At 38.3% G+C, this 123,117-nt stretch overlaps 3 protein-coding genes across 5 annotated transcripts; 2 read left to right on the top strand and 1 right to left on the bottom strand.

Moving 5' to 3' along the window:
• The first annotated feature begins 38,746 nt into the window (after positions 1-38,746).
• LOC106166089 (baculoviral IAP repeat-containing protein 3-like) lies at positions 38,747-50,242 on the top strand. Its single transcript, XM_086996333.1, has 9 exons — positions 38,747-39,710; positions 40,325-40,583; positions 40,866-40,902; positions 41,065-41,251; positions 41,667-41,872; positions 42,149-42,176; positions 42,507-42,845; positions 43,131-43,208; positions 43,656-50,242. The coding sequence occupies exons 1-9, from the start codon at positions 38,747-38,749 to the stop codon at positions 43,850-43,852; spliced, it is 2,295 nt and encodes a 764-aa protein (XP_086852459.1). The 3' UTR covers positions 43,853-50,242.
• Positions 50,243-63,666: 13,424 nt separating this feature from the next.
• LOC147760128 (uncharacterized) lies at positions 63,667-114,214 on the top strand. 3 transcript variants are annotated; one of them, XM_086995000.1, is made up of 9 exons: positions 63,667-63,815; positions 77,407-80,332; positions 80,616-80,780; positions 81,333-81,488; positions 81,814-81,989; positions 82,593-82,629; positions 82,971-83,327; positions 83,691-83,768; positions 114,075-114,214. In XM_086995000.1, the coding sequence occupies exons 1-9, from the start codon at positions 63,708-63,710 to the stop codon at positions 114,089-114,091; spliced, it is 4,020 nt and encodes a 1,339-aa protein (XP_086851126.1). In that variant the 5' UTR covers positions 63,667-63,707; the 3' UTR covers positions 114,092-114,214. The 3 variants fall into 3 exon arrangements, with proteins under 3 accessions (XP_086851126.1, XP_086851124.1, XP_086851125.1); XM_086994998.1 differs by lacking the exon at positions 114,075-114,214 and adding an exon at positions 102,476-102,702; XM_086994999.1 differs by lacking the exon at positions 114,075-114,214 and adding an exon at positions 102,476-102,701 and having other exon boundaries at positions 82,989-83,327.
• Positions 114,215-117,268: 3,054 nt separating this feature from the next.
• LOC106175645 (uncharacterized) lies at positions 117,269-122,734 on the bottom strand. Its single transcript, XM_086996332.1, has one exon. It carries the CDS (start codon positions 122,732-122,734, stop codon positions 117,269-117,271), a length of 5,466 nt encoding a protein of 1,821 aa, XP_086852458.1.
• Positions 122,735-123,117: the final 383 nt, after the last annotated feature.

Here is a 123,117-nt window from a genome sequence, read left to right as displayed (position 1 = left end):
ACCTTTCCATTAAGATCACAAAGTTGGTTTGACCCCTTAGTAAATGAAATTTCAAACCACCACCATGAGTGACAGCTACAACACCTTTAGCAAGAATGATATTTAACCCTAAGTCTGTCATCAACACCATGAAGAAGGATTTTCTTTTCATTAGAAAAAACCAGGCACACATTCGATGACACACTTGGCGGTAATAGAGTTGATGACAGCGGTTCTTCCTCTGTTTGGACGAAGGGGATATTCAGGACTTCTCCTTGACTACAGACCATGGCTCGGGAGTTTGCAGTTAAATGTTTCTCTAGAAACTGGATTTTAATGTATTCTAAATACATGTTCCTTATAGGACACTGAACAAAGCTCTCAATTCCTACTGGCTGTGGACTTCTGGGATTGGTTGATTTCGCAGACAAGGTCTGAAGCTAGTTCAAAACAGTCCATTTGCATGTTCCTAACATACCACATTCACACAACTTGCAAAGTTCCATAACATGATAAGACGACTCATTACCACCATTCAAATGCAAGCCCACTTACTTTTCAGTCCCCAGAATAGTACCAATTTGATGTTTAACAAGTGTAATTAGGTCACACAATCCAAAAATTGTAAATAATACCAAATTTCTAAAATAGCATCATGCAACCATCTTGATTTTGATCAAAAGGATGGCTAACAATTTTCCTCATACAGTCAAAGATGTCATATTTTGCATAAATTCAACAATTTAATTTACTTACACTTGTATTGTAGATCTGGAAAACAAACGTACTAATTAGACAACTAATTGTAGGCCCATGTGAGGACTGAATCCTATATTTATTTTGGAGGATTTTAATAGCTTGTACTTAAATTTTATGAGACAGATAATACCAAATATATATTATGTATCAGAAAATAATAAGAAACAATGTATTACACGCGTATGAAGGTGTAATAGTTTCAAAATGGTGAATAATGTCTTCTTTCAAAATAGTATCTGGCGGCCCTTTTGGTTTTGAGGGACAAAATAGCTATCAGTGGCCTCCATAATGTCGAAAGTTTCTTTTGCATAATTTAGTTTAGTATCAATGTATAAGACAAAAAATTGAGGTTATCAAAGTCCATGGTTATATATCTAGGAAGTCATTTAAAATACTGACTTTTCACCCTGAAAGCACTTTCTATCACCAAAACAATATCAAAAATAACTTTTGCATCCCCAAAATAATAAGAATCAATATATTGCACATATATGTCGGTCAAATGATAAAAAAAATATACATATAATAGCAAAATTATTTACACTTTCAAAATGGCGGATGACGGCCATCTTGGATTTGAGGCACAAAATGGCTGCCAATTGCCTCGTCCCTAATTTAGTCAGGCTTGATAATCTATACATTTTTAGAGCATAAACTGATGAAATATGAAATATTTATAATTTGGTCCCTAATTTGCATAATTTATAATGATTATGCCAATTTATGCATCGAAAGAGCGTGTCTCTATGGATAAAAAAATATTTTGCTCCAAGAAACATTTATGCCAAGTTAGACATTTATACTATAAAATGCAGCGTTTGACCCCTTAACAAGCCTATTACAGTGTATTATATGTACGTGAACGCTGAGGGACTTTTTCCTGGTCAACACAATCAATACTTAGCGCCATTAAAAACCGCCATTTATCGCAGGCAGAAACAAGGTAAGCATACTACGATTCAGCGCTGTCGTCTCTTAAAGTTGTAGGTTGGTTCAGTGCACTTGTCCCCTGTGCTGATTAACTTGGTAAGGGACCCATGTTACACTTATACACACTAATATTGACCTTATTAAGAGCTATGTTAAAATAGTGTAACATTCGCCATTTTATCTGTGTGGAAAACTGCATCCTTTGGTGTAGGATTGGGAATTCCCACATTGTCAGACTGCTATATCAGATCTAGAGCTACAAAACCTGTGGGCCCCGGAATTCCCCAAACACTATCTTCCATTGACGGGGATTCTTTTCCGTATATTTTGTTTTAAAACGAAACTGATAGTGTTTATAACTGACAGTTTTAAACTCTCTAATTATACCATGGATTTGGTTTGGTTGAATGAAAAAGGTATCAAATTGTTAAAAAATGTGTACTGAGATTCAGTTTATGTCTGTTTCTCAGAAATATTGCAAATAGAATGAAAATGCGAATAAAAAACTATGTTTCGTGACAAAGAAGAAACATATACCGGTACATGTTTCAACCCACAGCATGAAGGGTCAGACAAACGCTAAGGTCATCTTTGATAGAATGGAGCAATTAGAACAGTGATGGAGCAAAAGGTTAATCGGTGAAGGATTTAAATGTTAAAATGTAGACTTTCAGTAGTAAAATAAATTGTTTTTCTGTATGGATTGAATCTCCTATTTTCCTCAAAGTACCCATGTGTTTATGTGATTCCTTTGCTTGTTCTTTGTCAGATTGTTAAAATCTCATGTCAATACATCGATCTAAAGTTAACAGTGAGGCATACTTTGATGAGATTTGACGCTTAAGTTGGTCTGCAAATAGTTACAGCGACCAACGCAGTGTGTGTTTGTCTCCGCGCCAGCTGTTCAATAAGGGACTTTTTCTTCGTCGGCACAATCAATGGTGGTGTGTTTTCTTATTTCAAATAATGCTGGCTGACTGCCTACGGAAATCCCCCTCGATTGTAAGCTAACGTCACCTGAATGTACAAATCATTTGTATCAATTGTAAACGCGCCATTGTTCTGAAACCACTTCTGGTTTGTTTTCACAGAACTAATATAAACAATGCATGTACTAGTTACAGAAGCCCTATCTTAATAGTCCATCTAACTGACATTTATTTTACCTCTAAACTGGAAGGTGAAGTGCCCTTTAACTTTCAGGTAGCCTTTTTCTTGAGTGCATCGAACGCACTCTCGTTTGCGATATTATCTCAGGTAAAATTTTACCTGTGCGTTATATTTAAGATGCAGCTCCAGCAGACCTAGAAGCTTCATCATTAAGCTGACCGTGGATATCACGAAGTGAATAACAATAAGACGTAATAATACTACATGTACAATGATCAACTGTTTTTCAGATTATTTTTTGACAACTCAGGATAACTGCCGTAAACCACCTCGAACGACAGTACCGCACCGTTATTCAGGATTCAGATCGATACAAGCAGGTACAATCTGCATAAGTACCCAAAGACTGTGTCAGTAAGCCCCTAGTTGAATAAATATACCGTTCCTGGCAAAGCTTTTCCCAGCGAACCGTCCAGCCGTTCAATATCATGTTTAGCCATCTTACCCCCCCTACTCTCTCTCTCTCTCTCTCTCTCTCTCTCTCTCTCTCTCTCTCTCTCTCGTTATATATGTATCACATAGGAGGGCAAATAAATAAAGTATTCCACCTAAGAAATATTCTGAGGTCGGCTTCATCGATCTTTAGCCTGGAAATATGAGTTATTGAACCAGTGGGCTGGTCCACAACGTCCGAGCGATACGTTGTTTCTGCATGATCCCTTTAACAATAAGTTTTATTTGCCTTAGGTTAGATATTGTTTCATTTTGTTGAAAAAACATTGTATAAATGCACTTAACAGTGTTTATTAATGAACACGTGTCAAATAAAGTGATGGTCGTGCAGCACTGCTAAAGGTACATATAAACTTGGACTTCGCTCAACACTGAACAGAGAAAGTCAACGCCTAGGTATAGGGTACTTTTTGACTAAAATTTAGTTTTATTCTAGGCTTTTATACTCGGTATGGTATTTTTATGGTTTAAGTTTTGACATTATCTGGGCCTTATTCCTAATTAATTTTATTATTATTATTATTATTATTATTATTATTATTATTATTATTATTATTATTAATTTTTATTTTTATTATTTTTTTTTTTTGGGGGGGGGGGGCAGCGGCTGCCTGTTATTGTTATGGATGGTGCTTTGTGTGTCGTATGGTAGACTGGTATGGCACTTTTATGTCGTTTAATGTGTTTTTTAAGTATACGCAACCGTTTTTAAGCATGTAGCAATTTGACGACAATCGTTTTCTAAGATGAATCGATCTAGGCAGGGGAACCCAGTATAAGGACTCTAAAAATTAAAAAAAACATCGTTATGGTTGCAGCACTTAATTATCATAAAACATCAAACAGAAATTAGATATGAGCATATCAGAGTGCATACAAAAAACTGATTGTGAAAAATAATCATCCGCCCAAGGGACAGCCCCCCCCCCCCCCCCCCCCCGCGCACATAAATTTTGAAGAGGCTAATCCACGTATCTGATGATACGTCAATCAATCCCAAACGTTTTAACTGCCTCACTCTAATGGTGTAAGTGGAGACAGCTAAAATGACAATGTGAAAGGTATAATAATTATCCACCCAAGTGACAAACCAACCCCAAGGCGCATTAAAATGTCATGTTGCCCATGTGTATTTCTTACGTGAAGTCTATCAATTTCCAAAGTTTCAATTTTCTTACTCTTATGTTCTACACGTAGGATAGATAGTCGATATTACTATTGCACCGACGCATGGGCTCGAAGTCACAAGGACGCTCGGCATAACACGATCCCCAACTTTTGTCATCTGAGCGGACCCCCCCCCCACCAATCTGCCCACATTGGGTCTGCGTTTGGTTCTCCTCTACTGCCACCAACCTCGTTGTTTCTTTCTTTGTAATTTCATAGGCAGCATTTTACCCTACGTGTACATTCGTTTCTTCCCTATGTCTGACATCCAGTGCTTTCTCACCAAACCTTCTCGCCCTTTTCACCTCCTGCACCACCTTTTATTTAGCAATGGCGCTATTACAGGGCAACATATTCCCGATTTTATACATTTGTATTTTGTTGGTTTAATAAATCACCAGCTCTTATCTTATCTCATTTCTCATTCTAATTCTCCATGTTATTCCTAATGAAAATTGTAGCATCTCTAACTCAATAATTTTCATTGTTTTATTATTAGTGCAGTTTCCACCCCATACATGGTCTTACACTTGTCCTTTACACATTCCCCTTAGTTCTTTTCGACATACATGTAAGTACTAGTATATGCAGTGATAAAGTGATCCCAGGTATCTTTTGGGATTTTACGCAAATTGTGCGTACCTGAAGGGCTATAGAAGATAAGGCTCAGCAGCTCTGTCGCCTTTTATGTCAGTTTGAAAATTGATGCTGTTTACATAAGATACCACAACATCAGGTGATTATGTTGACATACTGTCAGGAAAATCCCCTCTTTTGTGTCAGGCGGCTATGAATAGTATTTCCAAACACACAGCTGGCTGACTTCGATTACAAGGGTCAACAAGAGCTTGTATAAACAAACCTCGACCGACTTTATATTTAAGAGCTTGTCCACGAGAGAACCAGCCCAGGGTGCCAAGGTGGGGGTCAGCAGATTTCAACCAAATTTGTTGTATGGAGACATATTGGGAAGTTATTGATGATTTAAGAAGGAATCCCAAATATATCCTTTCTTAGGATAATTACAGCCTATTATAGGTTGTGGCTTATGTAGCCTCTTTGAGACCCCATTTTTACCTTGGAAAAATAATGATATATTTTGTGTAAATTAAACTAAATGGAGAAAACTAAAAAAAATATTAAACCTAACAAACATTGAAAACAATCATTTGGCTTGCCACAGATATATGTAGAATTCAGATAAGACCCTGCTTGGGGGAGCCACACCCATTTATAACACCCTCTCCCATGTCCAATTTTGACACTACCTTCTTTAATTGCATATATCTCAATCTTCACAGGGTTTACAGCTTTAAAACTGCATGAATATTTTAGGCAGATATGGATCATTTCAAATCAAGTTTCAAAAGTTACTGCTGTATTAAAACAGGTACTGAAAAATACCCCCAAAGTTGGCCATTTTTAAGGCAAAAAATCGCGGTGAATTCATTCAAGTCCATGTAGACAATGAGTTTGATTAATTTATTATACCATTTTGCTCTATGATGATGTTACTTAATTAATAGGGCTGGTGAGCATGGAAAGAGGATGTGTACTAATGAATATCAGGTCAGTGGGTCATAGGTCAAGGTCACTGGGCTTCATTTTTGTAAATTGCTATATATGGACTTTTTAATTTCTGAGGAAAAAAAGTTTAGAGGAAATAAATCATAGATTCTATTACTTTGGATAGGCACTGGCAATTAACTTGAGAGTTTACATCATAATTTTAATATTCTTTAAAAAATATCATCAATCTGGTGAATACAAATTAAAATCATAGTTTAATAACGAATTTCTTTTTGGTCCAATATTTATCATAGATTCATCATAGCAGATCAGAATATGCCATAGTATTTATGAGAGCAAAGCCAGAAATGATCTTTTTAATTTTCAAGAGTTTTTTTTTTTTCATCCACACTATTTATAAGCATACAGTAACTAAAAAGTATTCAAATTAGTTTATTGTTGTCTCAGATGAATGATTACCAAAAATACCACAAAATTATGAAAAGCAGCAAAGCAGTGCAACATTAGTTGTGATCATTACAAACTATATCAAAATGTAGCAAAACAAGATAAGTTTCTATTCAAAAAGCAAAACTAACACAACTGCAAAATATATCCTGGAGTTATGAAACATCTTTGCAGTTTTATATCAAACATTGCAGCCCATAACATTTAAGTTTTTATACATTCAAAAATAACTGCTGATTTGTCCTTCCTGAATATTCTGCAACCCTCCTTACTGACATTTCATTCTCATCTTCATGCTCACAAATGCTAGGTCCTGATGGCCTGTTTCTTGTGCCTTTCTAAACTCCTTCAGTGAAAACTCCTTTACTTTATTTGAATATAGTTTCAAACGTTGAGATGACTTTAAAACTCAATCATTGTGTAACTAAGTGAGACATTCAAGAGGTTGTGAGTTTTCTCAGAGCTGATGTGCTTGTTTTTCTTTAGTTAGAATGTTGGCCCACTTCTTGGCCCCTTTATTTGATCAAAAGCTGTTTTTTGGCACATTTCATTACTGTGGTCTCAAAAAAAAAAAAAGTTAATTACTCTTCAGACTTCAGGGACAAGAAAAAATTTTGTTTGTGATCTTGCTTGGTATTTACCCAGTTGGCACAGTGGCATCAGGAAAACCCAAATTAACTTTAACATCAGTATCACTCATATTAAAACTGCTCAAGGAAGAGAGACACATTTTCCCATGTTGTAGGAATCAAGAAAGCCAAATTGTTGTAATCGGACACTCCTGTCCACGCAGGTTTGGAAGATGTCCGTCTAGCTGGATGTAGAAAAATGGCAGCAAAAGAGCACCCCTTCACTCCATCTGCAGAAATTAGGGCCTCATGCGTCTTCTCAGCATTTGTTATATTGTGGCTTTCATTTACATGTACATGCCGTTCTACATCATCCGTCATTTCCACTCAAGCCAGTTGGTCAGTGACGTTTTCAGTTTCTGCAAGGCTTTGGACTCTTTTGCTGACCATAAGATCACTTTGTATCAAATAACACTTCTCAAATATGCCTGAAATATAAATATAGCTTACTATAGACACATGAAAACACTTACAGTTAATTGATACATGTACATTGATAATACAAAATTTATCATCCCGTTTGTCCATGTTTAATAAGTAAGACATGGTTTCAAATATAAATTATGATGAGCCTAGCAATTTTGCCAAGACCAGCCCTAGCTTCAATCTAATTTCAATTGTTACTCTTAAATTTATTTTACCCAAATACCCTTAAACCTACATAAATGCCCACACAAATATAGCTTAAAAGATATAATTATCACAGGTCCTTAGGCTGCAATTTCATTACTAGTATTTGAAAGGGGTCATTTTTCTTAAAAAAACCTGAGTGAACTTTTTTCTGGCTTTCGGCCTGTATTAAAATATTTATCAAACCAGTAGCTTACCTGAACCAAGTGTCACCAGTAAATGGCTTTTTGTCTCCACTGACATCTGCCAGTTAATCCCATGACATATTTCGTTATAGGCTCGTTTTTTCCTGTGTGGATGGTTTCCAGCACAAACCAAGCCCATACCTCTGTGCTGGTCACATGGTGTAACTCATTAATTTCTTCCCAAGATACTTGAAAATGTCCGATTGCGGTCATCGGAGACAAAATAATCCACATCTGACAAGAATCAGTTTGCTTTCGTAACTCACGCTGTTTTGCTTCATGTAAACGCGACAAAGATGACTGTTGATATCTCTGTTGCAATTTTTCAATACACTGCATGTTTTTTCATATCTGTAGGCAGAATATAAACCACATCATATACGACTTCCTTAAGGAAGATCGCAAAGAAACAGTCTGCGATTTCCGCCATGTTGGATAATGACGTTGTGTTGTTCTGACGTTAGTACGTTAGTTTCACATGATTTTAAAATGTGTTAGATGCTTGTTTTAACCAGAAAAAAAGAGAAAATAGGTTAAATGACACTAAAAAGGTCGACTTACAGTGTTTTAGACCATTTGTTGACTTGAAAGAAGTTGAGTGCACCGATATATGTGTCCGGATATAATATGAAAAATTAAGAAATTAGGTCATGTTCTATCTGTTACAACGGACAAGTTGTAGAACAGCAGTAAGTTTTGATTTCATGTATAAATAGATTAATGAGTTATCTATTAGTCCTGAACACCCAAAGACCTGTGAAGATGAAGATATTGTCAAAATTAGAAGGGGGGTGTTCAAAGCATGTGGTTCGTAGCCCTGAGAAAAACGTTTGGTTTATTACCATGGAAACAAAGAGATTGAAAAATTGTATGTCATTTTAATCCCCATATCTTTAGGTTATAATATATCACCAAAGTAAATCATTTAGTGAGACCTGTATAAACTGTAAGGCCAATCAATATAACCCTGTTTTTCAGATGGAGTTTTGGTTGATAAACCCCACATATTTTCACTGGCCATATCTCTGTAAGTAGGGATTTGTTTCAGGAAATATTGCAGCCTCAGATATAGTTCATATAAAGGTTCAAACCCACCAAATATGGTGTAAATCCGTTCACCCCCGCCTTGCCGCATTTTCTACATTTGGTCTGGTTTTCTTGTGGACACACACTTAATATCTCAACAGGCAGAACAAATAGGTCGTTTTTGTAAATAGAACTACTTTGTTCTACGTATATACATATTCCTATAACCCTAGCGCACACTACAACCTAATCACTCTGCGTAGTGATATCTTAAATAAGTTAGTTCGGCTAGCACATGGAGTCTTGAGTTGATAGCACTCATAAACAGTTTTCAGGGTCTAAAGTGGCTGGACACACAATGCAATAAATTAAATTGAAATCAGGCAGAATTTCTGCTCAGAATTCTATATAAAATACAAAATAACGACAAAACTGAAAATCAATATTTTATTTTTTTCAAATAAACTAAATAAACAAAGAAACCAAGGTATTACGTATTATGCAGCTCAGTCTTGGGGAAAATTCAGCTTTCATAACAAAACACAGGGTAACCTTTATGATCCAAAATTGAATACTGCAATTTTTACCTCCGCCCCATCCAGTTTTTAAATGGACATCAGCCAAAGGAATTTCCCGCGCTATTTACTTTAAGCAAAACAATGCCTGTTTGTTGAATGAAAATTTGTAATCAGGGGTTCATAACAAGACAAAAACAACCAAAATGACGGCAAGGAAATAAAGGCCATACACTTCTCATCACTTCTGCCAATTTTAATAAGATCTTTCTCTGGGATGATGTCCTGTACCGCCCTGTACCCTTTGTTTTCTTACCTCAATATAGAAATCACCGATAATTGCTTCCAAGAGCTTATACTTATGCTTAGCAACATGGAATATGAACGTGTACATTTTATGATTTTTTTCTGATTTAGTTGTAGTGTAGTGAAGGTGTATTGCTGGATAATAAGATGCACTGGAAACTTAATTTTCGGTATTCTGATGATCATAAACCCTGCAAGTATTCTTAATTGCATATGAGTGCAAAAGGTTCTATATCAGCTGGGTACAGCAATTTAAGCAGCAATGGCCTCATCGGACTTAATCAGTAGCTACATGAGACAGAGATGCAACAAACTGTTTCGTAAGAATTGCACTTTGAACGAATACGGTATTAATTTGAACTCAGTACCTGCCCTATCTGCGGTGGAGAGGGAGGATCAGCTATACGGTATTATCATTTGACCCGCTGATTAATACGATGATACGGGGAGGGCATGACAACTGACACGTTCTGCCATACGTTAAAATGTTTTAAGGCCGAATTACATTAGCAGAGAGAAGTTACAACACGCATTAATTAGCAATTAAAACCCAGGCATAGTAGTGGAAAATGTAATGTCATCTGTAATGTTTATGTGCGTGATTTATGTCGTTGAAACATAATTATTCCTATAGCAATCCATCGACAACAATGACAAACGTTTTGGAGATCAAATACTACCAGTCTTGTCCCACGAGTAAGCTTAATACTAACACTATGTAAACCTACCTACTAGTACTAGTCAATGCACCCAAATATCTCACTGATTCTACCTAAAATGACGAGGAGGAGTAAGAATCTACTGTGCACTGATTGGCCGGTTTGCCAATGATTAACAACCAGAGTGGGCATCTATCTATCTATCTGTCCCATAGTCTGACAACCGTAGAGGGCACATATTCGTGTGAAATATAAACATAGACTATTGAGTGAGATTTTGGTGGTAGATATTTTCAGTTATAAAGCCACACTTGACCTGAGAATCACAGATCCACTAAAATAATCACTAGTTCAATTCATTTTCAGATATATTTTTCTGGCAGCCATATTCTGAGGATCCCATGTGTGTACACATCTTTCGTACTTGGTGAGTACTGTAGGAGAAAAATTACTGTCTTCGAATTGACAAGAGATGGATACACGATAAAATAATTTCAAATGCGGCTCTGATCGTAAAACATCACAGTAAAGGCATCAGAAGCCACAAACCAAAAACATATAATTTATTCAATGATAATTCAATAATTCAGTGATGTACATGTGTGAAATGCTGTACCAAAACATTTTTTGTTAAAGAAATTAAAAATAATAACTCCTTGCTCTCTAGCTATGGATAACTGAATAAACGAGTAATTGGCGAGTAGGACAAAAACTATACGGGACATGTTTTCAGATAAGTGAGCTCGTACTTCGCTGCCACCAATATAGCGGTGACGGAACGTATTGTTATAAAAAGTACCTCTTTCCGGTCCATCCTCAGTGTAACATGGGAGGTAAAGCTAGGGGAGGAATGTTTAAATGAACTATGTGCCTTCTGTCATTGGTTTCACGTCCTTTTCGATGGGGTTCTCTTATCATTGTCAATTTCGTGATTATGCCTTTTAGGCCCTCTTCCAAAGAAGGTGAAAAATCTGACAAGGGGAAAAATCTTACTGGATCCAAAAGACACCATGACAAATGTGAAGGTGAGACTTAAAGGGATAATAACTCTTCGTTTTGGCAAAAAATGAATTTTCCTGTAGTAAACAACAATTTTTCCAAACTTGCTAATGGTTAATGAACCCATTTTTACATTCAAAGTTAGTCCCTTGTTTTTTTTTCTAAAAAGTTTGTTTCTTGTTATGATCTCTTAAGTGATTATTACAGAGTATAGCCATCAATGGAGGTCACGTGGTCTAAAGACAAGCTCAGATATCAGAGTAATAGCTATAAGTGCCGTTTTTGTGGTACAACAGAATATATTTCTATGAGTTGTTCACAATGTTTTTATTGTGAAATATAGATCTCACACAAAGAGTTATTATCCCTTTAAGAATTGAAACATTAATATAATGGTGATCTTCTCCTAGATATTTTGATTGAAATATCAATATTATGTGTAGCTCAGAAGCCTCTGTATAGTACCTTGTATTTCGTTCAGGTGTGGGTCGGGAAAAAGGATCGAATGTCGAACTGGTCGCTGAAACGAAACGGCAGGAATCAAACCGGATGATACCACCTACAGAGACCATCATCTCGGATAAATTTCAGGATGATAATATTCTAGGTAAGTAAATGACAGTTACTGACAGGGGTGGGGCGGTTGACCAATGCCTGCCATCCTTCCTTGCTTAGCCTCCAGGGTCTAGTTCATTGCCATATTATTTGCCAACTCAGAACTGGACTGACTGGTGTGCCCTAAAGAGATTTATTAATTACCATGCCTAAACTCGCTTCCATCAGAAAAGACATATTTCTGCTGTGTCTCTCTGGTAGCTACTGATACAATTATAATATCCACATTTTGGTTCTAGCACGTGAGCTTGTAATTCTAACTCAATGCCTATGATGTCAGGACAGTTCCCTGTTCTGACATACTACTGACCTACCGACATACATATTTATAGAGTTGCTATGAATTGAAAGGGCCGTGTAATCTTTGATATATCTTAGAATTAATAAATTTTTGATTCCACCAATATCAGTCAAAATTTGGTTGCTAGTGAAATGCATTTACTAGTAAGCAGAGACTTCAAAGTACTACAGCTCTTCATACATGAGTAATTGCGGCAGTTTTACAACACAATTGATGCTCCGAGGCCGCTTATTTTCCCTTAAAGGTTAAACATGTCTTTTCTTTTGAATCCTATGACGTTTATATATACAGACTTGACATTTAATATGGAATATTTCAGTTTCGAAGGTATACCTACGTAAAAATACGTTCTTTTTTCAAAAAAACTCCGATCTCATATAAGATTTGTGAATATAAAAGTGTGCAGTCAGGTGTGTCACTACCAATTAACTGACTTTCATGTCTGTTGCGCTGATACTTTATGTAATTTGCAGTGATTTAATTGGGTAGTGTTCCTTTGGGCTGTTCAAAGCTTGGCTTAGGCAAAGCTTGGTACTGTCCAAAAAGTATCCATATTTCGGCAACTACTGCATAGAAGAATTTGAAATTTTGCATGCAGGCGGTCAGTTTTGCAGTGTGTAAGATGAGTCAAGTAGTGCATTACAAAGTTGTTAATCTAAGGCAGAATGGCGTTAAAAAGACAGACATAACCAGACCGATCATAGCGCCAAACGGAACGGCCCCCACAGTTTTATAGAGTAATGCCCAGACTGATGTACCTAAACAGAGGTCACCCCCAATGTATCAAAATTTTACCTACAGGGTACAGGACCCACTGTCTTTTTGGGATACGCTGCTGCAACTTAACAAAAACACTTAGTCCGTTCAGAACGAGGGGTAAATTGGCACTAAAATGCATTTTTCAAAGCCCTTAGCGAACACCAAACTGGTTTTCGCAAGTAAAAACACCAAATGACCTCTAAGGTACCCACTGTATACAGCAAAATATCGTCGCCTGTTTCTCTAATGAATTGGGAGCCATGAACGATTCTGGGTAGAACAATGAAACTGCATGGCTTTATTTATTGAGGTCAGATTTTACCTGTACCGCTCAATTAGTCAAAACAGAGTTTACAGATATCCAGAAGAGGCCTACGACGAAGCATATACCAGGTCTAAAGTGACAAGGGTGATTGACAGCGTCAGTATTTGGAGTAGATTCCACATTGGTGCCAAAACACCAATGGTAGTCATCGACGAAAACCTGAACCAGATCAAATAAAGGAATAATCTCGGAACCACTTGACTATCATTTGATAGGGGGCACCTTAGGAACAATTCTAGGTTGCACGATGAGTTTGCAGGTTCACAAAGAGCACTTTTAATAGCAGATAACTTACAGAACCAAGGGAATGAGCAGCTACCCTAGTCATCAAAATCGCCACATTTAAACCACATAGACAAGATTTCGTTAGACCATTATTTGCCAATCAACTGCCTACATGTCCTACAACAAAACTGGACCAGATTGGACAATTTTAGACCGATGCCTGGAATGCTCTTCCAGATTGAACTCTAAAAACCTACCCCCAAGAAATGCCTTGCCGCTTGAGAGCGCTGGCAACAGCCACGAAGAGGCCAAGCGTAACAACGACCATTACTGTGACTAGCAACTGACATGAGGGTCTTTTGTGGAATGTATTACCCTTTTACAGGCGATAATTTGTAAAATATGGAGATCCAAAATATCTCTTTTAATGGGAGTCGTATGACATAGAATAGGCAATGTGTTTTTGTTTGCTTCTCTGGCGGATTCCATTAATAAACTGATGTCACATTGACATCAAAGAGATACTTTAAAGTTATTAAAACACGATTATAATCCATATTTTCATTTATCAGTCAGCAAAATAGGAAAAAACTAAAAAAAATCATTTCGAAAAAAATATTCCATATTAAATGTCAAGTCTGTATATAGTAAAAATCAACATAGATATTGGGATTTTTCTCAGCGTGTTTTTATCGAGACACTAAAATGCCTAAACTCAGCATGGATACGTTTTCAATTTCCCCTTATATGAATATTTTGACCATTACCTAGACCACAATGGGACAGGAGGGCGGGGAAGTGTGAGGGCCACTGGTAGCAGAAAGGACGTCCTGGACACTGATGCCTGTGGTAAACCGCCACATGATGTGCCTGTCCCAAGCCAGGAACCCCCAGATCGGTATGTTTGACATTTTATTACATGTATGCCTTGAACATTGTCACACTATTATTGGACATCGTTGGGAGGTGAGCACCTCGGTGAGCGTGTGAATAAATCATTTATATCATACAAGCATAGCGTATCAAAGTGAATGTTTTGATTAATCCATATAATACTAAGATAATGAGAAATTTGACCAAGCGCTAGGTTTTATCTTCTGCGAGGTAGTAAATATTACTCTTTTATATACTTTCATGTTCATTAATTTCCGGCTGGTTCCCACCGTCTCACCATTTCCATCTTTACCTCAAACTTGCTCTAGTGACCTTCTCCCGTTTACATTGCACGCAGTTGCATAAGTATCATGAAAGCATGTCAATCAACTCAGTTACTCTATAAATTATTCCCCGTTTCTTATTCACTCATGACTGTCACTTACTAACATTACATCATCTCCCGGGGACGCATTGCTTGTCCCTAGGCATATCTAAAATTAAGATATATCTTTAAATTGCCCTTCTTAAACACTCCGTTTTTATTCTATTATGAGACAAAAATATATGGCTTAGTAAATTAATTATTTATGATAAACTAACATATAAAATATAAACACATTCGACATGAAATCAAAAGTATAACTCACTGTACATTCTTTTTGGAAAGTACCTTTGTAGACACATTTTATTTTGTAATAGACATCTACACATGTAAACGTGTGGCCGAAGAGAACATACACATCAGCGGATATTTTGATGTGGTAATCTCGTATTATGAGTCTGACACATTTTCTTATACGGTTTCCATCTTTCGGTTGTCATTTAAGACATAGCAGTAATGCACTACATGAGGCAATGGGGTTGACCGCTCCCTGTCCAATGAATAGTATTCACCACAACGTAGCGACCGGTGCATCGTTGATGTTGAGGTACCTGTTTTTCATTACATATATCCACACTGTAGCGTTCCTTGTTAACCCTCAAGTGACCGAGTGGGGTCATTTACGACCCCAGCCATATGATTTAATGTGTCATCTCTTTATTTTTTATTCGAATTTTCTTTCCTTGCATGAGTTTGTCACTCTACTCATCCTTCACACTTTCACAGTTTTTTGTAGGGATCAACCAATTAGTGTGGCGTATACATCACAAACTCTTGTGGGGTCATTTATGACCCCAAAGAGAAGCATTGGTTTTTAAATATTAGTTTTTAAATTTTATTCAAATGTTTTGCCCACGCAACACTGACAGGAACATGTCACATGCATGTGCTACATGCAACCAGCCAGTGTGCCCAAAACATAGGCACAAATAAGTGGTTTGTGAAGATTGTGCTTGAAGTGTTACTAATAGTGCATTGCTGAATCTAATTTCAGTAGCTTTGTTGGAAATTGTTCTCATAACTTGGTCTCTCATTTTGACGGTTACAATTTTCGGGCATTTCGGAAATCTAAAGAATTTTGTCGATATCATATTATGCATATATTAACAAATTGTTTGTGTGGATTTTGTTTTATACACAGATGTGGTAGTAACATACAAGTAGGTTGATTGAATGTGTTCTGAGTAGTATGACTTCCTTACCAGCATTAGGTATTCCCTACTCGGCAAGTCTCAGCTAATTATTTTTATTTAAGTTAGCAGGATGCTATATCAACATAAGTCAAAATATTTTTACTCAAAGTAATTTTGTAATGCACTTTTTTCATTTAGTGTGGCAAATAAAAAGAGAAATATTTCTGCGAGTGGAAACTGGCAAGGACTGTCTAAATACCGGTGTAATGTTGTTCTTAAAATATGTGCTTGGTTATTTCATGCAATAAAAGTATTATTACCAAATACTTATTACATTAGATCATTATAAAATACTTGTCTTAGATCATGGGAGTAGCATAGGTGTGATAAACCCTCAACAGCCTTTTATAATAAAGATCCCTGTACAGAGCACAATGGGGTCATAGATGACCCCACTTGGTCATTTCAGTCAGTAAAATAGCTTGGTCTCTTGAGGGTTAATAACTATAAGGAAAACAGTGGTTTATATCAAATTAATTCTACTTATGCATAAAACTTCACAGAGAATTGATAAGTCACAAAAATGCGAACATTTCTCTTAACGTAAAATTCACCAGTTTCATATCATCAAATATGCTGTAAGTATACTGTTAATATACACATTGTTTCCAAAATTAATATCGATAACCGATTATCAGAAGTTCGATAACCTGCATACAGAAATTTGTAAAATATGTTACGTATATAATATGTATTACCCAATACTTGATGTGCATAGCCAATAACATTCAACTAAAATTTTAACTTATAAAATTTTAAGTTTATTTTCACACAAATCAAAAATGTTTCATTTGGTATAGTTCACTATATCCTCCATTTGAATTATAGCAGGAGCGTTCATTTCCATATAATACCAAAGCAGTCCTTCCATATAGTGAAGAAAAGCGAATGTCACTTGACTCGCCATTGTAAAATTGATAAATGCCTTATTCGTGTACGTTGGGGTACGTGTAATTTAATGTGTTCACAGTCTCCTGAATATCAATGAATAGTCCAATGGCCATCATCTACGAATATATCTGATGCGAATGACGAAGAAATGCATGTCACGGAAAAAAAAACTTATGATGTGAAAACCGTCAATTATCACGTAATCCCCGATATCTTACAAAAAATACCGAGCTTCTTTGTTACTGAGTGGACGTTCATCTGATGTCAAGAACGTGATAATTGAAACAAGGTTCTTATCTTTTCGTGAGGTTTTAAATAATTCCTCTTTAGAAACAAATGACTCGTTATCTTAATATTTTATCAAACGATCTCTTCACCTTCCCTGATATTTATAGAAGCATTCCACATTTAGCTGATTTGTTGTCACTCTTTTTTTTAGTTACGGTCATGTGCTTGTCCTGAGACGGCGTCATACATCTCTATTTTTTTCATATGTCATATGGCATCGAACTCTGCTCTGGATCACAAAGTTTTTCAAAGACTAATTCTTCAACGTAATCGTACGGGCAGTGGCTAAGTGCGTCTTCATTCGTGTGAATTTCCCTTTTCTGTGTTCAATTTTAAAATTGTAGAATCAATATTCATCGACATTATTTTCCAGTTGGTTGTTTCTGTGACAATAACCGTTAAAGGCTATTGTGGTCTATGAAGACTTTGAATTTTGAATGCCTAAGATAGATATCAAGATATTTTATATCGTACACAACCGCTAATCCCTTCAATTCTGTGATGGGATAGCCTTTTAAACCTCTTCCGACATTAGCAATGGCTCTTTCGTTACCGTTTTTTTATTTGTGATAGCACCATGCTTACTGTGTGTAAACTCGCGTCGGTATAAAGAATAATTGGTTAGTTAAATTTCGGATACGCAAGAACCGTAGCAGATGTAAGCCATGTTTTCAAGGTATTGGAACACGTTTGACAATGTTCGTCAGGTCTAACAATGGCGACAAAGCCTTTTATAAGCTTAGGAGAGTAATGGGAGCCGCCAGAGATAGTCAGTTTTAAATCTTTGCGCAGCAGATGAGCCTGCGGCTCGCCAATACACTCGTAATATTTCCCGTACAGCTCGGCGACTCTTATTGTATCTATCACTTATATACAAATATAGAGAAGAAAGTTAAAAACCAACACATATACATCAGGGCAAATAAGTAAGTTTCCGTTGTATTCCGTTTTATGACATTTAAAATATTTCAATTCCGATTTTGTGAATAGATAGGTGTGGGTAAACAATGGACAACCATATCAATACAGTCAATTTCTGGACGGAAAACATGATTTAGAAGGAACCAGCCAATAGCTTAGGGGGATGAACCACATGACACCGGTATCTGTGGTTCAGCTTACGCGTGACGGGCCATCGATCAGCCAAAAGACTATCATTGTTTGTTGGGGCGACATGATAATAGTTTAAAGTGGCTATGAACAATGCTTACGTGTGATACTTTAATCAGTTCAAGCACGACTTTAACAGTTTATAGTTTATTTCACTGTAACATATGCATCCACTTGTGTGGATGAAAATGACAATATGAATACAATTTTTGTGAATATGTTATTAAACAATCACAATGAGTAAGAATATTTACTTAAATACTATTAAAAAAAAAAAAAAAAAAAAAAAAAAATTACTATTACTACTATTACTCAATTGCCGATGAGTGCAGCACTGTCTTGTAGATCCCTCCTAGCAAAAGCAGAGGAGAGAAACTGAGCTAGTGCAATAATGGTTTCTTTTTCTTGACATTTCATAATTATAGTAAATTTTTCATCAGTTGTTTTTAGGCCAAAATGTGTATCGTGTTTTGTAAATATCTTATATAATATTGTGCGCAGGTCGTTGTATAGGGGGCATGTTGTGAGAAAGTGTTTTTCGTCTTCAATTTTGTCTTTAGAACAGTAATGGCATATTCTGTCGGTCCGAGGAGTGTTGTTGTATCTGCCTGTTTCAATGTGAAGTTTATGCCCACTGGTGCGAAAACGGCTTAGGTTTTTTCTTTTATCAGTATCGTGAAGAAGGTCTAGATATTTTTCTTTTTTGAATGTATTTTTGAATTGGCAATATACTTTGGATTTGGAATTGTGCTCAAGCTCACTGTGCCAGTTTTGTACGTACCCACTAATGATTCGTTCTCTGAACATACTTAGGAAATTTATGTCAGGATCCTGCTTTAGCCATACATCTCCAAATCCGTTTTCAAACAAGAGTTTCATAATACCTTCACTCCATGACAGGTTATCATCATTCAAATTTGGCAGGCTTTCTGTTGTGAGTAAATTGTAATAATGTAATTCATCTAGGTATGCTTGTTTGAGTAGGTTGTTTTCGTCTGTGCGTAATATTTTGAGCCAAAATTTTATTAATTGTATGTTAATTTTTATGTAAACAGGAATCCTTCCAGTCTCTCCTCTTACTGTGTGGTTTGAAGTTTTTGGGTGAACACCTAAAATTTGTTTACAAAAACTGAGATTTAGCTTTTCCGATGGAGTTCTGTCTGTGAGGGGGGTATATCCCCAGACCTCTGATCCGTACGTTGCAATTGGCATTATGATTGTATCGAAAAGTTTTTCCTTGAGGGATGATTTAATAGGGCTGGTTAGAGGAAAGTAACTTTTTAGTGCAAAAAATGCTTTTTGTGCTTTTTCTTTTAATCTTGTTTGAGCTGCAGTGAATTTGCCAGATCTAGTGAAAAGAATTCCTAGGTAATTGTAGCTAGACGAGATAGTGAGTAGTTTACCGCCAATGTTAAATCTGTGTTTGCTTTGAGTGGTGCCGTCCGTGATTTTTCCCTTGCTGTTGAAAATGACAACTTGGGTTTTTTTAATGTTTATCGAAAGTCTCCATAGTTTACAATACGTTTTTAGACAATCCAGGCTATATTGGAGACCTAATGGGCTTTTCGAAAAGAGAACTAGGTCGTCAGCATAGAATAGCCCAGACACCGGTTTATTATTGATCAGAGGGGGGTCACTTTTTGAATTGTCTATACCTCTTAGTAAATCATCTACAAATAGGTTAAACAAGAATGGGCTTAGAGTATCCCCTTGCTTAACACCTTTATATGTGGAGAATGAATCGGTGATGCCGGAAGGGGTTTTAACACAAGCCGTTGCATGACTATACATGGTTTTGATGTTTCTGTAAAATTTCCCACCAACCCCAAGCTTTAACAGTTTATACAGGAGACCCTCTCTCCAAACACAGTCAAACGCCTTACTGAAGTCTATAAAACACGTGTACAGTTTTCTTTTAGACCTAGCGAATTTTGTTACCAGTGACTTGAGAATAAATGTGTTGTTTGCAGTACTGTGATTTTCCCTAAATCCTGCTTGATGGGGGAGTGGGACGCCCTTCTTTTTGCATTCGCTTTTAAGCCTGGTTAGCAGGATTGAGTTATATAATTTTCCAACACAACTGGTTATGGAAATTCCACGATAGTTGTCTGCTTTGCTGGGGTCGCCTGATTTGAATATAGGTATAATAAAACTTTTATTCCAAATATCTGGATATTCTGCTCTGTGGAAGACGGCATTAAATAGTTTGTGAAGAATTGGTGCTATTATTGTTTTACTGGATTTTAACATTTCATTTGTGATTTTGTCTTCCCCAGGTGATTTATTGTTTCCTAGGGAGTTGATTCCCTTAATAATCTCCTCTGTGGTTATCTCATGATCTAAGAGACTGATATTGTCATTGTTTGCCTCCATAATTGGGAGCTGGGATTCAACATTCTCTTTAAAGGTGTTATCGTAATCACCGCTATCAGCGTTACTGCTGAGATTTTTGAAGTGTTCAAAAAATATATTAGGGTCTACATAATCCTTGGCATTTGAGCTTGTGGTTTTGTCGTTTAGTTCTTTAATTGTTTGCCAAAATACTTTCGGGTCAGTATTTTCCATAGATTCGAGCTTTTCAAGAAGGTCTGACTTGTATTTATGCTGGGCTTTTTTACAGGCTCGTTTGTATTTGTTCATGGCAGAGTAGTATGTGCCTGAGACTACAGGGTCGTTGGGGAATTTATTTCTGGATTTGCTGAGTGTTTTAAGTTCACTTTTCATTTCCTTTAATGTTTTGTTGTACCACTTTCTTTGATTGGTTTTTCTTTTCTTTGTAGAGTATCTGATGCATTTTAGTGATTTTTCAGCGGCTGTTGCCATTATTGAATTGAACTGGTCAACTAAAGTTGTTGAATTAAGAGGGCTTTGGTTTTGGAGGTCCAGTGTGTCGTTAAGGTTTTTGATAAGTCTTTGACATTCTGTGCTAGCAAGAGCACTTGTGAATTTTTCACTAGAATCCTTGGACCAGGTGTATTTAGGTGGTTTTGGTTTTAACTTTTTTTCTTGACCTTCTTTGTGGGTGATGTTGCATGGCAGCATATAATGGAGGGGGCAGTGGTCTGAGTGGGGGGTTAAATCTTCAACTTTCATATAGAGAATATTGCAGAAGAGCTCAGTACTACATAAGACATAATCGACAGTGCTGCACCCACCTGGTTGGAAGCTGGTAAAATTCCCTAGTAGGTCTCCTGCTTTCCTTCCATTAAGAATTCTAACTTTGCTGGACTTGCATAAGTCTAATAACTTTTTTCCATACTCGTTTGTTTTGTGTGTGTCCATATTGTTTCTTTGCACGGGAGTGTCACAAACGTAGTATCCATTGTTTATCGGCAAATGAAGGGATGAATCCTGTTCAATAAAGTCTGAGTGAATATTGGTGTAGGCATTAAAGTCCCCTTGTACAATAATGTCACATTCCTTGGCATACTGAACAATCTCATTGTGGATCTCATCAAACATGTCCATCTTTGTACGATTGCTATAACTGGAGTTAGCCGGACTTATATATACTGTAGCTAGCATAATGTCTTTTTCTGTTTGGAAAAATGCTTTTTTAAGTTTAAGACTTAAAATATTTTCGTTCCTACTAGTAATTCTTTCTACACCAGTGTTTAAACACTTTTTCACAAATATGACTATCCCTCCAGAGTTCCTACGTGCTGTTTTTAGTTTTGATTTTCTATAGCAGTGAAATGTGACATATCCTGGCATTGAAGGTATTGTATTGCTATCAGTCCATGTCTCTGTAAGTGCAAAGATATCGTATTGTGTAATGAGACTGATAAGATCTGTGTCTTCAAGTTTTGACCCTAGACCTTGAATGTTCCAGCATCCGATACGAATGCTCTCTTGTTGTATTCTTCTCATGAATTGAATGAAAAGTTACTGATGTCCCCTCGCTAATTACGCCGAACCAGTTTCCAGTCGTAGTATCCATTATCCTCTGGGGAAGAATGCGTGTTATGATTGTGGGTTTGTTTGCGCGCGTAGCGTTGGAATGTATGTTTTCCATGCGTGTACCTGTCATTGTACCTGTATGAGGGATGACCATGACTCTCAGTTTTTGACATCGGCATTTCCACATCTTGCTTTCGCCATCCAAGAGTGTATTTAGTGTGTATAATTAGCCTTGGAAGTCCGTGTCGGTCATTTAAGTGGACCTCATCATGGTAAAGAGCCTCGCATAAGCCATAGTCAGTACACACAACAGCGTCATTACATTGGAATTGAATCCCTTTGGAAGAACATAGTCGTTCTAGCTGCTTGTTGATTTTGTTTATGCTATAGTATGCCATGTCTCTGCGAGGCAATAAACCAGACACAATGATCTTTTTCCCTGAGAACTTTTCTTGCGCTGTTGTAATCATTTTTTGATAGTCTTGCGGTAACAGCTCTGCATTTAATTTGATGTCATTTGTCCCTGTATGAATAAGAACATGACTGCAGTCTGGATTGTCCATTCTATTTATGAAGTTATGCATTTCCTTTACCCCTCCTCTTACATATTTGTGTTTAAAGGATCCAAATGTTGAAGCACGTGCGCAGTCTAGACGATTGAATGTTGAATCTGACAGGATCAACACAGCTTCTTTATTTACAGAATTGTGGCTCACTCCCCTGGTTGGCACTCTTTTTGTAGCTTTTGAGTTGTTTTCTGCATTGTTGCTCTTGCCTTGTGATTTGGGTGGATCTTTTGAAAGATAATCTGTTTGTTTGATAATTTTGGCACAATCAGCATATGATGGTCTGCCTGTGTTATCATCTTCTCTCTTTTGTGGATTTTGGGCATCCTTCGCTGTTTGTTTTTGACTCTTTGGAGATGCTGCTGATTTGTCTTCACACTCTGGGGATGGTTTGTTTTCACACATTTGGCTCCTCTTTTTTTCTTTTGACTCTTGAAGTGTTTTCACTTCCTTTTCTACTCTTTTAAGTTCTAATTCCAGATCTGATTTGAGTTTGGACATTTCCCTAATTTCTTTCAGTTCTGCTTTAGTTTCCTTTAATTCAGTTTCAAGGTGGGAGGTTTTCTTAACAAGTGTATTTAACTTCTCTGCTTGTAGTTTGACTAGCTCCATTAATTGCTTGTTGTTGTTTGTCTGTGTCTGCATTGACGCATCCAAGCGCATAATTAAAGCTGTGTAGGAAGCTTCCATGTTGGACAGGGTATTGTTAATTACCAGAAAGTTTGACTCAATGGTACGCTTCGTTGCACTTGCTTTGTTAAGTAGGCTCCTTTTCACAGAGGGTGTCACTGTGGGTGTGCTTGGGCCTGGGCTGTTGAGGTTGATAGTTTCCTGGTAGAGACAGCTGTTGGTGTCAGCAGACTCATCTTTTTGAAACAACTCGGTGTTCACCCTTCCATTCAAGTCATTTAAATTAAAGCTGCTATCAAAGACCATGTCCGTTATATTTTTTTCTTCTTCAAGAGTTTGTGGGGTTTCATTCTGTGTGCCACTTGTGATAGCATTTGTTTCTTTCTTAGTCTTTTTCTCATATTCTTCACATGAAAAAACATTTTCACCATCATAAACAAGGAAATCTTCTATTCCGGATGATTCCATAAATTTTTTGGCTCCTGTAAAATGGACATATCCTCTGTGCGATGCTCCTTTGAAAAGGTTGACTTGGTCATGAGCTTTGCACCATTGTTTGTATACTCCTGGTACCCTTCCTTTTGAAACGGCATAATAGTTTTTGTCTTTCTTGTTTTTCCCTTCCATGATTTAGATAATAGGCAGTTTTTGTCTTTGAAAATAATTAATAGCAGTTAAAATATGTTCAAGAGTCTTCTAGATTTGTTTCTATATTGTTTGAATATTCCTGAACTATCATATATTCTATCTGAGTTTACCTATAGTCACTTGCTCCAGTGTCCACCTGAGACCCTCCATTGAATTTGAAGTGAAATCATCCTCCTCTGTGACCTCTCCACCTTCTACTTGAAATATCCAATATTAAAGTCCTCATTTACTCCTTATTTGTGTTCCCATTGAATTTTTTCCATATTCATGCACAATTTCTGACTGGATTTGTCTTTGTTAAGAGCTTAGGACATCAGTATTTAAGTGTATCAGCTCACTACCTGACTGTGCACAACTTCCATGTCGGCCATCTTAACATTAGCATAGTTATCTTATCTTACAGATAATGTATAAAATACCTGTTAGTTGCGGTGACAGGATAATAGCATTAAGTGACTATGAACAATGCGCACGTTCCACTATTATTATCACAAGCACTGCTTTACTGCACTGCTTTATCAGTATCATTGCTGTCGTATCTTAACCCCAGTGCATTAAAAATTATGTCATAACTATTGAGCACAAGCCGCCAAATGTTTTCTTCCCATCGTTCATTAATTAATTATACTATATTTATTTTCTCTGTCGCGCATATCTGTTTCATAATGATAATGATGGCCGGTAACAGAAAGAAATTCAACATTCAACACATCCTCTTTCTTGCAATATACCTTATATTGCGGAAAAGACATCCATATTTAGTTTGACCTCTTAGGAATTTGTTTCGGTTTAGATAACACATACAACAGATGCAAAATCAAATGGTTAAACTAAATTTGCTGTGTATCTCCATTTTGGTTTTGTGTAATTTCATTGCAAGTAGCTATCATGATACAGATTTTAGCAAATGTTTCCAAGACAAACATTCAAAAGAAAAACTGAATTTTGAAGCATTTGGTATATATATACTTGATATATATATATATATATATATATATATATATATATATATATATATATATATATATATATATATATATATATCAATTCCTACTATTTTGGGGGTGCAAAAGTCATTTTTGATATTGTTATGGTGATAGTAGGTGATTTGAAGGGACAAAGAGGGTGTTTTAAGTGCCTACCAAGATATGTGTGAACGCTGCAAAACCATGGATATTGATATTGATATATCCAAATATATCTCAATGCAATTTATTGTTATATACCATCACTATTGGACTATATTAGAGCAAAAAAACTCATTTTTACCATTATGGAAGCCATTGGTGGCCGTTTATCCCTCAAATCCAAGATGGCCGCCAAAAACCATATCGAAATTGGGCCTAATTCGCTATTTTGAAACTATATGTATTACATCTTTGTAAATGAGTAATACGTATTATTTTCTGGTGCAGAATATATCACTTCATAAAATCTGTGCCTCAAATCCAAGATGGCCCTCATCCGCCATTTTGAAATTGAGCATTATTCACCATTTTGAAACTATCACACCTTCATAAGCATGCCATACGTCATTTTTGATTAAATCCCTGGTGCAGAATGCATTTTAGGTTTCATAAAATGTAAAATAGAAACTTTTATAAACCCCCAAATAAAGTCGTTACATGGGCCTGCAGTTTGTATGTACAATTAATAATCTAATTTGTAAAAAACTATGTGCTTTAACATATTTTAAAGATTTTTCCCGATCTATAAAACAAGTGTCAATAAACAAAATGGCTGAATTAAAGCAAAAGAATACATCTTTGACCGCATGAGGAAAATTGTTAGCCATCATTTTGATCAAAACCAAGTGTTGGTTGCATGCCGATATTCTAATAATTTGATGTAATTTATAATCTTTGAACTGTGGGAGCCTCATACACTTGTATTAGGTAAAATTGTTCTATTCTGGGGGCTCAAAAGTAATTTTCTGGTGCTAATTAGGTGACGGAAGTTAATAAGAAGGTAATATAAGGCTGTAAAATAAATCCCAAGATGAGTTTCGTTAAGTATGTTACATAAATGTGGAACCCGAACCACATGCTCAAATATATCATGTAGATTTATCTTTAGTGACCATCCACTAAAAGAATAATTTAAAGGTAAGCAATAAATGTATATACATAGTGGTATTATATTATTAAACTTTTACTGGTCAATGTGAACCAAAAAGCCACATGTACATTTATGTCCCAGTCACTGGGGCTTGTATTTGCATGTTAAATATAGTCCAGAAGATTTGAAGGGTGAAAAATGTGTCGTCTTATAATACTTTGGAACATGGATAGTTGTGTTGATGCGTAAATGTCCGTGAAAGACAAGCAAATAGACTTTGCTTTGAAATAGCTCTAGATCTTGTCTGCAAAATCATCCAGCAGCACAGCAAAATGAAACATGCATGATAAGCTCTGGTAGGCCAATAAGACAACACCCAGTAAGAATTGAGGTTTTTTCAGTGTCCTATGAGGAATAGCCAAACAATATATTAAAATTCAGTTTCCAGAGAAACATCAATGCATGGGAACATGTCGCATCAGAGGAAAGTGGTATCTTACACAAAAGAAGGAATCTGCAAAACCAACTAGAAAGCAGCAGCTGCGCAGGTAGGCAAGAGGGATAATGCAAAAAAAGTCCAGGAAGCAGCCTCCTTTCCTAGTTGACAGTGCCAGTGATCCTTCCTAGCATGATTTGGCCAGACATGACATCTCACTACCAGCAGAAATCCACAAGGCGACTACATAGTTCTCATTGTGTCCAATGGACGGACACGCACAAAACATCTATAGCATATGCCAACTACAGGAAAATTCATCTTGGAATCATCTTAAAACACCTTATGCCTTTTTTGTTATCTTCTGTCACCAGAACAACACCAGAAATTAACTATGTACTTCCAAAATAGTAACAATTGATGTATTACGAATATATGAAAGTCAAACAGTTCAAAAAGGTCAATTATGCCATAATTTTAAAATAAGAACAGGCTCTTGGATATGAACAAAACAATGGCTAACAGTAGTCACCATAAAGTTGAATCAGCCATGTTGGTCTCTTGCACTTAATCTATGTACAGTGGTCGGAATAATTTTGTTTCCGTTGTACACCGGTCTAAGAACGTTCGAAATGTTTTAATCCCTATCTTGTGAATAGAAGGGGGCGGACAAACAATGGAGGGCCGTATAAATCCCTTCAAAATTTGAACGCACAAACACAATAGCTTAGCTGGAATAACACAATACTTAATACGCGTGAACCCCATGTCGCCGGTTTCTGTGGTCCAGCGCGAGCGCGACAATCCGCTGTAACTAGGTGTAATTAACAGCAGGATACATCAGCCAGAAGGTCCCTATTGTTTGTTGCGGCGATAGGACTATAGCTTGAAGAGGCTAAACCCATGCTAAGGCGTGCCACGCGAAGCGAACTGTCCTTTTGTTCACTAGTTTGGCACGCGCAGCTGGTTTTTAGTGTTGCTAACAAACTGCTAGTTAAATTTGTTATCAGTTATTTCATCCTATATGAAATTTCCGCTGTCAAAAATTGAACTAAGAATTGTTTGATTGAGATGCATGAGCGTCAGCATCAATCTGTCTCAAAAAATTCCTATTGCATTAATTTATAAATGTATAATTTATTTATGTGCGTACGTTTTAATTTGAAATATCTGCATTCAAGCGTTCAAGTATTTATAAAACATGAATGGTAATGAAAGAGGAATAAGGAAATAACATATTACTTATATTATGCTTATATTATAATATTGAAATTAAGTGAGGTGCTTTGACATAGGCGCAATGACAATCCAACTACAACGTGCAACAGGGGGAAGTCTGGCTGTATGATCATACAATATACGAAAGTACGGTCAATTAAAAGTGTAAATCATCAGTTGAAGAGGAGGGGGTCTTACTATAGCTCGCTATCTATTGTTAAAGCCGACTGTTATTATCTTTCGAACAAGCTTAAAGCATGCCTATACAATTACTGTGTCTCCGGCTGCCGTTCAGAAACGCCATGTCGAACATATTTTGCTACAGTGAGAAAGGTGGTACACTAGCGACTTGTTTTAGATCACTCAAGAAAGGATGCATACGTGCGACACCAGAGGAAAAACAATCAAGTATGCATCTGATCCATTAATAGTAATTGCACAGTGCATGTCACTAGACCTTTGTCTTAACTCAGTAGTTAGGAATAGGATGTTTGGATAAAAAAAAAAAAAAAAAAAAAAAACTTCTATTCAACTCGCTTAGACCTAGGGCGTGATGCTATCATCCGATGAAACACGTAACTGAACCCTCTACCTGAACCTGAAGTCCCTTTAGCTGAAACAAAAACTGCCCCTTGAACCTGTCCATTTTTTAATCGTCAAATGATTTGTGATTTCATTGAACGTCTTTGATCGAAAGCTTTCAAGTGACAATAACCGAACCGTGTGTTGATTATTTATTAAAGCGTAATTAAGTTTATTCAACATGATCTATTTTGTAAACAATACTTGCCAAGGTTGAGCTTGGATTGATCACCGTCACTATTCAGCTACTCGCCTATAATGCGTGCTAAACGACAGACAACTTAAAAATATTATCTGTGTAACTGTGCAAATAAAGGCATTTAGTTTAAATATAACGAAGCCGGCATTTAATCCATCGAACATATTTATATTTGTTCTTTTAAAACCAGTGTAAGGTTAGCGCCAAATCAAAGCAAGCCTTGCAGACTGGTTTTGTTTAAACTGTCGTACATTAAGTAAAGCTAAGTAAAGCCTGTTTCTACTTCGCAGTGTTCATCCCAGCCATAAAACTGCATGAAGGATAACAAGACTCCGTAGACCTGTGCTTCAGGTTTCCAGGAGTCCCGTGTAACACAATAATATCGAAGGCCTGAGAGTAATACATATATGAGGTCGTGTATGAAAGATTTAACAAATTAGAAATTCAAGAATTTAAACATGCTAGGTACATGCACATCACTTAATAAGTCATTTCACAAAAATCGCATCTAATTGTTTAGATCAACCTTTATTTTTATCGATCTCATCCCGTTGTCTCAACCACCTAAAAGAAATATAGAGAACATGAGGAAAAGTAACACGTTTACATACGGGCGAAGGAGTTATACTTCAATATTAATCGCGAACAATATCAACAGCGACTAACGACCGTTGCCTGTCTTTCACACTTTTACACAAACACACGAAGGTTTAATAAAGGGAGTCGCGGCGCGATATCTATCTGTTTCATTCGAACAAGCAAAGCTTTCTTAACTATTATCATTTTTATTGTATATTGTAATTACTCTACTTGCCCGCCTCCATTGTCTTGTAAAAGTGACAAAGAATGTGTTGTATTCACACACGAGTTGAAAGAACTTTGCATAACTCCTTTGCCTTAAGTTGCATAATGTCTTTCTCAAGGTTATAATCAGTGTGCAGAGGGTGTCTTGCCTCATTTAAAAAGGGTGTTGTTCTTCATACTGGTTGTTGCTTAACTTATGCTAATCTTAAACTTATATGTACCAATATTGTTTTAATAAATCGCCAAAATTATGACATTAATGAACATTGTGTATCAAGCGTTTTGATACGATTTAAATAAATGGACGAGGAGGATTACGGTATTAGGTTCTATTTACCTCTGGTTTTAACTTCGCCCTGCTATATAAATTAACAAATGTTGCAGATCGTAACAAAAATATTTCTCATAGTGTTTTATGACATATATGATTAACAAATTTGATAGTGAAACACTCCTCGACTTTAACGAATCACCTGACGTAAACTGTTTACCAACGCTCTCCGAAAAACTGTTTCTTTTAAGTGCCAGTTTTTTTAAGCATCAGACAAGTGCGGCAAGGTGGGGGTTCACAGAATTTGACCTTATTGGGCTGAAATACTTGCCTGGGGACCCTTTTAACTTCTGCCAAACGTTAGGCCCCAAAACCGTTTTTCAAGGGATTTATGCCCAATTTTTGATTTGTCCAGCTTTCGAAGCAGATTTTCAGTCAGCAGCCATGCAACTCATATATATGCTTATTTCCCCCTTATCTAGCTATATATTAACAATAATCCTATATTATATTTTTTGTCAATCAATATTCTTCCTCCCAAGACATTCAAACAAAAAATATCACCCACCTAGTCCACACTGTGCCCACATTTTGCACCCCACACCCCAAAACCATATTTGAGCATGGTGATTTTCAAAGAGTCATATACCCACTGGTAGAGGTCCTTTGATTTTGTTGGCGATATATTGATGTCTAAAAATGTAAGAATTTAGATTGGTGTTGCTCTTGTCTTGTCCAGTAATACCTGCTCACTTCCTCTAATCACGACATATTTAAACAGTATACTTTACAAAAGAAGGTAATGCCCCGCTATCAAAGCCTACTTTTGAAAATTTAAACCTCCATTCTTATATTTTTGTAATTTGTTACTGAAATTTATGTAGCACCGGTCAAGATGTTAACCCTTTTCAACCAACAAGTTTCTATCCTTTGCTCAAGTGCTTATAATATTTCCATTGTTCAACCAGCAGTGCATTTTCTATAATGCTATGGCATACAAAATTAATTAAAATGTAACAGACTGATAGCTCGGGTAGATGTTTCTTTATTGTTGTTGCACAAATATCTACAAATATCTCCAAATATCTGCAAGATTAATATAAACAAATTAATTTTAAACAATTACATTAACAGAATTTACACTGACGAAAGACAAGAAAGACAGAACAAAGAAATAAAAATATAACAATGCCAAAAACACCATAAAATTAAATAAATAAAATTAGAAATGCATGAATTTAAACTATGGATTGGTCCTTTATTAAACATAGTTAAACTTACCTGCAAGCCCACTGGAATAGCTATTTCAGTTATTCAACCTGCATCTCCGTCCGACATTCAGGTGGAAATCAAATTCTATGGGGCGCGGTCTTTCAACCCGTGACCTCCACGTTCACATACGAACAAACACGATACACACCGAACACAATCACAGCTAACACAACAAACCTTACATTCTCCCCTCCCCCCGAAATGGGTTCCACACCATTAAAAAAACAACAACAACAACATCAATCTTTGATTTACATTTATTATGCCATATATTTTTATTTACAATATCCAGTCTCTGTTATTCATCCATTCCGGTCTGTTCCTACTTCTTTTGGGTCGTACTTGTGAAAGTTCTTCATTCTGTTTTTCTTCATATTCCTGTTTCATTTCATAGATAGGAAGTAAAATGTTTCGATGCAGTGTCTTTGATTTTCCTTCACCATCTTCTCTTTTCATTACATACACTGGAATACCATCATTCAGCTGATCTAATACCACAAACACTTCACTCTGCAATCTATCAGCAATCTTGTATTTACCATCGAATGCGACATTCCGAACTAAAACACGGTCACCTATTGACAAAACACCCGCCCCTATTTTTCTGTCAAAGTTTTGCTTTTGTCTAGATTGCGCCCTCTCTATTTGAACTTTTGCCATGTTAAAAGCTTCCCGCAATCGTTTTTTTAATTCCCGTACGTACTCAGACTGAGATTTAACGGTTGTCTCTGAGCAAACATCCAATGATACATCAACCGGTAACTTGGGGTGCCTGCCAAACATCAGGTAGTATGGTGAAAATGACGTGGAACTGTTACGCGTACAGTTGTATGCATGAACCAGAGAAGCAATGATTTTTTTTTTACAATTTGACTTTTGGTTTAGCGACAATGTGCCTAACATATCAAGTAAGGTCCTATTCATGCGTTCACATTGTCCGTTTCCCATAGCGTGATATGGCGTTGTTCTTGATTTCTTTACACCTGCTATGGAACACAAATCTGCTATAACCTTTCCTTCAAAATTGCGTCCTTGGTCAGTATGTATACGGTTTGGAAACCCATAATGTACAACACAATTTTCAAAAAATACTTTGGCGGTTGTTTTCGCCGTTTGGTTTGCGGTAGGATAGGCCTGCGCGTATCTAGTAAAATGGTCTGTAATTACCAAAATATTGCCCACACCACCTTTACCGTCTTCAATAGTTAAATAGTCCATGCACACGAGCTCTAAGTGTGCAGATGAGGATATGGGGCACAATTCTGCTCGGGAAGTAGGCAGCGTCTTGAGTTTAATGCACCTAGCGCATTTACTTATGTATTCCCCTATTTGTTTACTCATACCTGACCAATAAAATCGTTGACTGAGTAAATCAATAGCTCTCTCTTTGCATCTTTTCGGTATGACTTTGGCAACACTAACTGTTTCAAAACTGACCCATCATCCTTTTGTTTTGTGCGAAACAGAACATCATTAGATAAGATCAAGCTACTCATCTCTTTTCGAAACCTTTTACTTTCAAAATGGTTCCCTTTAATGCTTTCGGCTCGACCTTTCAATACATCTCGCACCTTCTTCAGTTCTGGGTCATCTTCTTGCAATCTTTTCCAGTCTTTCCTCTGATTCACTGCTGAGGACAAAATCTCTTTGGGTATTACTTCTTCCGAACATGGCAGACAACTGATCAGCGGTTCCCCGGATTGAGCACTTTGCCAAATAGCCTGACAAGTATTTTCAGATATCGTCTCTGGCCAACGAACACGGGAAAGCGCATCTGCTTCTACATTACTTCTGCCGGCTACATACACTATATCAAAATTGCAATTGGCAAGATCGGCAACCCATCCAATTTTGCTGATAACACATATGTCAGGGGATTGTTGTCGGTCTTGACAGTAAAACTATTCCCATACAGATAGAAAATTTTTCTGTCACCGCCCATTTCAGAGCCAAAAACTCGAGTTTATGAACTGGGTAATTTTTCTCTGACTGACGTAACCCTGTACTAGCATACGCTATAACTCGGTCCAACCCATTCTGTTTTTGATAGAGAACAGCTCCAAGTCCACTTCCACTAGCATCCGTCCTTAGTTCAAAAGGTTGGGTAAAATCTGCAAATGCTAAAATAGGACTATGTATATAAGCATTTTATTAATTCCTGAAAAGCTTCTTCATGCTCTGCTTGCCACACGAATGTTACAGTTGACTTTCTACTCTTTCTAGATGTTTTACTCACTTTACCTTTTGTGAGGTCATGTAACGGTTTGGCAATTTCACTAAATCCCTTGATAAAACGCCTATAGTACCCAACAAAACCTATAAAGGACATAACATCTTAAACAGATTTTGGCACTGGCCAATTCTTTACAGCCTCAAGTTTCTTGGAATCTGTCTCAATACCTTTGGAGGACACAACATGGCCAAGATAATTGATCTTGTGCTGGAAAATCTTGCACTTGCTGGGTTTCAAATAGAGACCATGATCACGCAATATTGACAAAACATTTTCCAATTTCACTATGTGCTCTTCGTATGTTTTGCTAAATACAATAATATCATCAAGATAAATGAGACAATGCTCAAGATTCAAATCACCCATGCACGACTCTAGAAGACGCTGAAAAGTTGCTGGTGCATTGGTAAACCCATATGGCATTCTAACACATTCATAAAAACCCAATGGTCCAACCGAAAAAGCCATTTTCGGAATGTCGGATTCTTCTATTTTTACTTGCCAATATGCAGATTTCAAATCAAGGCAACTGTACCAAGAAGAACCATGAAGAATATCCAAGGTTTCATCAATGCGGGGTAAAGCATATGCATCTCTGATGGTTTTAGCACTGAGTTTCCTGAGATCAATGCAGAAGCGTAGAGAACCATATTTCTTTCATACAAGAACGACAACCGATGAATATGGACTAGATGACTTGCGAATGACACCAAGTTGAAGCATTTCATTTAGATGATTTCTCACCTCAGAAAACATTGATGGAGGGATGTGACAGTGTTTGGACTTGAAAGGTATCTCATCAACTAAATTGATTTTATGCTTGACAGTAGTACACTTTCCCAAATCCAAGTCATGTATAGCAAAGGAGATTTTATACTTAGACAACAGATGTTTCACTTCAGAAACCTGTGATGGACTTAAATTTTCCTGCAGCATATCATCAAACTGACTTGTAAAATCATCAGGATTATCCACATTTCCACTGGTTGTTTCAGGAGGTACAATGGAAACTTGAGATAAGTTGCAAATTGTCGAACCACCAGGAATGGTAATGCTATGGCAAGAGAAATTTGAAATTTCCACAGAGATGTCGTAAGGAGAGGAACAAGGCTGTATCATATGAATGCTAGGAGAAAGCAACAACCCTCCAGGTAAAAAGGAATGGAGATTTTCTTCTGCCAACACTAACATTTGTTGATTTGTAGAAATGTTAGATGTGCCATTTATCAACATTTTTTCACCTTGTCGAACTGTGATGGGTTTTGTGATCCTCACATTCCCAACAACACCATCATGATCAGGTGCCCTTTGTTGTTTAACCATACACTCACGCGCAAGTTTCAATGCATAGGGCAGGTCGTTTTCATTAACACCCTGTGTGTCAATAAAAAGTGATAAAATATTTGTTCCCAAGAGCAAGGATGTTCTTGTATGATACTCTGTATTGGGTACAACCAAAAATAGAAACGCATCGGATTCTAACCTATCTACATGAGGAATAGTAAGAGAAGCCTCGACGTATCCCAAATATGAAAGGTTATGACCTCCGGCTACTTGAAAACCCAACACACTTTCAAGGGGGTAAATTTCCAAGCCACACGACTTTGCACATGAAGCAGAGATAGTACTCACCACTGATCCCATATCCACTAACGCCCTTAATTCCCTACCATGAAAAATTGCCATGCATTCATTAGAATTACCAACCAATCACTTAACTAGTGATGATTGTAGTTTGGGGCGTTTGGGTTGAGTGTCTGCTGAGTGCCCCCTCTCACAGACTGGTTCAAGTTTAAATTTGAACACTCCGACTGCCTATGACCAATCATTCCACACTTCCAACACTCGCCAGAAAAAGATCTCCGACCAGAATCATTTCCAGTGGCCCCTCGAGCAGTACCACTACCATTTCTACTCGCTGAGTATTCTCGATTACGCCGTCCTATACTGGTTTCCAACCCACTTAACCTACGATTTAAAGAATTGATTGCTTTCATTAAGCCACCAGACTGCATGTCAGATGCAGCTGCATCTAGATGAAATCTTTCTCTTTCCTCCATCTCTATTGTTCTTCCTTCCACCAATAATTCTTCGAATGTGGCACCATCATCAAATTTATTTTTAATAGATGCCTGGTAGTGTTAGAATGCAGCCCAGAATAAAATTTCAAACGCAACATGGACTTTGCACCAGTGCCTGTTACTGCCGGTGGATTGATGGAGAGTAATTGCGCAACTTAACTTTCCAGTCTACAGGCCCATGCTGCAATTCTCTCAGAATCATGCTGTTTAGAAGAATGAAATTGCTGTAATATTGCCCCTGATGACAACACATCACCAAACACCTTTTCAAATTTCTCCAAAACTCGGTCAATTTCTTTTACATCACCAAGGTGATATAAAACATCAGACGCAGGACTTTTGAGTGACCTTCTGATCGCATGTAATAAAACGGCATCGGAATAAATACCGTCACGTCGAAGAGCTTTGACTTCAAACAACCACTGCTTAAAGCTAGCATCCTTGGAATCCCCGGAAAAAAGAGGTAGACGGGGCGGATGCGTATATGAAACGAGTTCTGACCCTGATGTTGAAAAAGTTGGGATCTTTGGTAGTAACCTTCTTGGGGTGCTGCCTTTTTGTATTCTAAAAATTGGGGTCCTTTTTGGGGTACTATTTGCTGGAAGCTTTGGTTTTGATGATTTGGGCAACAAACTTTTTACTTCCTCGTAAACTTTTACAATATCATCAGCTGGTAACGACTTTATCATACCTATCACTTCGGACAGTTTTGATTCTTTAATTTCTAGTGCATCCAGTATATCCCTTTCCATACTTTTGTTTATTTTCTTCACATCAACTGTTTGACCATCATAGTTTCTTTTATCAAGAATATCAATGGCTTCTGTCGCTAAAGCAGCATCTTCAAATACTACAAATATTGCACCCAATATTGTGTCAGGTCTATGGATGTATTCTATTATAAACTCTGATACCAGATGAATTTTTAAAAAGTCTTTTAATTCAGAGTCTGTAATTTGTTCAGGCATTCCAGTAATTACAATGCTTCTTGACCTTAATAAAGACGATGGACAGGCCATTCTCAAAAACTTTTATGCCAGATGCTAGCTAATATATATATATACATCACATTCATTCATGAATAATAACAACACAATAGTCAAAATGTTTATTTTTTCATTGTCAAGTAAATATCAAAAGCATCAATGCACAGTCATGATTTCACACCATCATATCAATATCAACACAACATATTCATAATCAGTTGAAGACACATTCAAAACTCACACATCGGGAGAAATGTAGGTCCCCTTTCCCCCAGACAAGAAAAAAATCCCTAAGTCAATATCACTTACCTGAGAGAATCTGCTGGATAAATAGTACTATAAGACTCCGTGTCTTTATGTGGACCTAGTTCACTAATTAGAACCAATCCAATAGTCTGAGATATCGCCAACTGTGATCTAAAATTGGTGTTTTTAGAACTGTCTGCAAAAAATAATAAGAAAATTAGTCAAATTACTGTAAATAATCAAAGTGATAAGAAAAAAAATAAATTATTTGATATTCATTACTTTAAATAACTCCTACTAAGCCTGGTAATCACCAAACCAACATGTTAGATGATATAAAAAGTCTAACAACGTTCTGTTTGTATTATACCTAGCCTCAAATATACAAATTACTGATGAAAAAATATGTACAGGTATTAAATTAGTTAATCAAAAGTCTTTATATGCACAAATCCAATAGTCAATGGGAATAATAGTCCAATTTTATGCAACAGTGCAATCAGAAAAGTTCAATATAAATGTCTGAGTATCGACAAAAAAATATTAAAGTCCACAGTCAAATGAAATATATACAGCCCTGGCAAAATATGTACACTGCAGTCAATGTAAAGTTCGACAATTACGCCAAACCAAGCAACCAAATCCTCGACTGTCAACTCGTAGCTGTCCACGTAGACCTATTTGTTAAGACGAGGCAATCAGACTGTGAGTCTGACCAAACGGTTCTCTTCTGTGGCAACATTTCAGCTGTTTTATCCTATACCGCTGAGAAGATATGATAAGGTTGTATACGACTTCAGTAGTGTGAAGGGCACATATATTTCATACGGCCATTCTGCTTCTGTTATGAGGAAGTAAAATAGATCAGAAATAAAGCGATGTCTGGGGTAACCCAGCGGGCAAATTATGTTGTTTCAACGACGTTGAACCATAACGTTGATAATACGTTGGGTATACATTTCATTTGAAAGTTGGATCAACGTCAGATAACAACATTGAATGAACCCCAGTTGTTAGACAACATTCTTGCATGGAAAGACATTCAAATGACCTGAAATGGTTTTATTTTTGATACAAAACACAGGTACACAATTATAACGTACACTGTAAAACATCCAAGTGCCTGCTTTGTCTGATTTTTTCAACGCATTTAGCTCCTAAGCATGTTTTGCACCTAAACATGGTACACCCTTTTAGCCTGAAAGTGTTTAGCAGTAGGACATGTTTGATGGCTAAATATATGTAGGGTATATATCACCTCGCCTGTCTATTCTAAAACTTCACTCCATCATATTTACAGCGACTTATTCATTCTAGTGTTAGCTGACCTTGCAAGGAAGTTTATTGGAATGTATTTCTGAATAACAAGTTAAGAAAATTCACTAGTTCACTAAAGACATAAAACTGTCACTTTTACTTTATAACACTTTTTTTTAAAATTTTTTGGATAAAGTCAGTTACAGTATTGATAAACAAAGTATCACGTTTTCAATAATAATTAATCTTTTAAATTACAATCCATGTCTGCAAGTTTGTGTCAATATGTTAATTTCCACTCCTACCCGTAACATACCGGTCAATGCTAAGATGTCATGTCAGAACAACAAAACTTTGAGTGTCAAGGAAGTATACGAACCACTACTATATTGGGACAAGTTTGCTCTGCTTGAGTGTTTTCCTTGGGAAATCACTGTGCTTAAAAAGTAGCTCGGTTTTAATTAAGCATCATTCTGTGCGTTTACTGAAGCCGTGTACTTTTTTTGCATTTAGCCTCTTATTTTGTAGTACTTATTTTTCCTTTCCGAAATTGCAGATCTGCCATAATACCAACGAAAATAACAGATTCATGTGCGCAAAGAGTTGAGAAGAAAAGTCTAAGAAGTAATACAAGTGAAATACAGGACATTGCAACACACAAAGATTCACCGAGTAAACCACAATCTGATCATGTCCTTCCCTCTAACTTCAAGGAGTCACCTGGATCATCTACCTTCTCTGCGATAACAAAATCAGTACCTGGCCCTACTGGAGATGTAATGCAACTGATTGAGCAGTGTATCTCTGCACTTCTTGTTACAGACAGCAGCGATTCTCATCTCACAAAAACATCTTATAAGCAAAAATGTGTTTGTTGTAAGTTTGCTAAAGGCCGACGAAGCACTGAATATTTTGATTTAACAATACTAAATAACTGTACATGCTGTTTGGTGCATGGTTTTGTGTCACGATGTTTGAAAAAATACAGTAATCATTTATATAAACTCCGCATGACTTGTGATTTACAACTTCTTTATTCACTCATGTGTAAACTGGTGGCTGCCTTCTTCTACATACGTGTAGCAAAGCTTGTTTCTACATTAAGAGTCTTTGTCAAAGACTTTGCCGATATCTGCAACCAAGAAAGGATGTACATAAGTGTATTTCCAATTCATCTTCATGAATACTTCCTACGGAAGGCAAATGGTCCACCTTTTCAAAGAGGCGAAGAATTCCGTTTTGAAGCTGTTAGATTACAGACCTTTCGAGATATGCCTCATTCAGTTCCTGTGCCTGCCACGCGCCTTGCACGCGCTGGATTCTACTATTCTGGAGAAGGAGATGAAGTCGTTTGCTTTAGCTGTGGCGGGCGACTGAGGGAGTGGGCTCGTGGGGATGATCCTGCTGTGCGACATCGTAATTTCTACCCAGATTGTAGTTTGGTGAGAGGGACTGACACAGAAAATGTTCCCCTTTTCCCCTCAGCTCGCGCTGTTTCTAATGACAACACAGGGGCTAATGTTGACCCTTTCCTGAACTTAGCAAACGCCAGGTCTACACCAAGTGACAATGGTGCCAATGCTACCTCACTACTGTCAAGTCAACAAGCACTATCCAGGTCACTGGGCATCAGTTCACTAGATGTCGCCACCCCGCAGACAACACCGCTGGAAAGAAGCACAATAACTCATGCTGGGGTCGCTAGTGGTGTACGCTCTAACAAAAACAGATCCGCCCCTTCCCCTGAAAACCTCGACGAAAACACATCAGTTCCATCAAATTCATCTCACCGGCCTCCGAGCGTCCCTCCTCGTATGAGGAACGAGTCTGACCGCCTGGCGACTTTCGTCAACTGGCCCAGTGGAGCAAGTGTCCGACACAGAGACTTGGCAAGAGCTGGCTTCTTCTATGTGGGCACGGGGGACCGGGTACAGTGTGCCTTCTGTGAGGGGGTTTTAAGGAATTGGGAACCAGGTATGAGTGCTTTTTGTTGTGTATAACGTAATGCAATCGCTGCCTTTTGTTTACAAATGGTTGAAACAAGACAGCCCGCACGAAAACGAAGTAGATACTCCAGCGCAGTAGACTACTGCAATCATACTGCAAACATGCTGCAAATCTGCTTCGATGTGGGAGCTAATAAGCATATTTGAAACATGCTTCTATCATGCTGCTAATCTACTGCATTAATGCTCCTCCTCTGTGCAACCCTATGTAATTTTTGAAGTAGAATTGCAGTAGGCTATACTGCATTTCTACTGCAAATATGCTCCCCACCACTACTGCGTTAATGCTTCTTTGCTACTTCGATACTACTGCATTTTCTTGCGGGAGTGGTGACTAAGATAATTGTACAATGTGCTTATTCCAAAATTTACCAAAGCGTTCTTCGAAACTTTTAAAAGTGGTGCAATATTTTCATGACAGACTTGATTTTAACATTGGTTTGTAGCTAAAATGCTGGTTTAGCAAAACATTTGGGGCACAGTAATCCTCAGCGTCGGAAGGATAACATGGATCGTGGACTGTCAGTCATTAACATAGGATAACATGGATCGTGGACTGTCAGTCATTAACATTTGTTTTAGGTGACCAACCAATGCAGGAACACCGCAGATATCTTTCAACCTGCCCGTTCGTCCTGGGTCTGGAAGTTGGGAACATTCCTGTGGAAGAACCAAGCACAGCTCTTCCTCTTGCTGTGTCGGAATCACAAAGTCACGCTGTGGGAGGTAGCACAACGGGACCAGAGAGTAAGTCTGACTCAATAACAATTCTATTCTTGGCAAACTGTTCCACACGAACAAAATGTAAAAGTCCTAGTAAATCATATTCATGTGGCACAATGTAATGTATATTGACCAATTAAGACGATACCCTTAAGCTGATAACAAGTAATCTTAAATCTGAAATCTCCAGGTGAGATTTTTTTTTATACTTTGAGCACATTGCTGTGAAGCATGATAATATCAGCCATTTTATTTTTAAAAAAATTGATACCTGGAAATTGCACCCTGAATAAAAAAGTTTCCAATCGAAAAATGAGTTGTTAGATAGAGTGCGAGTGCAAAGCTCAACGCCAAACGATTAAAACATGAACTCTGCATCACACCAAGTTGCCGTCAACAGGGTGAACATCAGCAGGCCTTGCCATGCTCTGTTACGTGTATCCTTGCATTCGTGCGTTTCTCACTCGGGATACAGTATAGGCTGGCCCACTGATTCTGCTCGAATCTTTGTTCACAGTGCAGTACATCTAGAATTCATGTTAGTGGAATGACGTAAACCACAGATACTGAACGCCGTTAAACTGTCTTTACTTATCTAGTCGATACCCTTTCTATGTTTTCACCCCATAGACACCACAAATGGAGCCACACTAGGGATACTAACAGCGAGACCCAGACACGAGAGATACGCCATTGAAAACACCCGAGTTCAGACGTTTGCTCACTGGCCGCCATCTCGTATTCCGCGTCCTGAAGAACTCGCCAGGGCCGGGTTCTTTTACGCCGGTAAGTCCAATTATTATTGACTGAAATATATTCGTTAATTGGTAATTACTATATATATAAGCTCTTATCCTTTGGGTTTGCCAAATTTATAAGAAACGAGACCCCCTCAAAGTAATAAATGTGCCATAAGCTATAATGCCAATATTAAAAACACACCAGCATCCTTTTTGTTATAGCAGAGCCATATTGTGCACCCGGTAGTATGTAAGGATGAAAGTGAACTTATAAGGTCACTCCACAGCTCTTACGATCTGTTTAAATAGGCCTTAATAATAAACTTATAAACGTATCCCTTATGAATAATATTGGACATATAAATATGGCCCATCATATAATCTTGGTTAGAAGAGTAATAGGGATCATTCAGTTTATGGTTGCAACGTAATGATTTTTGTTCAATATTTGTTGAAAACAGGCTTTGGTGACAACGTGAAATGCTTCTTCTGTGACGGAGGGTTGAGGAATTGGGAACCACAAGACGATCCTTGGACTGAGCATGCGCGTTGGTTCCCACGTTGTGGTTTTGTTCGCCAGTGCAAGGGGGATGCGTTTATTCATATGATAAAGGAACAGACGTCGCCAAACAACCCAGTAAGCGTACATTTAACCACATCATTTAATGTTATAAGGATATAAACTATACCGTTTTAGGCTAGATTACGTTGAAATGATTGCTGTAACTTGGAGCATTAGGCCATGTTTGATTTTTACTTTAATAATTCGGATGTTGTCACTCAAGACGCATTCTATGACTCGCATTAAAAGCACGTCCTACTAAATGAACGAAAAAAAGGAGAACTGCAAACCATGTCAGCAACTGCCATAAATATTAATTATGCCTTTTTATTGATTTTTTATATTGATTTGATATTGTTTTATTCAATGTATCCTCCCCAGGCTCAAACGCAAGCACAAAGACCACAAGGTTAGTCATTATTTACTCGGTGCATATGCCTGGCTAGATGTCTTAAGTTTTGAAGCAGCACTCAACTTCATAGATAGACAGAAACAACGCCAACAAAACATCCGGTTTAACCGATGCAGATATTTCAATTGTATTCTATTGTTCTTCACTGAATGAGCAAAATTGGTAGATATATTTGAGGTAAATGAACAAGTCATTACTGTTCTTATTTGTGATTGGACCTCATCAAACAATCAATAACTTGAAGCGAAACATCATCTTATGCTTGTAAATGAATAGCTGAGCATGCTTTTTGTCTCATCACGTGACCAGAGCCTTGTTTACATGCAGGTGCGCCTGGCAGTTACCATGTAGAGGCCCGGGAGATTAAAGCCCGCCTGGACACCCCAACAGTGCAGACGGTCTTAGATATGGGTTTCAGTCGAGTTACAGTGCGTCAAGCGATCGAACAAAGGTTGCGGAATGCAGGAGACGATTTTCCCAGTGCAGCAAGTTTACTAGATGCCGTTTTAAATATTGAGGATGAAATGAACCGGCAGGTGACGCAAGCTGCTGCGGCAATGGCAGTAATGCCCCAAGAAGAGCCTGGCCAGCAGTCACTAAACGCAGCTCTGTCTGAAGCACCACCACGTGAAACAGCCCAGAAAACATCACAAACACAGAATACCCGTACTTGTTTCAGTTTTAACTTTATTAAAATAACACTATGTTTAAACTGTGTTTAAACTATATAATTAAAACAAAGATAATATATTTCTCTACATAGATTAAATATTTTTACTGATTTCATTGCTTAGGTGTCTTCATCAACGCCTATAGTTTTTACTTACTATAAAATATAATTCAATGATTTACTTCAACACGCATATTGTTCTTCCGAACGTCAACATTGTGACCTCCACATGCAGAATCGTTCAGTCCGAATATCAATTCATTTATTTTATTTTATTTCAGAGAAACAATCTGAAAAGGACAAGAAAAAGAAAAAGAAGAAACAAGACGTTCCGGTACCAAAAGATAGTGATGACAGGGGTGAGCACTTAAGGTCTAGGGTTGATGTGTTTGATAATATACATGTAAGTCATAAGTACCCGCTCCTTTTAACATTCAACACGACCTTGGTAAGCCAGGGTACTGAGCACGGGGTTTTATTGATCAAGGCCATGCCCGTCAAGGTCATTTAACTAGGTGGTAAAGTCATTGTACGTATCACATGTTTACCGAGGAGCAATAAGGAAAGACACAGTGAGTTAGATAGATACAGGATGCATGCCCTTACTGTTCTACTGACAGCACTGCATAAACTGCATACGTCAAGATAGCAGCTTAGGCGCATAAATGCTGTTTGCTAATGTTGCTTATTTGCATAATATTACTTAACGTTGATGGTAACATAACATCATCTCTAATAAAGGTCCAATACACAATGGAGTACATTACAACGGTATTACAAATAGGGTTGCACCAATTTAATTCCAGAGACCAAGTCCTTGCTTGAGGAGAACAAGAGGCTGAAGGAAGAGCGCACGTGTAAGATATGTATGGATGAAGAAGTTAGCGTGGTATTTCTGCCGTGCGGCCATCTTGTCGCATGTGTCCAGTGCGCACCAGCTTTGAGGAATTGTGCCATTTGCCGAGCAGCCATCAAGGGCACGGTTAGGTCGATATTAAGCTAAAGAAGATCGTAGATAGCGTCCTTGGGACGGTTAGGTGGGGAAAAAGAAAACACAATTGGAATAACACTTAAAATTGCTGTTAATCTTGAAATAGCGATGTCTGGATATATTTCAAATCTAATGAAAATTTAAGAGTCCAACATGGCAAAGTGTCCATTCCATGAATACACCAACCGAAGTACAGAATTGCAGTAGGTTATGCTGCATTTCTACTGCAAATATGCTCCACACCACTACTGCGTTAATGATTCTTTGCTACTTCGATACTCCTGCATTTTCGTGCGGGATGGCCATAGGTGTTTTGAGACTGCTGCATCAGTTTGATGATCCTGATTTATTAATGCAACAAATTTGTCTTTGAACGCCTCTTATTTCTGAGCAAAAGTATTCATTAGCTTGGTATTTGGATTTTCAAACACAAGCCGCAATATTTTCATACCGTCATCTTAGACCGGTGTGAGTAAATGTTGTGAATTATCATACACTTATTGAAGTGGGTGTCCTACAAATTTCTTAAATCTTAATGGACCTTTGAATGATTAACTTTTTATGGGTTATTTGTATGGCTCACAGTGTATTTTGTTTATATTTGTTCATTTGTTTCTTTTTTATGCACAGACACAAATGTGTCCGTACATATACCCGTTACCTACGTCTGCCGTTGCCGCCTTTGCCGTGCACTTTCAGCAATAAAACGTGGAAAACCGTTTTACCTTTTGACTAAAAATTTTTGTTACTAATGAATATTTATAAAATATAGGTCGAGTTCGAAATTCAGAATGATTGGGCTATTTTTTTATGCCGTTTTTCGCTTTTTCTGCATATATGCAACACTGATAACACATGTTAAGGAAAGCCGTTGGGCCTATTCTCTTGAAACTGGCAGTAATGATGTATTGATATCTTAATAATATACAGGTCGAATTCAAAGATTTGCTTGATCGGACCATTTTTAGAAAAATTATGCTTTCTTTTTTTTTTTAACATAGTTCATCCATTATACAGATAACATAAAAAGTGTGTCATATTTTGCTTTACAACTTGTATAGGCCTTATTCATAAAGTGTCAAAAATAAACTCATATCATTGCAGTTTGTCGGATCCAATAATTTATTATGTTCAGAGTCTCAGTATGGAGCAAAATGGACATTTAAAATTGTTTTGTTAATATTTTCCTATCTCAATAGTTCTCTTAGATGATCATATAAAAGTGACAGTTGATTTTTGTTTTGTTTTGTTTTTTTTTTTTGTTTTTTTTGTTTTGTTTTGTGTAAAAGACATGTTGAAAAAAAAAACTCTTTTCAGTACAATTATATCTTGTTTACCTTTTGGCGTTTTTAAGGTGTGACTTTGAAGTTCCTTGGGCCCGAAGACCTTATCTAGTCATTTTCTGAATATCCATGTAACCTGCAGTGCATAGTTGAAGATTGGCGGTGATTATGTATTATGACAATATGCCATGAATGTCGAACGGCTCCTAAGTTTCCAACGATCTTGAAATCGGCCGTCTGGAGTTTTTTATGAACCATCAATTGCGACCAGTGAGCAATTTTGCACGATTTTGATTTCGTGAATTTCGTACAACTTAACAATCGGCCATCAGGCCGTTTTCGGGCTCATAAAAATCTGACAGGCGGCAATGTTGCCTTTTATGTTGTACCTTTACCTGAGTACTACGTGTGCGGCCCAAGGTGCAAGATAACGATCGGTACAGTTGACTTAGCACGCGGAACAACATCGTCATTACCATTCCTTAAGATAACAGGGGAATAAATTAAGAGCAACCGCTAGTTTTGCTGAGGCGCACAATAGCATCGTAGGGTTTTCAATAACAGAAAAACAGAAGCAATGAAGGTCTGCAATAAATATTGCCGTTATTGCTTCGTTGTTTCACTCGGATCGTTCACGATCGCACTATCATCCACTAATGAACCCCATTGCACAAATATGAAAACTGCCTTCTCGTCTCGATTGGATCGCTTATGGCATCCTACTGACCACATGGTTATTGCTTCATCGTCTCGCTCGGATCGCTGTTGAACTCCCGTTGACGATCTTCCTCTAACAAAGTCCTTTGAACAAATATGGAAATTGCCTAAGTGTCTCGCTCAGATCGCTATCTATCTCCCGCTGACGATTTGAAAATTGCCTTCTAGGTTGGCTTGGATCGCTGACGTTCTCCTGCTAACGAATCCAGTAACGAAGTCCCTTGAACTAGTATAAAAAATGCCCTATCGTCGCGCTCAGATCGCTCACGTTTTTCCCACTGGCGATCTTCCAGTCCCTTGAAAGAAAATGAAAATTCCCTTCCCGTCTCCCTCGGATCGCTAACGAATAAAATAATTGCTTTTTCTGGTACGTCCAGATTACATATAACTCGCATGTTTGTTTGAGGATGGTTTTAAATAACAAAACGTACTCATTTTCCAACAGTGTGTATCGGCGCATCTACGTGCCCGGAAATCAATTGCGTTGTCGGACCGCTGCTGGTCAAGATTGGGTTGCCTGAACGAAAAAAACTGGTTGCAAAACGCAACCATGCAACCGTTGATATCGAGCCCAGCACCCAAAGACATAAACTGCTCCCCCTGCCCTAGTAGATTTGTTCGTAGAAAATAAGCAGCGGTCACCTCGGTCGCAGCGCACGGCCGTAATACATAGATCGGCTTTCGTGGTGAAAGCTACCGTACATACCGATCTGCGGTCGTAGTGGCCTCACTGCAAGGCGAAAAGAGACCGAAATGCTTAGCCCGACTTCTACAGTGAAGGCTACGTATGCGTCGTAGACACCGCCTGGCGCACGGCGAGGAGAGGCTCTCGCGTACAGCTGTTGTTGAAAATGGGAAAACAAAAGAAACTCATTTCAGTACAGTTATCTCTTGTTTTCATTTTGGCGTTTTTAAGGTGTAACTATGAAGTTCCATAGGCCTGAACTTAGCCTAATACGGCGAGGAGAGACTTGCGCGTAAATCTCCGTCCGACTTTAGTGGTGAAGGCAACCAGCCAGGGCCACATATCTCGAAAGCTTCGCTATGTTGCGCACGGGCGCGAGCATGGCGATTCCGCGCTATCTGCGAGTGCGATTGCACCCACGCTATCTCGAAGCCTTAGCAAACGCAACGCAATTATAACCTCAAACTCTACTAATATCGATTGCCGCATAAAGTGAAGACATCAGAACACAATTACACAAAATGTAATTTATGAGTGCATGAATTGAGAGGAGTCGCCGAGGCTAGTTTCAAATGTACCCTATCTCTACTAAACATGCACCGTGAATCTTTCCAGAAACCCCTGTGATGCCAAAAATATATGTTGGGGCGACTTTGTGCATATGCTTTGAGATGTAAATTTGTTTTAACTACCTTTTCATTGTAAGACCCTGTATCTACATAACGTGGCAGCAGTTGTCCAATGATGACTAACTTAACGCTTGGGAAACTGATCAAGTCCTCAGCAAATTTCAATACCTCCTGTGCAGTTCCTAAGGGATCTGCATATTTCTTAGCCAAATCGTTGCCTCCTAATTGAAGGTATACTACATCTGGGTTATAGCTAGCTAACATATGCATTTCATTTCTAAGAGACTTAGGGCCCTTACTAATTACACCTCCCCCTGTGCCATGACAGACAACTTGTACACTACATGTAGTTCCATCAAAACCCAGATTAAAATAGTCTTCTTGCAGATTTTCTACAGTTTGCCCTAACCTACGAATGTATGAGTGACCCAGTGCTAAAACCTTGTGAACCATTCTGAATAATGCGAGACAAGTCAAGTTCTGTGTAAACTGAATGCAAAATTCACTAAATACTGCAATAGCTTAAACTTTGAGCTTATATACTCAAACAGGTTCTAAAATTTAGGTACTCACCCTTGTTGTGAATTTGATTAACTGGTGATCGCCTCTTTATGGTACACTTGCGTTTTGCTTGATATTCCTTGTGGTACTGATAAACTTTGAGAAACTTTATGAAATTCACTAAAAACTCTTCTCTCCTGAGCATGTACTGAAGCTGAACTCCTTATGATTCTGATTGGCTGATCATAATGAGACTAGGTTGTACTGTCCAATCAGGTTTTGACCAGTGTCACTTGGTAGTAATTAACTTAACAGCGAGAAATACAAAGCGGAGAAATCCTGTCTGTAATTAGGGAATAAACATCTGGAACTTATCTTTCTATCACCCTATCTTAGTCCCTGGGAGTTTTCCCTGGGCATCTTACATCACATTAATACCCTCATCACACATAAATCCCTTTATTGTAACCAGTTAAATTATATTTTTTTCACCATGACGATAATCAAGACGTTTTTATTTATAGGAATATCATATTAAAAAAAATGATATTCGAAGTGTTTGACACCAATTAAATGTCAAAAAACAATTCAATAAGCGAAGCTTGGACTGGCACAATTACTGACGCATTGGCGAGTAGTGTCCAGTCTCTCAATAATAGATTTTGAGGAAGGCCACGGTGCGACCGAATGCCTTGTTTCTGCATTTTCATTTTGTGTAGAAAATGGCACTTTTAAATTTATGTTTATTATCAGTAGACTACACAGATAAATTATATTCATCAGAACATAGAAAATGATGTATGAAACGTTTAATTTTGAAATGTTTATGCATCATAAAACATGACTTTAGCGCAAGTTTTTCTATCAGAGGTACCAAGTGATTCAATATATTATAAACTTCCATGTTTTTGTTATAGCTTTTGTTATATGCTTTATGACTAGCAACCCAAACTTGCTTCCTTGTTTAATTACACGAAAGACACATTAAAATGACGAATTATGCATACGCAGAAGCCTTTGTGACTAGTTTGTATCGCCGCAAATAATAGTCTTGAAACTAAAGACGTTTCGCCATAATTAGCGCACGGCCGCGATTTGCGAAGCTTTCGAGATATGGGATAGCACACGCTCGCCATGCTTGCGCACGCTCGCCATAAGCAAAGCTTTCGAGATACGGGTCCCTGGTCGCAGTGGACGCTTATCGCCGATGAAGTCTATCTTTGGGCCATAGACATCGATCGGCTGTCGTCTCGACTTTATCGCACGGAAAGGAGCAGTGGTAACATTAAGCCAGGCTTCCACGGTGAAAATTATCTCGATGGGGTAGACGCTAATCGCCGACCGTGTCTTCTTCCGTCTGGATCGTTTGGAAAAACGACGCTGGTTTCTGGCTACCAGAATCGCTTTTGAAATACGACACTAGTGATTATGATGCTGTATTGCGTCCCTAGCTAACAGAAGTGATCGTTATCTAGCACTCTGGGCCATACACAGTGATCGGGTGAAAGTACGTTTGTCCCTGCATGGTGTCGCAATTACCGACACTCACCTTTTACACAACATGGTAACTGACACAGAGATCGTCGGGAAGCGATAACATAGGACCTAACGACTAACAGACAACTTCTGGTAAAAAATGACTGAAGTTCATAAAACTCGAACATCTGTAATTTCTGAGCACTTCCCATTTCATGAATTTTGGCAAAAACAATATTTTCCTTATTTTAATTAATTTCTTCTGTATGAAATTCATGGCACATTTCTATTTTAGGCACTGCTGCCATACTGATGATCTAAGGAAAACCAAACATACTATGCCTTAACTCACAAAAATGGGACTAAAATACAACTTCTGTTTGAAAACAAGTCTAATTGGTTTATTTTTGAAAGGCGTGACTTAGCGCTCCCATGGGCTTAAAGACCTTTGCTAGTCACATTTTTTTTAAATATCCAGATACTTATATTATATTATTAAAATTGGTGGTGAATACGCTGTTAAGCATTATGTAGCTTTGCATCAAAATTGAAGAAACCGTATTCTGGGAATTGCCGCCATAATGATCATTTATGGAGAGCGATGTTACTTATGATGCTCTAACTTACTGAAAAGATCTATTGGACTGAAGTACGCCTTAGACTGAAGTGTAGCTTGAGTTGGAAAACCAGTGTGACATTGCATTCTTTTTTTTTTCTGGAAGTTTTGCAGTTCTTTGTGTTTTTTCCACATGTTGTCACTTTCACTGTGAAACTTACAACTCCCATGTACCTAAACCGAGTAGCATTTAAATTTAATTTAAATTTAAATTATTTAAACTTGAAATAAAATGGTATTTTAATATACCACATTTAATACCATTTATTCACATTTATAACATGTAACCCCTCAAATCTGACATTTCACTGTGATTTTCACAGAGGTAAAATGCCGTTGATCCAATATCTAAAGTAAACAAATATCAATATTTAAAAATATTGATATCTCCTCCGCTAGTTTGAATTATCTGGACAACTAGTAATGTTAGTTATGGCATCTGAAATGTAAATCACCTGTGATGTAATCATTTGTAAATGGAGGAATATGATATTGCAGGTGCTAATTATATATATTTTTGGCCAATGCTAATTATATATAATCAAATATAAATACATAAAGTTTCACGGACATACCCACAGAGTATGCCCGATCACAGGTGAAACTCAGAGTTGGGATTCACACATATCACGTGTTTATTTATTTTTAATGTGTATAAATGCTCCGCGTAGTTGAGCACTCTGTTAACTACACGCAAGCTTTATATATAGAGAGAGAGTACATACTTTAAAATTGTGAATAAATTTTAATAAAATTGTGTAATCTATGTGTAGTGTATTTTATTGTAGTTTTCTGTATCATCACGTTTTGTTGTTGTGAATAAAGTATTTAAAAAACATCGGGTGTGATTATAATTCATTTGATTTTGTGTGTGCGTGGATATAAATACAAGACATAAGGATCTCTAAGGAGTTAATATCATCGTTTCCTTGCTGCCGCAGGTGTATTTGGATCTTATGCGATTGAATTCCACGTGCTCTTTCAATTTTCTTAGTATTTATCATTCGACACATGTCAGATATTTAGTAGACATTTTCGTTAACTGCATAAATCGAAACACAGGTCTATAAGAGGCTTTTTCTCTAAAACTGTTATTTACGCTAACACTTACAGTGCCGCCGGAATGTCCCCTTACCAAATGGCCGTATGGTTTCCCAACCCTGCCCCATATGGTCGAACAATAGAGGCCGTATGATAATTACAGGGTAGGGGAATCCCCAAGCAATCCTTATCGGACACCCAAATTAGTCGGTTCAACGAACACGGTCTGCCCCTTCTTAATTGCCTCACTTAAAGTTTCTATTATAGCTGATGCAAAGAGATTGCTATCGACACGAGCAAACAATACCGGGTTATGTATCAACTGCAACAGAAGACTCGAGTAAAGGTAAGTCAAATATTGGAACAAAACTCTGAAGAACAAATCAGGCTTAGTTTTAAAACACGTATAACAATTTTATTTGATGATAATAAGTCACGATCAACAAAAGCGTAGTTAAAATGGAAAATTTTAAATAGCTAATACATCAAATAGATATCAATGTCTCATTACCTTTATTACATGTGTTGCTAGTTTAGTAGCCTGAGGCACGACCTTCTCTCTCAAGTACCGCTGGAATCATCTTCTTTAGGTGATTTATGTATTTATTACTGTACAAATGTATAATACACTTTTCTGCGTTAATATGGTCATCTCCTCGTCTATAACGTTCATGTGGCGCAGGTCAATCTTTGAGGGACGTCCACTTCGTGGCTTATCTGCAATTCCAAGCCCTTCGTCGTATTTCTTTAACGCATAGTAAATGGCTTGTCGCGACACTTTATGGCCTTCATTTTCCATTTGTGCGGTTATGTTTTTAATTCGCACCCCTTGTTCTCGGAGGGCGATGATACGCAGACGCACGTAATCGCTAAGAGGCATCTTGGAATTGTGATGATTTGGAAAATTTGAGTGTCGATTTATACCGTTCACTTGGCAGGTGACACGATGGCATGGAAATCAGTGACATAAACAGGTCATATTAAACAAAATACTTATTGGCCATTTAGGAAGTCCAGATACACAAACAATCCTGTTGACACGTGTCAGTTGATTTAATATTATGTGCAATTGATTAGTTTGGATTGAAGAGCGTCATCGCAATGTTAACATTAATTTTAGACGACGCGTGTCACACAGTAGTGATTATGTAATAGTCAGGGCTTAATCACTGTGTCTACCCAGCATGAATAAAGCTAACCTGAACTGATTGTTAATTAATGTGAGATGACACGTGCCAACCAGTGAAGTTAGCCCGAGAGATTGTAATCCAGTTTTTTTAAATTAATTTCTTTTGATGCGTTTAAGTATGAAGAAGGCTTTTGGTTAAGTTTGGGCTTTAGATCGTAAAGATGAACTATTCCTATCGTTTTGAATTACATATCAAACAATGATAGAGAAACAGTTCCTACTTTGTGTCCTACAGAATCAAGGAATCAGTCTTTCGGCCGGCCACCCGTCGCCTTGTCAAATAAAGAAATATTCGAAATTCGACATCGGGCCAGTTCCCCAGGCAACTTTTGCGTTCAGTTGATAGGAAGGTTGTTTACGATTGATGAACGAATACGAAAGGACAGAAATGTTACGGGTGTAGATGAGAGAGATCCTATATGCAAATATAGACTGAACTATATTAAAGATATGGCTAACAAAATGTTTATCATTGAAACAACTGACAAATCTTTTTGGAAAAAATGCATTTCGTCTATGAACAAAACTAATAGAAATATAAGGACATACTATAAAAATAAATGTCAATCTTGTTAATAATATGTATATAGGAAAGACAGTTTGAAGCCTAATAAATATTACATGTACAAGTAGTGTTTTATTTGATCTTTAATAAATTCATAAATTCATTAATTAAACTCTATGTAAATTCAATCAATTCATAGCTACAATGTACAAGAAAATTGCTGTCATCACATAATCTTTTTGGTAAAGCGACTTTTAAAAATCACTGTTGGCAAGTTCTTATACTTAAAATCTCCGTATCAGAGTAGAGTGATCAAAGTAGAGTGAAGCCACCGCGCATTAAAGGTCAATTAACGCTTGGACGAACACTTAATTGCGACCACGCTCACCTTCGATCTTTATCTCAGCGAGCTAGGGTTAGGCTCTTTTGTTAGCAGAAAGTTCGTCACGATAATTGCCCGACGGGCAGGGTATGGAACTATTGTTAACAGAAACCAAACAGCGTATGGATGACAATGTTATTTCCATAGTTACCGAGCCAGGCCGTCCGCACAACCCGCAGCGACCCGGAGGGTAAGTAAGGGGAGATTCCGGCGGCACTGTAGATGCGTATTTCACATATCACTGTCCGGAGGCTATCATTTTCTTGACAATGATTCATCAAAAAGTATATGCAATTGAGTGATAAAAATATCTAGTCTTCTATTTTGAGATATTTTGGTCAATGATTCGACAACAGCTTAAAAAGTATAGTTTCCTATTTTATTCTCAGTCGACATGCTGCATCGTCACTAGGTTTATATATGGAGTTAATAGTTGTTTTTTTAGATATATGCTTTTTTTTCTTTTATTTTTGTAGTAGTAGTATAGATTGGGCTATGGGCACATGTTGTATAATTTCAAATGCAGTGTGTTAACTTGCACTGTCATATTTCATGCAAACTATTGGTCTTCCCTACACCTCACTTACTCTTCTTCCTCCTCCTTCTCCTTCTATTGACACACTATATTTTAAACAATCAATCATGATAGACACGGTATCCGTAATAAAAAGCACTATTTTTAACAGTTCACAGCTGTGAGGTGATCATTTATAAATAAAAGTACATGGAAATGGGGGTGGGACAACCTTTTTGACCAATGTTGTTTAGTATCACTCTACTGCCTTGTTGCCACTGATAAGTGCTGATTAAATTGAAATACTGTCAGAAGCCCCCCCCCCCCCCCCCCCCCCCCCTCTGTTGTGTTAGGCGACTTTGAATTGTAGAGGTATGCAAACACACGATCGCCTGTTTTATTCTGAAGCTGACATTATACCTCTCCATCAACTACTGAACTGAATAATGAAACAAACACGTGTGAAGATCGGAAGGACCACTGAAGTAGCAAAGCCCTTGTAATAATAAGCAGCATTAAGATCTGATCCAAATATTAACAGATTTTTAAATTAAATGTGACAGTCCACTGTCATCATATTGCAAATTGTCTACTTACCTACACATTTGGGAACAGCGTAGTTTGAAGTATTCTGTCTGCTTCCAAAACAAATATCCCTTCAACGATAATTTGGTGCCTGTCTGCCGGTCGAAGCCATGCCCAGATAATGAGAACCGCCGCCATCTTACACGTGCATGTACACAGTAAACATTGAAATATTCAAGAATTCCTTTTCCCCCAAGTTCTGTTAGTGATACGAAGATAGCACTGCAGTGTGCAGAGTCTGATGGCTCGAGGTCCTTAGAGTCTCAAGGACTCTTCCCCACCTGGCCAGGCTTACATGACCCACTGTGTAACGTCTCTGTATTTGTCACGAAAATCCCTTTCATAGAGATTAACACTGATTATTGACCCGTGAGTAAGTAATATAGAGATGCATTTCTCTCTATGACTACGGGTAAATACCTCGTTTTGATAAAAAAGGGGAATTCCTCCAAAAATCCCCTCGCACCTTAGTTCCTAAAAGCGAGACGTCATTTCTTAGTCATTTATCCGATAGACATCGTCAGACCGTTGCCTTGTGAGTACTGTACATGTTAAACTTTCAGTGAAATCGAGCGGCATAATATGGTATCTGATATATACTACTGCCATAGACCACTATTTGAGCTTTATTTATCCGCCTCTTAAGATAAAATCCACTTCATTCATGGGTATTATAATTATTCATTACAGAATTTATTTCGGTTTGAAGGAAATCTAGTTTTCCCCGGGTGTCAGCGTGAAATCCTGACCCTTTGTTACACACATTTCTGGCCGATTTACAAGTATTACTGTGTAGGTTAGGTCATCTCAGGGATCATTTACGGCACATACACTAGAGATAAATAACAATTGCTCTTCGTCGCAAATTTTGATTGGTGAGGAAAACGGGTTGTTGTGCGTTACTATCCATTTCCGTTTTCAACTTCAGTACAAAGTATTATCTCCCATACACGGGAACTATGCAAATCCTTTAATTTCAGGATTAAAATACCTGAAATACACTCTGCTTTTCATGAAACAACAATGTGTAAGGAAATCCTCTCATCTGAGTTTACAATCACGTGCTATGACCCAAGCCCGTTTCGTTTCCTCCAGACTCGCACGACAACGAAACCACAGCTAGCGTGTAGTTTCGTTTCGCCATTTAGATTCGACCCAAGGACTTGGTGCAAATAGTGGAGATTTTCACTTTTGACGTAATGACCCGGCCACATGAATATTAAATGAGACTAATTATATTAGCTATACCCGGTCCCCACGAAAAAAAAACGTCATCGCTGTTTAATCGCTGGTTCAAGATTGCAGCGTGCTGTTAACTTTGTGAAGCTGAGTGTAGGCCTACCATTCCCTGATAAATTTTATGTGTGTTTAATGTCGCATTTTCCCAACTTTATGAATATGAAGCAATATACGATGTATGAGCAAACATATTCATTAGCTTGGTAGTTGGATCATATATGAAAATCACCAAACACAAACCGAAATATTTATGAGGTTTCGCTATTCCGGCCCGAGAACCAGGGTGTCGATAATTTGAAGAAATTGCGTATAACGTCATCACTTTTCGCGTTCTCGTTGACAGATTCCGAGAACCAGGCGCTGGGTGTCAGAACGCTGATCGAGAATTATCTTTGGGACTCAGCTGCGGTAGGTTATATTTATGATATAGGAAGGTACCACTATGATTGATGCTAATCGAAAAATAATGTGATTGTTTTGAATAGAAAGCGTTTAAAGTGCAGCTCTTCTAATACGCTGCCTACAGTGTACAAACGTTCTGGGATGGTAGGCCTACAAAGCATAGGACCTAATAGTCCTAGGCCTACTGGTTTATCGCACCTAGGCCTATCTGAGAGATTCACCGGCCATTTAATTGTGTTTATCATGTTTATTGGGGCCCATCAGATGGTTAGGGCAATATATGTTACAGCGGTGCATGAACAGCACAGGCATGCTTGTACCTAGGACTTGCAACGGAACAGGACTGGGTGGGGAAAGTGAAACCCTGTATGGCCATGTTGGCCCCGAGATCGGGAAGGAGAATTGTTCTCGGCGGGCTAGTTCTCAGGCCGGGATAGATGTTCACACTCACTGACCGCCAGGTGGTAGGTTATAGCGACGTATAGCGACCAGGGCCCGCGATGCTTTCGAGATACGGGGCCAGGACCCTCTTATAAATATCAGATAGATCGGCCCCTGACCCTATTCATGGCTGGCTGGTGACGGCTGATGTTGAAAGCCTCTCACATCTTACGTCGGATATCAGATGATTGTGATTCAAGGGTCTTGCCTGTCGCCAAGGTGTGCTGGTAACAAATCAAGCAGAGATGTTTTGAAGATGTTGCAGACGTTTTTGCTTTTCTTATGGACATTCATGAAGAGGTAAATTGCAGTAGTTTAGTCAGGATGTAATCTACCGTGAAACAAACATTTCACCTCAAACAAGCAGATCGATATTATTTACGAAATCTTTCCTCGCAAATGGCCAGACCAATACCTGACTAAAGAGCACACCTGAAGGGTGATGATCGAGTGGCAACACCTATTACAGCCATCATTTCCCTGATGAAGGAGTAGGTTCTCTATTGTAAGTCGAAGTTGCCCAAAAATACAAAGGAAATGCTGTCTTCATTGTTGACACACTCTATTGTAAGTCGAAGTTGCCCAATAAAACAAAAGAAATGCTGTTTTCATTGTTAACACACTCTATTGTAAGCTATTAGGTGCTCAGAACTCCAAAAATCGAGTAAGCCAAAGTTTCCCACCCCTACTCGTGGTGATTAAATATAGTCAGCTTATATTGAGGTTTCTTGCATATTGTATATAGTGGTGAGTTTAAGACAAAAACGCCCCGCATTTTTTAAAGAAATTAAAAAAAATATTTTACATTAACTTAAATTAACCTTCCTACAATTTTAAATGCATTTTGCAATAATATTTTCATGAGTGCACATGAAGTGTTTTCTTTAATGTAGTTGGGTGGGGTCGGGGATTCCCATAATGTGTCATTTGGGGTAAATACAAAGGAATCCCCTCACAATATCAATAAAATAAACGCCTTTCTTAGCAAAGTCCGATGAAAATACCTTTAATAAATGCAATGGATAGCAATAGAGCATATAAACCCATGACTCATGTTCGTTACCCGGTACGTCGAGTCACAATATCATGAGATCAGCTGGTTATATTGACTTACTGTCAGAAAAATCCCCTCAGCTGCATATAGTATCACTCTACTGTCTTGTTGCCACTGATAAGTGCTGATTAAATTGAAATACTGTCAGAAGCCCCCCTCTGTTGTGTTAGGCGACTTTGAATTGTAGAGGTAGGCAAACACGCGATCGCCTATTTTATTCTGAAGCTGACATTATACCTCTCCATCAACTACTGAACTGAATAATGATACATACACGTGTGAAGATCGGAAGGGCCCCTGAGGTAGCGAAGCCCTTGTAATAATAACACAAGCAGCATTAAGATCTGATCCAAATATTAACAGATTTTTAAATAAAATGTGACAGTCCACTGTCATCATATTGCAAATTGTCTACATACCTACACATTTGGGAACAGCGTAGTTTGAAGTATTCTGTCTGCTTCCAAAACAAATATCCCTTGAACGATAATTTGGTGCCTGTCTGCCTGGTCGAAGCCATGTCAAGATAATGAGAACCGCCGCCGTCTTCTTATACGTGCATGTACACAGTAAACATTGAAATATTCAGGAATTCCTTTTCCCCTAAGTTCTGTTAGTGATACGAAGATAGCACTACAGTGTGCAGAGTCTGATGGCTCGAGGTCCTTAGAGTGTCAAGGACTCTTCCCCACCTGGCCAGGCTTACATGACCCACTGTGTAACGTCCCTGTATTTGTCACGAAAATCCCTTTCATAGAGATTAACACTGATTATTGACTCGTGTGTAAGTAATATAGATATGCATTTCTCTCTATGACTATGGGTAAATACCTCGTTTTGATAAAAAGGGGAATTCCTCCAAACCCTCTCGCACCTTAGTTCCTAAAAGCGAGACGTCATTTCTTAGTCATTTATCCGATAGACATCGTCAGACCGTTGCCTGGTGAGTACTGTGCATGTTAAACTTTCAGTGAAATCGAGCGGTTTAATACGGTATCTGATATATATTACTGCCATAGACCACTATTTGTGTTTTATTTATCCGTATCTTAAGATAAAATCCATTCCATTCATGGGTATTATTATTATTCATTACAAAATTTATTTCGGTTTGAAGGAAATCTAGTTTTCCCCAGGTGTCAGCGTGAAATCCTGAATCTTTGTTACACACAGAGCTTTTGTTACACACATTTCTGGCCGATTTACAAGTATTACTGTGTAGGTTGGGTCATCTCAGGGATCATTTACGGCACATACAGTATGATACATTAGAGATAAATAACAATTGCTCTTCGTCGCAAATTTTGATTGGTGAGGAAAACGGGTTGTTGTGCGTTACTATCCATTTCCGTTTTCAACTTCAGTACAAAGTATTATCTCCCATACACGGGAACTATGCAAATCCTTTAATTTCAGGATTAAAATACTGAAATACACTCTGCTTTTCATGAAACAACAATGTGTAAGGAAATCCTCTCATCTGAGCTTACAATCACGTGCTATATCCCAAGCCTGTTTCGTTTCCTCCAGACTCGCACGACAACGAAACCACAGCTAGCGTGTAGTTTCGTTTCGCCATTTAGATTCGACCCAAGGACTCGGTGTAAATAGTGGATATTTTCACTTTTGACGTAATGCCAAGGTCACATGAATATTAAATGAGACTAATTATATTAGCTATACCCGGTCCCCACGAAAAAAAAAAAAAAACAACGTCATCGCTGTTTAATCGCCGGTTCAAGATCGCAGCGTGCTGTTAACTTTGTGAAGCTGAGTGTAGGCCTACCTACCCTGATAATTTTTATGTGTGTTTAATGTCGCATTTTCCCAACTTTATGAATATGAAGCAATATACGATGTATGAGCAAACATATTCATTAGCTTGGTAGTTGGATCATATATGAAAATTACCAAACACAAGCCGAAATATTTATGAGGTTTCGCTATTCCGGCCCGAGAACCAGCGTGCCTTTAATTTGAAGAAATTGCGTATAACGTCATCATTTTTCGCGTTCTCGTTGACAGATTCCAAGAACCAGGCGCTGGGTGTCAGAACGCTGATCGAGAATTATCTTTGGGACTCAGCTGCGGTAGGTTATATTTATGATATAGGAAGGTACCACTATGATTGATGCTAATCGAAAAATAATGTGATTGTTTTGAATAGAAAGCGTTTAAAGTGCAGCTTTTCTAATACGCTGCCTACAGTGTACAAACGTTCTGGGATGGTAGGCCTACAAAGCATAGGACCTAATAGTCCTAGGCCTACTGGTTTATCGCACCTAGGCCTATCTGAGAGATTCACCGGCCATTTAATTGTGTTTATCATGTTTATTGGGGCCCATCAGATGGTTAGGGCAATATATGTTACAGCGGTGCATGAACAGCACAGGCATGCTTGTACCTAGGACTTGCAACGGAACAGGACTGGGTGGGGAAAGTGAAACCCTGTATGGCCATGTTGGCCCCGAGATCGGGAAGGAGAATTGTTCTCGGCGGGCTAGTTCTCAGGCCGGGATAGATGTTCACACTCACTGACCGCCAGGTGGTAGGTTATAGCGACGTATAGCGACCAGGGCCCGCGATGCTTTCGAGATACGGGGCCAGGACCCTCTTATAAATATCAGATAGATCGGCCCCTGACCCTATTCATGGCTGGCTGGTGACGGCTGATGTTGAAAGCCTCTCACATCTTACGTCGGATATCAGATGATTGTGATTCAAGGGTCTTGCCTGTCGCCAAGGTGTGCTGGTAACAAATCAAGCAGAGATGTTTTGAAGATGTTGCAGACGTTTTTGCTTTTCTTATGGACATTCATGAAGAGGTAAATTGCAGTAGTTTAGTCAGGATGTAATCTACCGTGAAACAAACATTTCACCTCAAACAAGCAGATCGATATTATTTACGAAATCTTTCCTCGCAAATGGCCAGACCAATACCTGACTAAAGAGCACACCTGAAGGGTGATGATCGAGTGGCAACACCTATTACAGCCATCATTTCCCTGATGAAGGAGTAGGTTCTCTATTGTAAGTCGAAGTTGCCCAAAAATACAAAGGAAATGCTGTCTTCATTGTTGACACACTCTATTGTAAGTCGAAGTTGCCCAATAAAACAAAAGAAATGCTGTTTTCATTGTTAACACACTCTATTGTAAGCTATAAGGTGCTCAGAACTCCAAAAATCGAGTAAGCCAAAGTTGCCCACCCCTACTCGTGGTGATTAAATATAGTCAGCTTATATTGAGGTTTCTTGCATATTGTATGTAGTGGTGAGTTTAAGACAAAAACGCCCCGCATTTTTTTAAGTAATTAAAAAAAAATATTTATATTAACTAAAATCAACCTTCCTACAATTTTAAATGCATTTTGCAATAATATTTTCATGAGTGCACATGAAGTGTTTTCTTTAATGTAGTTGGGTGGGGTCGGGGATTCCCATAATGTGTCATTTGGGGTAAATACAAAGGAATCCCCTCACAATATCAATAAAATAAACGTCTTTCTTAGCAAAGTCCGATGAAAGTACATTTAATAAATGCAATGGATAGCAATAGAGCATATAAACCCATGACTCATGGTCGTTACCCGGTACGTCGAGACACAATATCACGAGATCAGCTGGTTATATTGACTTACTGTCAGAAAAATCCCCTCAGCTGCATATAGTATCACTCTACTGTCTTGTTGCCACTGATAAGTGCTGATTAAATTGAAATACTGTCAGAAGCCCCCCTCTGTTGTGTTAGGCGACTTTGAATTGTAGAGGTATGCAAACACACGATCGCCTGTTTTATTCTGAAGCTGACATTATACCTCTCCATCAACTACTGAACTGAATAATGAAACAAACACGTGTGAAGATCGGAAGGACCACTGAAGTAGCAAAGCCCTTGTAATAATAACGCAAGCAGCATTAGGATTTGATCCAAACTGTATAAGGTCAAATTCAAATTCACATTGACATTCAGCACAATAAATGGAGAACGACCCTGTCTACAATCCTCATATTTTAATATTTTAAGGCCGGTGATAGGGTTAAATACGCTTAAAATCATGTTTTTTAGTTTTTTGTGTGTTTATATAAATCAAAAAAGTTTCTAACGTTGGATGTAATAATTTTTATGAATTTGCATCGCAAAATGTGTCTTTTGATGAGTTTTTCATCCGGCACGCGCCTCAGTCAGCCTGACAACTAAGCCACGCCTCTGTTACTAAGGGCCGTTGCCATGAGGGGGTCGGAGCACAGTTAATGAGTTATAAGCCGATTACGTGTGCGGTAATAGGTCATAAATCTTACATCAGCTTAGCAGCGAAGAAGTCTAGCTAGTACACTATTGGGAAGAGAAAAGTTCGTGTTAAATGTCCATTTCCTGAGGAAAGAAAGAAAATTTTGAAAGAGAGTAGGGCCTATGCGTGGCGGTTGGGGAAAACCGGTCGTATTTGTTCAGACGGATGCCTGATTTCTGAATACCTAATAAATGGGCAAAAGAGTTAATCGAATCGTCTAAATTAATTGACAAATGAAAGAAAAATCGATAAATAAAAAAAAAAAAAACGCTCAAAAGGATACTTTTAGCCTGTCTAATTTTTGCAATATATATCGGCGAGCGTATCTGCGACACGTTACGAAACCGGAAATGATTGTTGGTCGCCTTTTGTAAAAGGTAAATCTAATGTTGACAAAATAAAATTTTATTCTCCAAGATATGATATCATGGAGCTTGAGAGACACGCGAAAAATTGTGATGTGAATGGCCAAACGAGAGAAATCCAAGCAAGGGTTGACATCATGATTAAAACAATAAAAATAAAAACGCATGTTAGCGGCTTTGCATTTTGCGATGTTTGGAGAAAAACAATTTCAAAATCACTGATCAAGCGGGAAGAAGGAGTTCAAAATGTATCCAAAAATGAAAATCACAAAAAGACCCCGAGAATAGTCAAGACTAGCAGGTAAAAAGCAAATAGGGTCTAAGTGTCATGTGTGTAAAAATAAAATATTTATTCAAAAGCCTTCTCTCAGCCACTTTTATCGCTGATTCTTGTGCAGCTGAGCGTCTCCCCTTTATCTTAGCTGGCATTTTGAGAAATACCGCTATGAAGTAATCACTGGATTTTTCCGTTGATCTGACGATTACCAAGTGTCGTGCAAAATAATCCTGCAGCGTTACCCGTCAAAAAACTCGTATTAACATAAGTGACGGACACTTGCTCTCGACACAGTTTTATGTGATCACTTTGCCGATAACAAAGAAGGAATCTCTCAGGTAAAATAACTCGATTGCCGAGGAAGAGCCATTGAAACGGGTAAATTTGCCAGCTAAGCATTTGACTAATAAGCCCTGTTAACCAGCCTGTGAACGTTTTTGGCTCTTTTAACAGCTTTCTATATTGACGAGATAAGTGAATCGCTGCCAAGTATAACTCACTATCTGAGCAACCGATCGTTACAAAAGTTGCACCTATTGTTGTTAGGAATGTGGATAATAAAGGCTTACGATATCCTTAACGTCAAGGTTTTAACACACACGTGTATAATTAAAATCAGTATATTTTAGAGCATACTATCTTGTAATGTCAGTCCCATTAGAAAAGAGGCCTGTATAAAGATTTAGTAGATAGCGCTTCTAGATCTGACAGTCTTCCAAATTATATTGATCCATCCTCCATTTTTGACCGCCTTCCGACAGAAATATTACATATACCGTCAATAAAAACTTGAAAATCTGACCGTTTTCCGGCAGAACCAGAAGACGGCCTAAATCCGCCCCCTGAATATGTTGTCAATAAATGAGTCGGACGTGATAAGAGATCGAAATAACCTACCCGTATCTGGCAGAATTTTTGTCAGTTTCTCGTGTCAGTTTCTCGCGTCAGTTTTAGTTTCTACTTCTGCTTTGTCTACCTTGTTGGCCTGCCAGTGAAAAAACATCCTCTGCGTCTGCATTTCCCGTTTTATTTCCTTTTTCATTGTCCCGTAGACTAATTTCCTCTCTTTCAACCCACGTGTGCTCGGACTACCCTCCATCTTGGTTTGCAGTGACATCCGGGTCCTATCCAGAGCGTAGCACACAGTAGTATTCATTCATATGCAAATTGAGGCAAGTCCCAGAATTCCAAGCGTAGGGGACTAATGGCGAGAAGTTTAGACGAAAATAAATGCTGTGCTTTTTTTTCTTTAAGTGATCTTAAAAATCTGTACCTTGACCTTTATTTACTCAACCGTTTCGGGTGAGACATGCTTTGGGGTCCAGGATAAAATAGGCAAAGTTTCAGAGAAAGCCCTATTTAAGCGTCTACATCGGAAAGGCACCCTTTAAACATATGGCAGTTAATATATTTCGATCTAGTTCAGAAGTTTTTTTTTTTTTTTTTTTTTTTTTTTTTTTTTTTTTTTTTTTTTGTTAGTAAAATGGCAATGTAACGCGGAAAATGCCACTTAACTAAAAGCAAAAGAAAAAAAGAGATACCCGAACTGCAGGATAAGTAATAGGTCACAGGTTTCGATATAAATGATTCAGAGATAAGTATTTTACCCCTTTACCTTTTATATATTCAGAATATAAACCCTGCTGCCTGACCCTTACAAGGCGGAAAAAATAAAGATGGGGAACAGTGAGAGCGGTGCACAAGTTTTCGACTTGGAGCAGTCGGACTCTGGCGTTGGACGTGCTGCACTCCTTGTAGGAAGAAGGACGACATCATTTTTTTCGGTAAATACTACTACTACTACCAGAATCGATCAATCATTTATGAAATCCAACTGTTCATCTAAACCCATTTTCAGTTTGTATCCTGATATATTTATAACAATGACATACTTATAAATTCCCACATGCTAGCCCTACAAGTCTTTATTTAGTTAGCAAGACATGCTGCCGGCTGCTCGCTGCCGTCAAATAATAATAATAATAATAATAATGATAATGATAATTCATTAAGACTGCAACCCAGTGGGTTAAACTTTTACATAAAATGTTTTAAGCATTGTTATAAGAATAAAATAATTTATGTTTGAATAAAACTAAGGCCGCATTCAAACATTGGGCTAATTAGTCCGAGGGTCAAATATAGCCGCAGCAATTTTGAGTATCCGTCAATCAAATGAACTGTTCCGCAGTAAATCTGCAGTTGAATGTCATTAGCCCAAAACCAAATGTAAAAAAAATTCCTTGCTTTATTTAAGATGTGAACTGAAAAATTAATGATATCTATTAGAAGAAAATAATATGCCAGATGCTATGGTATTTTTTGCTTATCAAAAACATTTGCTCCTGAAAATATAAACTCAAAACACGTGCTTGCCAGGCGTGTGATAAGCTTGACAGCTACACTGTATGTCCGATACCATTATAAGGACTGCACAGTGGCTACACCAAAAACCAGTTTTAAAGCAGAAAGGTGTTTGTATTGTGGCACTGATTTTCGAATGCAAGATATTCTCAGTTCAAACTTCAAACTCCACGTCAGTCACTTTGCTTCTTGTCCCGTCTTCACGAGATAACGTCAGCGCAAGGCGGTAAATTCGGCTCTAGATGGGGCATATCTGTGTCGCTCGAGACATTCAAATATGGAAGCGCCCTAGGCAAAACCACCCCAACCTGACGCTAGTGGCTAGAGTCAGTATTGCTGATACGGGCTACATATGAAATCAAGATCAAGCTGGCAATACTGAAATCTAGAACCTAGGGAAGGTTCACCCCAGTCATAACTGTCTTTCTCAGTCATAACATATAATATGGAGCTGCAAGGAATTCCCAAAAGAGCTCTGTGATAGTTAGCTGGTCCCACATGAGCCGTTCAACATCATTAGCTCAGATTGGAATTTTCCATTCACTCACCACTTTTATGTCTTGTTGCGACATGGAAAGTGTGTCACCTGTAAGTAATTAAAAATTTCCTTCTGAGTAATGAAACGTCTAATCCCTTTGATTGTAATTTCAACCCATACGCACGAAATCTTGTAAAATCTTCTTTGAGATTCAAATTTTGAAGTTCTTCGCTAGCTTCATAATTCTGGCGCACGTAGATGGCGCTCCATTAAGACCAAGACCCTTCAGGATGGCAGCAAACTTTAAAAAAAATATGCACTGCCAGACGGAGTGTCTAGACAGTCATCCTACAAAGGTAGTGCGAAAAACTTAGCTTCTAAGACTGATTAAATGAACGGCGGTGAGTAAAATCTGGGGTCCATAACTCGAAACCACGCACAATTATAGCAATCGATTACAATTAGTAATGGCGATTACACCCACCTGTATTCTCGAAGTACAACTGCATCCCGAAGCACAACTATAGCTTCGAATGCTACTTAAGTTCGATTGCCGCATGAAGTGTAGACGTTATAACACAATTGCATATAAAAATGTCATTTTTTTATTATGATGCTTATCAATAGATTATTAATTTACAGGAATATCTGAAATACTGACATTGGAGATGTTTCTCAACAATAGAATGTAAAAAAATCAATAAACAAAGCGCACGTGTTAATATGGACTGATGCAATTGTTGATGTACATAGGTGAATAGTGTCCAGTCACATAATAACACATACTAAGTAGGGTCACTGTGTGAACGAATACTCTGTTTCTGCTCTTCTATTTTGTGTAGAAAATGAAAATTTAAACTTATAACTATGATCAATAACTATATAAAATCATATATGAAATGTTTAAAGGGATAATAAGTGTTTGTTTTGGGCAAAAATTAATTTCCCGCAGTAAACAATAATTTCCCCATACTAACCAGTGATTAACGAATTTATTTCTGCATTGAAAGTTAGTCCCTGTTTTTTCCTAAATAGTTTGGTTTTATGTTATTATCTCTAAAGAGATCATATCAGAGTATAGCCATCTATGGAGGTCATGTGGTCTAATGACAAGCTCAGATGCCAGAATATTAGCTATAACTGCCGTTATTGTGGTGAAAATAATATGTTATATTTCTATGAGTTGTTTACAATGTTTTTATTGTAAAATATGGATCTAATACGAAGAGTTATTATCCCATTAATTTTGATTTTTTTTATGCATTAAGACATGACTTTATAAAATGTTGATCAATATTTTTTGGGGGGTATTTGATGGTATAATATTATATATACCTGTACATAGCAGTCTTAACGTGAAAATTTACCGCAAGTTTTTCTATCAGAGGTACTGAGTGACTCAATATTTTATAAGCTTCCTTGCTTTATTATATGCTATTATGACTAGCAACCCAAGCTTGTCGCCATGTATAAATACATGACAGATACTACAAAATGAAAAATTATGCATGCGCAAAGGCAATTGTGACGGGATTTACTCGTGGCAAAAAATAGCCTCGAAACTAACAGAGATATTGCTATTAGCGCGGGCTCGCAAATTGTAATGCTTTCGAGCTATTGACTGCACGTTTGAGTGCCGAAGCTGGACTAAAGCCTCAGTCACAACCGGACAAATTTAGGATCGTACGGCCCCTGCGAATTTTGGGTCAGTGGAGGCCGTGGAGTTCGTGGAAGTAGAGAAAAGTTTGCATTGGAAAGGCGCAAGCCTTCTTTTCTGCTCTCTTAGCTTCTTTCCCTTGCCTTTTGCAGGCATATTAGAGGTTGAATTGAGCAAATTTCGAATTTTTTTAAATGTTTTACACGATCGAGGCACAAGAGACGTCATTTGTTGAGACACGAGCGTGCTTCGTTAGCACGCCTTTTATACTCCTGGCGAGGGGGCGACGCACTTCCGCCGTGCTTTCGAATTTGTTCTTTAGCTGTAAGGGCGTGCATCGAACTCAACATGAAAAGGACACTTGCTCCTTCATTGTTTACGACGTGCGTCTTGGACCACGCACGACTCACTTGCATACTTCTCGCGAACTCCTTGCGAGTGGAGCAAGTTACGTTTGCGGCTTCGCTATTCGCAGATTATGCGTAGAATCTTTTGGATATGTCCAACATCCTCCGTACGTGCTTACGGGCTGACTGCGAACTCCAAGTTTTGCAGGAAGGACTTGCACGGCACGTGAGATTCTTCACAAAATTTGGACGCAAACAGGCCGCAAAAGCCCGAACGGCCGGTTGTGACCGAGGCTTTAACGTTGCCCTCCCAGCTTGCGGTACCATTGCAGACATCTCATACTGTCTGTACAGTGCACCTGGCACATCATCGGGTGTGACTGGGACGTTCCCCTGTCTCAAATCACCTTTGTTTACTCTTTGCACCGCGCATGTCTGGCACTGAAGTCTGTCTTGGCCTTTCAGGCGCTGTGCTGGCTAATCCTGAAATGTAACCTGGATAAGTATTGTGTCCACTGACTGGTACAATAATTTTACCTTGAGCAGCTGCATGGGGTAGAGGTTCCTGGGTTACCCTGAGGAATTATAAGGAACTGTGCTGATACGTCATCTAAACCCTCGGTCACAACCGGCCGTACGGGCTCTTACGGGCTGTTTGCGTCCAAATTTTAAGCAGAATCTCACGTCCCACGCAGGTCCTTCTTACGGAAATTCCTGTTTGCAGACAGCTCTTAAGCACGTACGGAGGACGTTGGACTGTCCGAAAGATTTTACAAATAGCCTGCGTACAATAAGGCCGCAAGCGTAACTTGCTCCCCTCGCACGGAGTTAGTAAGTGAGACGTGCGTTGTGCAAAACGCACGTAACAAGCAATGAAGGAGCAAAATTGCTGTCAGCCGAGCGCGCACATTAGTTAATTATCCCCTTACAGCTTTTAATAGGAAATCTAGTGAGACTGACAGTAATCTAGTGAGACTCCCCACAGAGATAGATCGATCTTAAATCTGTGGGAATGGGGTCTAAGGTAGCCGAAAAAAGGGAGAAGGAGAAGAAAGAAGGCGAGAACAGGAAGCAAAACTGACGTACGCTATCAATACGTCATCACAAACGTGTGAGGCAAATGTGAAGCAAAACTGACGTAAAAGGGCACTACTTTCGCCGTGCGTTGCATTCCCTTCGTAAGTGGTGAGTGTGTGCCACGTGCGCAGGAAGCAACACAAACTCAAGGAATGAGTGCATTTTCCACGGTCATCACTCCTTGCAATTAGCGTCACTGCTTGAAAGGACAACCATGTAGCCCTTGCGACTCGCAAGGCAGACTTTCCTCTACCTCTACGAACTCCACGGCCTCCGCTGCAACCAAAATTCGTAGGGGACGTACGATCCTAAAATTCGTGCCTCCGGTTGTGACCGAGGCGTAAATCTAGTTCTCTCTGCGCTTGCTCGCCCCTGACTCTCCTCCTCCTCCGCGTGCCATAAGGCTTAAAAGGTGGAACTCAGTTTTTTTTTCTGGCAGACTGCCATGCACCACGTAACCCTGCAGTCCAGTAAGTAGTGATTCCTCTGAATCAATGCTACTATATTCTGATAGCTGATTATTCTGTTTAGAGTCAATAAATTCAAACACCTGATATGAAAACTGACGGCTTGTCAAGTTTTCTACAATATCTAGTAATATTGCCTGAGTCATGCCTTACTGCTACGATGGCCTTAGTGAGCTTGTGTTTGATGCCAGGATTGCGTTGTAATACATGTGCATCAGCAAAACCATTGCTATTTCCTCTGTATTATTATCAGTTTCACTGAAACTGATTAATAAATACAGATTAATATAAGCAACAACAATATTTATCTCAAACTCAACAGTAACATACATAAACGTTCTTTTATGAAGAAATACAAAATTATTACCGTTGCCTCTTTAGCTTACTGAATACTAAAAAGTGAGCTTTTGACGAGTACGACAAAAACTCCAAGAAAGATAATATTGCTTTTTCAGATTCATGGTCTCTCAGGTAGCTGCCACCAAAATAGATTTTTTTTTATCTTTGGATACTAATTAACTGAGAAATTTCCCTGAGTGAGTGCACTAAATGAAAACGGCGACTTGTATTCCACTTTCTTCTCTATACCTTGTCTTGTACACATGGCGCATGGCGCATCCCAGACTACTATTCACGCTCTACCAGCTCACGTGATCAAGACGCGCCACATCAATGCACATATTACAACATTCTTCCCAATTTTATTTTTTTAAACAAGCAGACAGATAGTATACAATATATATATAATAATTAGAACCTATAAAATAAGTCTTGTTGTATCTTTTAATAAATTAATCCATAATAAATCTACATATTCTTTCGTGCGTTTATATTTTTGTTCACTATATAAACACAACCTATATCTTAAACTCAAAAGTATTATTTATCAAAACATCTAACACATTACTCTTATTACAAAATATCAATACACATAAACATAGTCTGACACTCTGTATAGTTACTGCATTCCTTTATAAATTGTTCAGTTTCAAGTCACTGATTCACCATCATTGAAGTTACTAAATCAATACAATAACAAAGTCTTTCCAGTTCACTTGCAAAGCATATAGTCCCCGCTGTTAACACATAATTACACATTGAAAGCACAAAAAGTGTCTATAAGTTTAAAATCCATGTCATCATAAAAGTTAACACTCGTATCTCACCGGAGGAATTAACTAACGGCCATTCCTGGTCACCACCGGAGAATCACAGTGCAATGTATCTGATATCGGTTAATCCTCTTGTGAATCCTCCTCCACTGAAACAATTTCCTCCGAATCCTCTTTGACCCCACCACATAGTTTCTTTTGTAACCTCTGCAATCTCACAGGAATATTGTCAGTTCTCAGTTTGCAAGGTTTTAAAAGATCATGATGAACTACACTATAGTTGTGAGCACCAGCTATTTGATACAATATTGGATAAAGATATTTACTGACCACATAAGGGTCTTTCAATAATGGCTGTAACTTTTTGGACTGTCCAGCCTTACCTCCACAATTCATCTTATAAACTCGTATAAACTGAATCACCTACTGAATACTTGTGAGTATAGGTGTGTGCATCATAATACTGTTTTTTGTGTTTTTAATGATGTACCTAAACATTTTCTCGCAATGTCATGAGCTGCAACCAACCTTTCTCTTAATATCTTAATGTAGCAGTATAATTATTAGGCTCTGGCAGCTCTAAATCAGTCAATTGTAATATAAAATCAACTGGTTGCCTAGTCTCTCTTCCTAACATCATCATATTGGGCGTAAGGCCCGTTTGCCTATTTGGGACAGCTCTTAATGCGCTAGTTAAGAGAGGTAGATGCACATCCCAATTATTTACACAGCCCTCTAAAACATCTAATTGCTTGTAATAACGTACGATTGTAACTTTCTACTTGCCCATTGGAACAAGACCGATAAGGAGTTGTGCGTGTTTTTTCTATGCCCATTAACCTACATATCTTTTTAAAAAGAATACTGGTAAAATTTGCTCCTTGATCAGTATGCAAGTATGTCGGGCAAGCAAATCGTGAAATAAAGTTGTTAACTATCACCGTAGCTACTGTCTCTGTCGTTTGGTTAGGGAAAGGGTATGCCTCTACCCATTTTGTAAACTGACAGACTAGCACTAATATGTATTTATTACCTGCCTAGCTAGTGTTAAAGGGACCAAGGATATCCACATGTAATCTTTCACCCGGAGCACCTGCATGGTAATTTGTTAAGGGTGTTTTTTTTTTTTTTTTTTTTTTTTTTTTTTGCCTTTTTGCTTTTACAACAATCACTGCATGCTCGTACATACAATTTACAGTCAGTGGTTATACTGCACCAGTATACAGATTGATGTAATTTGAATAATGTTCTTGAAATCCCTTGGTGACCAACGGACGCAGGATCATGACATAACCTCAATACCTCATTTCTCAATTCCCTGGGCACTATATAACAAGGTATCACTGAATTTTGACTTTGCCATTGATAATACTGTATACCATTTTTCGAAAGTACCAGCTGTAAGTTTGTCCAGTAGTATTTGACAGCTGGTGATTGAAGACTGATTTCCCTTTTGTTAGGCTGTAAATCATTCTCAATCCAAAATAAAATAACCTTGAGATCAGGGTCTTCTAACTGTTTTTGTCTAAGTTGCTCTTGAGAAAGCATTGATTATAAATGAATCCCACAACTAACTTGAACAGCTCTAACTGGTAATGGGATGACATCATCGTCTTGAATGAACTTTCCCCATTGTTCCTGTATCCTTTTACAATGGTGACATCCATTGCATGGAAGCTAACATCGCAGCCCTCTATGCATTGATCACAATATGGGTATTCTTAGGGAATGTGAGATAATGCATCGGCATTGGTATGTTTTACAATCTTTTTGGAAATGACAATTCTAAAACTAAATTGGGATAGCTCTTCTATCCATCTTGCTAACATGTCAGTCAGGGACTTAAATTGCATTAACCATGCTAAACTACTATGGTCTGTATGAACTAAAAATTCCCTGCCTAACAGATAATGTCTATACTGACGAACAAACCTCACAACAGCAAGCAATTTCTTCTTTGTCGTGCAATATTTCTTTTGACTTGGAGATAACAAATAGCTACCATAACTAATCACACGCTCTTCCCAAACTTGAATTTGCAACAGCTCAGCAGCAATAGCATCATTTGAGGCATCAGTATTTAAGATAAACATGCCATTGTTTTTTGAAAATGATAAAACTGGACTGGTAACTTATGCTTGTTTTAAACGTGTAAAGGCCAGCTTTTGTTTTTCTTCCCAATTAAAACTCACTCCCTTACTTGTTAAAACATACAATGGCTGTGCCATGCTCGCAAAATCCTTAATATGTGCTCTATGATAATTAACTAGGCCTAAAAACCGCTCTACTTCTTTTTTGCACTTTGGTGTAGGCCAGTCTTGTACCACTTTTACACTATCTGGGTTAGCTGATACACCATTCTCGTCTACTACTTTCCCCAGATATACCACCTGCTTCTGAAAAAAAATTACACTTCTTTGCTTTTAGCTTCAGACCATGTTCACGAAACCGCTTAACCACCATGACCAAATTTTCCAAGTGTTCCCCAAAACTCCTGCCCAAACAACAATGTCATCTAAATAAGCCAAGACATGCTTCCAAGTTAATCCTCTAAGGACTAAATTGATTGACCTTCGGAATGTGGCTGGTGTAAGAATCGGATAACCCGATTACTTGTTTATCTCCATTAATGTAATCTTAAGCGGCCCATTTACGTGATCTTTTAGGAGGTAGGATTGCAGGGGAGAATTGATTGACACTTCCGCAGCTTGGCTGTTTTGCAGTTAGCATTCTGTAGAAATTGACATTTTTGTGACACTCTTGTGCGTTTATGACAGTTCAGATACCATATAGTATAACAACCTCAAGTTCCTCATATATGTTAAGCAATTTTGTAGAGGAAATTCAGCTTTCCAGGATAAAAAGGAATAATTGACATCCACGGAGGCCAGCAATATGAGTTTTATGATTGTTTTGTTGTATTATTTAGTTTAACTTTCTTAATGCAGTTGAAATTGTTTGTAACACTTTGTTTTGAGAAGACTTTATTATTATTATTTTTTTTTTTCGTTTTAGTCAGAACCATTGTACTACATGTACATGCGTTTCTGATGCTGGTTACTGAAATAAACATACAGAATGTTAACCAAGACTTTATTGTTTTAACTTAAGAACTGTAGGATCTTACAGCTGGGCTATTACAAAGGCCAAAAGCCAGTCTCTTGAATTCAAATAAACCATATTTTGTGACAAATGCCGTTTTTTTTTTTTTTTCTCGACTCTGCTTATCTATTTCAATTTGATAGTAACCAGAGCATGTCCAACGTGCTGAACCAACATGTACCAGATAATACATCCACACACTCCTCAATTCGCGGAATGGGATAGACATCCTTTACTGTGATCTTATTCAGTGCCCTGTAATCAATACATTACCTAACTGACCCATCTTTCTTTCTAACTAACACGGGCGTTGAAGGCAATTCAGAGGAGGAAGGTTGTATGACATCTGACGCTAGCAATTTATCTAGATGGGCCTTTTTTCCGACTCGAAGCCATATGGGGTAGGTCTCTTTTTTGTTTAATTGGGTGAGACGATCCTGTATCTATCCTGTGCTTTACTTTGTCAAAACAACCGATATCAAGATCACCCTTGGAAAAAACATCATAAAACTGTGCTAAAATTTTCCCCAACTCTTGAGATTGAGAACTGGTAAGATTTGCACTCGACTGTTGCCACAACTCAGTAATATGCTCAGGTAAATCAAAACTATCCATATTGTCACAGTCAGTTGCCCAAGTGTATACACTTTATACACATCTGACGACTGCAATTCTGTGTCATCAATAACTCTGTCTATCTCTTCAATGTAGCCGACTATGTGCCCTCTCCTTAAAGTAATGTATTTGTCACTGCCATTACTACAAATAACTGGGCTTGACAAAGTCTCTGAAGAATAACCTGTATTAAAAACTATATATGGTATGAGAACACCATGGTGATGATATTGAGTTGCATTCAAAACATATGTTGTGTCAGACTGTGCTTCACAAAACACTCCCAGTCTTACCTCTGAGTTCGCCGGGATTATAGTGCGCTTATCTAACACAATCTTCCTTACACTACACCCTGAGTATCGTAGTTCAACAGGTATTCTGGTGTTACCTAACTGTAATATACTATCCTTCAAATCAATATGGCCCTCATGTTGTTTTAAAAAAATCTAACCCTATCAGAGGATCGTCCTCAATCGGAGCGACTAACACATTCCATTTGTATTCTTTACCGCCTATAACAATGGAAATACCTTTCACTTATCTAGCAACTAAAACATTGGCTGTTGAAATGCCTTTAATTTTCCAGTTTTTTTTTTTCAAATTGTAACGGCCCCGTCATCGGAGCAATCACTCTTTCACTAATAACAGTAATTTGAGCAGCTGTGTCTATTATACCATGTACCGCTATAGAGTTTACTGTAATTGGTACTACTAGGCTAGCCCTTTTTTAATCACTGTGATAACAAAATATCCATTGTCACAATCAAGAGGTCCTATTGACTGAATGGTCGGTTGTTGGACCGCACACACGACCTGGGACTGTTTAACTGTTTTAGCTGTAACTTATCATTTGGACAATTCTTGATGAAATGCCTAAGCTCACCATATTTCTAACACTTTTGTGAAGGGGACCGTGAAGGAGACCTTGAAGGAGACAATTTTGTGGGTGATTGTGACACCTGGATTTTCGGTAGTGCTGAATACAACTTCTCAACACATTGTTCTAATCGTGACACAACTTGGTCAATGTACTGCGCTTTCATAGGCGAGTTAAAATCACTTTTACGTTGACCATCTATCTGAGCACTTCCTACCTGCACATTATCTCCTTCATCTTCGCCGGTACTGTTCCCAAGTGATACCTTTCTAATACGTAACGTTTTATGACCATAGATTTGCATATTGGCATGTAAATTGCAGGTTTTTTCAATAGCTTGTTCAAGCGTTGTTGGCACCATGAACACAATTTTGTCCAAAAGTTCTTTATCTAAAAGACCTTTCAGAAATGCCATAATAGCCATCTGATTTGAAATATCTGAAGGAGTATCCCTATATGCATTCAAGGTCATAATTCGCACACGATGACCAAAAATCTTCAATAGAATCCTGATCTTTTGGCTTAGACCCTGCTAATGCTTTTCTAGCCAATTTATCGCTCTCATGCTTTGAAAAACACTGTGTCATGAGATTGACCGTGTTCGTGTAACTCTCACGAATACTTGCACTAGACTTACAAAATTCGGCCAATGCTTCACCTACTAACAAACTAACTAAATTGATCATTTTGGCCCTGTCATCTAACTCATCAGCGTATAAATCGAATTTAACTAAAAAATTACTAAAATTCGTAGATCCATCAAAAGGTTTCATTTTAGCGAATAACACTTTATTTCTACTACCTTGATGGTCAGTACACACTGAATCATTGGCTTTGTGATGTGGTGGTGGGGCCTGAGTTGTATCACTGGCGGTGATGGCGATGAAAACACTTAGTCTTGTTGTTTACGTTGCTGAGTAGGGGTATTGGACCATCGCTTGGCACGTCTCGATGACGGTTCATCTTTTCTCTTGGATAAGGGTGGACAGGTTCTATTGGCTCATCGGGCACGGGGGTTCTCTCAGCAACGGAAGGAATATGAATATTTGAGACATCATGCAACAATGACTGGCTATAATTGAACGGTTTTTGATGCTGTGGTTGTCTTACTGGTGAATTGTTTTTCTAGGATGACTTCCGTTTTATAATTGAAATTGTCAATAAAATCGTTCATGTTTTGTTTTAAGGACATAGACAGTTGTTCAATTTATGTTTTCATAGTATGTCCAATATTACTCAGTCTCTTCAATACTCCTGATATTTTTATCCATATTTGCTTGCTGATCAGCCATTTCTACAATGCGCCTCCCCAGCGGGCAAATTATGTTGTTTTAACGTTGAAACAACGTTGAACCATAACGTTGAGTAGACATTGAATAAACGTTGAATTTGAAAGTTGTGTTAACGTCAGATAACAACGTTGTATCAACGTCAGAATACAATGTTATATCGACCCCACCCAGCGGGACATTAGCCTGGATGTGTTTAGCAGTAGAACATGTTTGATGGCAAAATATATGTACAGTATAAATGTATGGCCTCTAAGTTAGAATTTCCAAGATTTAGATATAGTTTTTTTGCTTGTATATATGAGGATAGATACAACCATATATATATATATATATATATATATATATATATATATATATATATATATATATATATATATATAACTAAGTCACAATCACTTCAACCTGTCTATCTATAACAGGTTACCAAGAACTGTTAACTCCATCACATTTACAGAAATATATGCATCCTCGTGTTAGCTGACCTTGCAAGCAATTCAGTTTATTGGAATGTATTTCTGAAAAACAAGTTAGGAAAATGCACTAGTTAACTAAAGACACAAAACAACTGTCAATTTTACTTTAAAGCCATTTTGTTATTATTTTGATAAATTTAGTTACAGTATTGATAAACAAAATATCACGTTTTCAATAATTAATATTTAAAATTACAATTCATAACTGCAAGGTTGTGTCATTGACCAAAATACAACGTTGAGTCAACGTCACATTATGACGGTGTTTCGACGTGGCTGGATCAACGTTGATTTGACATTGAATTTAGGTAGATCAACGGCAATTCAACGTATCAACCTGTTTTCAACGTTGATCCAACTCAACTATTCCTGCTGGGTCTCCATAAGAGTCATCTTTTGTTCTGCCTCGCATATTCTTTTCTCAAGTAAGCTGTCATAAGCTGCATCTATAAGTGAATAGTCATTGTCCTATACGAGTTTCCTCTAGCAATGTATCCATAACTGCAGTCTGCAACGCTAGGCTTGTAATATCACTGTTCACTATATTTTTGAAGTTTTTAATCCTTGTCGCCAAATGTTGTGATTCAATGTGAAGTCATAAAACACGAATAAAATCAACAGATACATATGGAATTATTATTGAAGAAACGTTGCATCGTGTCACCTAACATGGCGCATCCCAGACTACTATTCCCGCTCTACCAGCTCACGTGATCAATGCACAACACAACACACGTAATGGTAGATGAGCACACCAAAATCTAGTCTTCCACGAGACTATCGAGGGGTTACTGCTCATTACGACATGGTCTTCTAAACTATTATATTATGGATAAAATACATTTTACAATTTGAATTTTAGAAGGGCATTTGCAATGAAGGCTAGTCGAACCGTTTGCTATTACATTTTGACACATAACTGTTGTTTGATCTTAAAAGGGTTTAAATGGTTGTCCAACTAAAATGTAGTTCAGTATGTCACAGGATACAGTTATTTCATAAAAAAATGTTTTGTTTAAATCTCCACTTCTTTTGTCTAAAGAATGTATACTGGCCAGGTTCAAGGCTTCATCATAATGCAAGTAAGGGGATCTTATTTTCACTGCAAGACCTTGGACAGTCTTTAAGAATTCTCAAGTTCGTATCTGTATGTAAGAAACCAATTTTTTTCTCTATTTTGTGAATACAATTTGTGAAACTTATAAGAGAGCTGAGAGTATTTAATTAATAGACATGTATTTTCAAATATTCTACTCGTACAAAGGACAGATGTTGACGCCTGCGCTTATATACATGCACATGGTGTATAAATTATAATGTTTGGGCCTTGAAATGATACCAAGGGACACCATGCAGTATTGCCATTTCCTACCAAATTACCTGGTACGTGCGGTCTGCTAAATTCGGTGTGATGCTTTTGGAGTATAGACCGGGTGGAACAATAGCAATATTTGATATCCCAAACATGTCTTAGGGACTATTCAGAAAAGATATTGTAACCTGTTTTTCTATAGATTTCAGGTGACGACAAACGATCACTTCGTAAAATTGCCCACTGCCTGACATTAATTGAAAGTGGTTATGTTAATATTGGAAGCTACATCAACAAGATAACTGATTTAGGATACATGCCCAGAGAGCATGCTGACGCTCTTCTGCATTTTTACCTCAAGCAAATAAAAAATACAAAGTACAACACGAAATCTACATTGAAATTGTTGTGCTCTTTCTTTATCTTTGTTACTTTGATTACGGCCAATGCAGAGGTTATTTATTTATGCTGCGCATCGCAAACACTCGAAATACCTCTTCTGTTAGTTGTGCATATTTCAAAACCAATACAGATATACTGTAACTCACAGATAAATGCTTGCCATGTATCCATACCAGAAACCCAATTTACCTGTGGGTCACATGGGCAAGAAAAACATTGCTACTTTAATTATGTATGGATTGAAGTTCCTCAATTACCCACAAATCATATTTCTGAATCAGCATGCACCTTTTATTCACTCGAAAAGTACTTCAGATGCATGAAGATGGGACATTGCTGTGAGGAATTTTGTCCAGGGAATCAGTCGTCTGTAGAGCAAGCGAATGGTGTACAGTGCAGACCAGTACACACATGCTTTGATTACAGGACAGTTTTAACAAGGCATATAATTAGAGGAAATATTTCTTTAACTCTAATGCAATTTAGTGGAAGTGAAAATAACATGGCAAAAGGTTATTGTTTAAATAATTTATGTATTCTAACACATAGTGTATCAAGCATCGCAATAGAAGGAAGACTGAAATATTTGCCGTTTCCCTATCTTGATTTTTTCTTTTTCGTACAAAACTTTGCTGACGGTCATGTGAATATATCACCAAATGATGTTTGTTTTTTGGGCAAGTCAACCTTCAGATGCCACATACAGAGGCATTTCACTCTCGACAGTGAAATGACTGCCGGACTATTGTCACGAAATTCGAGAATGCAAGATGAAGAAAAGAAAAACAAGAAAACAGAAACAAACAGTAACACTTATCTGACCTACTGCGACAATTGGGAGCCAGAAAACAAATGTTGTAATGGTGAATATTTTGGACGCAAGAGAGATTACTTTGTTTTATTTTGTTTTATTCTAAATTCCATTATTTTGGCTATCTTAATTGCACTTAATCTAATGAAAGACGGCGTTGAATCATCACAATTAAAAGAAAGGTGTGCCTTTTTGGATATAATAGATAAAAGAAGATTACTTGTGAAAGCTGATTTGTTTGAAATACCATGCCTCGCATCAATAAATAGATGTTTGGATGAGATAAAGACTCTTTGCAGCGACGCAAAATACGATACAGCTGTCATAAACAAGAAAAGCATTACCCAGGAATATAAAGATCACTGCAATAGAAGGTGTATTTTGGAAAATCTACTGCCACTTGCAGACAAGGCAAAAACCACTTCAGCTGACGTGGATGATGGTAACTCAATGAATTTGTGTTATTGGCGTGAACAATGGTGTCAACTACAGTTTGACGAAGCCAGTAGTATCTACCAAAGTTACCTTGAAAATCATCTGTGCGTCAGAACCCTTATGTTTCAAACAATTGAGCCAATAATAATACGACGGAATTTACGTTACGTACACATCCCGTTTCAAAATACAAGCAAAGACAATAGTCAACAGATAAAACAATCCATAATGGGGTTCTTTGTTACAAACGACTCCACAGTCTGTGATTTGACTAAAGCCATTGAAGCTTTTAACAAAAGCAATTCTTTGAAAAATGAAAATTTGGCCAAAGATGGAAAGCGTGGAAGAATATGTTTGGCGGAGAACTTGGGAAGCAAGAAAGAGAAGACTTCTTGTCATCATGCATACCAGTCAGATTACACATTGTTAACAAAAGTGAGTGCACAAGATAACACAGTGACAACTGATCTAGAATTTGATCATCAAACAGTGACGTCATCGGTGCAAAATGGAGTTGCGGAATTTTTTAATCGGGACAGAGTTCCACAGAAAGAAGAGGTACAAAATAAATGTGCCAAGGGCAGTGAGGGTGAGGAGGACGATCACAATATGTACAGGCAAGTTTCTGTTTTTCTTCATAGAGATTTGTTTCGATATTTAACAAGCTACGCCCCAGGCAGGACACGCATACATTTATATCCATTACATCTTCAAGAGTACTTTCTTCGGTCTGCACAAGGACCACCCTTTCGTGTGGGGGAAGAATACTGCTACGAAGCAGTGCGACTGTCCAGTTTTAAAGACTTGCCCAATTCGGTCCCGGTAAGAGCAACGCGACTTGCACGGTCAGGGTTCCATTACACAGGAAACAGTGACGAGGTAGTATGTTTTAGTTGTGGAGGTAGACTTAAGGAGTGGACCTGTGGAGACAATCCACTAGTGCGACATCGTAATTTCTTCCCAGATTGCCCACTTATGAATGGGACTGAAACGGAGAATGTTCCCCTTTTCCCCAGAGATGACCCTGTTTCTAATGTCAACATAGGCGCCAATGTTGATCCTTTTCCAAACTTAGCAAACACCAGGCCTAGACCACATGACCATGGTTGCAATGTGCCCTCACTACTGTCAAGTCAACAAGCACTATCCAGATCACTGGGCATCAGTTCTCCAGAGGTCGACATCCCGCAGACCACACCGCTGGAAAGTAGCACTGTGGCTCATGCTGGGGTTGCCAGTGGTGTACGCTCTAATGAGAACACATCTGGCCTCTTAACTCCACATAATGCATCTCATCTACCTACATGTGTCCCTTCACGGATGAGGAACGAGTCTGACCGCCTGGCGACATTCGTCAACTGGCCCAGTGGAGCAAGTGTCCTACCCAGAGACTTGGCAAGAGCTGGATTCTTCTATGTGGGCACGGAGGACCGGGTACAGTGTGCCTTCTGTGAGGGGATTTTAAGGAACTGGGAACCGGGTATGATTTTTTTTCATTGCAAGAAACTTTGTTCTATCCTTGTCTATTTTGTACAAATGATAAAAACAGGGAAACGGTTGCTAATATGTAAAATGTGAACATTCCAAAATTTACCAAAACAGCCTTTTAAACTTTCAAAACTGATGCAATATTGAAATAACAGATTAACTTAAAACATTGATTTGCAACTTAAATGCTGGTTTTGGCAAATCATTGCTGTGGGACGAACAATAATCTTCAGCGTCAGAATGATGATATTGATCGTGGGTGACGTTTGTTTTAGGTGACCAACCAATGCTGGAACACCGCAGATATCTTTCAACCTGCCCGTTCATCCTAGGACTGGAAGTCGGGAACATTTCTGTGGAAGAACCAAGCACAGCTCTTCCTCTTGCTGTGTCAGAATCACAAAGTCACATTGTGCGCGGCAGCACAACAGGATCAGAGAGTAAGCACGAGTTATCAATGATTCTAACACTTTCATCTTGACAAACGGTTCTGCTAGGTCAAAATACATAGTGAATCATATTTAATTAAACGATACCCCAAAGCTCACAATATCTCAAAATGCTTGCAAGGTGCTCCAGCTGTTCTTTTTGATAATTCGAGCACTTTGGTGGGAAGCATGATTATAAAACGCAGTTGGTACCTGGATTTTTTACCCTAAATCAAGAATTACGTACTAGATTCAAATGCGAATCGCCGTGCTTATCGCGAAATAATAAAAAATTGTACTCTGTAATCTCCGTATTATTAAGGTCCGGGCGGACATCAACAGGCCGTACCTTGTTCTGTTCCTTGTACTCTTGCATTCCTGCGTGGCGTCACTCGGAATAGAGCACAGCGCCACTGTTTCTGCTCGAACCTTGGTTTATAGTGTATTACATCTAGGATGCATGTTAGTGGAATGACGTAAACCACAAATATTGAATGTTTTTAAACTGCCTTTACTTATCAAGTCGATCATTAAAACTCGTCCTTCTATGTTTTCGCCTCATAGATGCCACAACTGGAGCCACACTAGGGATACTAACAGCGAGACCCAAACACGAGAGATACGCCATTGAAAACACCAGAGTTCAGACTTTTGCTGACTGGCCGCCATCTCGTATTCCGCGTCCTGAAGAACTCGCCAAGGCCGGGTTCTTTTACGCCGGTAACTCCACTATATTTTTCACTGCAATATATTCATCAAATAAATAATTACTATAAATAAACTCATACATCATTTTGTTATGCCAAATTTATAGGAAACGTGCCATATATTATAGCAAGGCCACGCTGTGTTTAGAATGTAAGGATGAAAGTGAAGTTTAACAATCGCTTCACAGCTCTCGGGCGTTAATCATAAACTGATCCTGTATATTTACAAATGGACAGCTGACCTACGGTATCTTGTTAACAGGGATAGACGAGTAACAGGGTCCATTAAGTTTATGGTTGAAACGTTTTGATATTTGTTTCATATTTGTTAATAACAGGCTTTGGTGACAACGTGAAGTGCTTCTTCTGTGACGGAGGGCTGAGGAATTGGGAACCACAAGACGACCCTTGGACTGAGCATGCGCGTTGGTTCCCACGTTGTGGCTTTGTACGCCAGTGCAAGGGGGATGAGTTTATCCGAATGATCAAGGAACGGAATTCGCCAAACAACCCGGTAAGCATATATTTAATCACATCATTCAAATTTAAACGAACGGTTTAGGCTAGATGACTTTTAAATACGTTCTGTAACTTGAAGCATTAGGCGATATTTGAATTTCATTTTAAAAACACAATAATCGTTGAAGGGATAGTAACTGTTCGTTTGGGCCAAAAATGAATTTTCCTGGAGTAAACAGCAATCTTTCCATACTTACCAATGGGTAACAAATATATTTCTACATTCAAAGTTAGTACCTGTGTTTTTTTTTTTTTTTTTTTTTTTTTTGTAATAATTTCTTAAGAGAATATAACAGGCGATAGCCATCTTTGGAGGTCGCGTGGTCCGATGACAAGCTCAGATATCAGAATAATAGCTATTACTGCCGTTTTGTGGTAAAACTGAATATATATTATTTTTATGAGTTGTTTATATTATTTTTATTGTGAAATATAGATCTCATACGAAGAGTTTTCATTCCTTTAATCAAGATACATACTTCTTGATGAACGATAAAAAGGAGAAGTTGCCTTTTGTGTGTATATCTGCACCCCATGTCGACAAATGCCTTATACATTGGCTTTTCATATTGATTTGATATTGGTTTGTTTTATTCAGCCTCCCCAGGCTCAAGCGCAAACACAAAGACCACAAGGTTAGTGATCCATGGGTTCCTGACCAACAAACACAACTATCATATACCCAGTGCATATGCCTGGCTAGATTTCTTAAGTTTTAAAGCAGCACTCAGCTTCATAAATAAACAGTAACAACGCCAATAAACTATCCGATTTAACGAATGCAGTTATTTCAATCAATTTGTATTGTTCTTCACAGAATTAGCAAAATTAGTTGATATATTGAGGTAAATGAACAAGTCCTTACATTTCTTATTTGCGATTAGACCCATCAAACCTTCAAAAACTTGAAGCAAAACATAGCCTTATGCTTGTAATAATTCGCTGAGCTTGCTTTTTTGCCTTATCACGTGACCAGAACCCTGTTTGTATGCAGGTGCGCCAGGCAGTTACCACGTAGAGGCCCGGGAGATCAAAGCCCGCCTGGACACCCCGACAGTGCAGGCGGTCTTAGACATGGGTTTCAGACGAGATGCAGTGCGTCAGGTGATCGAACAAAGATTGCGGAATACTGGAGACGATTTCCCCAGTGCAGCTAGTTTACTAGATGCCGTTTTGAATATTGAGGATGAGTTGAACCGACAGACGGCGCAAGGTGCGGCGGCAATGGCACTAATTCCCCAAGAAGAGCCTGGTCAGCAGCCACTTAACGCAGCTCCGTGTGAAGCACCACCACGTGATGCAGCCCAAAAAACATCACAAACACAGAATACGGGTACATGTTTGAGTTGTTAGCACTCTGTTATGTCATGTGATGAAAATATAAAGTAAAAAATAATAATATATTTGCCTACAAAATGGATTAATACTTTAGTACACAAATGAGCATTTCGCTGATTGAATGCTCTGAAGACGACTTACATGCCTTCATCATGGCCGTTACTAATACCTGTTTTTTACTTGAATAAAAAAAAAAAACTCATTATTTTACTTTAACGCGCATACCGTTCTTCCGAGATGAACGCCAGTGTCGTGACTTCCACCTCTGTGACATTTAGTTTATATTGGCTACTGGCGTACTTGAGTCATCTTTACAGTTGTTCAGTCCTCATATTTTATTTATTTTAATTTATTTCAGACAATCTATCTAAAAAAGACAAGAAAAAGAAAAAGAAGAAACAAAACTCTCCGGTACTAAAGGACAGTGATGACAAGGGTGAGCGCTTGGCTTTAGATCTGTGTTTAAAACCAGAACCACTATTGGGCTTGAGAAATGTTTTAAACTGCATAAACGTTTACATAAAATTACATAACTACAATAAACGTTAACTACTTCAACAAAGTACATCAACCCGTATGTTAATGAATTGCAACACTTAGATACAGGTAGCAATATTACTAATTGCAGCTGTTCGAAATTCCCATTTACTAAGCGCAAATGTTTAAAGATGCATACAAAGTCAATTTTTTGTCACAAAAACCTTCCAAATACCAGCATAGAGTCTCAAGTAGTGTAACTAAGAGAATTATCAAAAGGCATTGTTCAATTTTACCTAAAAATGATGTTTGAACTGATTTTTCTGCTAGCATTTTATGCTGTATGTCAATGGGGCGGAAAAGTAGGTCATGAAAGTAGGTTAAATTTACAACCAAAAATTTAAAGAAAGGAGCAGTCTAAAGCTCTTTTATGGCTGATCGAGTGTTCTATTCAGTTTATCCCTTAGCATGTCGAATTTATTTGAGTCGTATAAGAAACTAGAAGAAGTGTTTAACATGTGTTACTGGGAAGCCACGCTCCACCAATGCTCGGTTCGTATGTACCTTTCATAATAAATGAAGAGCATGTACCCAAAATGTGTAATGCAAATGTAAGAAGCCCCTTCTGCCCATATGAGGGACGGGAGGGTGGGAAAATCTTCGACGCTTATGCTTAAGCCGATTCTAATTGAAGCAAAATGGGCTCGAGCGCCCTTACACGCTGTCCAGCTTTAACGGCTGCCAGGCTCTAACTGCCAATTATTTTGAATGCCCCACGTGAGCTGGCTGACCAATCGGGAGCCTGCAGCCTAAGCGTCCCTCTAGTGGTGGTTTTAAATACCACTCCCAAAGGGAAAGGGTACTTAAAACCAGAACCACTATCGGGCTTGAGAAATTTATTAAACTACATAAAAGTTTACATAAAATTACATAACTACAATAAACGTTAACTACTTCAACAAAGTACATCAACCCGTATGTCAATGAATTGCAACACTTAGATACAGGTAGCAATATTACTAATTGCAGCTGTTCAAAATTCCCAACCCAGAGTATGGGTAGGTGAGTGAAAATGAAATAGACGTAATTGCACTTAGAAACTGTCATGTAGCTAGACATATGACAGTGAGGCAGTCACAGGTTGTTTATTTCCAGTCCAATAATTTAAATTTTTCATAATTTAACCACAAGTTCAAACTGTCTTCAGTGTTCCCAGCATTACATCATATTTCATATCCACCGAAGGTTCGTGTATTGGAATACCGCATCGCTAGACCAGTCTCCCATGGCCTTCACCATCGCTAGAGGAGTACCGATGGATAGAAGCCACGTAGCTCCTCCCCTGCGGAGACTGTGAGTATTGTACGTCGCGGTGGAAAGTCCGGTCCCTCGAAGTGACCGTGCAAGTTTTTGGCGAAAGCCTGCCGATGTGAGGAGAGTGGTCCCTCCATTGTTAGAAGTGGCAAGGAACGGCGCAGATTCCGGGACGTCCATTGATATCTTCAGAAAATTCGTCAGTGCTGTTGTGGGGCACAAAGGGCTGCCGTGACGGAAGGGGAGTGTAACAATATGGGCTCTCTGGCCGTACTGGTTGTTTTTCGATTTGGTCACTCTTAGGGTGCATCCTCTTTTTGTAAATGTCAAGTCGCGGCGACATATAGATAGGCCGCTGTCTGTCTGAGACCTGGCCGTAATATTGTTAACTCTGAGCATTCCAAAGAAGGCGATCAGACAAGCTGCCCACGTCTGTGCTTGTTCTAAATCATTCAGGTTGAGGAATGATCGTAGGCTTAAAAGCTGTGGTGGAAGGATGGGTGCTTTCTGAGAGCCCGGATCACCTTTGTGTCTCTTTATACCACACAGACTCGTCTTCAGCTCCCAGGAACACAGAAGGTTAGGAAGTCCGAAATCCTTGTGGATGATCCGGACGATGTTTAGGTACTGCAGAAGAGATGAGAAAGCGCACGATCGTGCCCGGTAAGCAGCGTACCTGCTGATGTTGGCGGGGATAAAGGAATCGGTTTACAGTTGATTACCTCACAGAACTTGATATAGGCTCGTAGGTGTGATCTATAAGTTGATTTAGTAGAGGCCGAGAAAAGTTGAGCTCTCCAGAAGTTCACCTCATCATTTACTTGTTGTCTCTGTCTATCGGAGCCTGGGATAAAGAAAGGAAAAAGAGAAATTAGCCATATGGGCCTGCAGAAAATACACTGGCGGCTGTCTGTAAAAGCTTAAAAACCAGTGATGGACTAATTCGAGAAAACGAGAGCAATGTTCTGGCTCATGTATTCGTGACACGGAATCGGCAATTTTATTTTCTTCCCCGGCTACATGGATCGCATAAATTGAAAAGTCATATTTCAGCGATAGAAGGGATAATTTTGCTTCCCTCTGGTTGTTGGTTGGGTTGGATTCGGTTTTAACAACACCTGCATGAGAAAGGGGCTGTCGGTTCCCCATGGAAATCCAATCTCGCTCTGAGATTTCATATACTCTGCATCGTAGCGTAAGACCGATTGCCAATTAAAAGATTGCCCCATGCAGGCCACTTTTGTCACGTAGCTGGTGTTGTGGACGATACGGTGATAGAAGCAACAAGAACGAAGTCCAAGAACGCGGAGTCGTGGGTCGGTGCGAGGCGCTGGAGAGAACCGCTGCTGTCGAGCCGCCAGGGTTAACGCGGAGTCGTAGGCCGGTGCGAGGCGCTGGAGAGAACCGCTGCTGTCGAGCCGCCAGGGTTAACGCGGAGTCGTAGGCTGGTGCGAGGCGCTGGAGAGAACCACTGCTGTCGAGCCGCCGGGGTGACCGCGGAGTCGTAGGCCGGTGCGAGGCGCTGGAGAGAACCGCTGCTGTCGAGCCGCCGGGGTGACCGCAGAGTCGTAGGCCGGTGCGAGGCGCTGGAGAGAACCGCTGCTGTCGAGCCGCCGGTCGTTGCTACAAGCTGTGGTCGTCGGAGTGTGTCGATGCCGCACTGCATACCGCTGTAGAAAACGTCCAGCTTATATAGCAGCTGGACGCAAAAACTGCTGGGTTGAAGAGAGTTGGAACATATCTCCACCAATCGGCAGACGTGGTATCAAGGATCTCTTCTTGGCAATTAGCAACGAAACGTCTGAATCGACGAGTTGTGTTTTTGATGTATCCCAGAGTAGACATCGAGTCAGTCCAAAAAACGGCCTTGGTTACATCAAACTGTAGCTCCTCCTTAAGTTTGAGGTAAATTCTAGCAGCTAGTACAGCTGCCTGTAGCTCAAGTCGTGGCAGCGTCAGCTTCTTCACGGGTGCAATTCTGGTCTTGCTCAGCAAAAAGGCAACGGAAATTGTACCATTGGTGGAAACAATGCGTAAATAGGCAACAGAACCAAACGAAATTTCGGAGCCGTCACAGAAGATATGGACTACTACAGTTGGTGCTTCCCATAGGTCTGGTGAGTAGCAGTGTGAAACTCGAATACCCGCAATGTTTGGAAGGTCGATTAACCAGGACAGGCCACATGCTCAGTAGGTCTTCTGGTAGATCATCATCCCAAGCAAGCGCACGCTTCCAAAGTATCTGCATTAGATGCTTGGCAGCAAGGATAAATGGCCCGCACAGCCCACAAGGATCGAAGATGGTAGCAATTGTGCGTATAATACCACGCTTGGTTGCAGGAGGGTTCGGTTGAAGGGTTCTAAACGTTATAGCATCCTCATTAGTGTCCCATATGAAGCCGAGTACCCGCTGGGAAGGCATGGCATCCATAGAGAGGTCAAAGTTCTTTTTTTTTTTTATTGCAAATCTCAAATAAGTACAGATTTCAGCAAAAAATATAAAATTTATAAATAACTAAATAAAAATCACACTCACTCTCTCACTCACTCACTCACAAAGAGACACTCAGTCATTTGCAATATATATATATATATATATAGTTACTGTGTCATTTAATATATATGTCAACAACGATATATTGATAACCTAATAGTAAAATACTTAATAATACTTAATAAAAAATATGATCTAATACAGATAAAAACAAATATGTGTTTTACTATCAAATATCGGCAGGGGAACATACGCAGATAGAAGATATCATTCCAGGAAGAGAGGCTGCAGCTTTTTCCATTTTTCATTAAATTTACCTATTGTCATGTTTCTCAGACTTATATTTCTCTCTGCGATGTAGGCCTGTCTCCATTCTATTTTAATATTTTCTATGTTCGGGGTAATGTTTTTCATTTTAAATTTATATATAATAAATTTTGTTATGATCAGCAAACTGTTGAGCGCATTGCATTTCAAATTTGGAATTCCTAGAATTATATCAGATGCTGTTAATTGTAATACAAGTCCAGTCTTTAAATGGATCCAGTCTTGTATTTTTGCCCAAAGGGGAGCAATTACTTTGCACTCAATAAATAAGTGTTGAAGAGTTTCAGGGTGTTCGTTACAGAAGGAGCAGGTCTCTGTGTCTTTTATCCCAATTTTTCGTAAAAAATTATTTGTAGCTAAAATTATTTTTGATACTCTAAATTGAAACCAGCGCAGTTTAGTATCTAAAGTACATTGGAAAGGAATGTTATTCAAGATTTTCCACTCTTCAGCTGTGAGAGGTTCTTTAGAAAGGAGTTCCCATTTTGACATTGCATTAGTCTTTTTCATTTCGTTTGAGTTCAAAATATTGTAAAAAGGTTTCCCCCCTTTTGTAAATTTTAATAGCCATTTAAGTTGGGTTGAAATTATAGGGAGCTCAATTTTTTCATGTAAATTGTCTATATTCATTTGTTTTTGAATTTTTTTACTGCGCATAGTATACTTGTGAACGTAACATAATTTATTATATTCCCGTGCCTTTCCTTGAACTGTTGGTATGTGAGGTAATTTCCCTCTGTATCGATCAAGTCATTTATGTTTCTTATACCTATTTTATTACAGGTTCTTATAAGAATAGGATTGTTTTTTATCCGTATTTTATCATTTAGCCATAAACATTCTTTTAAAAAATTTTCTTTTGTATCAATCTTTTTATTCTTTAACAGTCTGCACCATGCATCAATGACTTGATTCCAAAAAGCATTTTTTGATCCGTTCTTAATTTTTTGCAGTTCAGACATTCCCATTTCAGACCAGTGTACACCCTTACTTTCAGGGATCAGACTAAGGAAAAAGAAAGACCATTTTGAATTTCTGTGCATGATTCTCCTGAGCCATGAAATTTTTAGGGAATCAATATAGTTTCTAATATCGGGGACTTTTATACCTCCATTTGAGTACGACTGTGTCATTATATCTCGTTTTACTCTTTCAATATTTCCATTCCATATGAAATTAAAGCACATTTTTTGTATTTTGTCTACATATTTGTTTGGTATTGGCAATGTGGAAAATAAATGAGTCATTTTTGGAAGGATCAGTGATTTAAAAATTACATTTCTCCCCAAAACTGTTAGCGATCGGTGAGTCCATTGTTTCATAGTTCTTTCCATATCTTCGAGTTTCTCTCTATAATTTTTCTCAATCATTTCATGTAAATTTACTGAGAAATCTATTCCAAGGATTCTGAAAAAACGTTCATTCCAATCGAGATTCAACTCTTTACACATGCTCTCTTGTGAGTCTTTCTTGCTTCCGAACCAGTTTAATTTAGTTTTTTGATTGTTCATTTGTAGTCCAGAAAATTGGGAGAATTCATTTAGAACCTTTAGGGTATTTCTTAAACTTTTTTCAGTCCCATCCAACACAATAGTTGTGTCATCAGCATACTGGGAGATGAGAAAAGTTTGATTATGTATTGTAATGCCTTTTATGTCTATTTCATTTTTTAACATGATACATAGTATCTCAGCACAAAGAATGAAAAGGTAAGGGGAGATGGGATCCCCCTGACGGCAACCCCGAGAAAGATTGAAGAAAGAAGAGGCAAAACCATTAACCAAGACACACGAAGAGGAGTCTTTAAGGAAGAGATTTATCCATTTTATGATAGATTCTCCAAAGCCAAAGAATTCAAAGGTTTTTTCGATAAAACCCCAGTCGATTGAATCGAAAGCCTTAGCAAAATCGATTTGCATCAACAGACCTGGTATTTCATGTGCGTCACAGTATTCAATTAAGTCGAAAATGGTCCGTGTATTCTCACCTATGTATCTGCCCGCCATAAACCCATTTTGGTCTTCATTTATTAATATTGGTAATACTTTCTTTATTCGATTCGTTATACATGCCGAGGCGAGTTTATACACAACATTAAGTAGTGATATCGGTCTTAGGTTTTTTAACGAGTTGGTAGGCTTATTATGTTTAGGTAGAAGGACGATTATACCCCGGGTAAGAGTTATAGGTAGTTTGTCTTTTTCGTATGCCTCGTTTATACATCTTATTAAAAAACTATTCAGTTCTTTCCAAAAGAATTTGAAAAATTCGTAAGTAAACCCGTCGGTACCTGGGCTCTTTTCATTTTTCGTTTGTCTTAATACTGTATAGAGTTCAGCGTAGTTTATCTTTCCTTCGAGCGAGGATGCTTCGGCTTCGGTCAATTTTGGAGTTTCAATATTTTCCAATCGAGTTTTTATGTCTACTGATTTGTGATTTTGTTTCTTAAATAAATTTTCGTAAAAGCGTGCGGTTTCTTTGAGAATCTCATTTTGTTCAGTAAGGATATTTCCGTTATCTGTTACCAGTTTAGTTATTGACTTATTTGTAAAATTGCGATTTTCCAGTGCTAAAAAGTATTTTGATGGTTTTTCTCCGTATTCTATCCATCTTTCTTTTGATCTTATCATTATGCCTTTTACTTTTATTTTTCTTATATTTTCCAGTTTCATCTTTTCCTTATTTATCATTTCAAGAATTTCTTCTTTTTTGTCTAATTCGGCCTCATTTTTAAGATCATTCTCTAGGTCGTTTATAGTATTTTCCACTTGTTTTTCCTCTGACTCTCTTTTCTTTTTTATCCTAGCACCAAAAGCAATCGTTTTCCCCCTAATTTTCATTAAGAGAGTTTCAAGAAATAGCCCATCGCTTATAGTTAACTGTAAAGAATGTCTGTCAATATTCAGTATGTTATCTCTATTATAGGGCGCTGCTGCATACTCTAAGATAGTTTCATTGATTATCTGCTTTACCATATCGGCATACTCACTTTCATATAAGTGGGAGTTATTGAATTTCCAAAAACCTTTTCCGTGTTTAATTTTCCTTTTTAACTGTAAGTCCAGAGTTATAATGGAGTGGTCGCTCTTATAACCTGGAATAATCTGACTATCTTCGATATAATTTGTAATGGTTGTGGAAACAATAAAATAATCTAACCTTGCCTGTTTAAAAGGCGTAGGCTGCCGCCATGTATACTGTCTAACATCCTCATGCATTTCCCTCCATATGTCGTGCCAGTTATGTAATTCCATCAAGGTATAAAGTTGATTAGAGGCCTTGGGGTTATTTTTATGTTTATAGTTATATGTGTCCTTCTCTTGGTTTAATACTAAGTTAAAATCCCCACAGATAATATGATCCTGATTTCCAAAATTCATTATTGTCTCGTGTATTTTTAAGAAAAATTCAGGTGAATCATTATTGGGACCATACAGATTTATGAGTGAAATGTCTTTTTCATCTACTATCATACTAAGAGCAACAAAGTTTCCGTTAGTGTCTTTCTCAACCTCCTTAATTTTATATTCAAAATTATTGTTAACCAATATTGCAACTCCTCTTGAATTAGAGGTTCCATGACTGAAAAAGCATTTAAAGCCCCATTCAGCTGCTATATATTTTTCCATAGATAATGTACTATGAGTATCTTGTAAACAGTAGATGGAAAAGGATTTCTTCCGCAAGAAATTGAACACATCTAACCGCTTATTTCGGTCCCCAAGACCCCTACAATTTACTGAGCATATTTTAATATTTGATTTGATCTGTGTATATCTACCAGGTTTCTGCCGCGTATGTATATACGACAGAAAATAAATTTACATCGCATTGTCATATTCTAAGTGTAGGTAAAGCAATCGTACTGAGGTATCAAATCTAAGTGTTTCGTTGTTGCAAACTAATAGGGATAACTTAACTACATACAGCTACAGGATTAATTTCGAAGACACTTTAATAGCCTTGGTTTATAATCCTTATGGTAGTTAAACGACTATTATCGGTGCGTTAATTATAGGGAATTAAACCTTAAGCCGTTGGGACCCAGCAGCGATAAATACTACTCTAACTCGGCCTAAATTTACTCAGCTCGCTTTTAGCCACCCACTGTGAGCAGGACACCATCATCAATAGAAAAGTACTCCTGCGCTTTCATTTAGATAAACAGGGTGATAAACCCGATGGGGTGAAAATACCGGCCTTTGTTAGTCAGAACAATAGCAGCCCTCGGATCGCGTCGCGTATTTCTCGAATTAAATGCTCTCAAATTGCCTTATACTGTTGAATAACCACGAAGAAAAAATAATAACTGAAAGTCCTTGAATAATCCCACCTTTTATAATACTTTTTTTTACATTTCAAATGACGAACATTTTGCTGTTGCGAAACACGCTAGTAAAAATCGCGCACTATCTTTCCCGACTTGCGTTTATTCAATTTGATGCACTATAAAATTAAGAAATTTAAAAGTTATAATTATATCATTGTCAAGGTATTTAATTTCAATTTAAAAAAAAAAAGTGTATGTATCACAGCTGCATAAATTTTCATCATTATTCTAGTCGTACACCATGATACACCGCAGTAGGGTTATAAGATTGCAGTCATTTTAATTATTCGTATGACAAACAAACTGCCAAATTATGAAAGGGGACACCTTCCGGACCTCCATACATACGGCACCTGGCAAAGCTGATAGACAAAAAGGCAATTTTCAAATTTTCAGCGCGAGATCGTTTGCAATCCGAGAGAGACGAAGAGGCAATTTTCAAATCTGCTAAAAAGACTTCGTTAGCCCAGGGAATTATATTCGATATAATTCCTTGGTTAGCCAAAGAGCAAGACGAGAACGCAAGTTTCGTATCGTCAGCGGGAGATCGTTCGCAATCCGAGTGAAACGATAATGCAATTCTCATATCCGTTCAAAAGCTTCTGTTTGCGGAAGATCGTCTGCCGGAGATCGTTCTCGATCTAAGCGAGACGAAGAGGCAATTTTCATATTCATTCATGGGAATTGGTTCGCAAAAGAGTGTCAGCGGCAGATCGTTATCGATTGTTATTAACCCTCCCTTCCCATTGAAATTTATTATTTTATAAAATATTTTCCATTTAATCAAACTCCCACCCCATTTTGGACAGCCTGTATCCCAATCCTAGAAAAATGGCTTGGTTCTGGGTGAAATGATGTAATTGAACTTAATTGAATAGCCGCAATGTATTTAATTTTATCTGATGATTTTATTACTGGTGAAAACTGAGCTATGATATTTGGCGAATTAAATTTATTTTAAATTTACATTTAACCGTACCTGGGAATTTTGAAAATCTGTGCTTAGAATTCTAAAAGGTCAGGTTACGCCCCTGATCCTTAACCTACCCCTCGCTGGTTAATTACTAGTTTACTTAACATCACAAAACGCAGTAGATCACTTTCCTGAAACCGCACTAATACGTGTATCAACAGATTTGCTCGCGGGGTTTATGTAAAGGGTGGTTGATTTTAACTTGTGTATAGGCAGAGCTTAGGTTTTGCGTAGCTCGTGAAGTTTATATGCACTTTTTCTCAAAAGTGTTTTAACATGTCCTGCCCCACCAGTCAGCTTTTGTTCATTACATCCGGGATATAGCGGTTTCGTTCGTGTCTCTTAAATATATGAGTCGTCGTAGAAACTTCCAACACTTTACTTGCTTCATGAAAGTCTGCCCTTCCATATCAAAGTCGAACATTCTGCGTGTGTTGCTAGACTTTGTTTTGATTATTTTTAGCGACACAAGTTGATTGAAGTCTTAGCCGCCCTGACGCGTTAACAAGAGTTGCAGCTCTTTGTTAGTAACGAGCTAATTGCACTCTTAACCTACCCCTCGCTGGTTAATTACTAGTTTAGTAAACAGTACAAAACGCAGTACAAAACGAAGATCACTTTCCTAAAACAGAAAAAAAACTCTGTATCAGTTCATATATGCTATCTCTTCCATCTTCACTACACAAATATGAGCGGTAGCTGTCGTGTGTACTGGGTAAGGGGGTGGCAGTGAAACATTTGTTATAAATATAGATACAAATAATCTTCGCATCCTTCACCCCCTGGTAAATAATTAAAAAGTGGGTTGATATGTATTGTAGGGTGGCGTTCCGTAATTGTTTTTATTATCTTATCATTTTCTTTTGTGTGAACGTTCTTTGTCATGAAGTGCGTTGAGTCAGATGGTTTTATCCCCCGAATAGCTGAACGATTCACTGCCCATCTCATGCGTGTGACAGTTGCTTTTTATATATATGTTTTAATTTTGTTCGCAATGTATGTATATTATTTGGTATACGTTGCGGTGTACAGAATGTGGTCACAGACGTAAATATTTGCATCGTGATAGACTGGGCTTCGAGATCTAGGTGGAAAAGGCAAATTAGGTTAATAACGAAGTTTATGGCCACAGTAATTAGTGGTCGATTTCTCACCTCATTCTCTTCAACCAGAGGTAGTTACAGATAACCATCGCCTGTCTTTATTTCAGGGACATTAGTGCTGGCTCATGACAGCATTGATAGTTTCCTACTCTTTTGTCACTTCCTCTTCCATTGTTTGCTGAGGCATGTCCGATGAATACCGATAAGGACAGAGACATCAGCACGCATATAACAATACTGCTGGAAGGCTCAAAATTATCACAGTTTATGTAATTTTATTTCAAAGATCAAATAAAGATTGAAAGCACTCACTACCAACACTCGAAATTTGTACAAATGCTTTTTTCGAAATGAACGTTCTCAAACGGAATGTTGAGATGTTGGTATGTGCTTTGTAGGCTGTTGATTGAGATCGGGTTCAGCCCCGTCGTAAGAAAAAATATGTTATAGTGATCCAAAACTATGCGATATTATACTCATTTTTGCTTTATTATTATTTAAGATATATTTTAATAACATCTGTAGGTGAAACAAGAATGAAGTGATGAAAAAAAAGTAGGAGGGAAAACCAGAGGACTAGCAGACTCCTTATATAAAATAATGACAGGGAGAAAACCTGATGTGAGAGTGGCCTTTGTCTTCTGTCTTTCTTTCAAATTTTACTGCACTGCAGATACCAATGTTTCTAACTTTTTTTTGTTGAAGAATGCTGATACTGGTACGTGTTACTTTGGAACGCTTGACCCACGTAGCATCCTAGGAGTATTTAAGTTTTCACTGAGACAAGAAAAAAAAAAAAAATTGCTGAAGTGTTTCCTTTTATTTATACTGATGAATCTGTTATCTGTTTGCCAAATAGCATTTTTGGTTTGACCACATTCTCTATTGTGTCTGTCTGAAGAGAAAAAAGGATACAGGGTATATATTAGAAGCGTTTTACTTGGGAGGGGGGTCTACATATTCAATATACAATGTGTATGCGTACATGAAGAACAATTGCATTATTTTAAAGAAGGTTTAATTAAGTTTTGTTTACATTAATACAAACGCTGGATAATTTTTACAGAAAGTTAATTGTCCTTAAAACGTCCTATATTTTATCAAATTTTCAGCAAGCAATAATCTGTAAAATGAAGCAAATAAAAACAAACATTTTAAACACTGAAAATTCTTATGAAAATTAGGCTTCAGGGCCCTTTTATTACTTAATATGAAAAACGGACCTATTTAAAACAACAACTTTTACCATCAAGCAAATGTTGATAACAAAATAATACTGAACGTTGCATGCAGTGAATATGTTAGTTCGAATGTTAGTTTGATCTTTTTTCCACAATTTAAAAGTTTAACTGTTTTAAAGTTTTAACTTGTTACTTAAAAGTCTAATTTAGTTTAATAGTCTAACCGAACAAATGTTGATTCCATGCAATTAATGGTTATAAAATTTAAGTTGACTTTTAGATGAAACATTAAAACAAAAATAGTGAGCAACATGGCAACATAAAAATGACCGCAAACAAACCAATTAATTAACACTGTGGTCGCATAAGGCATGTACATGTGCCTACATCGTCTGAATTACCTTTGTAACCGTACTTGTAACCTGGAATTCAATTGGATATAAAAGTGTAAAGTAAACAAAAAGGTTACTGAGGTGCATAAGCACTTTTAACAGTTCTATCTAAAAGCTATAACGACTTTGTCGCAATGTAGTTAGCGCGTTCGATATATTGTTGCTTGCACATGTAAAAAATGGCGCCAATGAAATATCAGCCGCGTGCTCAAAGTCGACTCAACGCGGAATGTAGTTATTGTTTTGAAAATAAAGTTTCTGTGAATGGTGGCCTGAAAAGATGTTTACAGTGTAATATGAAGTTTTAAAGAACATATTAAACCACGGCAGCATTAGTATATTCATATCAAGCAGACTCTGTGCATATACGCTAGTCATGCCCTGCAATGTGAGGGTCACGCTGTCGAGATCGCCCGGTAAACTGTTCAGGTAAAATTTAAGTAATGCTCGGCAAATCCATAGTGAAAAAGTCAGTCAAGTTGTCTAGCGAGAAATATGATGCAAGCACGTTCCACAAGGTTATAATTAACTGAAGCGATCTTAATAGCTGATTCAACGAGCCACACGTCGTTTACCGGATTACATAACAAGCAAAGATAAAGTGGTGTTGGCGTCCCGCTGCGGCTTCAACAGCTTATTTTGACAAGGCTCGCGCTACGTGCTGGCTTGAGAAAAACATCATTGTTAAACCTTAGTGTCGATGCGTTAATTACTTATGGTCGCATTGTCTTCTTCCCACGGCGACCATTCATAAAAAGGGGGCGTAGTTAGGTATTAGACGAATTTTTTAATCACCCAACGCGTTAGTGGTGCGTTGTCCTCTGACATAATCCGTTACCTGTATATATCGGTTATACTATATAATGCGTTATCAAATTCACTTCCATCCACCCACGCATACAATAGACCACTTGTACCCATTCTACCAGAATTGACATACACACCAAGACAAACTATCGAAAACACACACATACACAGGATAGTACTAATAACTAGTAATTAAAAAAAATAATGATAATAATAATGATAATAATAATTTGATGCTAGAGCGGCTAGCTAACAGTTACCGCTCTGCTGTTTATAACTACTTTCAGTTTTACATTGATTTTTATTGTCCAAAATTTCAGTGTCCGTATAAAGTTCATTTTCAGGCTTATTGTTTTAATTTGGTGTCGATATCGTCGAATATGTCGAATGTATATCGGCGACCGTCATTTCTTCTGGCAAATATTCTGCCATTGAAGTACCAGGCTGAATGTACAGCTTCTTTACCTTTTAGAATTTTGATCAACTCAGCATTTTTCTGAGTAATGTGATCGAACATTATAAAGTTACCTTTCAGTGCTTGTCTATACTTGATAACTTTCGTTTTTTCCTCGGTGTTAACGAATTTGGCTATAACGGGTCTTGCGCCTCCGCTGTTACCTGGTATTCTGTGGATTCCCAGAATTGAGGCGGGGCTTATGTCCACATTCACCTTTTCCTTCAGGATGCGGCAGAGGTCTCTCCTCAGGTCTTCTTTTGGTTTTTCCGGCCAGTTTAAAAACTTAATGTTGTTTTTCTGCGAATACTGCTGGTTGTGGTTTGCCATTCTCACAGCTGTTTTCGCCAAATGGCTGGTTTCTTTTAGGTTGTCAAAGGACTTCCTTGTGTCACTGATTTGTTTGGAGAGTTTCTCACGCAGGGATTCGTTTTCCAGATATAGGGCATCTATTTTCTCGCTCAGGAGGCTGAGTCTATCAGTCAAGTATTGTTGCATTTCTTGTTTAATATCCTCCTTCACCTCCTGCTTGATTTCATGTTTCATTTGGGCAATGATTTCCTTAACGTCAGATTTTCTTATCATTTCACTTTTAATCTCTGCTAGAGTAGCTTGGATGGATCGTAGTTCGTCTACCGTAATGTTTTCTGTTAAGTCCATGCTGTTTGATCTTGTTCTTTTCTTCTTTTGTGGTCTTTTCCCACTGGCATTGCTGTGCCGTATATATGCGGGAGTCGAGTTGATCTGTAGTTGCAGCATTTTCTTCGGGACTTTGTCTGAGGTCCTTTGTCCGCTTTGTTCGTTTTCGCTGGGGTTATTAGATGCCATTGTGTCTATTGTTCGGGTAACAAAGGAACTATAGCTTCCGATTGCGTAACGTTGAGCACTTCTCAAATTTGACAGTTTCTTTCTGTACGTATAGATATAGGCCTATAGTTCAAATGAAAAAATCCAAATCTTCGCGTTATAATGAGCGTTTTTTCTATAATGAAGTGCGTTACCTGATACAGTGTACCTTTATAGTCCACCTGTAACTTTGTTATTTCGATCAGTGTCCAAGGAGAGATTTCATCTACAGAAAACAGCAGAGCGTTTACACTAGTGTCTATAGCGTACACATGTCACGTGATCTCACAAGTTCTTGATGGCAACTACTGATGCAGGGAGGGAGGACAATACATCTCTGGAGTTGGATACCCACTTCGTCAAACGAAATCCACCAATGCTCAGTAGATCCACCAATTCATGGAATAAGGATATGGCGAGGTCCACAGATGGTTGACTGGTACATAAATCATCCATGTAGAAGTTCCGCAGTGTAGTTTCAACTGCTAGGGAAGAAAACCAGGTGATGGAGCTCTGTGTATGGACTTCACTGTCTGTCATCTTTCTGGCATAACCTTTCTCCAGCCATGTGTTGATGATTGCAGAGTAGCTGCGGGATCGCTCTGGATTGGTTCTCAACTTGCGGCACAGGGACTGGTAACGCTTGAGAGCCATTACATAGTTTGAGGGTAAAACTGTATCTTCGTTTTTCCACAGCATTGGAACCGAGTAACGTCCAGATTTATAGCTGGTTTTCTGGTCAAGCTGGCTCTGGGCATGTCTGTCATCTACGGAAGTTGCTGCATTGCCTTCAAACTTGCAACCAAATGATTCTGTCGTGAAAAATTTCTCAAGTTGATCAGCATCCCCTCTGTCAATGGACTTGAAACTAGCGTGGAGGACGTGAAGACGGTGCTGTTTCGTAGTCGGGTCTGCCAATCTTCCAAGAAGTGACCAACCATGCGTCTATTGGTGCTGGGGTAGGTGCGACGGGAACATCATGGACATGAGGCTCTTGGGATTGAGGCTGTTGAATTGGCTGCGGCTGTTCCTTGGTCACTTGTATAACCTCGGAGATTTCTCCCAAACAATCTGCGCAGGTTTCTTCAACGTCAGCAAACCAGATCTGGGCGTCTGTGATGGCCGTTTCATCTTCCAGAATGTCGATGTATTTCAAGTTAGCAGTTTCGCATTCCTTTTTTAGAGTAGTTATTTCGTCTTTCATCTCCGATAACCGATGTTTTCTAGTGGATTCATCATGGATGAGCTGTCTTGCTTTCAGCACATGTTTAGTGAAGGCAGCCAGGCGTCCGGTTCTTGCGGCTTTCAATCTCTGTCATCCATGCTGTAGGTGTTGAAATCCGGCTCACGAGACCAATGTTGCGGACGATACGGTGATAGAAGCAACAAGAACGAAGTAAATAAATAAATAAATAAATAATTTAATAGCAAATAAATGGTTACAAAAACTGAATGAAAATAAAATTAAACCAAATCAAAATGGATCGCTGTCGGTTGGACTGCTATCGAGAGATACCACTGTCGTAAGCCGCCGGGATGACTGCTGGGTCGTGGGCAGATGAGTGGTGCAGGAGTCGAGTAGACCGATATCGAGCCGCCGGGGTGACCGTCGAGTCTTGGCCCGGTGCGAGGCGCTGGAGAGAACCGCTGCTGTCGACCTGCTGGGGTGACCGCGGAGTTGTAGGCCGGTGCGAGGCGCTGGAGAGAACCCCTGCTGTCGAGCCGCCGGGGTGACCGCGGAGTCGTAGGCCGGTGCGAGGCGCTGGAGAGAAACGCTGCTGTCGAGCCGCCGGGGTGACTGCGGAGTCGTAGGCCGGTGCGAGGCGCTGGAGAGAACCGCTGCTGTCGAGCCGCTGGGGTGACCGCGGAGTCGTAGGCCGGTGCGAGGCGCTGGAGAGATTCGCTGCTGTCGAGCTGCCGGGGTGACCGCGGAGTCGTAGGCCGGTGCGAGGCGCTGGAGAGAACCGCTGCTGTCGAGCCGCCGGGGTGACCGCGGAGTCGTAGGCCGGTGTGAGGTGCTGGAGAGAACCGCTGCTGTCGAGCCGCTGGTCGTTGCTACAAGCTGTGGTCGTCGGAGTGTGTCGATGCCGCACTGCATACCGCTGTAGAAAACGTCCAGCTTATATAGCAGCTGGACGCAAAAACTGCTCAGTTACGGTGTTGAATGCGTTCACTATTGGCAGAGTTCATTAAGTAGGGAAGTTGAGTAACTGATGCTGACACCATGACTGTTTGAATGTCCGTGCCGTCGTCGGCCACCATTTCCCTTAATATATTCATCGACTCTTCTGTGTATTGAAGTGGAGTGATGCGCTCCAGAGGGAGTTTTCTGTCGGAGAGGGAAAGTTGTAAATCGCCAATGCGGACTGGTGTATCAGGTTTTGCTTCAAATTTGTCTGCGAATATTACATAGCTGCGTATGTCGCGATGCTTGTTAAGTTTTCTTTGTCTATCTGGAGTTGAAAAAGGATCGAAAATCCCCTTACCGTCATAATCTCTCTGATGACCTCTGTTTGGTTGATTCGCATTCCCGTTCCCAATGTCCAGTAGTTGGCATAGCCTGGTGTAATCGAGGTCCCCGGTGTTTTCTGTTTCCATTTGCGTGCTGGGAGCCGCCATATTAGGGGTCCCGGATGTCCCTGGCAAGATGGCTGGGGTCTCGTCTTGGGTTTTCTTGTCACCAGTTTCGGGAGTAAAGGTTGCAGCAGACACACTTCTAGACGTACCTGGACTCTGATTGTTCTGTTTCTGAGCACCATGTTCTTGCTGTAGGACAAGCACAGCGTCTTGGAGAAGGAGAATCTGAGCCAGCGGTAGTGATTCGCCGAAGTGTCTTTGTATGAGTGGCTCTGTGAGTTTCTTGCAACTCCTGAGTGAGAAGAATCCTGCATCCTTTAAGAATTCTACCGTATCTTCCGACAGCTCGTTAGCCTCCACCCAAGATTGGAATTCTTCAGCCATTGTCAGGGTGACAAAAAACAAAAAAAAAATCTTCGACGCTTATGCTTAAGCCGATTCTAATTGAAGCAAAATGGGCTCGAGCGCCCTTACACGCTGCCAGGCTCTAACTGCCAATTATTTTGAATGCGCCACGTGAGCTGGCTGACCAATCGGGAGCCTGCAGCCTAAGCGTCCCTCTAGTGGTGGTTTTAAATACCATTCCCAAAGGGAAAGGGTACTTAATGTGTGTCATATAGCTACTTCTACTATAATCCAGAGTACCGTGCATAGATAACAACTGCAATGTTGCTTATTTGCTTAGAAACCTTAAGGTGATGATAATAGTGTAATGTTATCTGTCTCAAAATATCATTTCACCATGTAGCTAATTACAATGCGTTATAGTCAATAAGGACAGACAAGAAAATACGTTTAGAAAGGAGCATCCTAATATATTTTGGCGAGTGCAAAATATTAGGAGTGTTTTAAACTTCAAATATACCAAACATATTACTGTTGTTTATATTAACTTTGTATCCCTTGTCAATAAATCTTGATTTGAACATGTAGAATGAACTTTTTTCTATGAGTGTGAGAGTAGGCTAGCCAATAGGAGCAGTCAAATTACTCTCTTGTGACGTTGACTGTTACTATTGCAGGAAAGAAAGAAGAACTTGAATGTGTCCTACTCAGAAATCAAGGTCGTCTCTTCAAAACAGACAAGGTCAAATTAATCTTACCACCGGCAACATAAGCCTTCCTATTGGTTAGAAAGTAATAATTGTTCTGAAAGAACAACGAGTTATGCTTTTTTTACTGACGACTTATGAACATTTGACACAGTTAGTGTAGTTAATGGCCTTCAGTATATATTGATTTATTCTTCTTTTAGCAATATCTGAAATCGCACAGAAATCGCACTTGTGAAAATTAAAATGGTTTGAAGCAATATTGAGGGGCTTCTTATAGACTATATATTGGCTAAAAGCTTATACATATATGCTTAGGTTAGGTTGCCATTGGGATAACAATGTACTAAATAAAAGGAACAGAATACAGCCCGATGGTATTGAACTGATATCAAGATCAAATTCATAATGCTGGTATCAAAGCACTTTTAGTAATCGTGGAGTAATTTGCATGCCTCAGGAAATAGGCATATAGATAGACAGCAAAGGTTTCTGTAAATAAATCACTTTTATTTATGTATTATTATGTATTTTATATTTATTTATTTTTTTACTAAGCAGCACATCATTATCATTTTTAAAACCATCAACACTCACAATTTGCTGCTACAGGGTAACATATCCAGGTATAATATATCATTTACGGTATTTACAATTAGAAGCAATGCTTTGCCAGAGGTGCTGAATACTCATTCTAACAGATGAGTGATTAAAAGTTGTAGGAGCAAACGTGTTTATTTGTGTCCCTCCCCTTATACATTAACGTTATATATTAATCAACAGTGTTTGAAGTAAGTCTTACCAATTGTATTCTAGAAACCAAGTCCCTGCTTGAGGAAAACAAAAGACTGAAAGAAGAGCGCATCTGTAAGATCTGTATGGACGAAGAAGTTAGCGTGGTGTTTCTGCCTTGTGGCCATCTTGTTTCCTGTGTCCAGTGCGCACCTGCTTTGAGGAATTGTGCGATTTGTAGAGCAGCAATCAAGGGCACAGTTAGATCGATATTAAGCTAAGCTCTAAGTCAACGTCCGGGACACGGTTATTCTGGTATCAAATCTCCATTACAAATATCTGTAAATCATGAAATTTTGATATATGCACATTATACCTACCGTTTATTTTTCATCAATGTTACACTATTGTGCTTCTGTATGAAGTGTATTTATTGACATATATGCCTCATAATCCCGCTGAAGGATAGCAACAGATTCATCATCAAGTAGTCCTGGTCAGGGATAGCAACAGATTCATCATCAATAGTCCTGGTCAGGGATAGCAATGGATTCATCATCAATAGTCCTGGTCAGGGATAGCAATGGATTCATCACCAATAGTCCTGGTCAAGAATAGTAACAGATTCGTCATCAAATAATCCTGGTCGTGGATGGCACCAATTTCATCTCAGTGGCAATTGTTTACATATTTTCTATAACAAATGTATTAAAAAGGGAACAACACGTCAGTTTTTTTTTTTTTTTTTTTCAACTTTTCTTTTTCCAATTTTTTTTCAATTTTTCCAATAATACCAGAGGACAATGAATTTCTGTATATTTGACCATGAAAATAGAAGAACAAAGACAAAAAAAACGTTTTTCATAGTAGGGGTGCCAGCGCATTTTGTGAATAAGCTTTAAGACCCAGTTACATTACACCTCTAAGATGCCCTGAGCATACATTAAAAAAAAAAAAAAAACAATTCATCCATAACCTGTCACTATCAGTTATAGAAACAACAGAAGAGATTGAAGCCCCAGAGTAAAATATACGAATATATTAAAGGCGCAAAAAAAAAAAAATCATTTACAGTAACACAGTACACTATGGACACATTGTATTGATAAAAGAGTGAAAGTATACTGAAGAAAAAACGATACCAACACACTACAGTGTGACCAGATCAGAAGCATCCTGAAGATAAAATTAACACACTGCAGTAAAACCAGACCGGAAGAATTCTGAAGATAAAACAATTTCAACACATTGCAGTGAAACCTGATCAGAATTATTCTAAAGATAAAAAAAATATCAACACATTTTAATTGCAGTGAAACCAGATCATTATCAGTCTGAAGATAAAAGGATATATCAACAAAATGCAGTGAGACCAGATCCGAAGCATTCTGTTGATAAAAGGATATTGGTATCCCTGATCAGGACTACTCGGTGTGAAGCTACATCCCAAAGATAAAACAATACCAACACACTGCAGTGAGACAAGATCAGAAGCATCCCGGAGATAAAACAATATCAACACACTGCAGTGAAACCAGATCAGAAGCATCCCGAAGATAAAACAATACCAACACACTGCAGTGAGACAAGATCAGAAGCATCCCGAAGATAAAACAATACCAACACACTGCAGTGAGACAAGATCAGAGGTACCCTGAAGATAAAACAATATCAACACACTGCAGTGAAACCAGATCAGAAGCAAACTGAAAAAAAAGGATATCAACACATTGCAGTGAGAGCAGATCAGAAGCATTCCGAAGATAAAATGATACCAATACAATGAAAGTGAAACTAGATCAGAAGCATTCTGAAGATAAAAGGAAATCAACACAGTGAAAGTAAAACCAGATCAGAAGCATTCTGAAGATTAAACAGTATCAACACACTGCAGTGTGACCAGATCAGAAGCATCCCGAAGATAAAACAATATCAATACACTGCAGTGGGACCAGATCAGAAGCATCCCGAAGATAAAACAATATCAACACACTGCAGTGGGACCAGATCAGAAGCATCCCGAAGATAAAACAATACCAACACACTGCAGTGAGACCATATCAGAAGCATCCCGAAGATAAAACAATACCTACACACTGCAGTGAGACCAGATCAGAAGCATCACGAAGATAAAACAATACCAACACACTGCAGTGAGACCAGATCAGAAGCATCCCGAAGATAAAACAATACCTACACACTGCAGTGAGACAAGATCAGAAGCATCCCGAAGATAAAACAATACCAACACACTGCAGTGAGACCAGATCAGAAGCATCCCGAAGATAAAACAATACCTACACACTGCAGTGAGACAAGATCAGAAGCATCCCGAAGATAAAACAATACCAACACACTGCAGTGAAACCAGATCAGAAGCATCCCGGAGATAAAACAATATCAACACACTGCAGTGAGACCAGATCAGAAGCATCCCGAAGATAAAACAATACCAACACACTGCAGTGAGACCAGATCAGAAGCATCCCGAAGATAAAACAATATCAACACACTTCAGAGAAACCTGATCAGAATTATTATGAAGATAAAATAATATCAACACATTTTAATTGTAGTGAAACCAGATCATAATCAATCTGAATATAAAAGGATATCATCGCATTGCCGTGAGACCAGATTCGAAGCATCCTGTAGATAAAAGAATATCAACAAAATGCAGTGAGACCACTTCCGAAGCATTCTGTAGATAAAAGGATATTGGTATCCCTGATCAGGACTACTTGCTGTGAAACCAATTCAGAAGTATTCTGGAGATACAACTTTGTCAACACATTGCAGTGAGACCAGTTCCGAAGAATCCTGAAGATAAAACAATATCAACACATATTGAAAACAGATCAGGAGAATCCTGAAGATAAAAGGATATCAAAACATTGCAGTAAGATCGGATCAGAAGCATCCTGATGTTAGAATATTATCAACACATTTTAATTGCAGTCAAATTAGATCCAAAGCATCCTGAAGATAGAAGTATATCAACACAACGCAATGAGACCAGATCAGAAGCATTATGAAGATAAAAGGATACCAACACAATGCAGTAAGTTCGGATCAGAAGCATCCTGAGGATAGAATATTATCAACACATTTTAATTGCAGTCAAATTAGATCCAAAGCATCCTGAAGATAAAAAGGATATCAACACAACGCAGTGAGACCAGATCAGAAGCATTATGAAGATAAAGCAATATCAACACATTGCAGTGAAACCAGACCAGAAGCAAACTGAAAAAAAAGGATATCAACACATTGCAGTGAGAGCAGATCAGAAGCATTCCGAAGATAAAACAATACCAACACAGTGCAGTGAGACCAGATCAGAAGTTCCGAAGATAAAACAATATCAATATACTGCAGTGGGACCAGATCAGAAGCATCCCGAAGATAAAACAATACCAACACACTGCAGTGAGACCAGATCAGAAGCATCCCGAAGATAAAACAATACCAACACACTGCAGTGGGACCAGATCAGAAGCATCCCGAAGATAAAACAATATCAACACACTGCAGTGGGACCAGATCAGAAGCATCCCGAAGATAAAACAATACCAACACACTGCAGTGAGACAAGATCATAAGCATCCCGGAGATAAAACAATATCAACACACTGCAGTGAGACCAGATCAGAAGCATCCCGAAGATAAAACAATATCAACACACTTCAGAGAAACCTGATCAGAATTATTATGAAGATAAAATAATATCAACACATTTTAATTGTAGTGAAACCAGATCATAATCAGTCTGAATATAAAAGGATATCATCGCATTGCAGTGAGACCAGATTCGAAGCATCCTGTAGATAAAAGAATATCAACAAAATGCAGTGAGACCACTTCCGAAGCATTCTGTAGATAAAAGGATATTGGTATCCCTGATCAGGACTACTTGCTGTGAAACCAATTCAGAAGTATTCTGGAGATACAACTTTGTCAACACATTGCAGTGAGACCGGTTCCGAAGAATCCTGAAGATAAAACAATATCAACACATATTGAAACCAGATCAGAAGAATCCTGAAAATAAAAGGATATCAAAACATTGCAGTAAGATCGGATCAGAAGCATCCTGATGTTAGAATATTATCAACACATTTTAATTGCAGTCAAATTAGATCCAAAGCATCCTGAAGATAAAAGTATATCAACACAACGCAGTGAGACCATATCAGAAGCATTATGAAGATAAAAGGATACCAACACAATGCAGTAAGTTCGGATCAGAAGCATCCTGATGATAGAATATTATCAACACATTTTAATTGCAGTCAAATTAGATCCAAAGCATCCTGAAGATAAAAGGATATCAACACAACGCAGTGAGACCAGATCAGAAGCATTCCGAAGATTAAACAATATCAACACACTGCAGTGTGACCAGATCAGAAGCAAACTGAAAAAAAAAGGATATCAACACATTGCAGTGAGAGCAGATCAGAAGCATTCCGAAGATAAAATGATACAAACACAGTGAAAGTGAAGCTAGATCAGAAGCATTCTGAAGATAAAATGAAATCAACACAATGAAAGTAAAACCAGATCATAAGCATTCTGAAGATTAAACAATATCATCACACTGCAGTGGGACCAGATCAGAAGCATCCCGAAGATAAAATAATACCAACACATTGCATTAAGGGCAGATCGGAGTATCCTGAAGATAAAATTATTTCAACACATTGTAGTGAGGGCAGATCGGAGTATCCTGAAGATAAAATGATTTCAACACATTTCAGTGAGGGCAGATCAGAGTATCTTGAAGATAAAATGATTTCAACACATTGCAGTGAGGGCAGATCGGAGTATCCTGAAGATAAAAGTATTTCAACACATTGCAGTGAGGGCAGATCGGAGTATCCTGAAGATAAAATGATTTCAACACATTGCAGTGAGGGCAGATCGGAGTATCCTGAAGATAAAATGATTTCAACACATTGCAGTGAGGGCAGATCAAAAGCATCCTGAAAATAAAACTATATCAGTGTATTTGGCTATGTGCATGCGTGTATATGTAAGTATGTGTGTGTTTGTGTAGTTCAGGGTAAAACGTCCACGACCTGTTTGCATCGTCAATATGGAACACTCCATGTACAAAAAGACCGGTTGTTGTTAAATAAAGAAGGGAAACGATAATACACGCCGATCATATTGCATGTTGTATATATTTTGCAGTTTTGATCACCTAAGACAACGGTAAGTACGTGCTGTATATTATTTTAACAGGATTTATGTAGAAAGAAGCAAATAGCTAGTAGCATTATATGCCCCCTTTTATGACCCAAGAGAAGGGTATTTAGCAACTTGCAAAATAAATATATGAAAGTGAAAAATGTAAATATTGGAATTAACTATTGCTGTATATGTATGTTGGTCACATGAATATGTGTGTGTGTTAATATACTTTTCATGGCAATTGTAATATAACGCATAGCTTAGATTTCAGAGCAGCGTCTAGTTAGATATATTTAAGTATTTCTGAGAGTATTTATATGATACTATCATTCTGAAACTTGTCAGTTATGCAAGTAAGCCTATGTAACCGCATATATTTATATTGTGTTGATAGCGTGCATTTCTTGAGGGATTGTTTTTATGTAAAGTAATTAAAGCAGAACAATGTATATATCCACGAGCCGGTAGTGTAGAGTACTGTAAGCACGATATGAATGTAGAGAAGCTTAACTTCCTATGTATGTAGCTGAACCAACTGGAACAAGATTATCCTTATAAGATTTTGCAAGTTTATCTGACGATTTGAATTTAAGTAGCAAAATACATGCCTCGAACTTCATGTTTTTATGTATGATAATTAAATCAGTAAAGGGAACAATGTAGATATCCACGGTCAAGTAATGTAAAGTGCTATAAGTAAGATATGAATGTAAAGGAGTAACCTTACCATGCATGTTTTTTTTTTTTTTTTTTTTTTGACCGTATGAATTCAAGTTGCAAAATACAAGCATCGGACATTATTGATTGTCCTTGACATACCATTGTACAGGACAGTAATGCCATAATGTTTATGTGTTTGCATGATATATATAGAACTGTACAGAGGGACTGAAAATGTTTCTGATAATAATCACAGGGTTATTATTGAAATAAAAACATTCTTTTATATGTATTTATATATGTGACATTATTTTTAATGCCAGTGATAATGTGACAAGACAAATACATGAATACAGTTACCCCTACAACAGTATGTGGTTTTATCAGTATAAACAGTGGTTTTTGCTAAGGTGCAAAGGTCGTCTTTATAATTTTATTACATGTAGAGTACTTTTATATAGAGGTATATCTGTTTTTTTTCCTTGGGTGTATACTATTGAAGTGAAAATAACTGTTTGTATAGGTTCCTTTTTATGATGAGCTCTTCCAGTAAACCTGGTGTAAACCTCTGGTAAATCACGTGGTGTAAAAACCAAGTAGAAGTATATTCATTTCATGTAGAAACTTACATAAAAAGTAAATAAATAAACTCAGATTCCGTGAGTGAATGCGCAACCAAGTAAGGGATTATGTTTATTTAAGGCGTCTCCGTTGTGCACAACTTAAAGTACAAATTTATTATCACGAAATGAAGAGCTAGTATATATACCTTCATTTATAAATGCCGAACTTGCAGTCAAGGCAGTATACAGTAATTAAATTACAATACTATATCTTATCTAATCTCAAGTACAGATATGAAATGTTCCACAAAGACATGTTATTTAAATACATATTACCCTGTATACGAGCACATACGTTACTGCACAAAATGTAGATGTTTTGTAAGGGATCATGCTGTTGACATATTGTTTTACAAAATAATGCATAGATTCCATAAAACACCTATGACTTGCAATGTTTAATTATATAGATATATTAATATTATCAAGGTGCAGTTAAATGTCCTAAATTTTTGACAATGGATATTTTTGGACCTACTGCACATCACACACTGCTACTTGACTCTGAAAGGAGAAGGACATGGCTCTCCTGCTATGACTTTATAGACTCCACAGTTATGTAAGTGCTTAAGTTTGCTTTAATTTATGTTTATCAGAATTACTGTTTTAAACTTTATTTGTATTTGTAACATTGAGTGTATGTGTGCTCATTGTCTTGTCTGCTTATTGGCTAATTGGCTATTCCACAACATGTATCGGCAATTTTAAATAAACTGACAACTAAAAGCCAGCCAAGTTCAAAGGTGTTTTTATCTATCTCAACACAATGGTGGAGTGCTTTCTGGTATATATGTTTTTATCAGTTTGTGTAAGTGTATCATGCTTAAACCTTGAATATGAACTTTACTTTGTAACTATAGACCTTTCTCAGTGTCTGTGATGTTGAGACTGAACACTACTCACCAATGTATCAATAATTGTATCAGTCCAAAAACGTGCCCTTTGCTTATTGATATTTTATTGGTGTCAAACATTTTAAACATCGGTACTTGTAATTGTGATATTCTTATAAATTATCTTGGTTAGCACCATACTGAAATAAAATTACAATGTGTGTATTTACGTTATGGCGTCTTCACTTTATGTGGCAATCGAATTTTAGTAGCGTTCGAGGCTATAATCGCGTTGTGTTTGATAGGGGTTTGAGTTGGCAGGTGAGTACAATCGCCGTCGCAAATAGCGATCGATCGCTATACTTGCATGCTGTCGCAATTTCGCGATGCTTTCGAGTTGTGTGTTATTGTGTGTTGTTGTGTGTGTTAGTTTGCGTCCCATCCCTTGCATGGCCATCAGTATTGTAATCTTTGTCTCCAACACGTGCCTGTAATGTTATATACTCACCAGACCTTATGAGCAATAATCTATACATAGACTGAAATATTCAACGGGATGAATTGGACAACAGGCCTAGAAGAATTTTCCTCTAAAGTTTTTCATTTTTATTACTCTAACATTGAAATATGTAAGAGTGATAAAAACAGGAACTATTTATTTTGAAACAAAAATCAACCCTCTTAAATTTAAACATCTTTATTTAAGAGATGCAAATCAGATTCAGTTATTTTATAGCGTCATGAAGATATATAATAGCAAATGTGTTCAACTGAAAATATGTAGGTTTTCAGAAACTCCGATCTCATATAAGATATGTGAATGGAGAAGTGTGTAGTCAGGTGTGTCGCTTCCAATTAACTGAATACCAGGTTTGTTGCGCTGCTGCATTATGTAATATGCAGTGATTTAATTGGGTAGTGCTCTTTTGGGCAGGTCAAAGCTTGGCTTTGGCAAAGCATGGTTCTGTCAAATAAGTATCCATATGTCGGCAACTACTGCATAGAAAAATTTGAAATTTTGCATGCGAGTGGTCGGTTTTGCAAGGTGTAAAATGAGCTATGCATTGCTCTGCATATTTGTTAACCTGAGGCAGAATGGCGCGAAAAAGACAGACATTGCCGGACAGATAATTGCGCCAAACGAAACGGTCCGCACAGTTTTATAGAGTAATGCCCAGTTTGATGTACCTACACAGAAGCCACAACCAATGTATTGAAATCTTACCACCAGTGTACAGGACCCATTGTCTGTCGGGATATGCTATTGCAACTAAACAAAAAAACGCCCAGTCCGTTCAGAATGAGGGGTAAATAGACACCAAAACGCATTTTTCAAGGCCCTTAGCGAACACCAAACTGGTTTAGCTGGTTAGAATACCAGACGACCTCCGAGGAACCCACTGTAAACAGCAAAACATCGTTGTATGTTTCTCTAATGAATTGGGGACCCTGATCGTTTCTGAGTTGAACACTGAAACCTCGTGACTTTCTTTATTGAGGTCAGCTTTTACCTGTACCGCTCAACCAGTCAAAACAGAGTTTACAGACATCCAGAAGAGGCCAACGACGAAGCGTGTGCCGCGTCTAAAGTGACTAAGGTCATTAACAGCGTCAGTAATTGAAGTGGATACCACATTGGTGCCAAAACACCAATGATGGTCATCCATGAAAACCTGAACCAGATCAAATAAATGAATAATCTGAGAACCACTTGACTATCATTTGATAGGGGGCACCTTAGGAACAATTTTAGGTTGCACGGTGAAATTCCCGGTACACACATAGCACTTTTAATAGCAGATTACTTACAGAACCAAGGGAATGAGCAGCTACCTTGATAATCAAAATCGCCATACTTGAACCACATAGACAATATGTGGGTAGGCCATTACTCGCCGAATCAATGGCCTACATGTCCTACAACAAAACTGGACCAAATTGGACAGATTTTGACCGATGTCTGGAATGTTATTCCAGATTGAACTCTATAAACCTAACCCAAGGAATGCCTTACCACTTGAGAGCGCTGGTAGCAAACAGAAGAGGTCAAGCGTAACAGCGACCGTTACTGTGACTAGACACTGACATGGAGGTTCTTTGTGATGCGTGTAACTCTTTTACAGAAAATAATTTGGAAAATATGGAGATCCAAAATATCTCTTTTAATTGTTGTTGTATGACATAGAATAGGCATGTTTCTATTTTTTTGTTTTTGTTTTTGTTTTTGTTTGCTTCTCTGGCGAATTCCATTAATGAACTGATGTCACAATGACATCAAAGAGTTAATTAAAAGTTATTAAAACACGATTTTAATCCGTATTTTCATTTATCAGTCAGCAAAATAGGAAAAAACTGATGAAAAATGATTTGGAAAAAAATATTCCATATTAAATGTCAAGTCTGTATATATATATATATGTATGTATGATCAAATTTATATTATTTTTGATGCAGGTACTTAGTGGTTTTCATCTCAGTGTCAGTAATCTTTGTTGTCGTTATAAATTACATTCATTCTTCATGCTGGCCACCAGATAAGTATAGAGTTTATGGAATATAGATAATCTGTGGAACTGTTCACTGATATTCCCTTTTAAAGTGATTGTTTCTTGACCAAATGGTTTTTGGTGTAAGGGGCTGTGTGTCAAAATTGGTACAGTCACATTGTAATAATAAAACCAGTTTTTTAGCGGACTGAAATGTGGACCGTGAAAGTCAACTGAAAATGTAGTGTCACAACTATGCCAACATGCAGTAGATATTGGAGGACCACAGAAACATTTACAATACAAGACCTTCTATACTGAAGCTAACTTCCCAACAAATGACAAATATATACCAGTATGGAGACATGAAAACTACATTAAGGTGCACCAGCATTTTTTTTTAATCCGTTTGCATCTGTCGCCTGTAACGCAAACGTTGATGTGTATTTTATCTTGTACCACGTTTCCATATGCAGCACTCTGAATATCAGATAAAGATGAAAGTCACTGCAGTTATTATTCTCTCCTGTCTCTTGACCCTGGCTATGATATCTTCCGGTAAGTGAAACACACACACACACACACACAGAGAGAGAGAGAGAGAGAGAGAGAGGGAGAGAGAGAGAGAAAAAAAAGAAAGTTTCGACTGGAATCTCTTGAAGCGATTCAACAGTTATTTTGTTTTATAAAATGTTTATCACATTTTTTCCAGCTGCTCCAGTGAAGAAGAGGACAGGTGATTGTAATGCTCTCTCTCTCACTCCCCACCTTCTCTCTCTCTCTCTCTGTTTGTATGTGCGTGTGTGCATTAGTTTGTGTTTTAACCCAAAGTGTACATGAACTGAATGATAGTGATTCACATAAACACCCAGTTACGTAAAAATATGCATAAATGCATGTATACAGATTGTTGTGCCACAGGATCTACAGTGTATATCAGCATGTGTTCAGTCCTTGTTATGTGGTAACATGTATAGAACTACTAAGAACCATGCCTGGTTTAACATGATGTGGGTCCCGACAGCAGATCGAAACTTGAATGGAAAATATAGGTAGACAACATTGGTAGTGCCGGTAAAGGGGAAGGTTATCAGGTTTGGCGCAGGAACAGAGCACCGCGTTTGCGTCTATCATGACGAAAGCAGAAAGAAAATCTATAATAATAATAATAATAATAATAATAATAATAATAATAATAATAATAGAAGACCAACGGGGAATTTAAGACCAGAAATACAATATTATATAAATGTATTGTTTATATTAATCTGTTCCGTCACAGATTCCTTCAACCACAATACAAAGTATCTAAGGAAGGATTTCATGAAACATTAACTTACAAAGCACCATCACAATTTATAGGAAGACAAATACTTTTAAATATGCATACATATACGAAGTAAATTTTTGCCACAAAAGCCAACCTAATGCCAGCAGATAGTGTCAAATAGTATAATCAAGAAAATTACCAAAAGACATTGCTTAATATTCACCGAAAAATATTTGAACATATTTTGCTGCTAGCTTTCTCTGCTGTATATGAAGAGTGTAGATAATTAGGTCAGATACTGTCAAGTAGGATAAATTTATGACCGAAAAGTTAAAGCAATGAGTAGTTTAAAGCTATTTTATGGTTGATGGAGTGATTTATTTTTTTGGTGAAGCGTGGATTCCCAATAATGCATATAAACCACTTCTACTAGTAGCTTGTATGGCTCAAATAAATTCCAAAGGCCAAAGGTTTTGAATTGGCTAATTGTCTTGAAATTCACAGGAGTGCAGGAGTGAACAATCTTACTAAAATACAGGTGGAGTTTTAAAATCAGCTTGATCGAACCATTTTTACAAAAGTTATATGTATATATATATTTCTCTCTTTTTTCAGCACATATGCAACACTGATACCACATTTCAAGGCAATCTGAAAAGCCTATTGTCTTGCAACTCATAGGAACGATCAATCTTACTGAAATACAGATCCAGTTTGAAAAAAAGTTTTGGTGAAGTTATGCCTTTTTTGGGGGGTGGGGGGTGGGGGGCAGGAGTGTTTTCTGCCTCAGATTTAAGTCTTAGGCATGTTAATAGTCTCATTTTTTTAACTAATTTGATATGCACAAGTGTTCCTTGGACATTTTCTCCATCTTAAAAATATTGTTAGTTGATTACATAAAAATGATGGTAAACCTGTTATTGTATATTGTGTAATAAAGTGTCAAAAACGGAAATAAACTCATATCATAGCAGTTTGTCAGATTCAATCATTTACCATGTTCAGAATCTCAGAATGCAGCAATGGACATTTAATTTTTTTTTTCTATTGATATTTTCCCTATGTCAACAATTTTCTTAGTTGATCATTTAAAAACGACATTAAAATGATTATTTTGTTTTATGTAAAATGATGTTGAAAATGGAAATAAACTCATTTCATCATAGTTACCTCTTGTTTACATTTTGTCATTTTCAAGGTGTGACTCTGAACTTCCATGGCCTTGAAGACCTTTCCATGTCACATTTTCTGAATATTCACCATACTTTTGTTTTATTATTAAAAATTGATGGTCATTATGCTGTTAAGCATTATGTAATTTTGCATCAAAAATTAAGTGGGCACTGCCCCCATAGTGACCATTAAAGGAAAACCATGCCACTTACTCTTCTCAAACTTACAGAAAGGTAACACAGGACTAAAATACAGCTACAATTGAAAAACCTGACAACTTTTATGGAAATCATATAGTTTATTGTTAAAATTAAAATGTTGTGAATTATTATTTTCTGATTTCTGTTTGTACATTTGACAGCTTTGCTGCCTTGTTTTTACTTTTGGATCGGATTGAATATCGGGGATAGCAGCTAAATATCCGATAGACTGTAGACCCTCCCAGTAATCGTTAGAGCCTAATATAATGTATGTAAGAGCCTATTATAATGTCGCTAACATGTTTGTAAGAGCCTATCATAATGTCGCTAACATGTTTATAAGAGCCTATCATAATGCCACTAGCATTTTGTTGGAGCCTATCAAAAAGTCGCTAACATGCCTTATGTATTCTTAATTTCAGGTGCGCTGTTTGGATATTTATTTATGCATTCTCGAGAGTTAAGGAGGTCCTTCCATTTTGATGTTGATTGTGACTGTAGGTGGCTTTAATGTTAAAATTATGCTTAAACAGTCCCTGAAGAAGGCGCTTTGCTGAAAGCGTGGGTGTTTTATATTTACATGTGTAATTTTAGATGATCTTTATAAATGCATTTGAGCCTAATTTAAGAATATTAAAAACAAGATCAACACAGGGATTATGATGAATATTTATTGTTTTAGTAGAACGCATAAATGATTTATCTGGAATTGAATGGAGAGAGAATTTATTCAAAAGATTAATATTTCTACCAAAAAAATATTTTTGCATCCTCAATTTGCATTTGAGGAAACATTTCTACTTTCGGAGGATTTGATTGCTGACAGGAAATACTGCACTTAACCAATCCCACTGGTGTTCTCAATATTGTTTTAGCGTGTTTAATGCTTATACCACGAAATACAGGCACGTTCCTGATATGCTTTCAATTTTATTTTGTTTAAACTTGTTGTTTATTAGTCGTATTAGTTCTTTTAACAATGAGAGACTATCCTCAGAACATTCTGTTCCAGCAGCAATTAATTAATATACATTTTTAAGAACTGCTATCCTTTTAAATAGTTTCTTTAAATTGCTTAGTGACTATCATAACATATATATTCATACTATACATTTTCCTTGTTTTCAGCAATTCATCATGATGACGATCTTGAGCCAGCAAAGCACGGGTCTACAAGTACAACATTGACTCCGGCATGAATCCAATGACTGTATTTGTTACTAGTAACAATAAATGATATCGCAATGATTTGTGAAGCTTTGTTTTGACCTGAATTTTGTTACAAATGAGAGAAAGAAGCAAACTATTCATCACCTCGTCCATAACTGAACTGAGTACACGTGTCCAATATGATTGACCGAAAAGTACTGAATTTGAAACTATACCCTTACTTTGTTTAACTTACTTACAGTGTGACATAATGCCAAAACATATTAAACAGCCTCTTCAAGAACCCCGACATGTGTTTATAGTTTTATTTTACAAATTGAGCACTTTTTTGTTACAAGATGATGCTGCTTTTCTTGATGTTCATCCTCTAGATCGTCATCACTTGCTGATCCTTGGAATAAGTGCCCCCCCCCCTTCGTCATCACCATTATTTCCTAGTAGTACACTGTATTCACAACAGCGTAAGTGACCTATGTTGTCGCTACACACACACACACACACACACAAAACACACACACACACAAAACACACACACAGTGCTTTTCGGCTGTCAGATGGACACATAAAAGAGTGTGTGTGTGTACTGTGTGTGTGTGTGTTTGTGTGTACTGTGTGTGTGTGTGTTTGTGTGTACTGTGTGTGTGTACTGTGTGTGTGTGTGTGTGTTTGTGTGTACTGTGTGTGTGTTCTGTGTGTGTACTGTCGGTATGCGGTTCAGAGAAAAAACGAGAGTTGAAAAAAACTACACGTTTATTATCTACAGAGACTGATCAAAAACTACCCACTCAATGAGCAGGGCGTGAATATATACAAAGTAGGCAATAGGAGGCGGAGCTAAAACTAAATCCATGTCCACTACAGACATTGACATACGAGCTTTAAAATACGGGTACGTTACTACAACTGATAGTGCGCTTCGTTTGCATGGACATGCTTTTTCTATACGTTCCAACATTCTCCGGGGGCAACAAGTTGTAAAAGTAAACATGAAAGCATTAAGTGTTTTAAAATAAGCAAGAAATCCAAATATTCCATTAAACGTAAGTCATATCAACAAGTCCTTGCGATGTATTAGTCAGTAAGTACTGATTAATGTAAACATTTATGCAATAGATTGTCATTGAAACAAAAAACGAAGTCCAAAGCAACGCTAATTAGAAATATTCCAATAGTAAGGTTAAATAATCCATTAATACGCTTGATTAAATGTTTCAAACAGTTTCAATTGAAGAGTCTAATAGTTCCATAAGTAATCAAAGTTCATTCTCATTTCAGTTCTTGAATCCATCTAGCGATGTTTTCTTTTGCTTGCTGGGCGGCGCGTCTCGTGTTACGGGCTGGTATGTTGATGTTTTCATCAGTAATTTCTTTGGACAGTGTGACCTCTCTCAGGGCAGGGGCAGTGTCATAATTAACGGAAATTTCGAGGGGATAAAGTTTCGTAATAGGGCGATTTGTTGTTCCATACTTAGTTTTCAATGTTGCTGATCGCACTATTCCGTCATTGCCGTAGCTCAGTTTTGTAATTAGACCCAAATCCCACAGAAGTCTAGGTTTAATATCCTCATGAATTAGTACTACGTCTCCAACTTGAACAGTATTTTGTTTAACCCCATTCATATTGTCCCTTTCCCTTAGTGCAGTGAGATATTCGGAGGTCCATCTTTGCGTGAAATGTGCATTGACCTCCTGCACATGTTTCAATCGTTTTGTCAAGTGTTCTTTGGAGATTGTGCCATCTGGTGCGAACGTCGGATCCAATCTTTCATCCTCATCTGTCAGTTTGCAAGGTAGTGTGTTGATTCGACGTCCGCTCAAAAGCATTGATGGTGTAAGAGGTTCACCCTCATTAACGTAGGTAATGGGGCGGTCATTCAGTGTTGCTTCTATTTCCGATGTTATGGTATGCAATTCGTCTAGCGTGATGCGAGCGCGTCCTAGTGTTTTTCTCATTGCATTCTTCGTGAGACCAATTAATCTTTCCCAAAAGCCACCAAACCACGGTGCTCTTCTAGGGATGAATTCCCACTTCACTCTATTTTGACTTAGATATCGACGTACATCTTCATTTTCGAAAAGTTTATTGATTTCATTGGCGGCTGAATGAAAAGTTGTTGCGTTGTCACTAATCATTTTCGTAGGTAGTGATCTCCTGGCAGCGAATCTTCGAAATGCATTTATAAATGAAGATGTAGATAAGTCATTCACAACTTCCAGGTGGACGGCGCGAGTAGCGGAGCAAGTAAATAAACATATGTAGGCTTTCGCTTCACAATTCGTGGACGTTTTGACGTAGAGTGCCCCTGTAAAATCAACCCCAGTGACCGTAAACGGGGGAGCATCGTGAACTCTGAACGTTCGTAGAGGCGGAGCAACCGGAGAAGCATAGGGTCTGCCGATCAAGCGTCTGCATGTGACACATTTACGTAGGACGCGGTTGACAGTTTCACGTGCTCTGGGGATCCAAAATCTCTGCCTGATACTTGTTACAGTTGATTGCATGCCGGAATGTAGCGCTCGTTTGTGCGCGTCATTAATCACTAACAAAGTGAATGGATGTTGCCGTGGTAATAGTATCGGGTGTTTTGCGTCGTAAGTCAAGGGTGCGTTTTGTAAGCGACCTGTAAGTCGTATAATGCCATTACTGTCTAAAAACAAAGAAAGTTGCTTAACAGTATTTGATTTAGATTTTCCTCCTTTCAATGAGTCAAGTTCTTGATAGAAAGCTTTCTCTTGAACACACTTGATCCACATTTCTTCTGCATTAACGATTTCTTCTGCAGAAGGCGAGGCGTTTGTAATTACGTAAGATGACGTCTTGTGTATTTTCCCCTTCATAACGGCAACAAATCTGAGCACCAATGCCGTAACGTTTAATAGTTTCGGAAGCGTGCCATGTCGGCCTATGTTGATCACCTTTGAAATGTCTGTTTTCGTTGTGAGCGGCTGATTTCCTCGCATTCTTTGGTTGTTGGCTTTGTCGGAAATATCAGTTTCAACGGAATGACCCTGAACTGCGGTCGTAGGGTCAATGACATTTGGATTGTTTTTAAAGAGTTGCTCATTCAACGAATCACTTGGGGTAAGTGGGGCAAACTCTACCCGCTCTGTTCTCAAATGCATCACAGTACTGTTGTACTCTCCTATGGGCCAATCTCCCTGTGTGAGCCAGGCGGGTCCTTCCCACCATATAGTTGCGATTTCTAGTGACAATACGGTCGTACCGCGTGTTATGAGATCGGCCGGGTTGTCATCCGTCGGACAATATCTGTATTCGTTGAACAACGACGGTTTGATTTCGTTGACACGATTTCGGACAAACAACGGTAGATGTTTGTCGCTTTTAATCCAGCACAGCACAATTTGGCTGTCTGTCCACAGAACACATTTCGCAATGTGAATGTTCTCTTTCAGTTGGTCATGAACAAAACTTGTGAGGCGGGTTCCTAGAACTGCTGCCATCAGTTCAAGGCGCGGAATAGTGATCGTTTTCACTGGGGCAACGCGCGATTTAGACATGACTAAAGTAGTTTGTTCTCCGTTTCGTAGATATACGGCGCATCCATACGCCTTTTCACTGGCGTCGACAAAACAATGTAATTCCATGGGCTGTTGTGACTCCTTGGTGTTTGAGAAATACTGCCGGGTAACTTTCAGCAATGAACATTGTTCAAGATCAGCAGCAATTTCTTTCCAAGTTTCGCTTAGTTCTGGAGGTAAAGTTTGATCCCAATCGAGTTCCGCTTTCCAGAGTTCTTGCATGAACATTTTACCTCGAACAATAACTGGTGCTAACAGACCTAGCGGGTCGTAAACTCGAGAAATGCGACTAATCACTTCGCGTTTGGTGACTTGACTGACTGGGATTTCTTCACCGGACTTGTAAGATAACGTATCTTGTTCAGTGTCCCATATCATTCCCAACATCGGTGTATTCTTGTGGTCTGCGTGAGCTACTCCGTCAGTTTCGACTATGTTGTGGAGCTTGGGGTCATTGGTAGCCCACGATTGAAGATTGAATCCTGCAGATGCAAGCAAATCATTTGATTCCTCGTACATTTGAATGGCTTGGTTTGAGGTGTCAGTTCCCGTCACAATATTATCCACGTAGATGTCCCGTTTCAGGGCTTTGGCGGTGCCATTCTCGAACATATTCAAATGCAAGCGTACTACGGAATTAAGAATGGCTGGACTGGAAATGCTTCCAAAGAGAACTGACGTAAAGCGGTACACTTCAAACTTACTTTCAGTGTCTTCTGGATCTTCAAGCCACAAAAATTTCGTAAAATCTCGGTCATCTTCGTGCAATCCTATGTTTAAGAATGCTTTTTCAATGTCACTAGTGATCGCAACATTGTGAATTCGAAATCTTAAAAAGATTCCAACAAGGTCATTAAGTAGCTGCGGTCCTTTAAATAGACAGTCATTCAGACTGGGGTCATCAGGTGTGGCCTTTGCGCTGCAGTCGTAAACTATTCGAATTGGTGTTGTAATCGAATCCTTTTTTACAGGGCGGTGAGGCAGGTAATGTCCACTGGAAGTATCGTCATCGCCTACTTTCTCAATAAAGTTGCGTTTTTCTTGATTCCTGATGATAGTGTCATACACAAGTCGCGTTTCTACTGGTAACTTGCGTACGGTATTACGTGTTCGATGACATGCGTTGCGATAATTCGTAGGCAAAGGACTGTGGTCGGTTTTCCACGGCAATTTGGCCACATATTGGTCATCACGTTTTTCAATGTAATTTCTCTGGAAATTCTGAAAATCGGAGGGATCCTGGACAGTTTGTTTATTGTCTTTAATGCCAATGGATTCTAGGTTCCAGAATTTGTCCAGGGTATCGTCTTCTGCGTTGCGCTGTTTCGCCATGACATGAAAAGCGGTGTCGTTTGCTGTGACGTAGTCATCGGAGTGGGCGGGGCCCGAGAGTAAGTATCCAAATTTGGAAGCGACAGCGGTGGGCCCTGGACCTCGCACGATTGTATCTTCAACAAAGTCCCAGTAATGATCGGCACCAATTAGCACAGAGACGAAAAAAGGCGATCTGTCATCAGATGGTGTGTGAGCCAGTCTCAAGTTCCTTAAGTGGGACAAATTGCCTGTCCTACGTGTCACTAAATTATGGAGTGGAGCGGAAATTTCAGGAACGACGACTGCGTTAATATCAACAAATTCTTTTGATGTTGTTTTCAGGGAGATTGTGACGATGTCAAAAGTCTGAGGTTGTTTACAGTCCATTCCAAATACAGACAAATTGATCTCCTCAGAATGAGTTGGCTGGAGCTGAAGTTTATGAACAAGCTCTTCTGTGATGAATGATCTGGTCGCTCCTTCGTCGAACAAGACCCCACTAGTTGCCGATAATTGGAAGGGTGTTTGTTTGTTGGAGACCTCCACGATAGCCGTTTTTAACAAGACAACATTCCTTTGATTTTTTGACCCTTGAGTGAAGGTGCTCGCCGCATGTTCCACGGCAGGCGGTTCCCGCGCTTTCTGAGCGGCGCTTGGTTCACTGTTTTGCTTAGCATGAAGGGCGGTGTGGTGTTTTCCATTGCAACTTCTGCAGCGAAATTTAGACAGGCATTTTCGGCTTGAATGGTTGGGCGTAAGACAGTTAAAGCATAAATTGTCTCTTTTTGCTATTTCAAAGCGTTTTTCCTGTTCCGACACAACTGGGCACGTGATAGAGCTATGTTCATTTTTGCAGAAAGCGCATTTCAATTTTCTTTTCGGCTTGTTCGTCGTTTTCTTCGTGTTACTATTGGTGAAAAACGCAGCAGTGGGTCGGTACGATTTCTCTTGGTTGAACCCGTCTATTTCTCCAGCTTGTAGGGCGTCGATCTCAGACTTAAGTGTACTGCGCAGATCGGCGATTGACCATTCATTGTTTCCATGCGCTCTTGCGATTTGTCTGCGCGTGTTGGCAGGCAATTTATCTAGAATCATAGGAATCAAGAGTTCTCCATAACTTTGTTCTTCTTTTCCTAAAGAGCTGAGTCCTCTAATGAAAGTCTCGATCCTATCGTAGAAAAATCTCAATGATTTTATATCTTCATCGGGGCGTGGAAGCTCCCAAAGAGCTCTCATGAATGCATTAATGATTTTGTGAGTTTGTCCATACCTTTCTCGAAGAAGTTCCTTCGCATTTTCGTAATTATTAGCCGTAAGCTGTAATCCCGCGATTGTAGAAAACGCTTCGCCGTCCAACTGCGCCCGTAAAAACTGGAATTTCTCGATAGTTGACAGCGTCTCGTTTTCGTCTATAGCACTGACGAAGTCGTCGTTGAAAGCGGGCCATTGAAGGAGATTTCCATCAAACCTGGATAGGATGAGTTTGGGGAGCCTGTAATTTCGTTTCATGTTGCTCCGCGGAGGGTCATCAGTTGGAGTGGGAGCGTTAGAAAACGAAGGCTCGCTTCGGCGTTCTTCTGACTGCATATTTTCTTTATGTTTTCGAATGCGACGGAGCTTCTCTTTAGCTGAAAACATAAATTCGTCTGCTTCGGCAACGCCGTCTTCCATCTTTTCATCTGAAAGTTTGGATAGTATCCTCTCGTCTAATGTTTTTAGATACTCCATCTTTTCCTCGATTAGTTCGTACGTTAAGTCCAATGTTTCCACATTTTCTACGGACGGCTCATCAGACATCAAACTTGATGCTCGTTGAAACAGCTTCGTTAGCTGGGCTCGGTTCGCCGACCGGAGTTTTTGATTTCTCTCTGCAGCCATAGTTATCCTGGTCACGGCACCAAAAAATGTCGGTATGCGGTTCAGAGAAAAAACGAGAGTTGAAAAAAACTACACGTTTATTATCTACAGAGACTGATCAAAAACTACCCACTCAATGAGCAGGGCGTGAATATATACAAAGTAGGCAATAGGAGGCGGAGCTAAAACTAAATCCATGTCCACTACAGACATTGACATACGAGCTTTAAAATACGGGTACGTTACTACAACTGATAGTGCGCTTCGTTTGCATGGACATGCTTTTTCTATACGTTCCAACATGTACTGTGTATGTGTGTGTGTGTGTGTGTGTAATATTAGTAAGTAACAGTCACGAGTGAATAAGAAGCGGTGATTTGTTGTGGTGATTTTTTGAGTAAGGC

Source organism: Lingula anatina, chromosome 9 (assembly GCF_051362555.1).
Source record: "Lingula anatina isolate TDL-2025a chromosome 9, LinAna3.0, whole genome shotgun sequence".
NCBI classification, from domain to species: Eukaryota; Metazoa; Brachiopoda; class Lingulata; order Lingulida; family Lingulidae; genus Lingula; species Lingula anatina.
The sequence above is the reverse complement of the archived record's forward strand: the minus strand, read 5'-3'. Positions and strand labels throughout refer to the sequence as shown.

Coding starts and splice junctions, on each gene's coding strand:
- LOC147760128 (XM_086994998.1), top strand. CDS start 63,708: ATGGGGAACAGTGAGAGCGGTGCACAAGTTTTCGACTTGGAGCAGTCG. Junction 80,333..80,615: donor TTTAAGGAACTGGGAACCGG/GTATGATTTTTT, acceptor CGTTTGTTTTAG/GTGACCAACCAATGCTGGAA. Junction 83,769..102,475: donor AAAGGACAGTGATGACAAGG/GTGAGCGCTTGG, acceptor ATTGTATTCTAG/AAACCAAGTCCCTGCTTGAG.
- LOC106166089 (XM_086996333.1), top strand. CDS start 38,747: ATGACTTGTGATTTACAACTTCTTTATTCACTCATGTGTAAACTGGTG. Junction 40,584..40,865: donor TCATATTCATGTGGCACAAT/GTAATGTATATT, acceptor TGCCGTCAACAG/GGTGAACATCAGCAGGCCTT. Junction 41,873..42,148: donor ATTTAACCACATCATTTAAT/GTTATAAGGATA, acceptor TATCCTCCCCAG/GCTCAAACGCAAGCACAAAG.
- LOC106175645 (XM_086996332.1), bottom strand. CDS start 122,734: ATGGCTGCAGAGAGAAATCAAAAACTCCGGTCGGCGAACCGAGCCCAG.